Source organism: Telopea speciosissima, chromosome 7 (genome assembly GCF_018873765.1).
Source record: "Telopea speciosissima isolate NSW1024214 ecotype Mountain lineage chromosome 7, Tspe_v1, whole genome shotgun sequence".
Classification (NCBI taxonomy): domain Eukaryota; kingdom Viridiplantae; phylum Streptophyta; class Magnoliopsida; order Proteales; family Proteaceae; genus Telopea; species Telopea speciosissima.
Genome location: NC_057922.1, coordinates 42,777,637 through 42,921,815, shown reverse-complemented (window position 1 = coordinate 42,921,815; position 144,179 = coordinate 42,777,637). Strand labels below are relative to the sequence as shown.

The following is a 144,179-nucleotide window of genomic DNA, read 5'->3' as shown; positions in this document are numbered from 1 at the left end:
AGCAGGATGGTTCTTCAACACCCTGGTAGCTTTCCTCAGACGATTTAATAGTAAAGCCTGCAAGTTGGCAGAGCTCTGTACCGTTAGAGGCCCACTTATAAGCTCTACCACAAACAAAGTCACTTAATCCGCACGAGGATAGAACCTGACAACACACTAAAATCATGAAATCAGAATAATAAATCTATCAAGCATCTAAAAAATGTAGAAATACAGAACTACATTAACCAGTGGTAAGATCCCATGACACCCTAATGGATAATGGTGCTTGTTAGGCAAACCAAGGGCTTGGAATCCATCACTTGATGGGGCCCTGTCAGATATCTCCATGACATGAATCAACTCGATCAAATGAATGAAATAATCCATTTTAGGACTTTGTTCTCCAGACTATTCACAGTAAAAAATTCTCATTGTCCAAGAGAATCCATAGTTACTACAATCCAATCAGGTTAATTTTTTGAATAGTTCTATAAGAGCTATCGACTGATGGTTCTCAGCTCCTACTAGCTTGTGGCATGTGCCCTCTCACATGGGTCATTGTATCCATAGAGAAGTAGGCATTTGAGCAAGCCTGGAAGACCTTATCACAAAAAGAAGCACACACAAGAGGAGGTCCAGGCTAAACACCAACATGTGGATCACAGATGGAGCATTCCAAAAGTTTCCATAATTGCAAGCAGTCTTGGCTGGCTTCCCCTGCAGAAACCAACCTTCTTATGGATACTAGAGCTGGATGCGTCTGGGCTACATCACAGCACGTGTTTTTACGGAACACCCTGCAAAGAGTCAAATCTTTGGGACCTCTATTTACTTTTCTAGGAGGCTTCCCTTCAGATGAGAATGGAGGAAAGCGGCCACCTGGGGAAATGCACACTCCATTAGGTTTACCTGCATTTCAGAAAATTCAAAGAAATGTTTTACATTGAAGCTGACACAACAAAAATTGGCAAATTATTCCATCTTATGTCTGTGAAATCAGTATATAAGGATAAAAAATAAGTGTACATGCTTAAAGAATGGTAATAGAGGCTCCATCCAAGCCTCAAATTGCAATAAAAATTTAAGACTACCAATTTTGAAGAGGTATCCAACTCAATTTATCAGACGTGAGACCCAGAAGGTTTCTTGACGTTTGGGTTCACTAGATGCATAAATCAACGAATGTGTTTATTAGGGCTTGATTAACTTGAGGAGTCCCAAATTAGGGCAATAGATCGGAGTTTCCAGAGAGTTTTTGACCTATTACAAGCAGAGTCAGAAGCATTAATAATGGAATATGGAATGCCAATAAAAATTATAAGACATCATAAGAGTTTGGCTTCCAGGTCGATTGAATACCATATCAAATAGCAAAGGTGGATGACGGTAGTGAAATCAGTTGCAAGACCACCAAAAAGTAACTATGTTTTTTTGAGAGAGTTTGGTGAGTGTTATGTTAGACCAACGTTCCAGAAGAGCTTCTGCCCCTATCTGGGAGAGGGGTCGTCGTGGTGAGGAACAATCCGTACGTGCATATAGGTTTCAGCATCACTGTTCGTAATTTACTCAACACAACACAACAAATCCTTATCCCAACGATGAACAACCAGGTGTTTTGCTACATGGATCCTGATCTTCCATCCCACTCTCTATGTGAACGCCACAACAACAGTTCAAATCTAATAATAATAAAAATTGTAAGCTTAATTGATCTTGAAGAGTACTAATCGGTTGATTTAGAATGGAACAATCTCTACTTTATTCTTCCAGAGATAAAAAAATAGATATATTTTGAGCTTGCAAAAACTGCAATACATCTAAAAACTCAGACACACTCGCTACAAATTCATTGGCAAATCATTGAATTCGTAAAATAAGTGAAAAGAGGGTTTTGTACATTGCAAATGATAACAAATTCAAAACAGAAGATTCAACAGTACTGTTCGCAGTAACAGATATTCTTTCGCTGTATGGGGAAGCCCTAACCCTTACACGCAGACACAACACAAAGAGATTCCTACCTGACGAAGAAGAAATTAGGAAGACGAAGAAGAGCATAGACAGAACAGCAGATTCCATTGTATCATTCTCGCGCGTGAGACACTTTCTAACACAATGGAAGTCTTCTCGCCATTTTTGAATTGACGAAAGACGTTTTACAGAGCTGCAAAGGAGTCTCTCTCAACTGTTTGAACGTTCTCCAGTTCCAGCTGGTCCAGACTCCTGACCTCGGTGGTCTGGGTTTAAAAATCCAAAATCAGGATCTGGTTTGGTCCGACCAGAACAAAATCGATTTGGATCGGTCCAATCGACCATGGAATTGGTATATTTTAGGTCTAGGATCAAATAAAGGGGAACTGATCCAAAATCACAATAAGAATGTCATCACCTCCAGTTAATTAATGTGCCGGTATACTTCTATTGTACTAAATGAAGTCTGTAGGAATCATGTAAACTTAACTCATAACAGAACTTCAGTTAAGGACCTCTAAGTTCTTTTTTTTTTTTTGTAAATATGAAGAATGTTTGAGAAGAAGATAGGCTCAGAACCAGCCCAGAACCGATAGACCAAGCGAGTTCCTCATCACAAAACCAACGGCTAATTTTTCTTGAGAGGTTAACAGCGATGCATCACAGCTTGCCTTTCAAATGATCTGTGCGAAGGGAAAATTATCTCCTCCAATTCCCCAGTTTTTTTTAATAGGGGTGGTGGACCCCACCCAGGCAGAATATTTGGATAAGGGTAGGGTGGTCATTCCAACCCCCTTGTTAAAAGAACTAAGAAACTAGGGAACTGGGCCGAGCAGAGAACTGGAGAGGATAAATATCCCTGTGTGAAGGGGGTATCCATGTTGGAACAGGCTCGAGAGACCTGTCGGAGCAATGAGTTTTCTTTTGTTGGTTCATTGTGGCGCTCCGAAATTCCTCAAATGCACTAGAGGCAAGTTGACATACTTCAATCGGGGAGAGCTTCTTATTAGAGTGCAAGAAATCGTTTCGAGCCTTCCAAAGATACCAACAGATGAAAGAGCAAAAATTAATCGTAGGGTAGCCTCTTTGTTTCTCTTTAGATATCAGTTCCACCCATTTTGAGATCCAATTTGAGATTGCCATGTGAGTCAGTATATGAGAATTTTTATATTTAGATGACACCCGAACCACACTGCACGGGCGAAAGAGTAATCAAAGAGAATGTTGTCTATTGACTCTGGCAATGACCCGCATCGGTGACATTAGGGATCCAGAGGAATTAAACGCTTGCAGAGCTCTTCTCCTGTTGCTAAACCAAATGCACATGCTTTCCACAGGAAGTGTTTGATTTTAGGGAGAGTAGTTTGGCAATTCCAAATCATCTTCCACACCGTTTTTGGGATAGGAACAAGAGAGTTAATTATGAGATGAGGAAGACTACGCCTTTGTTTGGGATTTGATAATCTGCTGGTTTGACAAGAGGTGATAAGCTGATCCACTTAAATCCCGGTTTTTGAAGCACCCCATACCATTTAATCTTAGTCTTGCAAATAACGGAAGTTGAATTTGCAGAATAACATGCTTATCCGCCGAGTGGAAAAAGAGATCTAAGAGGTCAAGCCTCCCATTTCATATTGCTTTGATCGATCAAGCAGCTGGGAAACCACTAAAAGAGAACAACCTTCAGGACATGGAAGGGTGAGTTTAAAATTTGTAGAGGATGGGATCCAGTTATGGATTTCCCATATCTTGATGCTCTCCCCATTGCCGACAACCCAAAGAAATCCTGCAAGAAAAACCACGAAAGCTTATCGCCTAAACGAGCTTGGAGAAAAGAGCAATTTGGAAAATAAAGTTATTTCATTAGTTGACTCCATTGGATCTCTGGAAATTTCCATAGTCTCCATGTTGCTTTTGCAAGGATGGAGAGCATTGTTTTGGAGATGGGGATCACGAAGGCCTAAACCCACCACATTCTTTGGATTGACATAACCGGTTCCACGCAATCCATTTAATTTTTCCAGGGTTATCTTTGCTCCCCCAAAAGAAATCCAATGATAATTGCCGAATTCTTTTATGGGAAGCTTGAAATGGGATCCCGCGAAATTGTTCATCGGACTTGAGAAGAACTTCTCAATTTCCCAGCTTGGGAAAGAAGGAGATGCTTCCACTCTTGGAAGACTCATCAATTTTATGCTATAATGTTTCGATTAATGTTGAAACTAAAATAAATCTCTGAAATTTTGACATTTTGATCGAAATTTCGGACGCACACCAGGATAAGAAATTGCAATTGGAACTTCAATGAACTCCTAATAAATCACGAACCATAATTAACCTGAGAAGTCAACTTGGACCAGCCAACTCAAGCCTCTTGAAAAATCTAACTTTTGTATGTTACATTCAACAGATATTCAATATTCCAATATTTAACAGAAGGTCAAATATGTTTTCAAAACATTTGATTTGATAAAATTTGGTAATCTTGACATCATGCAAAAGCAAAACAGATGATAATTGAGGAAATTAGAAGAGTAGTTTCATTTTATTCTGGTAAACGAGTTATCCATTGAACTTACAAACGGACGGTCAAATAAAATGGTAAAAAATGGATAACGGATGGTACAGGTTTTAAACGTTTATATTTAAAAAAATGAAACAAAAAAACATGACACTATTCTTATATAAATTGAGGAATTTTTATTGAAATACATGCTTCTAATTTCGGTATCCGTACATTGATCTTGAATTGAAGTTGATATCATGAAAAAACGTAGCCCTCAGAATCATCTTTACGTAGGTGAAAAAATCAGTTTGATCCGAGTTTGAGAGAGAGATATAGTCACTTAAGTCCAAGGTCTTAAAAATCACCAAAAGAAAAAAAAGAAAAAAAAGGAAAATACGTTTAAAACGCATTTAAAACGGGAATGCTTGTTATTTTTCGTTTTTCCCTGTATATTTGAGCAACGTACGACAAAACTTGTTTAAAACGATAAAAAAAACAGGAACGTACACATCCATTTTAAACGCGTTTTTGCTAACAATGATCTCGACCACAAGCAAATAAAGCCATTAATTAAGAAAGGTACATATAACGTAACAACTAAACAAAGGGATAAGTTTGGTAATGTATTCTTGGTTGAAAATGCATTCGAATAAATGATACAAAAAACTAAACCAATCTTAATTTAAAAAAGTAGTCCACTATACGATTCCAAATGCTTTCAAAGTAAAGTTGTATTGATCAGTCTCTTAACCATAATTTCAAATTGAGATCTTAAGGGTGGGGGAAGGGGGCTTTCGAGACCCACAAAATTTTGAGGTTGCGAAGATGAGATAACAAATAAACATGAAATAGATAATGGATTCAAATGCATACCGAACTGAATACAATACAGCCAAAACATGGAAAATTATTGCCCCTAGTACTGCTGCGCCACACAATGCGCACAGCAGCGCCCCCAGTACTGGGGGCGATAAAGATCCCCAAAACATACCCATATTTAAGTAGACCATGAGTCGTGATCCGTAACCCATCACTCCGCAGCCTCCACAGTAGGGAAGTTGGCAGCAGTTCAAATTCCACAACATTGCAAAGTCCAACATGGTTTCTCATCTCTCTTCCTTCTTGTTTTCTTTTCCATTTTTGTCCTTTTTTTCTGTTTTTCCAATTAAGCTCTTCTTTCTTGAAAAAGATCTTGTCAATCCGGATAGCGTGCAACCATGTGCAGCACGCTGTGCTGGCCATGGATGACGAGCAAGGAGAGACTCTCTCTAATACTATCTCATGCCAATCTATAATAATTCAATTATTATAAAAGGGACTAGCTTGTACTTTCTTTCTGTGATGGCCATGGATGAAGAGCAAGGAGCGACTCTCTCTAACACTAATCCAACTTCTCCGGTTCATCTAACAGTTTGGCATCAGTCCTTGCTCTTCAATGGTAATGGCTATACAGTTTATGATGGTTTAAATGGTAACTTGGTTTTCAGAGTTGAGAACTATGCTTGTGACTGGAAGCAGGAGATGTTCCTCATGGATTCCTCCGGCCATGTCTTGTTCACCATCTCTCGCCGCACCGTCCACCTTGGAAAGGTACTTTTGAATCAAATTTATGTTGGGGGGTACGATATCTTGTATTAATCTGTTGCTTGGATTTATAGGAGGTGAGGATGTCTTGCTTCAATTCCCCCATATAGGGTTTCACTATAAATTTGTAGGGTGGGTTGTTTAATTTCTCTGTAATGCAATTTGAGAGAGGTGGGATCTTTATCCCCTCCAGTCAGTCCCCTGCCCGGCCTAGTCCCCCGTGCCTCTAACAAAGGGGGGTACAATGACCACCGTACCCCTGCTCGAACACTCTGCCTGGGAGAGGTCTACTCCCCCCCCCCCCCCTCTTTATTAGAAGCATTGGGGAACTGGGCTGGGCAGGAAACTGAAGGAGATAATTTTCCAGAGAGGTGTGAGGACGAGTGACTGTAATTGAACTTAGACAATCTTGCCGAACCACATAAATACTTGTGTTTGATTATGTGATTGTTGTTTGCGATTTTCATTCTTTTCTTCATTGGTATAGGATTCGTTTTCTACAATTTAAGCTGCTAATATTATTCCTTGTGATTTGGCAGAAACTTTGTATAATGGAGAGTTGGGAAGCATTTAAGGGTGACAAAGAAGTAGTAAGATATGGTATTGATGGTCGACAGAAGCCATTCATGGTCGCAACGAAGACCTTCAGAAACCCTAGTTGCAGTATAACAGTAGCCACTGGTGATAAGTATCAAATTAAGTGGTCATATCAGGAGGGATGGTTGAAGATATTCCCAGAAACATCCCTTTCTGTACCAATAGCACAGGTAGGAATAGGATTAGAATATATCCACCTTAATTTCCTTGAATATCTAAGGATCAGTACTGATGATACATTTACAATTTTGTGACAGGTTAGCAGGAAATGTGGAACCACACCAGAGTCAAATTCTTCCCCCCTAGGAAAAGATGTTTTTACCCTAATTGTCCATCAAAGAGTGGATCAAGCAATGGTAATGGCAATGGTTATGATCAGTGATGCCATGATGAGATGAGTTGAGTTTCTGCTAGATATACTTGACTACCCAGGTGCCAAGTAATTGATTTGATCTGGCTAGCTTAGATTTATTGTTTGTAGTTTGTTCATTCTTTTGTTCCTTCGTCTGTAATTGGTCATTTCATAGGGGGGCCCACCTATGAAATGACCTGAACACCCCCATTTTTGTTGGGCTGATCTTCCAGCTCCTTCCACGGCTGGAGCCTGGGAGAACCGAATACTATATATATATATATATATATATATATATAGAGGAAGAATGTTTTCTACGTGGGATGTAGGGGCCATGCCCACGCACAACAGGGGTTGGAAATTTTGCCCCCTTTTGTGCCACCGTGTGTGCTCTCATTAGTTGGCACGCACAGCAAGGCCCCTGCGTCCCATCTAGAAAAGCTTTATTTAGACCAACCAGGTGTCAAAATAGAATAATTGAATAGATCAGTTGAGGATGAAGAAGCATCTAAGATGGGAGGTGATGGAAGAATCTAAATTCTAAACGACCACTTAATTCACACTGTTCTTTGAAGATTTAATCACCAATATATATAGTTTGTATTATATGTTGTAGTAAATTGCTTACTTTGTTAACTTTATTGGGTTTGGAAGATGGAATAAGTCTTAAGCGTGTTCTACCTTCTCAAGGCATTTCCGTTTCATTCCATGCATGGAATAGATGGTCCACTCATTTTTGGTAGAGTACTAGTTCTAAGTCTATCTCACCCTGACCATATTACGTGTAGGCAAATAAAAAATAACAACTAAATAAATAGGAAATAAGAACACTAATAGGTCGCATGGTTCCCGCGCGAACACACAGGACCGTTCAAAATTACTGCTCAGCCTCCAGTGAACGTAAAAAAATCTCATTCAGTTAAATGTTCGTGCATGTAATGTTATTGGTCCTCATGTTGGTGCAGGTGCTGCACGACCAATTAGCGTTCTCTTGCTATAGATAGACAATAGGAGAGGGTTCCTAGCCCCACTCTTCCAATGTGAAAATCTCCCATGTCACACCAATGACATTGGAAAAAATGGTATCATCTACATGGATCTATATGGTCAAGAGAAAAGAGACAGAATAATTATATTATATAAAAAAAAAAAAACAATTTGAGAAGGTATTATAGTGAATTTTTAATATAAGAACAAAGAAGGACACCAGTGCACAAGGCTCCTACTCTATAGGGTTGGGGAGGGTCATAACATACGTAGGCTTACCCCTACTTTGCGTAGAGGTTGTTCCCCAACTCTAAGTCTTGAATCTTCCATGAGGAAAAAAAATACCCTAAGTTTAATTTGAATCTACCCATGTTAATAATGTGTTTTTTTTTTTGGTAGACCCATGTTAATAATGTCAAGATCGTAATTTGGGTTAGTGTTGGTTCTTACAATTTATGCTAATTACTTCCATCCATGGCTATACTCATCACGTCTCGTGAACAAAAATGTTAGTAAGCTGAAATAAAAAAGGAAGAGGACAGAGAGATGGCTTGAGTCGAACGAGGTCGTTCTGTCCTTAATACAATATTTGTACCATGTTATTGCAAAGGGTTACAGTAAACCTGCCTCCCAAGATAAAACAGGCTGGACTGATTATTGGTTGCAGAGACAGTAATCACATGAAACTAAATAAAGAAAAATGTTATATTTGACTGACAGATTAAGAGGGCTATTTATAGGCCCACAAAATTGTTCGGATGGATCACATCCATTGGCCCATATGGCTATTTTGATGGGTCATGACCCAAAAGAATAAGGCAGTGCAAAGTGCGCCATCAAAGCACCATATTGCACCTCATGCACACGTACGCGTACGCCCTCGAACGATCACTGTCTTCACTCGCAAGTGCATCGTACAATCATTTCTATACATAACATGTTATAATAGATCACAAACATACATAAGCCAAATGAATTACTTTTTCACATCCGATGTGGGACTAAAGTCCCACACCAATATTCGAAAAATTCCAACAAAAAGCTTTCACCATAATTGAAACGAACTTCTATTCACCCATTGTAAAGAAAGGATCTCTTCACCAACCCTCTCTTCAATTGTCCGATGAAACTATGGAATTGTGAAGAACATTTCAGACTTTTGTCTAAGTAGGTGATAGAGTAATAATAACCTTCCGTCCTTGGGTGCACTCTTCATTCATTGTAAAAGCAAACTTTCAGCGTAATTTATAGGCAAAAGTTTTTTGTAGTCAACAAGAGACAAAATTGGTGGATGAGCATTTTCATTAAAATGTTTTTCTTTCGTAGTTGGGATAGCTGTGCCACCCCTTAGAAAGTAGAATAGTTAAGTGGTGACTTCGATAGTTGGGATATCTAAAAATGAAAAAAGAAAAAAGATTACTACACTGCCTTTATATACTCTTCATTTATATCCTCCTCACATAACCTTCTCGCATAATAAACAGTGTGATCCATATTCCACATTAACATTTCTCTCTCTTATTCTAAATGTGAATCACATATAAACCTATATGGATAATATTGTTTTCTAACCCATCATTAGTTGTAGTGTACAAATTCCTTCTTACACTGCTCTTATAGGAAACCCTCTCCCCCTAGAAAAATAATCTAAAAAGGTCATATATCAAACTTGAGTCTAAATTTCAGCAATTCAAATCTTCTGTGATATACAGGGTCACACTCAATGTCCACCTTACCCCTATCCGAGTGGAGGTAAGGCAGTCATTGCACTGTGCCCTGTGTCTGCACCGCTCAGGCAGCTACGGACAGCACGCCGCAAAAGATCTGGATCCAAATTTCAATCACTGACCCTCCCATAAAAACTCCATATGAAGACTGGGCAGTTAAAATACATATTCCACCCCCTCACCGAAGGTCAAGAAAATGGGAAAAGATGCCGGCCAGATGGCCGCTGGTACACCCCGGGCTCCCAAAGGTTATGAAGATTGGAATCAGGGTCGGATTGGATCCAACAGTCCAAAAACAGTTGAGAATGATTGCTAAAATCAACCTAAACCCTAGAAACCCACCAAGGATCAGCCACTATTGATTTGGAGTGTGACTAGGCTGACGAACCTAGATTAGTTCCCTCCATGTGAAGGTGGTTGGTTTCGTGATGACATATGTATTTTTGCTTTAATAAAATTCACGTTCATGTACATTAAGAGTGTTTTACAAGGACATTTGTTACCACGAGACCTCCCTCCGTACATGGAATCTTCACACTCCACACGCTAGGAGGAACTGATCCAGAGTCCGGCCGACTCGGAACGTAGGTCCCAAGTGGTGCCAAGTCTCCCAGCCAAGCCAATTCTCTGTCCCTGATCATTAGAAAGCACAGATCAGATAGAGAAAGAAAGAAACTTTAACTTTCCTGACCATTACAAAGCTCTCAGAACACAGAAGAAACCAGCTCTTACATTATAAACAGATCACACACAAAAACACCCACACCCCCCAGTCGAAGTTTTTAAGCTTTACCACAACAGTAACCACAGACAAGCGACAACGACACTCCGCTAGGTTCTTCTCCTCGATCTATACATTTATTACAGACAGACACCATATCTGATCCACACACACACAGACACGCTTCCACATTAAACTAGTAGTACGTACTGCTTGAGAATTTCAGATATACTACAAAACAGAGTGAGTCGTTCGTAAATTGCAGAAAGAGTCCTTATCTTCTTCGTCGTCGTCGTCGTCGTCGTCGTCAAGTACAATCTCTCTCGTATTTTAGTTTTACACATCAAACGAAGAAGGAGGGCTCCTTCCTCCATCCTCCTTTACTGCTCTCTCGTACACATCTGACGTCGACCTCCTTCGGAACCGGTTCAGTCCCTTACCTCCTGCTCACCACCACCACCATTAGTAAACATCAAAATCTTTTCGATTTCACGAAAAACTAAAAATCACACTACATAAGGGCATGTTGGTCCTTCATTCTAAAGAGTTCTTGACTCATATCTCCAAAGTCCAAACGTAACATCATTCTTTTTTTTCTCTTTTGTAGAGTGTGGTCCATCCATGACCATGATCGATGTCCAACAAAACAACAGAGCTTACCGGAAAATGGAGATACCGGAGGAGTAGATCCAGCCGGAGAAACCGGCGGTGATCCATAATTTCCAGGAGGTTTCACTATCATGATGCTACGCGTAACCCTTGTCGTCTCCTCCGTCATATCATCAACGTATGATCTTCCGTTCCCTCCTTCGGCCTCTGCATATCGAAACAAAAAGACCCAAACAAATCAGAAATTAGGGATCATAATACAAATTTTGAATATGATCTACAAACAAAGGCACCAGATCTGAGTTGTTCAATCAGAACTAACGAACTCAACTAGTTTCTGAGACGGATCAATCATCAGATAATCTCAATCGTAATTTAGCATTGTTGCATACCTTTGACGGAATTTGATCGGAAACTGAAGGTGGAATGTTTGCGGAGCTTTCCAAGGCCATTTTCCGGCCGAGGACCGGCGAAAGTGTCGTCCCAGAGCTTGTCGAGGAGACCCATGATGATGGTTCACTGTTCACCACTTCACTTCACTGCTACTTCTGAGCATCTCAAGACCTTTCCAGCAAAAACAAAAAACTTCCCAAGAAATGGAGGATTGACGTCTGTAGGCCGCAGAGATTTTTAATAGGAGATTGGCGTTAAGTGTCGAACAAGTCTAAAGGGATAAGATATGTTTTAGACCGTTGATTGGGATTTAAGGTGGGCCAGTGGATGTAAGAAAAACAGAAAAAGACAGGTCGTGGCCAGGTCGTGGGATAAGAACGAATTGACACGTAGACCGGGATCCCGAGATCTTTGAGTAGAAGAGACATCGTGGCATTTAAGTAATAGACGATTAGGGAGGAAGTCACGTGATTAGTTCATTTCCTTATTTAGGTTTTGAGTTACCAAACTACCCTTTACTATATCAAAAATTCCAAAATTCTCCGATTCCACAGTACCCTTGCCGCTACGGTATTTTGCCTAATATTCTCGCGAAAATTTCTAATTTCACAACTAAAATATCTATAGACTGACCGACCCTCAAGGCCTCGATTTTTTTTTTTGGTTGAAAGAAGATTCATTGAAAACCAGAGTCAGTACAAGCAGTGGCCTCTTTCTCACAGAGATTTAGAAGCCACAGAGTGGAAACTGGCCAATCCATCGGTGACTCAACCGACAAGGCCGACCGGGCCAAGGAGTCTGCAACCACAATAGACGACCTTGGAATAAAGCAAAAAAGACAGTCAACAAAAGAGCTTTGAAGCTGAAGAATATCAAAGCCCACAGCATCAATTTCATAGTCGAAGCTTCTAGAATTCAGTTGTTGAATCAGGCTTAAGCAATCCGACTCCACCACAATATGAGATAAATGGAGTTTAGCCGCTTGAAGAAGACCCGTTCTAATAGCAAGCGCTTCAGCGTAAAGACTAGAATCACAGGAGGTACCTGAAGAAAATGCATGTATAAGAATCCCCCGATGATCCCTGATGATGACCCCTAAACCTCCTTTACCAGAATTTTTAACCCATGCTGCATCACAGTTGATTTTAAGGAAAGGCTCATTAGGGGAAGTCCAAGAATGGGAGGAAGGAAAATTACTCTCTTCAACTTCAATAGAGACTGAGGGAGGTTTGCAAACCACCGAAGAGAAATCTTTATGAGCTTTCTCAGCCATGGAAATTACTTGCTGTGGTGACCATTGCTTATTGTTGAAAATCAAATCGTTACGCGCCTTCCAAATGAACCAAAGTAAGAAAGAGGCCAGGGAGAATCGTTCTTGAGCCAGCTTTTTATCCCTGCTAAAAATAGGATTCCAGCACTGCAACCAATCGCTCATCTTATTGAAAGTAGGCATAGAGGTTAAGTGAGATAAGGATGAGCCAAACCAAACGGCTCTAGCAAAGGGACATGTAAGGAGCGTGTGACCAACTGTTTCCAAACTTTCCCCACATCTGAAGCAAGCCAGATTAATAGGAATTTTCCTGGCCATGAAACCTTCTCCAACCGCAATTCCATCTGCACAGCATCTCCACAAAAAAAGCTTGATTTTCGGCTGGGTTTTAGCATTCCATATTCTTTTCCACAATTGATCTGTCATGGACATATGATTCTTATTAGCAACTGATGAAGAGGAGGATTGGTTAGATATCTTAACCTCCTTCCTATTTTCCAGCATGTGATACATGGACTTGACCGAGAAAATGCCTGACTTCGCTCCACCCCAAACCATCTTATCTTCACTGGGAAACAAGCTCAAGCTAATTTTTAGGATCGCCCTCTTATCAGGTGGCAAAAAATAAGCATCTAGAAGATCCACCTTCCATGATCTGGTTGGAGCATGAATAAGATCCGAAACTCTCTCAACAGGGCAATCATCCGGTTTTTGGGAGATAACTTTGAAGTTCTTGGCCGAGGGTATCCAATTATCCTCCCATATTGAAATTTTATCACCCTTCCCCACCAACCATAACAGACCAATAGATAAAGCATCCCTACCTTCAAGGAGACTCCGCCAACCCCACGAAGGTTGATGCCCCAGTTTAGCATTTAAAAAATCTCCACTAGGAAAGTAAATATTCTTCATCATCACTGCCCAAAGAGAATCCGGTTTTGAAATCATGCGCCAAGCATTTTTAGCAAGTAAAGCTTGGTTGTGAAGATACGGATCTCTAAATCCCAAACCTCCAGATTGCTTTGAATTACACATTCTATTCCAAGAAACCCACTGTAGCTTATGTTTCTCAGAATTGTCATCCCAAAAAAATTTTGCAGAGGCCCTTTTAATCTCCTCCAGAGAAGATTTTGGAAGCTTAAAATTTGCACCTGCATAATTTGTCATTGGGAGGACTGCAGATTTCAATAAGACCTCTTTACCTGCTGCTGATAGGAGAGACTTCTTCCACCCTTGCAATTTGGAGATAGTTCTGTCCTTAATATCTTCAAAGAGCAATTTTTTGGAAATGCCGAAATCTGTGGGAAGACCAAGATATCTAGCCGGACCATCTCCGTAAGGAATCTTAAGCACTCTAGAGAACCATCTTCTAAATTTTGCATGAGTATTTTTGTTTAAGGTAATGCAGGACTTCTTAAGATTGATCTCTTGACCGGAAGCTTGACAGTAAAGATCCAGACATTTCTTCACTTCAATTACCTCTTTAATATGAGCTTTACCAAAGAGAAGACAATCGTCAGCAAAGAGAAGATGGGAGAAGACACTGCCTCGATTTCTAATTTTAATACCATGAATCTCTCCTTTTGAAATTGCCGCATTAAGGATGGAAGATAAAGCTTGAGCACAAATAATAAAAATAGCTGGAGATAGGGGATCTCCCTGTCTAATTCCCCTTGTAGGGATGATATCCCCACATTCCGATCCATTAATCAAAAGGGTATATGAAACCGACTAGATGCAAGACATCACAAGTTTTACCCACACTTCTGAGAAACCCAATTTAAGAAACATCCTCTCAATAAAATTCCAATTGACTCTATCATATGCTTTTCGCATATCCAGTTTAATAGCCATGAATTGGGATTGGCTTTTCTTTCTCCTTTTTTTAATAAAATGAAATAGTTCATGAGCTATGAGGATATTATCGGAAATATACCTGCCCGGAACAAAAGCCGATTGGGAGCTATCAATAATAGAGTCCAAGACCATCTTAAGTCTAGTAGCCAATAACTTGGAGATAATCTTCACTACCACCGAGCATAGACTAATAGGACGGAACTTATCTGCAGAGTCAGCATCTTTAGACTTTGGGATTAGGCAGATGAGGGTACGGTTATGCCAAGTTGAGAGAGATCCATTTTTAAAGAAATCAATAACAAATTGATAGATATCTACTCTAACATCCTCCCAAAATTTTTGAAAATTTTTTGGAGGAAACCCATCAAAGCCGGGAGATTTTAGAGGGGCAAGAGAAAAAAGAGCTGATTTTACCTCCTCCAAATCCGGTATTCTACACAGATTTGCATTAACATCTTCAGTGACCACTGGTTGAATTTCAGAAATCACCTCCTCAATTGCAGCCTCATTCGTACACCCTTCCTTATAAATCTCCTTGAAGTACTCCTGAAGAAGGAGATGAACATCCGCTTCAGATTTGGTCCATGAGCCATCAGCATATTTGAGTTTGAGAATTTTATTATTTTGGCGCCTTCTGAGTGTAACCACATGGAAAAACTTTGTATTTAAATCTCCCCCTTTTATCCAATCAATTTTAGATTTCTGTTTCCAAAAAAGCTCTTCTTTCAACAACTCTGCTTCCAATTGAGTGATAATCATTTCTTCTTTCTCTTGAAAATCTTCATCCTGCGATTGAGATTGCAATTTCTCCAACTCCTCCTTGAGCTGTTGGATTTTGACATGAATATTACCAAAGCTCCTCCGATTCCACTTCTTAAAGGAAACCTTTGTATTTTCTAGTTTCTTCGCCATTCTATTTGCAGGCGACTCTCCTGAAGAAATGGACCAGCCTTCCCTCGCCACATTGCCACAATCGGGATGGGAAAACCACATATCCTCAAATCTAAACGGCCGGATCCGTTTAGATGAGATTCCTTTGGTGTTCACACAAATTGGAGCATGATCTGATCCTACTGAAGCTTTAACCATCACTGAGAAATCTGGATTATCTTGCAGCCAAGCCGAATTCGCAAATCCTCTATCAAGCCGGATCCTAATATTCTCATTACCTTTTCTTCTATTATTTCAGGTAAAGAGAGGTCCATTATACCCAAGATCCAGAAGATTGCACCCATCTATGAAGGCTCTAAACACCTCACAATCTTTATTAGGAGAGATATTACCTCCTGATTTTTCTTTCCAAGACAGATATGCATTAAAGTCCCCTATTGCAATCCAGCTATCTTGCCGAGCTGAACCAAAAGCAGAAATAACATTCCACACCTCCCTTCTACGATGCTTTCTCGGCTCTCCATAAATTCCAGTTAGAAAGAAAGGGGAATAACCATTTAGGGATACTTTAGCATCAATAAAATTAAGGCTGGAATTTATAATTTCAATCTGAATATCTCCCCACCAGAATAAAGCCAAGCCTCCTGCAGAATTTATAGAATCAACATAGAAGTAGGAATGATCCAAGAACTGCCTTCTAATTTTCTCAACTTTTTTCCTGTTATTTCTGACTTCCATAAGAAACAGAATATCTAGCTTCTCAGTCTTGAGGAGATTTTTCAAAGAACGAATTGTCAGGGAGCTCCCTAGACCCTGACAATTCCAACTTATAATTTTCATGATGACCCGTGGGGCTGTACTCCCCCAGCCACCACGGGGCCAAACGATAAAAAATGCTGATCTTCAGACTTATCCTCCTTGATTGATTCTTCCATTTTATCTTCAGCTGGAATCTCCTCTTCCATCACCAAACGGGTTCTCTTCGGAGAAGGTGTAACCCTGCTTGTTCCTCCAGGCTCATTATAATGATGTTCATCCGTAATGCTTTGGAGGAAACCTGGTCTTTGTCGCATTGGACCTTGACCAGAAAATGAAGGCGGTTCATTAAGGTTCAATGGGCCGGTTTGACCAAGTTGCTGAGTTGGAAAACTTTGGTTACGTGTATTGGTTACGGTGGGTTACTGATTATTTAAGTTGTGGGATAGGGAGAAGTTTGAGAGGTAGGGTAGCGATTCATTATGGTTTGATTTAACTCAGGTTGTTGGAGGATTTGAAGAGGTGATAATTGGCCTGGATTAAATGTGGGTAAGGGAAGAGACGTGTTAGTGGAAGCTAGGAAATGTGGAAGGTCTAGGTTTTGCATGGGAAAGAGAGAAGAATTTAATGGGTTTTGGTTTAATGGGTATTGGGTTTGATGATTAGGAATGTTATGAGAGAAAGGTACTTGTGGCTGATTTAATGGGTTGGTAGTAAGTTGGACACGTGTACTGGTTCCCTGGAAGTCGAAAGGACCATTTGCTAGGAGAGCCGAGTCTGAACCACCATGTACGGCTGAGCTTGAGGATGTAGCATTCTGATTCGCCGGTACATATGGTGTTCTTGCCGGAGGGGCCTGAAGAAATTTCCATGGAGCTTTTTCACAATTGCGAGCATCTGGAACTACCCCTCTAATATCCGGATTGAAGTGACGTCTGCTAAATTCCTGACAAGGGACCTCTTCGCTGCATCCATGCTCATTCCTATGCTTCCATTCTTCTTCATATAACTTTGTACACCTTTGTTCTTCATGTCCAATTATTCCACAATAGAAACAAAAGAGCGGCAACCTCTCATACTTGATTTCGATGAAGTGCTGTGTTCCATTTCTTCTTTGAATTCTATATTGTTGCTTCAGAAGCTTGGATATATCGATCACAACTCTGATCCTGATGTAGTGGACAATATTATCACCCCTCCTCGATCGGATGATCATCGCTTTCAGAGGTGAACCAAATCTTGGGGCTATCTTGGATGCAAACTCCAACTGAAGAAACTCCTCTGGAACATCATGTAGTTGTATCCAGAAACCAGTGGATCTGAAATTCCATTCCTTCTTTTGATTCCATTTTTCCAGAATAATGAGATTATTAGAAACCGACCACGGACCTTCATTAAGAGCATTTTGTAAATCTAATCCATGCTGAAAATGAAAAAGATATGTGTCCTTATCAAATGGAGCCACCTTGACTGGAAATCTTGTATTCCAAGCCTTGACAAGTGCTTCGTCCACTGCTTGACGACGATATAGTTTCCCTGGTATTACATATCCAACCAACGTAAGGCTCCAGTTAACCTGAGACTCTTCCTCCAGGGTATCATCCACCAGGAAAATATCATCATCAACATTACCACTATCTGCTTCATGTACTGGGACTTCTTGGCTAAATTCTGGTGAAGTGGAAGGAGAATTGTAAGCTTGTTGGGAAAGAGGATCTGGCCAAGGGGGTGTTTCCATTACTGGGCGAAGAGATCGCTGGTTGTTCATTTGGAAAAACTGTAGAAAACAGGTTTGAGAGAGCTATACCGGAACTGAGATTCAGAAAAAAAAACAGCCGGAAAACACACCAAAATGGTGGAGAGAAGCACACCATTCAGGTGGAGGAGAAGGGAGGATAAAGAAGGCAAGAGGCCCATAACGGATTAAAATCCGAATTTTTATCGTCTGCAGGTCTTTTTTATTTTTGGTTGGACGTCTGCGGGTCTTTAATCTTGTGCTGTCTCACAGTTCAAGCCTGGCTCGATACGTGGAATGAAGCATCTTCCACGTATTAAGACACTGAAGAGGAATTTTTTTTCTTATCCCATCCAAAATCACTTTGTCTAACCCATCACGATTAAGAATACCTCCGCCTTTTTGCTAAAGGGTATATATACTGATAAACCTAAAAAATCACGCAAGTCAACCGTGATCCACCATGTGTCCTGGTACAAGAGGAAGACCATCCAAGCTCGGTTACTTCAAGACTCATTCGTTGGTCCAGAAAAAAAAGAACCAACAATGTCACTCAAGGTTCAAGACCAAATACTACACGTAAGCCACTAGCATCATCGTCAAGATATACTTCACCTCACCACTTGGCGGGTACCATCTACAAGTGGTACAATCTCCGATGGACTCATGCATCAAGGATCTTATCTAACATACAAGGACGCATGCATGTCTATCTACCGAGAACATCTTCCCTACTGGGATTCTACCTCCCAAGGGGGAACAACCGACTAAGTGATAAATACTACTGACGAGGAACACCTATCTACTATGAGGACTACTTGTTACCAATTAAGACTCTCCACACCGTCATACTTCACTATGAATTCTGAGATACTCTACCCCATTAACCCATCTTGAATTCTAATGATTCATCTGTTGCTCAAGAAAATCTAACTTAGGTATCGGAGAGTCCTAGGCCGGAACCACACCGATTCTCCCTTGTCACTAAGGTCCTTTTGCAGGTTGCGGCACCCGAAAGACCCACCGACAATTTCTTGACTCAACATATACATTTCTTTTGCAGATTGCAGCACCCGAAAGACCCACCGACAATTTCTTGACTCAACATATACATTTCTACAAAAAAAAAGAAGAAGCATACCTATAGAGTTTTTAGATACCTCCACTTTGTCAAGGAAAATCTCCCCATAATTCTTCAAGAAAAAATTGTTAATGTCTTTGTAAAGATTTATTTATATCCTTGATCCTTCACATTTAAAAAACAACAGTGGGCACTACATTTAACATACTCTCTTATTCCAACCATGTTAGCCCTATGTGATCCCCACATGGATGATATAATTTCCTAACTCCTCATTGGTGTAACGTGCAGTTTCCTTTTTATACTGACCTTGGAAGAAACCCGCCCTCAAAAGATAAGGTAATAATGTTAGTAATATGCTCTTCTCCAAGGTGATGTGACCTTATGATTGGATTCCTAACTAAACAGGTAATAATTCGATCGTAAAACACACGTCCCTTCATTATTTTAGGTATTTGAAACTACTTTTCCCCAATCTAATCCGAGGGTTAATATGGGCTTATGATGGTCTCTTTTCACCATCGGTGAAGGGAAACTTGATCCATTAAATTTTTGTAAAAGGTATTGTGCACGGCTACGCATTGGGGGGGTGTCAAAATGAACACCCCCCCCCCCCACACACAAAAAAAGAAAAAAAAAACCGAATTAGATCGAATTCCTTATCAATTTGGCTTTGGTTTTAGGTTTTTAGAAACCAGTTAACCCAATTGGATTGACTAATAAGAATAGCCAAAATCGGAAAACCTTGATAAAATCAATAAAAATCGATAACTATTGGCTTTGGTTTGGCCTTTATAGACCGGCACCTTATCGGTCCAATTTTGGTTTGACTCGATATATGCACAAAAATAAATAAATAAAGAAAAAAGAATACTAACCGATCATGTGGTTTCTGCACCCAAACACAGGAGCATGCAAAAAGACCACTCAGCCTTCAGTGAAATAAAAAATCTCATCCAAACGAATGCCTTTGTGTGCACTCTTATTGGCCCCTGCGCTGGTGTAGGGGATACAAAACTAGTTAGTGTTCTCTTGCCCATAAATAAATAATCAAAACCAGATTGAACCAACCATTTGACACCCTTAGTTGTGAAGATATACAATCTTGGCTTCCCTCGTGAGCTGGGGAGAGGGGGGGGGGTGTCATACAAACATTTCCCCCATGGAAAAAGCATTCTATGTGCAATCATGTTTGTACATTGCCTATGTATTGCGTCCTTAATGTTTTCTATGGCACATTGTAATTAGTTTTTTGTTTTTCCAAATAAAAAAGAAAGGAAAAAAGTTCTTTGAACTGTTGGAGTAGGATATGCTAGCATTTATATGTATGTCTCTCTTCCCTCCTCACATGAAATGACCTCTTCCCGTGTGTCGCTTGCTCATAGGACCCTCTTACAAAAAGAAATTAGTATTTTTTGGACACATTGTAACGAGTATCATGCCTCTACAAAAGAATAAAGTTTATCCAAAGTATTCTAAGCATTCCCAAAACAAAAAAAGTCCACTACACATTCACATAATGACCAATTAACGTTAGGTGGATCACAAGATCACAGGACGAAAAAGGTATTCCAACTAATCAATCAGAATCTGTTTTTTTTTTTTTTTTTTTGAGGTTAAATCAGATTCTGCTTCTTTTGGTGCTGGAATGTGATAAAAATGGAGAGTAACGAGTAATCCAATTAAATACAACGTTCAGTGTTAGCATCACTATTTCTTTCAAAATATTTCTACTAGTGACACAAGTAGAGGTTGAAAGAATTTTAAGTTAGTTTTAAATTTCAAAGAGTCAGTCGAAGAGTGAAGTGGATTGTTTCAATATGATTTTTTTGCCTATACTTTTTCATTCATGTTATTTAATATATTGAGCGCAGACATCAGAATTTCGCAGACCAAGAACATTGTACCAAATCCCTCGATCTGCTGGCTCCCCCTCCTGGCCGCTCCAAGTCCCCCTCTCCAGTCTTCCCTCCTCTCTCATCCCCGACCCTTCCCTGTCCCTCCTCCCTGCCCTATTCTCTCCATCTACCTCTCCCCCTCCCCTTCGGTTAGTCGGGAAGGAGAATCCTCCCACCATCCAACCGAACTTAAGCGTTCACAGACAGAGGAAATTATGATAATAGATGGGAGTATGGGACTTTGAGAACAATATAAGAATATTTTGGATGAGATTTTTTATTTTAGAAGGGGCGGAGCAATGATCTCGCACATTGTTGTGTTTGAATGCACGAACCACCCGATGAGGCAGCATTCTTTTTCCTATTTTTAAATTGGTCTCTCTCTCTCTCTCTCAATATTCTTTTTATATTTTGTCATATTTTTTATGGTTGCAATTCATTAATCAAGTTTAAATTTCAAAATGGATACATATCCCAGGATTAAGTTTCCCTCCACCATAGATGGCAAGTTAAAGTTATTTGCTATAAGTTCGATCAAATCTTCCCACAAGTTGGAACCAGAGCTATTTTGTATTCGTACAGAGCTAGATCATGCCTCCAGTTTAGGGTTGAAGATAAAAGAAGTGTGGTGTTCAAATCAGCAAATCTGTTGTCTTCTTTCATCTCCATCTACTAATCATTGGCCATGGCATTTCCTTTAGTACCTTTTGTATATCAGCTCTGTAGCTCAGGACTTGGACTTAAAGTTTAGTATGATAGGGGATCCTTTGTGTTCTGCAATAGTTTCTAATTTGGCCATAAAGGCCCTGGACTCTAACTGTCTTGTATATTAATTCCTCCTTTTAATCTGTCAATTTTTTCGATTCACCCACCATCGTAGGGTTCACAAACCCCTATATATAGGTTTTAGTATGTTCCTAAAAAACCCTCCCGATACCCCCTCCCTCCTACTCCCGCCCTGCGGTGAATGGGATCCCATTCACCGTGGGTGGAGGAAAACTCGGTCCTATATACAATTATAATTCATAAAGAATAAATAACTAAATTTTAGTTTTATCTACTCATGTACCGTTATAACCATACCAAATGGACCTCAGAAACAACCTCTTTCCATTTCTTCCCAGGTGCCTTGAAATTGGTATTTGGTCTTCCTAGTTCCCACACAACGAGAGAGGATTTTCTGCACAACTAGTGTGAGAGAAATCTGCATGCCATATCAATGGATTTCATGGAAAAAAAAGGGTTCATGTTCTCTGTGCCGCAGCGTAGGCTATGCCCAGACACATGGGCTTGCCACGCAAAGGGGCAGGGTGGTCATTGCGCCCACTCTGGGTGCAGCCTACGTCCCTAGGACAGAGAACATTCTTCCAAAAAAAATATCATTTACACATGACCCACATAATCAAGGCACACGAGAAAAATAATTAAAACAGTAAATTACCCAGACCTCCCTAGACTATACCTTAATTATAATCATTACCCTTGAGTTTACAACAATTACATTTCCCCCCAATTGTCAATGAGTTCAGCTCAAGGGCATACGAGAGCATTCTCGTATGTGAACTTGAACCGACCTCCAGTTGGGGGTGTCAACCGGTCAAGCTCGGTCGAGCCTAGCCGGGCCTCACCAATTTTACAGGTTGCACCGTGTCTGACCGTTTAGGCATTCGGGTTTGCCTTGGGCGGGCATAGTACGGTTTCATTTCGATCGGTCGGTGTTCGGTCTTTAATCGGGGTAGCCTTATTCATGCTAAACGGGCCTAAACCGGGTCCAAAACGAGCTAATGAGCCATTTAATTCTAAAAGGTCTCTAAACGGTTTTGGGTTTACTAATTTACATGCAACCAAAATTTTAAGTTCAAACCATCGCATTGTTGGACAGTCACGGTATACCTCGACTCAAAGTCAAATAGAGCTTATCCCAACTAAAATAGTAGCACAACGCTGAATAGAAACACATCTAACAAAGTAAGTAGAGGGAAAAATAATAGTAGTACAACATCGAATAGAAACACATCTAACAAAGTAAGTAGAGGGGAATAAAAAAATAGCAACAGAACACCGAATAGAAGCAAATCCAACTAAGTAAGATCTAAAAACTAAAACTAAGCCTCATCTCACCTATGTTAAGCGTATCTAACCAATAAATGTCAAAGACCAACAAAGAAACAAACAAAAAAAGAAATTTGAAGGGAAAGGGAGGGGCAGTTTATAAGTTAAAGAGTCGGGTTGTAACCGGGCGGCCTAGGTCAGGCATGGAATCGATCGATTTGGTCGGATGCCCAACGGGCTAGGACCCCACATTGGGATCGCCTGATTACAAAACGTGTCAGGCTTAAGCCCGACATGTTTAGTAATTGGTCCAGGTCGGGCTTTAACTAGACAGGCTAGGTTGGGTCTGGCGGGCTGGGCCTGGAATTGACACCCCTACCTCCTGTCAATCACCTCTTTTGTTTGTTAAAAATATTGGAGAGATAATTGGAAATAGGACAAAGTCTAAGGGAGGTTTGAGAAATTTAATCATCCAAAATGGGAATAGGTATAATTATTGTGAGCTGAGGAGTTCAGACTATAATTCAAACATAATAAAGGGGAGATCCGAGTAATTTACTCTAAAAACAATCAGTGTACAGAACAATTACACTCTGATGTGGGCGTGGGAGTTTTTCTCAACATTATTAAATGAAAATGTTGGGGGACGCCCAACAAACAGTTGGGGAGGGGCGCAAAATGACCGCCCTGCTTATTATGAAAGGCAGAAATTCCATCGTAAAATAGTAGTCGATTGTTGTGCATGCATGGCCCCTGCGCTCCCACATAGAGAACGCTCCTCAGTATTAATTATGAGAAAGATGATTCTATACACGAAAGAGTTATCTACATGTTTTCAATATCGCGATAAATTGAGAGCAGTCGGTGGTAGGATGTAATAATAACATGGAGGATGGTGGAAAAAGAAAGAGCTGGGATTGGAGGAGTGACTAATTAGTCCGGTCCCTTTCTCCTTTTTTCTTGTAAGTTCGCAAAGAGTTGGGATTGGAACAGTGATTAGTCCAATCCCTTTCTCCTTTCTTTATTATTACCAATTTATTATTCATGGTTTGATGGTTCTCTCTACTATTGTCTCTTTCAGACAAGCTTGGCGGCTTTGGAAGATTATTTAGCGAAAAGCATGAGATGGGGTTAGCTAATTAAGCTTAATAAAAGGATCACGGTTTTAATTATCCGTATCGTATTAGACTAATACGGTATTAATGAAACAGATATGAACCTTAACTTTTAAGTAAGATGTGAATTTTCTATCTCATGTCGAATCGATTCGGACAAGTACCAGTACTAGTATCAGAATCAATATTGATATCAATATTAACCGATACAGGTGCCAATACCATATTCTAAAACTGTGAAGAGGATTATAATTTTGTTTGGATTAAGTTTTGGGTAGGGTTTTGGTCATTTCGACCCCCTCTTGTCTCCATCCAAGGATTGTCGTGTATGACCGTGCAAGTTTGCTCGGTCTTGGAAGAAACCTTTTGCCTTAAGCTTTTCTTCAATCAAATTCAATAATGTCATCATTAGACGATGTGACGTTATAATTGGATTCTATTTATCATTGATTCTCACTCCCTAATATACATGGTCTAAAATACCTTTTCTAATTCAATTAGAGGACCACATAGAGGTGGATGGAAATATTCTCTCTTCACCACGGATGGAAAGAAGAGAAACAAGTGGGTCTTTTTTGATAAAACTCAAAAACAATTTTATTAGTAAGGATCAAACCCTCTCATTGAATTGAGAAAATGTATTTTGGATATTCGTAGATAGGGGATGAGACTAGATGACGACATTCAGTATTTCAAGAATCCACCTGTGGTTCCCCTCCCTAGTACGGTTCCCTAGTGCCTCTAATAAAAGGGGGCAATGTGTTTGGTCGGGGGTGGAATGGTCATTTCAACCTTCATTATGAGAGGAACCACACAACCATACCGATCAGCAAACCTCAGGGGATAAAGGTTCTGAATCGACTGCAATCAACCTGAATCATAGAAACCCAGCATGGATCGTTCGCTATAAATCAGCCAAAATCAAGATTAGGCTCAATTAGTTTCAATCCAAATCGATCGATTCAATTGATCTGATTCCTGAATGGTTCTGACGGAGAAGAACTTTCCCCTTTGATCGAAGGAAAGGAAAGTAAAGTAAAGGAAAGTAAAATACTGTTCACTTGATGGAAAGTCCAAACTATCGATATCATGGCCATCAATCTTAAGTTTTGAACTTTTGTTCCCTCCGTCCCTACCCATTCCCATTTTATGGGGAAATTGAGGCTTTAGTGGTGGTTGTACCGTCCCATCTCAGTCCATTGTTTTCTCTGTCTCTCATCCAGCTGTCTGACTCGGTCACTCTCTCTTTTGGGGGAGAGGTGAAGAGGGACTCTGTTAGAAAAAACCAGAAATCAGATCAGTTGAATTGGCCAATCTGGATTGAAATCGATTGTGACCGATCTCGAATCTGATCTATTCTAAGGTTTTGATGACTAGATCATTAGGTTTTCAGATTTAATGGTTCAATTCCAATTCGAATCAACTCCCGATTCCGTTTAAATAATCTGCAATTCAACACTTGCACAAACAATTCACAAAGAGGTCAATGATCTAGTAAGAAGGCAGTCAGATGAGACCAATACGCCAAGTTCCTCTTCCAAAAAAATGAAGAGAGGAAGCTACTTGGTCGCATAGCCTTGCATCATTACGGGACCAATGAGAGTACATGTCCGAACATCCAATACGAGGGGTGGGGTGGTCATTTCAACACCCCATGTGTCTAGGTGTAGGGAGCGCTACCAAGCAACCTTCTTTCTCCAAACGAAAAAAAAATGTGTCAATTCATTTTTATCCATTCGTGTGATCAAGTCCATTACTTTGAAGGATGAAGATTCCTATCCAAGGGCTAGTGAGTGTAAAAAAAAATTAATTTTATTTTTCGTAATTAATTTTCTTATCTTGTAGATCTAAGCAATTTCCTCTAAATATTTTATAAATGAGTCAATTCATAAAACTTATACTGAAAAAACAATATAAAAATAAAACTTTTTTTTGGATGGCTTCACGATATATTATATTCGACCACTACCCCCCATAACCCGCAATCCCCTTCCTTCGATGAAGCAGGAGAGCCGATCCCATAAGCTCTACTACCTTCTAACAAGGGTACCACCAACTATGTTAGTTATTAAGGGTGTTAAAATCAAATCGAAATCGTTTATCAAAATCGAATCAAATCGTTTAAATCGAAAATGGAGAAGAGAGGAATAGGGGATGAAAAAAAGAAAACCAATGTGTAGTTGTTTGAACAAACATAGACAAAAAGAAAGCTTGAGAGAGAGAATATCACTTCCACATGTCCAGTGAAAGGCCTAGGAGGACTTCCATTTATAGAAAAGAACTTCTTGGAAGCCCCTTTTCTAAATGGAAGTACTTCCATCCTACTTCCACCACTTCTCAGTGCGCCACCTGTCTTATAAGCATCCAACGGCCAGTATTGTATTAATTCAATTTTGTTTGAAAATCTGATGATACCCTCTTAAAAGCGGTTTAATCTGTTAAACCAAACCCACTAATCGAACCAAATTTCATTCAAACCAAACCCACTTCTAATCGAACCATTTTCACCCAAACTAAACCCATCTCCATTTCACTCATCCCCATTTCATTTGAACGAAAAGCCCTAAAAGTTGCAGAACCTCTCCATCGCTCAATGTTGTTCATATGCATCTTGTCTATGGCACCGTCTCAGACTATTGAAAACCCAAAGAGATGATGATGATTCAAGCTCTGTAGAGCCTCTTCCATTTCTCCACAGCCTCGTTCCTTCTCCTCTTCTTCCGAAAAATCAGTGTTAATCGGGCTTCAAACTCAGAGCTCAGCTTCTTCCTGCTGCAAGCTGCTGGACTCGTCAAAAATGTAATTCTCATTCAAACTTGGGGGTTTCTAATCAGATGCTCGTGGTTGTTCTAGAAAATGTCTCCTCCATGATTACAGTGATAGTCTTCAATTGAAAATTTCATCAATTTATATTCTGACTGGTTTATTGATTCTTCAAGGGAAGGGTACGGGATTATTGGTTTCTGTACAACTCTTTTAATTGCTATTTCTAGGCTTCTGATGCTCAAGATGATTTTTTTTGGCTATAACCTTTCGCCTTTTATTAATTAGATGTATTTGTTTTCATTGGTACTGTTGTAAGAGATTCAATTAGGATACCAAAATTATTCTCACGGTGACTATCGAGAAGAACGTTTTCTAGGGTTTCGGTGGACCTCTGTAGCTCCCAATTAACCATATGATAGGTTAATAAAAATTCTTGATTCACTGATGCAGCACCTTCTCTTTCCAATGTTTTTAATCCTAATCATGCCAATTAGAAAATCCTAAGAGAGCTTCAGTCATCTCTTTTATTTGTTGACTTCCCCCCCCTCCCCCTGCTTCCTCAACTTGAGAGCTTTTTAATATGTCAAATAACGAAGACTTCAATAGAGTTCAAAGGCCAACAACCTTTATTTGCCACGGATCCCTAATTGTTTATGGCTACTGTTTTGAGCAGTATTTTCATACGATTTTTGAACATCATTGAGCACATGTGTTTGGGTTGATATTATAAATCAAAACAGGTAATGGCTTAAAAAATGTTGGAATTGCTTCTGAATTTGGACAGTTGGGGAATACTGTTCTGTTAGGTTGTTGTCAATAGTGGAGAGTTTGTATTTCTAAGCCAAGGGTGTGGCATTGTGATTATGCTACTAAAATCAATTCAGTTATCAACCAGTTTGAAAAGTTGTGTTCCTAAACTGAATAAGCAGCTGGGATGGCTAGAATAAAATTAACTTGTTGACAAGGATGGTTTAGCCTAGTCTATAATGATGGAGGATAGGGTGACTCCGGTGGAAGCATGAGATCTATGCAGTTTTTTAAATTCTTCATTTTTTTATAGGTTGAGGCCTTAGCTCAAAATGGAAGAGCACCTAGGAATTATTTCCTAGGTTATGATGGTTCGAATCCATCAGGTCTCAAGGATTGCAGCTTGTGAAGTTGGGTTTTGTTCATTCTCTGCTCAATTTTGTCCTTTTTTTTTTTACTTCCCTTTTATTTCTTAGTTATTTCAAACAACAAAATGTTGGGAATAATATGCTCTTGTTCTTGTATCTATCCTTGCTGTTCTATTAAGGGGCTTGAGTGAATTAGTAATTGGGTGGGTCAAAATCTTGGAATTCCAAGTGTTAGGAATAATATGCTCTTGTTGCTGTCTCTATCCCTGCTTTTCCATGCTCATTCCTGAAGAGGGAATTTTCTTTTCATCTTTTTTTCCTTCCTCCTCAAGCAATGATGATTGGTAATATAAAGTCAATAAGAGAGAATTTCTCAATGTTCAATTTTCACATTCACCACCCTGCAAGTATCAAATACAGGAGTGAAGATCTTGAAATGATATTCTATATCAAACATAGAAGTGGAGATCTTGAAATGATAATCTATCTGTATACAACCCACTTTCCTTGCTCTATTTGAAAACTCAGTTATCATAGGCTCGATCAGTTAGTTGCTGACTCTGATTTGTATTCTTTTTTTATTTTACTATCTACATACAAAATTTTGTTAGATTCAAGCCAGTATTCAGTTCTCTTAACCACTATCTGGTGAATAAGTCTGTTCAAGATTATTAATCAAGGTCGTTTGTGTTTATAAATCAAGCTTTGTGGACTCATAATCAAGATTTTATTTACTTTCAACCACAATATTTACAGTAGTGTTGACTGGTGAGGGTCACTGTAAGAAGAGGAGATTTGGAAGTGAAGGAGAAGAGGGCGTTGTGAAAAGAGATTAGGATCTCGAGTTGCAGAGAGCCATGGTGGATACTTGAAAATATTTACCATGACCTAGGCCCACTCTGAAATCCCTTGTGAGGATCACACATGGTAAGGCTCATAGCAAGAAAGTTACTTGAATCACAATTACATGCTGGTATAAAGCTGTGTCTTTGTAGTATGTCTTTTTTCTCCAACTGCAGTACTAGAAGAAAAGACTTGTCAAGACTTCAGTGTTCAGCTCTTTCCTTTCCTTGGCTTTTGGAGTGGACAAGACTTAAGCAATGGTTTTCTTTGATTTTAAGCAAACCAAACCCATAATACACCATTAAACTATGTTGAAGGACAAGGGTCAATAGATGTTATTGCAGTATTCTTAGGATTAGAGAAGATATATATATTCTCCATATAGAAAAATTCTCCTTTTCAGTTAGTGGTTTTGAACTTAATTTACTGCCACAAATCCACAATATCAATTGGGTGCAGAGGAGAAACAGAGCACACTTGATTGTGGCTGAGAAAATGACAATCAAACAACCCATTTTTGGTTTTTAGTGTTGGAGAAGGAAGGGAAGGGGACGAAGCTCTTTGCAGTGTAGTGTAGACCGGGTTAATTAAGCTTCCTCCACAGCCCAGAGTCCAGCAGTGAATGGAACTCTTTAATTTCCTAACAAGAGCAAATTTTAGCGGCTACTTTTGAAGATATGGATCTACACCAGAGAGCTTGAAAAAGAATTTCATCAGCTACAAGCTGACTAGAACACCAAGATTAGATTTATAAAACACCAGCCAGAAGGCTTTAACAAAAAAAAATTGACACCGCAACAGTGAATCCAAATCCTTCGATCATATTGATTAGGGTTGTCCTGAACAGCTGCTGTCCATTCACAATATCAGCAAGCGCGTTCTGTTGTATTAGAGCTAATGGAGCCGAAGGACTCTTAAAGTCAAGTATGAAGGAGAACATTTTATCTGTTGGATATGAAGTGGTCAATTGGAAGAGATATTACATAAGCTGGGAAAAGCTATTGGAAAGAAAATCATTCATACATCTAACCAACACTTGGGACATCCACAACACTGATTTTTCGGAAGAAGAGGAGAAGGAACGAGGCTGTGGAGAAATGGAAGAGGCTCTACAGAGCTTGAATCATCATCATCTCTTTGGGTTTTCAATAGTCTGAGACGGTGCCATAGACAAGATGCATATGAACAACATTGAGCGATGGAGCGATGGAGAGGTTCTGCAACTTTTAGGGCTTTTCGTTCAAATGAAATGCGGATGAGTAAAACGGAGATGGGTTTAGTTTGGGTGAAAATGGTTCGATTAGAAGTGGGTTTGGTTTGAGTAAATTTGGTTCGGTTAGTAGGTTTGGTTTAGGGGTTTAAACCGCTTCAAAAAGGGTCTCATCAGATTTTCAAAAAAATTTGAATTAATACAATACAGGCCCGTTGGATGCTCATAAAGAACAGGTGACGCACTGAAAAGTGGTGGAAGTAGAATGGAAGTACAACCCCTGGAAGTAGAGGATGTGGATCCGGCCAATGCCAAACATCCCACCTTCGATGCAAATAGAGGACCTCTATTACATGTGTGAAAAGCACCCTGGATATGAGGGAGGAGAGATTCTCAAAAGTAATTCTAAAGAAAACAAAGTATTTTGAAACTTTAATTTATAAAACATTTCCAACAAGCCCTTAGACCATTCCATAACCTTCCTTCCACTCTTCCAGAACCCAATGTCATTGTATTAATATAACTTTGGAGGTTATTAAATAATGATAAAATTTCTTGTGATCAATCCACCCATGAAAGCCTATATGCCCTGACCACCTAACATGCCACATGCAATGATCATTTGGCAAATCCAACCATTGAATTGGAAAACAATGGTTTACATTAACCACATCAATTTTCATAGTATAAATTCAATCATTTATCCATATGCATCGACATTTTTTACTTTGATTTTTTGCCATCTACTTATTACCAATGAATCTTCAAAGCTTACAACTAGCAAATGGTCAATTTTAATAGAGTTCAAGTTTGACGGGTTATCAAGGTGGGACCATAAGGGAAAAAGATCCCCAATACTGACGGATTCTTTCCCACGCCGTCTCACATAACTTTATTTCTCTTCCTATCATTATCTCTCTCCTCCTTGATCTTGTGGGCCTCTTACTGACAATACCGACTCCCACAGGAGGCATGAGAGCCCTTGCCAATAAAATAAACAGGGAAAAGAACTTTGTTCGAGAGAGTGACCTACGCCCAGACAGAGGGGGGGGGGGGAATGCCACCCCTGTTGATGTTTCTATGCAATATCTCATTAGCCTGCGCCATGCTCTCGGACAAAGAACATGTTCCCATAAATAGAAAAGGGAATGTTGAACTCTAAATGACACCTCTATAGAGTTATTTAGAATTTGACATCTTCTTTTAATTACCCTTTGTTTTATTCATAAAAGTTCTTTAAGCTAAGGCTATGTTTGAATGCCAAGAAAAGAAAGGAACATATATAATGAGACAAAAATCATAATGAAGCAATAATTGATTTATGTGTTTCTCTCTCTCTTTCTCTACTTTCTTTTCTTTTCTTGACAAACAATCCTAGCTAAGTTATATAAGAGTTTTCAAAAATAATTTGAAAATGATATATCATTGTATCATTAAAGGTGTCATTGTCATGCACATTTTTCAAGTATAGATGTAAAATAACAATATTTTCTTTTATTTGAAAATATTGTTTGTTATACTAAAAGGATAAATAAATAAGGTTATAAATTATTTAACACCTTGAGGAGTGTCAAACTGTCAATAAGAAAATCCTAATATACCGTTCCAATGCCTCCAAATCTAATATCCTTGCAGGCCAACGAATCATGCTCACACTGGGTATATATATAATGGAGGTCCTGGAGGATAACATAATTTTGAAACACACAGAATGATCAAATAGTTTGCCAAGTTCACGAATGATTTGTAGAGTCAGTATCACCTTCCAGATGGGGTGTATCAAGAAATTCTCTCTTCATACATGGGTGGAGAGAAACTAGGTCCTTTATTTATTCTTGGTAGCAAACAAACAGAAACAGAAAATCTAAAATCATCAAGAAAAGGTTCCTATGAGAGCAACCCAAAGAAATACATGAAGAGAATGAAGCTCCTCAAAATCAGAACTAGGAAGGTGCTCTTATGAGTAGAGAGTCAGTTGGGTTTAAATCAGCTTTATACCTGCTTCCCTTAAAGAATCAATCACAGCCTTTACCTTGCCATGGTACTTTTGTTCCCTTTTCAACAAAATAGAGACAGCAGGATTGTCCTTAAACAGCAAGCGCTGCCCCAGTATCTTCCCAATCTCTGCCGCAGCACCAACATCCCGGGTGCATTCCATGCTTGACCTTAGTATCTTCTCCTGTGAGCTTGCAGAGGAGGCTACTGTGGCTGTTGGTGAGTGGATTACTTGAGCATTAACGTACTTGTTTGTGAAGTGCATCTTCAGCACATATGGCTTAATAAATTTTGTAACTCTTGGTGGTCTAACAGCGGGAGGGATGAGCATCTATGCAACTCAGGCGGAAGAATCATAAGAAACAGAAGCACAGAACGTAACAACATTCCAACCAAGGAAGGAAAGAAAGCCAAAAAAAAAAAAAAAATTAAGCCCTGTATCAAGTATAAAAGTTTTGAGAATTGTCTTATTTTCAAGCATAAATTCATTGGAAAGCTAGGTGAGTCATTTTGAAATGGCAAGCTTAGATAACCAAAGACAGCCACTCTACAGTCTCTTAGAATAAAATTTGTTACTCAGCAAAGTCCATAACACACCATCATATTAGCTTTCAACATGTATGCTATAATTCAGCAACCAACTAGTGGTTTCCATACACACCCGACCATGGATGCAAGGTACAGTAAACAGAGTAAATTACTAATTTGGGGAGGGGAAGTGTGAAGTCCACCTATTCGGCCCCTACTAACCAAAAAGTGTTGGACAAGTGTGTGTCCATCAAACCCGGTTCGGTCCGGTTCACCTTTGTATTGAACATTTATACATTTTAGTTTAATACTGTCACATGCGATATAAACTTTTTGAGCATTATGTGCCCGTAAGTTATACTTAAAATGGTAGTCACGACTAGGGCAAAGGCTGGACACCCTTATCATATGGTCGTCGCATTGGGTATGCCTAGACATGTGATGTCAGGGTACGAATGCAAGTGCTCACATGTTTGTTGTGTGCATTGGCGAAGAATCTACTTTGTCGATTCCCTCATGTATTACTGCCAGATGTAGGAAGGGATAAACATGTGTCACTGACACCCTGTACCTGAGGGAACCCTGTCACTGCAAAGTGTGATCGCATTCTTTGGTTCATCAATGACTGATACTCAAGCGAGTCAAAGCCGGTGTTCTGGGAATGCGTGAACACTTTGTGAGTGAAGGAGTTATCCAACACGGTCTCCACTGCCCGATTGGGGAACATCAAGATAGAGACTGCTGTGCATGGTCGGATCGAATCCGGATCGATACCATTTTGGAAATGGTTTTGCAAAATTTATTTTACATAAAATGATACATTATTTATAGTTATTTCAAATAAAGTGTTTTATCGAGTTTTGCAGGACCCGATCGGATGCACAGACGCTCTTATATGGACATGTACTATGGATTGGGGTTTGGCAGTACATGTGTACATGCCCTAGATTCCATAATGATGGTGTTGATTAGTGGGGGGGGTTGTATATGATAAATTGTTATCATATAGGGAGTTATTTGGAATTTGCTAATTTAATTGACTCTTTATTTAATTAATGGATTTGGTGCTAATTGTAATTATCTATTAATAATTAAATAAAGAATCTAATTAATACTTTCCTATTAGATTCTGCTTCTTCACCGTAGCACTTTGAGTTTAAACAGCAGGCGCGATGAGAGAGAGAGAGTCGACTCTCACTAGGGCTCTATTAAATCTATCTAGGATTTAATTAAACCCTATTATTATAAATAGGGGACCATAAAACGCAGAAGAGAGCAGCTCTCCACATTTTTGGAGCAGACACTCTCTCTCCTACGTTTTTTTATTTCTCTCTCTCTCTCTCTCTCTCTTGTGATCTCTCTTCTTCTTCTTGCTTCTCTCACCTGTGTTTGAGAATTAGGGTTTGTGAAACCCTAGATCTGTGCTAAGGAGTTTGAGGGCATCTGGGATTGGCGTGTAGAACCTTGGTAGCACCATTGGAGGTTCAGATCTGTTTGCTTGGAGCGCTCATTGGAGGAAGAACCACTGTCTATTGGAGGAGCAACACTTGAGGTTCACCAGGTTAGCAGTTCTTTATTAATTCCTTATGTTCATTGATTATTAATATTTATGGGATGCGAAAGAAACTCGAATCGATTAATTTCCGCTACGCATTCGAGTATGGGATGGATCCCCCTTGCCATGTGATGGACTAGAGACGAATTTCTCCGTCCCTATTGTGATAATTAATTTTATGGAATGCAATAGGGAAGGAGAAACCCTAATAGGGATGCACCAGGGTTCCCATGGACGACCATGGAAAACCCTAAAATTAAAATAGGGCACCCATGGGACATCATGGGCTAACCCAGAGTGTGCAAAACCCTAAAGATAAATAACTTGGTCTTCCTAGGGAATCATGGTTTGATCCCTGGACCGTTGTTTGGCCAACAGTGTGGTATCAGAGCCACATTTCCCACCCATGAATATTAGATAATTAATGGTTAATATGATTATCATGAGTGAGATGCAAGTTGGCACATGAGTGGTTAGAATATGGTTGTTGTTACAACCTTCCCATGTGCACATGGGTAGTTATAAGGTTGTTAGTGTAACAACCTACCCATGTGATGATGGATTTGGTTTGTTTTATTTATTCCAATTATTGAAGCATGTATCCAATTAGGTTGTGATTACTAATTTTTAATTTTAAAATTTTTTAATCATATTCTATATGCGGGGAGGAGCGCACGCTGCCAAGCCTCTGCGCACGTCCTCCCCCATGAACCTACCCTTGTGCGTATCCCCTTGCGGGCTGCAGGCCTGCAGGCTGCTATCCGTGGGCCTTGTGCTTATGAGCTGCGCAGGGAGTGCCAGCAGCTTGCACAAGTGGGCTGCATGCACCCCCTTATTTTCCCTCCAGTTTAACAATAAAAATAAATAAAAATAAATAAAAATAAAAAATAAAAAATAAAAAGAATTTTCAAAACAGAATTTTATTATTTTGTTTTGTTTTTAGAGGATGATGATGGGTGAAGAGATTCCCTCTTTACCCACTTGTAATTAAAATGCGATTTTAATTTTATGGGCTTGGATACATGTTATCACATGCGATGTGGTGGTTCAATAATTGAAGGAATCCATGTTTTAATTTTTGGTTCACTTGCTTTAATGCCCATGCATGAAATTATATTATGATGTGATTATGGGAATGTCATTCTAATAAATGGATGGATTGTTTATGTATGTGATACATGGGATTATGGGTGGATGTGATGCTTCTCTCTCTTTCTCTCTCTCCCCCTTTCTTTTTTATAAACAAATGTACTCCACCCCATGGGCAGCCCAAATGGTGGGTTGGTTTCTCCATGCGGGGTTTCTTTATTATTATGGAAAGGAAAGTGTATAGAATTTTTCCTAGGTTTCCATTGTAAGTTTAGAGGAGTTAGGACTCCCAAGGCATATTGATGGTGATCCACATGTGGTGCTCAAAGCTTATGGAGATGCAAGTCACCTACTTTGAAGACTTAATCGGGCTGAGGAGATGATCGAGGCGTGGCATCCATGGCATGAAAAATGCACCCAAAGTTATTAGTTTTATTTTTATTGGGAGGGTTCTTTAATTGCTTCTGATAAAAATGCCGTCATCCCATAATCACTTTTAATTAATGTTGATTAATTATGTTGTTTAAATCTATCTATGTATGTGAGAGTTAATTAATCCCTCTTTATTCACAATACATGTATGATATGGACTAGTCTTAATCGGCAGACATGTCCATGGCTTCCTATTGAAGATAAATGTAGAAAGTGTGTGACATGACCCCGCATAAGCCGATAGGACATTGTCAGGACCTCTGTCACACATTTATTTATATTTACCTCTATCTAGATACGTTAGGGTATGGATAGTGAGAGGACACTGCGACAGTGGGCCATCTTTCATGATTTCATGATTCTAACTAATGCAATAGGTAAGTACATGACTTGGGTGTATATCGTAGCGGGATCCGGACATGACACCCAGATGGCCAAAAATATTGGAAGCCCATGAGGCGGACAGCTTAGTCCACACTACCATGGTGTGTATAATGACTCCCGACAGGGTAAGTTATGCATGCAAGGGTTGTAGGTATCCAATTCATCTTTTGGGTTATGAGGGAAACCCAAATCATGAAAGACCATTGATGTGTGAGTGCTCAATTTATTATTTTCAATGGTCATTAATTAGCATGTGGTTATTTACTTGTGCATGTGTAGATTAATATACGATGGTTGCCGTTAATTCCAACCTGTTAACACTCATTAGTGAATACAAACTTAATGGTACAAACTATATCAATTGGTACCGGAGCATTAAGTTGCTCCTGACTGCTGAAGGACTATACACAGTTCTAGATGAACAAGTTCCTCCTCAACCCGACCCGAACGATTTTGAGGCAAATGAAGAGATGCAAGAGTTCCTCATGAGGGATTCCAAGGCATCACTCTATATCCTAGGATCGTTGGAAAAGTCAGTTGTAGACTCAGTCAAGGATATACGCACTACTAGGGATAAAATAGTTAAGCTTGCTGAATTGTTCAATAGGCAGTTGACACACGCACATTCTGATGCAGTGAGTTAAATCCATTACTCCAAGATGTCCCAGGGGACTCCAATGATGGATCATGTAATGAAAATGATCAATCTGTTTAAAAAATTGGAATCCATGGGGACTGATTTCAGCCTGCGATACAAGACTGATGTGGTCTTAGCGTCACTCACTTCTGCCTACGCACCTTTTAGGATGTCCTACAAGATGTCCGAGAAGGAGATGGAGCTCACCGAGCTTGCTAATGCACTGGTAGAGGCTGAAGCGTCCTTGAAAAAGGACAAGGCTGAGGTCAATGCAACTGAGGCAAAGCCTTCTTCAAATGGGAAGAAGAAGAAAAAGGGAAGTAAGGGTAAAACCCTGAAAGCCAAGGGTGGGAAGTCTGGCAATAAAGGCAAAGGCAAGTGCTTCTATTGCAAGAAGGAGGGTCACTGGAAAAGAAACTGTCGTGCTTATCTGGCAACTTTGAAAGATAAGAAGCCGGATGAAACAGAGGCTGCTAAAGAAGGTACATGTGATGTTCACGTTCTTTATGAGTCTAATTTGTCTTTTGAACCGACCAATTCTTGGTTGGTGGATAGTGGATCCACTGTTCACATTTGCAATGATTTGCAGGGGTTCAAGGAGACAAGGAACCTGGAAAGAAATGAAGTGCGTCTTAGGATGGGCACTGGAGCTGAGACCATGGCGTTGGCTGTGGGAACTTTTATTTTAAATTTTAGTTCTGCTAGTTTAAATTTAAAGGATTGCTATTATGTACCCTCTTTCAAGAGGAAGATAATTTCAGTTTCAAAACTTGTTTTGGACGGATATAGTTTTTCTTTTAATTCTAAATTAATTATTCGTTTTAATAATTCCTTTGAGGCATCCGGATATATGCAAAGTGGTTTGTATTTTCTAGATTGCCCTATTAGAACGAATGTTGTTTCAAATGTTGATTTGAAACGGAAAGCAGCTCTAGTGAACTCAACATATCTGTGGCATCTAAGATTGGGTCACATTAATGTGGACCAAATCAGTAGATTGGTGAGGGATGGGCCCTTAGAGAGTCTGAGGGTGAAACCATTCCCCACCTATGAGTCATGCTTTCAGGGCAAAATGACCAAGAAACCCTTTAGCAATAAAGGTGCTAGAGCCACAGATCTGTTGGAGTTGATACACACTGACGTGTGTGGACCCATAAACATACAAGCAAGATATGGGTATGAGTACTTTATCACGTTCACCGATGATTACTCTAGATATGGTTACATATACTTGATGCGTAGGAAATCGGAAGCCTTTGATAAATTCAAAGAATTCCAAGCCGAGGTCGAAAGACAGCTCGATAAACGCGTTAAGTCCTTACGATCAGATCGAGGAGGGGAGTATCTATCGGATGAGTTTAAAGAACATCTCATATCCCAAGGGATAGTTAGTCAGCTAACTAATCCAGGCACACCACAATAAAATGGTGTAACTGAACGACGCAATCGGACCCTATTGGATATGGTCAGGACGATGCTCACTTATAGTGAGCTGCCTCTTTATTTCTGGGGATACGCTTTAGAGACGACGATATATATCTTGAATAGGGTTCCATCTAAGTTTGTAGCCAAGACACCCTTTGAGTTGTGGAAAGGGCGAAAGCCCATATTCAACACCTTAGGGTATGGGGTTGCATAGCACATGTGCGAAAGCATGACATGAGAAAAGTTAGAATCCAGGACTTCGAGATGCTATTTCTTAGGCTACCCCAAAGGCACGATAGGCTATTATTTCTATGACCCATTGACCAAAAGGTCATTGTAAGTAGACATGTCATATTTTTGGAGGAAGAAATGATGACCCAGAGGTTCGAACCAGTAGTCATAAAAGAGCTATCAGATGGCTCAGAAACGTCACTTCCAGAAGTTAGACCAACTGACATACCCGCTGAAATACCAACACCTGAGGAACCTTGACGCAGTGGGAGGACTATTAGACCACCCACCAGGCTAACTCTTCTAACCGAAGAGGAAACAGTGGAAGAGTTCCACATGGTATCGGTTGAATTGGATGATGATCCGATGACATACTCTAAGGCTCTAAAGGATGTTGATGCCACTAGGTGGTTGGAAGCAATGCGCTCTGAAATCGATTCGATGCATTCCAACAAGGTCTGGACTCTAGTCGATCCACCACTTGGCATCAAGCCGATTGGATGTAAATGGATCTTCAAGAGGAAGAAGGGCGCAGATGAAAAGGTCGAGAGATTCAAAGCGAGACTGGTGGCAAAGGGTTATACCCAGAAAGAGGGTATAGACTATGAGGAAACCTTTTCACCAGTAGCGATGATAAAATCCATCAGGATTTTATTGGCTATCGCAGCACACTTTGATTATGAAATCGCGAGATGGATGTGCGGTTCGCATTTCTAAATGGGTTCCTTCAAGAGGAAATCTACATGGAATAGCCAGAGGGGTTCTCTTCCTTGGAGGAAGAAAGAAAGGTGTGCAAATTACAAAGGTCCATTTATGGGCTGAAGCAGGCTTCCAGGAGCTGGAACATCAGGTTTGATCAATCAATCAAATCATTTGGTTTTGATCAAAACTTGGATGAACCATGCGTTTACAAGAAGATCAGTGGGAGGGCAGTATGTTTTCTTGTTTTATACGTAGATGACATATTGCTGATTGGTAACGATGTAGGTTTTCTTTCATCTATAAAACAGTGGTTATCCACAACATTTTCGATGAAAGACCTTGGTGAAGCTAGCTATATCCTTGGGATCAAACTCGTAAGAGATCGCCAGAAAAGGATGCTAGGCTTGTCACAGGCTACCTATATAGACAAAGTCCTGGCCAGATTTAATATGGAGAACTCCAAGAGGGGAAGTGTTCCCTTCGGACATGGAGTCAGTCTTTCCGGATCTCAATGTCCTCGATCTCGACAGACATTGAAGAGATGAAGAGGATTCCCTATGCCTCAATGATGGGAGTCTTATGTATGCCATGTTGTGTACGAGGCTGGATATTTGCTATGCAAGAGGCATGGTAAGTCGTTATCAATCTAACCCTGGGCGCGAGCATTGAGTGTCTTATCAAGAATATCCTCAAGTACCTAAGAAGGACTAAGGAATATTTCTTGGTTTTTGGATCCGATCAGTTGTCAGTATTGGGATACACAGATTTGGATTTCCAAACTGACAAGGATGATAGAAAATCCACGTCCGGGATGGTATATCTAATGGGTGGAGGTGCCATTGTGTGGCGGAGTGCGAAACAAAAGTCTACAGCCGATTCTACTACCGAAGCATAATACCTTGCAGCTTGTGATGCAGCAAAAGAAGGTGTTTGGCTGAAGAAATTCCTATCAGATTTGGAGGTAGTCCCTGATCTTGTCAAGGGCCCTATTCCCCTGTTATGTGACAACAGAGGGGCCATTGTACAAGCTAAGGAGCCTAAGGCTCATCAGAGGAACAAGCACGTGCAGCGAAAGTATCACCTCATCAGAGAGATTATTCAGCAGGGTGACGTGAGTATCTCCAAAGTGGACACAACTGAAAATGTGTCTGATGCCATGACAAAGGGTTTGTCACCAGGAGTGTTTGAGAAACACATGGAGGGCATGGGTTTAAAATGTATGGGGAATTGGCTTTGATGTACAAGTGAGAGACTGTTGGACAAGTGTGTGTCCATCAAACCCGGTTCGGTCCGGTTCAACCCGGTTCACCTTTGTATTGAACATTTATTCATTTTAGTTTAATACTGTCACATGCGATATAAATTTTTTGAGCATTATGTGTCCGTAAGTTATACTTAAAATGGTAGTCACGACTAGGGTTTGGGCTGGGCACCCTTATCATATGGTCGTCGCATTGGGTATGCCTAGACATGTGATGTCAGGGTACGAATGCAAGTGCTCACATGTTTAATGTGTGCATTGGCGAAGAATCTAATTTGTCGATTCCCTCATGTATTACTGCCAGATGTAGGAAGGGATAAACATGTGTCATCAACACCCTGTACCTGAGGGAACCCTGTCACTGCAAAGTGTGATCGCATTCTTTGGTTCATCAATGACTAAGACTCAAGTGAGTCAAAGTCGGTGTTCTGGGAATGCGTGAACACTTTGTGAGTGAAGGAGTTATCCAACACGGTCACCACTGCCCGATTGGGGAACACCAAGATAGAGACTGTCTGTGCATGGTCGGATCAGAATCTGGATCCAGTACCATTTTGGAAATGGTTTTGCAAAATTTATTTTACATAAAATGATACATTATTTATAGTTATTTCAAATAAAATGTTTTATCGAGTTTTGCGTGACCCGATCGGATGAACAGACGCTCTTATATGGACATGTACTATGGATTGGGGTTTGGCAGTACATGTGTACATGCCCTAGATTCCATAATGATGGTGTTGATTAGTGGGGGGTTGTATATGATAAATTGTGATCATATAGGGAGTTATTTGGAATTTGCTAATTTAATTGACTCTTTATTTAATTAATGGATTTGGTGCTAATTGTAATTATCCATTAATAATTAAATAAAGAATCTAATTAATACTTTCCCTATTAGATTTTGCTTCTTCACCTGTGTAGCACTTTGAGTTTAAACAGAACTGCCAGACTGAGAGAGAGAGAGAGTCAGACTCTCACTAAGGCTCTATTAAATCTATCTAGGATTTAATTAAACCCTATTATTATAAATAGGGGACCATAAAACGCAGAAGAGAGCAGCTCTCCACATTTTTGGAGCAGACACTCTCTCTCCTACATTTTTGGTTTCTCTCTCTCCCTCTTGTGATCTCTCTTCTTCTTCTTGCTTCTCTCACCTGTGTTTGAGAGTTAGGATTTGTGAAACCCTAGATCTGTGCTGAGGAGTTTGAGGGCATCTGGGATTGGCGTGTAGAACCTTGGTAGCACCATTAGAGGTTCAGATTTGTTTGCTTGGAGCGCTCATTAGAGGAAGAACCACTGTCTATTGGAGGAGCAACACTTGAGGCTCACTAGGTTAGCAGTTCTTTATTAGTTCCTTCTGTTCATTGATTATTAATATTTATGGGATGCGAAAGAAACTCGAATCGATTAATTTCCGCTGCGCATTCGAGTATGGGATGGATCCCCTTTGCCATGTGATGGACTAGAGACGAATTTCTCCGTCCCTATTGTGATAATTAATTTTATGGAATGCAATAGGGAAGGAGAAACCCTAATAGGGATGCACCAGGGTTCCCATGGACGACCATAGAAAATCCTAAAATTAAAATGGGGCACCCTTGGGACACCATGGGCTAACCCAGGGCGTGCAAAACCCTAAAGATAAATATCTTGGTCTCCCTAGGGAACCATGGTTTGATCCCTGGACCGTTTTTTGGCCATCAAAAAGATGATCTTTCATGGAGGTTAACTAGCATTTGATTGAAACATTTAGAACCACCAAGCGAAATAAGATAAAACGTATTCATTTGAGCTCAAAAGTATCTCAATCTATTCCCCGACAAAGTAGTGGTAGTGTTCTTTCCATAGAATTGTGCGCACAAATCAACCGTTCAAGCAAATTTGCCCCCTTTTCATTTGGGTTAGCCTATCATTAGCTAGTTCCTTCGGTTCTTTGTCAGATTTCCCTTTCAAACAAATCAAATACCGCCATCAACAAGGGGGAGAGGGGGGGGGGAGAGACTTGGTTAACACAAACATTTTATCAAACAGGTGGCAATGACAAATACCAGTATGTTACAATTCGAGTTTTGACTGCAGGTGGGTAAAAATGAAAACCAACCAATTTGGAGATTCTGACTTGGTAGGTTATTTTGGTTAACACAAACATTTTATCAAATAGGTGGCATGACATAGACTAGTATGATACAATTCAAGTTTTGACTGCAGGTGGGTAAAAATGAAAACCAACCAATTTGGAGATTCTGACTTGGTAGGTTATGTTGGTTAACACAAACATTTTATCAAACAGGTAGCATGACATATACCAGTATGTTACAATTCAAGTTATGACTGCTAGTGGGTACAAAATGAAAACCAACCAATTTGGAGATTCTGACTTGGTAAGTTATTTTGGTTAACACAAACATTTTATCAAACAGGTGGCATGACATAGTATGTTACAATTCGAGTTTTGACTGCAGGTGGGTAAAAATGAAAACCAACCAATTTGGAGATTCTGACTTGGTAGTTTATTTGACAGAACAAAACAGAGCAGAAAACAAACCGCCCTCGCCTAAAAATCTTATGCAGAAATCCAAAGGAAAGATCCAAAAATATAAAGTACGTAAAAAATAAGGGAAGGATTGAAAAAGGCCAAAGAACAAGTAATGAATGAGAATGAGATAGACCTTAAGAGCCTTCTCTTCTGTTGTTCTGAGCGTTCCTTAGAAGGGCCACTACATTTACCGTTAACCAGAACTGAGAAATCCCAATATCTTCCTTCCAAGTTTGAGTTTGAACTTTGGAACATCTAAGAACGTGTTTGGTTGCTTATATCTGTAGTTGTTACATCTACAAACTCATGAATCTTGATTTTTTTTACCGTTTGGTTGGTAAAACCGATTTACATCCTAAGATGCATCAAATCTTAAGATGCAGCATTTTACACTAAATAACTGAATCTTGAGATCTTAAGATTCAAGAAATTAAACCCTATCAAGGTGGGTCAGGTTACCCCGCCAGGCCGCCACTCTTCCTTCAATGGGCTTGGGCTTCTTTTGCCTGTTTTGAAATCAGAAGGGCTTAGTCTTGGGCTTGGGCTAGAATAGAAAGATACAATGTGGTGCAATGCAATTGGGGAGAGGGGCACTAGATAGTTGACCCTTGGTATCACGGACTCAAAACTCCTTTGTTCCCATTGTTACATTAGTCAGCTTTGGGGAGGGTATTGGGCTTATGAACGAGAATGATTTTTCCCCCTACTAGTTGCATCTTTTGGGGTTGTTGGATCGGACCTTGACATGTGCTATCAGAATGGGACTAAGATACATAGGAGATGTAGGCTGGGGGGGACTGCAATGTGGGTCTCATCTAGCCAAGGTCTGAAGGATTTAGCAATATACTCAATTTGGATCCTCTATAGTGTGAGTCTCACTTAGGGTTATGGGCCTTCATGGTCCCTCACCGATACGGGCGATACGATACCGATACTTAAAACCATGGGTACGTGAGGGTGTCAAAGATTGAGTGTGGACATTGAGCCCTCCTAGCATTTTACCCCTTTTTGGATTGTTGGGAATTCGACCAATGGGTAATCCGAATGAGGAAGGGTACATGCTCAATCATGAACCAGACTGTTTGTAATAAGCACATACCTTTAATGGTTGGAAGGGACCAGGTGATGATGCCAGTTTCTAGTTGATTTTCTCTCCCATGACACTCGACTGTTCATTCTATCTAACATCCTCTTCTCTTCACCAGATACAAGGCAACTCATCTTTCATAAGATGAGTTGCCCCCTTTTGACTGCCCAAGAGATGACTCTTCGGCTGTCCGCCAACCGATAAAGAGATGGTACCGAAGTAGTACCTCCTCTCATTCTATATCATGTATATTTATGGCAGAAAGTTCTCTGTCTGGGAGTGGCCTATGTCAGCACTCCCATGAGTGTATCTCTCTCCTCTTCAATTGAAAAAACACCTTTGCCCCATTGTTTTGAGAAGGAAAGAGATAAACACATGGGAGTGTTGCTGGCATAGGCCACACTCCCAGACAGAGAACTACTTCCCTATATTTATTTAGGAAGAGGTTCTCTTAATTCCGAAGGGAGGATATCCTAGCACTTCTCCCTGACTCTCTCTTCCTCACATGAAATGACCCCACTACCCTCTTATCTGCCCAATCATTCTGTCAACACATCAATAGTTCGACATACATCATTGGTGCACCCTCTATGATGCATTGACGCTTGCTCAGAGAGCCTCTTCCATTATAATGCTGGGGCATAAATGGGTTATCAACATTACTCGCAAGTCCGAATGAAAATTATGAGAGGAAGGAGGGTTTACATTAGATTGTGTTTGGTTTTGACCCTTGATACGTGGTGCAGATCTAGTATCAGTCGATTTGTATCAGTATCGATGGAGACCAATACCGATTCATGACCAATCCATATCAATTGAAGATGATGGAATATCAATATGCAGCGGAAATAAAACTTAATTTTCTAATCATATTAGAAATCAGGATAAGTCCATTTGTAGGAATAGGGATTTCCATTACAAATATCCATCACATGGAAGGGGAGAAATGGTTACCTTGAGTGTCACAAATGCAACACCTCTTAGGGATTGTAGCTTTTCTTCAACACCGCGGCAAAGGTACGCACACACTCTCTGACAACACTTGCCAAAGACTTAAAGTTCAACCCTAGAACTCAAAAGAGAGAAAAATGAAAAAGGGAATACATTTTCTGTTTTCCAAAGCTAAAGCCGAAGCCAAGCCCCCTTGTCTATGTTTAGAGAGAGTCTCATGAATTAGTCAAACCGTAATGCTACCTCATCAAGCACTAAGTTTTTTTTTTTTCTAATAAAACTATTAAAACGACATGTGGCATGAGGTGTCACCACCCTCTCTAATGAATTCGGCTTTAGCTCTAATACGACTTCTTAAGTCGGTTTCTAATCTCTTCTCTTCATTATCCTTTTACCTATATATATATATATATATATTTATATATATAGAAAAAGATATAGATAAAACAAAGATTTCTCAAACGTTTCGTCCTCATCTCCTTTTCCATAATATATATAAATAAACAATCATTAGTTAATCTCATTAATCAATCAAATTTTGATTTAATATTAATTAACTATTAAATCTCACTTTATAATTAATCGGTTAGTTGCACGTACAATCCTTCGCCGCTGGCATTGGAAAAAGGTATGATCCCAATGGAAAATCTACTATAGATGCCGATCAGCTAATGCCAACAATTCCAAATTAAAAGCATTCACCAATTTCCACATCAGATGTAGATATAACTCCTGTAGGTTTGTCAAAATATTATGCAGAGAATCTGAACTTTCGATTGGGTATCTCAAAATGTTCCAAAACATTTTGAAAAATAAATATTAATATATTATTAATATTTTAGAAAACCTTTATTAACATTTTACAAAATGTAACATCGGATCTGGATTTTCATCCAATCATGTCCAGATACCCTCTCTTGATATTCACCCAAAATGGGAGTGGATTCTTTGTTGAGCATCTCTTTTGTCCACAGATAAACACCATGAATCCAGTGCACCGATATATAATCTGAGGGACATCAACTATTGGTACACTAAAACCCATAATGTCTAACTGCAACGATAAGAACCTCTCAGATCTGGAGACCAATCAAAAAACTACCAATGAGAATCTTATCCTCAAACAATTGACAATATTCCATTCAAGATTCTCACGTGATCAAAATCAATATACACACAATATGTACACTCACACTTGTGTCCCTGAATCAACATTCATGAGCACACACAATATGTGATCATATTAACAGAATGCCCAATTCTGTACTAGTCATGAAAATATTTAAGGTGAAAACCTATGGACAACCACAGCCCGTTAATGTCATGCAATCATAATCATAAATAAACAATTCATTTATAAATTTTATGGACATATTTCCAATAGAAGATACAGAACAACAATAAAAATGTCCGAGTTTTTTAAGAATACAGTGGTATATATATCCGATCCAAACCGATACCGATTATTAAAACCCTGCTTATAATGTTATTTTTACTAAATAAAACATACTTCGGTGACATCTTCAGTGTTGATGCACACGCAGGAGAGAAAAGACCCACCAACTGAAGAATGTTTCAATTATTAGTTGCGGCTAATGCTTCCTTCATTTTGGGTAAAACGATGTAATCTACTGAAAGAGATTTTTTCTATAGAGAGGGAAGAAATGGGTTTCCTCTTGAGTAACAGAGGTAGCAAAGCTTGCTTACAGAGAACGAACAGATTGATGAGAAAAAGACAGTAGTGATGATGCATTTGAAGCTTTTGAACTTAGGGAAGTTTGATGAGACTTCCATCCATTATGAAAGCAAAAGCTACTCACTCCTTTACACTTAAAAGAAAGGAATTTTAGACTTCCAAGACCAATTTTTTTTACTCCTTATAGGGGCCATGGCCAAAGGAAAGGTATGTCACCCTTGACCCTCCACAGTGCTCTCTCTCTCTCTCTCTCTCTCACTCTACAGGGCAATCAAAGTGATTTTAAATCCCAACCCAGAATTTAATTCTGAGTAATATATATCTTCTTTCAGTGTTCAAGTTCTCCTCGACATGCGTTGCATTGCGTGTTGGGGTTGTATATGTTCTGATATTTCTGAGACTGAAATCTGAATTTTTTTCTGAAAATTCTGGATTCAGGTAAAACCCATGTCCTGCTTCTGTCAGGGACAGGGATAGGTCCATTGCTTTACCCTTTTAAACTGTCATTTGGTGCTTGGGACCTTCGCTTAGTTTGCTTCCTCGTCTTCACTTCTCCTCCTACGGGCTACGGTTTCTTTCTTTCTCTCCCCCGTAATCCCCGTTTCAATTCCCAATACCAATAACCCACCCTCCTGCAGTTCAGTCCAGTGCACCCATAAGAAACAACCAAATCCTTCACTCCTCTTCTCCCATTTCCATCCCCAGCTACTCTATCCTACTACAAGTCACCTATGACCTTAAAGTGCAAATGCAAGTGCAAGGACAAGAAGGAAAGTACAATTTGGGTAACAGAAAACCCACTCTTTTGACTCCCAAACAGGGCCAAACACAGTTCTCACTTCCCTGCTCTAACTAATTTCCAAGCAGAATTGCAGAGACCACAGCTTCACAGTCTCACTCTAACACACCAGGTCACTAGTGTTGGGCATTGACCTTCTTCAGCATTTTGGAAATAACACCCATGTGAGAGGTGAGTCACTGAATCGTCTTGGGTAGGTGAGTTCAGTTCCTTCTTGTGGTAGGAGATATGATCTGTCCAAGGAAGACTGAAAAAAGGTGTAAAATCCCAAACTGCAAAGACCAGAGACGAAAAATTAATATGAAACTACTTAATCTTACCATGAGATTCACAAGCATTACCAGAATTGTGTGGGAGCTGTACTGGAGCAGCAAAGCCTGAAGAGAGAGGGAGGGAGGGAGGGAGGTGAGGAACTCATGTTGGAGAAGGGGAGCACGTGCAATGTCTGAGAGTTTTGTGGCACTTTGCACGTGCCCTGCTTCTCCATCAAGGAGTTGCTCACCAAGTTCTGAACTAAAAGCCATGGTGGCCTTTGGTATCTATAACCATAATTCTGATGAGAAATGGAAGAAAGGAAAGGTGGGTAATGGGTTGGGGAAGAAGGGTTACTCTGTATTTATATTAGTAGAGAAACTGAAAAAGGGAGTGAAGATAACTGAGGGGAAGACTAAAGTGAAGACTGAAGAGTTGGGAAGGAATTAAAAGCGATGGATGGATAGATGGATGGATGGATGGATGGATGGATAGATGGATGGAGTCCTGAAGTGGGCTATCTTTAATTCAAAAGTAGTATCACTACTGAAGCAATCAAAGTAGTGTGTTGTAAGAGTTGAGTGACTTGAGTTGAGAAAACCATCCACTACTCCCCCTTTAGCCTTTGCTATTTGCTACAGAGAATTCATTCACGGAGGAAATTATAAAGCAATTAAGACATAGTAGTCAATCTTAAGCAATGGAAGATGAGAGCTGGATTGCTGATCCAAAGAAGGAATGACATTGTAGGACAGTAAATTAAAAAACCTTTAAACAAAGGCAAGGACAGATAGCCACCTATGAGAGGCCATGACCCATTAAAATTGCAGTGGCAACTAGCAAGAATCCCGGTGTGATGATTGAAAATTTGAGATGGACCACAAACAATAAACCCATCTGACTTTTTTCGTATACTTTGGGGGTAGGTTGAGGAGAAAGAGAGATAGTGTTGATTCTTGAAATTTGTGCAGTGGGGTCTCTCTGCATTTGATGATCAGATCAGTTGGTGAGCTAAGTTGGTTTTAAAAAAATTTCTTCTTTTTTTATCTGTTGCTCATTAATCTGTAGTTAAGGTAGTGTATATCAGATCTAGCCAGACTCAGGTGGTCGGTCGTAAGGATACAAATGGACAACCAAAACTACTCACTACACAGTTCTCAGTACCTTAGTTAGTAAGTTCGGGAACGGCAATTGAACGGGAACGGATACGTACGGCAATTAAACGGACTAGACGGTAATAATACTTTTTAAAAATTCGGCTTCATAAAACGCATACGGTAATAATACGATACGCGTTTAATATGTGTATAATACGGCATAGACGGCAATAATACTTTAAAAAAAACGGGCATATATTCATTATATAACATGCATTCACCACCTAATAAACAAAATAATATCATGATTTTATAAACTAAAATAAACACAATAATATAATATCTTATATTACATCTCTAAGATTAGCACTTAAAATATCAAAATATCAATAAAGTAGTCTCTAAACGATAAAATATCAATATAATAGTCTATTACATCTCATCAAACATAAAAAAAAGTAAGACATAATGTATTCTGGAACCATGAAAACCCCATAAAATAGTCTCTAATAGGAACAAGTCCCATAAAATAGTCTCTAACAATAACAAATCCTTCATGTCATAAAGAAGGAAACCATCAATCATTGATATCTAATGGTTCTTGTGTCTCAGAAGTTGAACCATGTGTGAAAGGAGTCTGTGAGAGATTGCGCAGCTGACTTAGAGTGCCACCATATGTTGGAGTTTGAATACTATCACTGTCTCGTGCATATTCTCCAATCCCAAGTTCTCTATGAAGCCAATCTGCATCATCTTCCATTCTTTCATACGAAATAGAGAAAGGGATACTAACCACAGTGGAAGAAGTTCTTCCGAAGAACAACAGTGGAAGAAGAAATAAACAAGGAGAAACGTCGCCGCTGCCGTCGCCGCTGCCGTCGCTGCTGCCGTCGCCTCTGTCGTCGCTGCTGCCGTCGCCTCTGCCGTCGCTGCTGCCGTCGCCGCTGCCGTCACTGCTGCCGTCGCCTCTGCCGTCGCTGCTGCCGTCGCCGCTGCCGTCGCCTATGCTGTTGCCGTCGAAGCTTTGACAATAGCAGGTGTTGAACGGAGATGGAGGGGGGCTGCCGCTGCTCTTGAGTCTTGCCTTCTAGGGTTGGACTTTGGAGTGAAAACGCAAATCACAAAAGAAGGGAAAGTGAAATCGTGAAAAAATTCTAATCTTTGGGGGGTTTTTTTTTTTTTTTTTTTTTTTTTTTTTTTAAACATTAGAGTAAAACTTAAAAAGTATAAAACGTATAATACCCGAATTATACGAGTATAATACGCGATCGGTTAAAAAACGCGTTTTTTTATAAAAATACGGGAAAGTGCGGGGACGGGAGTATTATTCGTTCAAAAATTCGGGTACGCGTATAATACGCGTATTATACGCGTACTTACTAACTAAGCTCAGTACTGCCCATGCTCACTATTAATGGATGATGGGACTATTTTGGAGCAGCTATAGCTATTAGCTTAACCCAAATACATCTCAAACTCACAATATAGAGAAGATGATTGAAGATGATAATGGTGGTGGTGAAGGTGGGAACTATGGAACATGGTGGTGGAACCATGGGAAGACCATTAAAAAGGTCATTGGGTTGGGGAGGAGTACTACTTTATATGAATTATGTAGTTTGGAACTTTTGTTTGGATTGATTCAACCAGAACTTACGTGGGTGTAGTGCGTTTGGGGGGGTGGGAGGGGTTGCGTGTTGGGCGCAAGTTTTTGATGAAAGTTGCTGTGGACTCTGCCCTGTGGGTGTGTTGTTTTGGACTTTTAGGGAAGCCCCCCTGTGTCTCTTCTCATGTTGATATGATTCTTTTTCTCAGTCTTTACTCTTCATCTCTCTCTCAACAATTTCCCCAAAATTTATGATAGTTAGGCTCTCCAATGCATCTGTATAATGGGTTTATACACAAGAAATTCAGGGGATATCCATTGATCTTGATCGTTGAATTAGCAGCTTAGGAAACTCATTGAGGCCAATATCAAACACCTGTACATTATTAACAACAGAGACCTGCAGATTGAGGAGGGATTGGTGGGCCATGAAAGAGTGTGAAAGGGGGAGAGGGAGAACGTAAGGAGTCGTCACCCATGTCTTGTTGGGGGAGAACATTGATTCTGGATGAGGTCAAAACCGATCCAATCAATAGATTTTCCTCCCTCTTTTCTCTCTTATCTGTAAAAAGAGAAAGGAGAGAAAGCAAAGAAGAAAATGAGAAAGAGAGAAGAAGAAACTAAAGATTTTTGGGTGGGAAGAAAGAGGAGGGATGATGACGATGATGATGTAGTGATTCCAGAGTTGGCGTGTGCAAGTCTTGCCGTGGTCGCCAATCTCTATTGCCATCAATATGGGGGGCCTTTAAAATGGCTTTATTTATGTAACTTTGATTCTAATTTCTTGAAACTTTATGGGAAGTGATGGGAATGGGATAGGCATACTGCGTACACTCCAGCCTTTAGTAGCCCCCCCTCACTGATTTGTTCATTTTTTATTACTATTTTATAATTATTTGCAACTGATCCCACCTTTATTTGTCTACGTGGACCAGGTATACCATGGGTCCATGTAAGACCTCACAACCCACAGGAATCACGAAAGACTGAGACCCATGAGAATCATGAAGCCATTTTCATGCTAAGTGGCACCAAGGGGTATGACAGAATCGAACTCAGAATCTCTGCTTCCTTAGGCATTGTCCCTTGCAACTGAGCGAATCGTTATCTTCGCTCGTTACTGCACGTTGCAGTAATGCATCGTGTGGTTGCTGCAGAGGCCATGTGCACCATGTGGGGTCCGCTGTGCCATATGGCCTCTTTAACACCGCACGATGCAATACTGCACTGTGCAGTAATAGGAGAGGATAAAAATTCGCCACTAAACTACCCTTGGGGTTTCAGATTGTGAAATTTCTTACAATAGAAACAAGGATAGACAATTCCGAACCCTCTATTATAAAAACTTTGAAAATTCATTACATAAAGAATCTTATACGATGGTATCCGATAGCCTATGTGGGGTTAGTAATTTCTCTTCGAGGCTATGTCCATTCCAAATCTCCATCCGCATTTGCTACGCTACTTGTTTACCCTTATAAAAGGGGTATTCCTTCACCATAGGCATTAATGGAGTGGGCTGAAAATCATAATGAGGATAAGGGGATTTTCAAACTTTCATCTTATAGGAAAAATATTAATGACCATCCAATAGGGGTTTCTTTCACCCCACGGTGATGGAAAATTTTCTCCTACTTGAAATGTGACTTAAGTTCAAAAGATTTTGATTTTGCAAAACCCAAATTTCCACGCCACTTGATGTATGAAATTGACTTTTATGTTTACTAGACAGACCAAGAACCCATGATGAGGCTTAAGTGGGAGGTTGTGACCTTTGGAAGTTTGAACCTATAGCCCATTTCATTTACCAAAGCCTTCACGAAATTAAAAACCCTGATGAAACTTTGAAGTTTAGTTGAAGAACAAGAAAGAAGGCACTAACTTATTGACATTTTTTTTTTGGTGGGTACAAATTTGACTCCAGTCATTCCCATTTTGTGAAATGTGGGCCACTTTCTAGCATGAGGAAAACAAAATAAAATATATTTCTTCAAACCAAACATATGAAAGTGCATCAAGGATAAAATAAGATATTATTATCCCAAAAAAAAAAAAAAAAGACAAATAAGCTATAGAGGGTTCCCATACAGCCAGTGTAAGAGGAATCTTTCATGCCACACCAATGGCAATGTATACAGGATGGTATCATCATAGGGAGCCAACAATGATAAAAGAGATTAAATTGTTTTTAAAAAAATTTGTGAAAAAGGTATATTAAGCAAACAATGTTCTGTGCTTTTGGTAAAAGAACACCCCCTCCCCGCGTACCGGAAGCTAGCATGATCTCCTTACCCCTCCTATATGATGTGTCATTCCACACCCCATTAGTGCCGGCTGCTAGCTTACCGTATGCAAGCGGTGTGCCCTCTACCTGTGTTTCTTTATGGACCCAAAGGTAGGCAGCCACTCCTACAGACATCTCCCATCATTTGAGCAGGACCTGAAGAGTCAAGACTAGGATCACTGAGACCTGCTTCCATTGTAAAACAGCCATTTTAAATGAAAGGTTCCAGTCATGTGATTATTATAGCAAATTACCAATTAATCTACCACTATTTATGTGGTTAAACTGTTTTCACCAATACATTTCCATTTTAATATTCCTTAAGCTCTGGTTTCTCTCAAACAGCAAATTTTTTTGGGGGCTTCGGCTTCTGTAATTCCTCGACGACTAAACTGTCCCAACTTTGCTATGGTGGCTAAAAATGTCATTAAGACCTCAATACATGAGAGAGAATTGAATAAAATTAGTAACTTTAGTCAGAATGGAAAAGGCTAGGAATAAAAGAAATTGGGTTCAGCAATACAGCAAAGAAAATAAATACAAGAACAATGATTCCTATAATCAGCCAATGTCATCAACTGAGTTATGCATATCATCTGCCCAAGCATCTCAAGCTTGACTAGTTCCCAATAAGACAGACCTAGCAGCTCGATTTACAGACATCCACCCAAATATCTCTTTTTTTGTATTTTTTTCCCTGCCACTTTTCAATTTTCATTGGCAAGTCTTTTAGTAAGCCAAATTGCATTACAAACTCGCTGTACAACTGACATGGCTAAAACTGAACACCATTACTCTAACATCCATATCACCCTTGTAAAAAATAAATATAAAAAAAATCTTAGACACACGCTCCATGTCAGAACCCAAAGCACCGCCAGGGTACTAATCATCCCCATTGTGGAAGAAATGGAAGAATTTTGATCATCCTCTGACACACTTGCAACAAATAAACAGCCATGAATTGCCACCAACAGCCAACCTAGTGATGCATCATCCCAGCTCTTAAAAATGCAAGTACTCATATTACTGATGAATGAGGGGAAGTGTTGGACGGGATCTAACAACATTCAGAACTCCTCTCGCAGTAGTCTGTTGATTAAGAGGAGCAATTTAGTTTTACTAGAACAAAAGCTAAAGTTTTTCATCCCCAAAAAAATGAAGGCTAAAGTTAGAAGCATCAGAAGTCAAAAGTAAAGAATTACCTCAAAGAAGGAATTGAAGTTCAGGCGCAAGAGAAAACGTCTCAGAAATGGGGCCCGCTGACTCCCAGCAAGTCTACTACTGCGAAGTATGGTGTACAAGGAATTGGATTTCTTGTTGAACTCCTGAAAAGGGCACACAAAACATTACAATCTGTGGGCAAAAAAATTAACCTACTAGAGGCATATAATTGTCCTCTTGTAACGTAAAGGCCACAAGAAGCAGAGGCTGAGGATCTCAGATGCATCTACAGAACAAGAAAGAGCTCCAGTTGTGTGGTTTGGAATTTATAGTTATCAGAATAAAAACCCTGCATTAGTAAATCCTAGTATTTCAAACATTGTTTTAATACATCATACAAGTTAAAGAAGAAAAAAAAAAAAGGGGAAGGGAAAACAAAACTCTAAAAAAAAGTACTAATTTACGTAAGAAAATATAGAAGAAAAAAGTATTTCTTGTTTTTATTGAGAAAATTACTCTCCCCTACCCTCGATTATGCCTTAATGACAGTCCCTTCCCCTGCATATTTAATAATTACTCTCCCCTCCCCTAGAATCAAAAGATTCTATCAACCGTACCCATTCCGTGAAAAAACACTGTTAAGTGATGACATCACCCTTAATATATTCATTTAAACCCCAAAATGCCCTTATGTAATGTGATATTCCAATATTATCCCTGAACCAGGGGAAAGCAGTTACAGCACCATCTTCTTCTTCGTTCAGTTTTCTTCCAAAAAAAAAGAGAGAGAGGGAGGGAGGGAGAGAAAGAAAGAGGGATAGAAACAAAGGGGTTTGAGAATCCTGTGATACAGCTAATCTGGTTAAGTGAAGGTCTATAAAAGCCTCCTACGGTCTCTAGACAATGCATGACTTTACAAAATGAGGATGCAATTACAACATGCATTGTGTGTTCCTAAGTGCACACGAACGTCTTCCGTCAATATTCTTTGCTTGAGTTCTTCAAGAGGTACATTCTTCAACACTTGTTTCTTCAAGTCTTGTCTTGAGCTACTCTTTCTTTGGAGCTTGGCAATTCTGTCTTATTCAAATACTTAAGCAAAACATTAATGTTCTTTCATGTGTTTGTTATCATCGAACATTCATAGGAGAGAGGGAAAGGAGAAGTGTTTTCCCAACATGCGGCGCAGCCAAAGGGCCTCTGTAGGCCAAAACGGACTGCGGGGCCGCAGCTACCGCGGCGTTGTGGTAGCTACCGATACCCTAGACCCTAAATCCTAAACCCTATACATTGACAAAGGTCAGGACTGATTAAGCTGCAGTCCTAACCTTTGTCATTTTTCTCCATTTTAGAACATTTTAATATTATGTGATCTGCGTTCCTCTACTACTCAATTGGTCCTTGGTTCCTCAACTGCTCAATTGATCATCCCTTTCAAGGTCATCCCTTTCAATAGTCTTTGGTCCTCCACTTGGCCTTAGCCTATTGCCTCCATAGCCTATTGAGTTCCTACCCCAAGCTTCAAGATCACAGCTTAGAGTCATCAAACCTGGTGATTTCGGTGCTTGACAATGAAGTGTCGCTTACAAAGAGACAAGAGAAGCCACCACAAGGGACGATACTTGCTCCACGCACAATTCTTCTGAGTCACAAAAGGGAAACCTCCACATCTCCGGTTTTTTATTTACTTTCAATTAGGTAGGTAATTCTTCCCTTTGTATTTTAATAGAGTTTTATTGCTTATTTTGTATCACTTGTTTTGCATAAAATAAAAAATACCCCCCAAAAGTCCTCATTCAAACAAAATCTCACATCTCAATGTGCTTTCAGCTCAAAAATTACAATTTGAGACTATGTGCAGTGTTTTTGGGAAGAAAAGAAAAAAAGAAGGAAAGGAGAACAAAGAAAAGACCTCAGATAGGAGCTAATCAGCTGATGAAAATTCATATCTATCTCTCTCGCCCCTTTCTCTAAAGGGTTCTGGTGCCTCGATTTCTGCAAGCTCACCTACTCTTTCCTCTGTTGTTTCCATCAATGGGTCAATCCCATGCCCCCCAACTGCAACTAGTTGACCTACTTCCTCCTGCCACCACTAGAAATACAATGATACGAACTGGTTTATCTGTCAACAAAAGCTCCTCATAGTACATTTGACCTATGAATATGTTCGTAATACAGATGACTTTTCTTCCATTTTTTATTTTTAGGAATCATGCACACGTGGCTTCTCCCCCCAGCCCCTCTTGAGCCCCAAAATACAAGACTTGTACTAATCACTCTAGGTACTCTTAATATCCTGTGCCTAGTTCCCTAAATTTGAGACAAAATCAGAACAATTCCTATAGTTTATTTTATGGTAATGCATTTTGCCAACGGAGGTTCAAATGCATATGTTAATTGGCCCCTCTTCAGATGGTACAGTCTTTCAGAATGATGAACCTCCAATATGGATGTTATCTTTCACAACTAATATGACTCATCCACCAATGCAACACATGCATACTTAATGCAACACTCTAGAGTAGCGACAATGCCCTACATATTTAATTTTCTCAATGTCAAAAAAATAGTCTAGAACTTGGGAAAACCGCATCTCCACGGTGATTTGGAAGTCCTAAAAATTGGACAAAACCAGTCTTAACCTGCATATTCACCCTGGTAGAAGCGGCTCGGCCTAGAATTCTCACTAGAGACTAACAGAGCAGCTGATGTGCAAAAACAAAAGGGCTTACCAATCATATGAAAAATTGACCTTGTGGTTTGAACTTCACTGGAAAAAATACCAATTACTAAAGACAGTCCTTAATACAAGGATACGAACTGGTTGAAACATCCAAATTTGTCATAGTCTGGCTCACTACTGGAAGATCCTGATACAATCACACAACAATCATGCATCCGGAACCATAGGATGATGATTAATACTACAGAAATAACTCACAATCAATTGTCATTGCCTGTAGTCCCATAATTCCATATTGTCTACACTACAGTATATAGGGATCATTGTCACAAGGCAGAAGCAGCAATGGATGGTATATCAGTTGATATAGCCAATAGACTGTATTCAGTACTTAACACAATGTGGATTGCCCAAAATAGCCCTCAGATGTTTCTGGTTTCATGATTGAGCCCATTATGGTAATCCTATGTAATCATCACCGAAGACTGGACTACACAGATGAATCATCTACACCAAAAGACAGTCTTAACATACCTCAGTTATATGTTCCAGTTCAAGTGCAGTTGAACTGCTTTCAGTATTTTCAAGATTCCAGCAGAACTGCAGGCAAAGTTTCATTATACTGTCCAGTATTCTTGAGACAGAACCAATGTCCAAGAAAGATTGTGAAATCAACGCTGACAAGTATCTGCATATAATGTCCAAAAAATTGTAAGTGTAAGCATTCACAATCAACACCAGAACAGTATATTGCTTGTATCCGATAAATATCGCATAAGTATCGCAGTAGATTGTTGTTGGAAACATTCACAAGAGTCAAAGAAAAATGCCACATAATTTACCAATGCTTCATTAATTGAACTGAAACCGAAGTTCAGTTATTTGAAACCAATACCAGACTAGAATGTGGGACGCTTCAATAATTGAACTGAAACCGAAGTTCAGTTATTTGAAACCAATACCAGACTAGAATGTGGGACAGTCAACTGGCCACGCTTTCAGGTCAGTCTGGCAACAAATGTGAATTGTTCCAAAAAATAACCAAATATAATCCATCCAGTTTTTCTAACAAACTTCTTAACCTAGACAGATGAAACATTTCAGTTGGTTTCATTCATAGTTTTCAAGGAGTCGCCTAGGCATCCAAGCACCTTGGTCGCCTTGCGTTTGGACCCCCTCCAACGCCTTGGGTCGGCTAGACACCATGACAATTATGTATTCATTTATATTTATTTATCAACTGAAATTGTTTTTTATAGAAAATTAAGTTGTTTACAACTCATCATCTAGCCCATTGATTGACAGGCTTTATTAGTTAGCCTATTGTTTATAGAGGCAATCACATTTTCAAGGTCTTTGAAACTTGACTTTCCTTGGATTGTAATTATTTTGGCAACTTCAAAACTCTGAAAACTCCACCTTCCTTATTAGGAAATTATATTTACAGTAAATACGAGACAGAGAGCAAAAAAGAGAGATTTTTTAGTATAGTAATTGGGGGAAATCTCTATTACGCGGCACCATTTAGGGAGGGCTTCCTAAACAGTCCACAATGTTTAAGCCACAAGATGGCTGACCTTGATGAATCGAACCATTGCCTATATAGAACAACAATTAGGTAGTCTACTTGTCAGCTTTCATGGCCTACCTCAGCTCTAGGGCCCACCATCTAGCTAATTTTCTTTCATGCATTTTAAGTCATCAAATCAAGATCAGATCAATTGATTGCTGATGTGGCAATTTTGCTTTTGGATAGATAGAAAACTGTGGATTGGCCATCTGTAATGTTTCAAGGCCAAGATCAAACATATGACCCCTCATATATTGGATCTTTTCCCTAAATTTTTAATTCCTGACCAAGATTAACTCACTGATTGTGGCATGTGGTGTAATGCTTTTGGGCTGAAACTTTAATGTAGAGCTGGATAATGAAGGACTTAGCCACAGGCCGGATCTTCTTGAACAAAGTTTTTGAAGCTGCAATTGAAGTTGAATGATCTCGTGAAGAATTAAGTTGAACTCCCCAATAGAAGAAGCCAATCAATAGAGAGAAAACAGATCGAACAACTTTTAGGGTTTTGGGAAACGCTAATTTTCTCTCAAATCAATGATGGGGTTGGCCCCTGTTCTGAATTTCCAGCAGCTGGTGTAGATCTTCAATAGCAACAATTTTAGATGATTAATGGAGAAGAATAACCAGCAGTAATGCAGCAACTTGTTGTCAACTCAATTCACATAATAAAGGATGGAAGGGGGATCGATTAGAATGATGGAAGGGGATGGGGAAGGGAATGGGCGTCTCACCCTAGGTCTCTCACCTATCTTATCTCAGAATTTTCACAAAGGCTCAAGCCAATATTTCATTAATCAAATTCGTTTACAATGCTGGCCTTCCATACAAACTTAAATAGAAGACTCAAAAATAGACTTAGACACTAAAAAGGAAAGGCCTAATACAATCCTTAACTAAGTTATCCTAAATTGGCTAGGAAAGTAAAATAATAAAGAAAACAGACTCAAAATAGGACTCTAACTAAAATAATGAAGTAAATCCCGTTTTCCTACTTTCTACCCATATTTTAGGCTTATAAAATTAGTCAATTACAAAATAAACACAGAGAATCAAAGGCCCAATACATACACCCAAGGCTTATTTCCATTAAACTAAGCCCTCTAAGTGACTTATCTGCATCAAGACTCCCTTGCTTGAAAAAAAAAATTCGACCTCGAATTTTGCAAAATGGAGAAATCAACTGTGTGGTGAACATCCGTATTCAAACCATAACAGTACTCAGGCAGCTCGTGGATGTTAGGAATGTAGTCTTCAAGGCATGGAACTTTCTCTTCAAAGAATCTGGTAGCATGACGAACTCTATGTGCCCGACTTCAAAATCAGTAATAATGTCCATGGGGTCTTTTGCAATTGTGTCTTCAACCTTCTCTCCTTCAAACTCTAACTCTTTAAGTTCTTCTTTGTCGCTCATAGTCTTATCAATGGTTTCTTCAACCACCTCATCAACTGTGGTACCAAGTTCCACATCGTCCATTGCCTCAACTTTACTTGCTTCAAATTCTTCAATGTAAGCCTCGAAATTCGAAACATCAAGGACTGACTCTTCCTTGACTACAAAAATTTCTGGAATATCTTAACATTAACCTCAGCTTCATGTTCTGGTTCTTTGATTGGAGGTTCCTTCCCTTGTTGCTCTTCCTTCCATCTTCAAAATTTCAACGACTTCCACGGTAGCATCCGTTAGAGGTGGAAGGCAGTGGGAATCAAATGTGGCTTTACACGTTTGCTCAAAAGAGGCCATTTGGTCTTTTAGTTCCTTCATGCTCTTCAAGTGTAAATACCTTCTGGTGGTAATCTTGTTGAAGAGAGAGCTTTCTCCGCATATATTCTGGTAAGTACTTGTTCTTCAACTCGTGCTTCATCTCTTCCCAAGTCCTATGTTCATGTTTTCTAACTCTGAGTCTCTCTTCATGGGATTTCCACAATTGTTTTGCATAACCAGTCAATCGGAAGTAAACAAACCTAAGCTTCTGCGCCTCTGTTGGGTTGTACCAGTCAAAATATTCCTTTAGAGAATTCAACCAATCAAGGAATAGGAATGGATCCCTCTGTCCAGCAAAGTAAGGAACTTCTGGCTTCATCTTCCTTGTATTAACATCAACCCTCGGAGGTGATAGGCTCTAATACCAAATAATGCAGAGCTGGATCACGAAGGACCTAGCCCCAGGCAAGATCTTCTTGAACAAAGTTTAATGCTGATTTGGTCTGTTGAAGCTGTAATTGAAGTTGAATGATCTCGTGAAGAATTACGTTAACTGTCAAGGGTGATGTGGACATGACTACAAAATTTGGGATTCAAACAACATGCCAGGTGGCAGATTTTTAGGGCTGTTTAGAGAAGGCTTCCTAAAGGGACAGTACAAAAAATGTCCCCAATTGTTCATGTCACTGGGTTGAATTGGATCTTCAGGTCAGGTTTTAAAATTAAGCAGAATTTTTTATCACCATCCAAATTGGGGAACCTCAGCCTGTTAATACTTCTAATGGCACCTTTGGAGGGGAATCATGAATCCCATAGACTCACTTATACAGGATATCACAATATGGTGGAGCCGACCCCATTTAGTTGGGATAAGGCTGAGTTGTTTTTGAGTTGTATCACAATATGGTGGGTGATGACAACCAGACATTTTTTGGCATGACGTTTGGTATGGAACAAGTATGCCTTCTGCTATATTTGATAATTCCTGTTTAAGGAGGCTCAGTGGCCGATTACATCATTTGACAGTCTAGTGGGAGAAGTTGGCTCCAACAGATAGAAAAAACCTAAAACGACTAGAAGATGAGGCAGTATACTGATCTTCTAGAGTTGCTTGAGTTGCTGGTGCCACTAAGAGTAGAATGACTATAGAATAGAAATGGGAAGGAAATGGAAGGTACACGGCAAAACCTCAGTTGGCATCTTTAAATCAAGCAGATATTCCCGAAGATCTGATATCAGCGAAGGGGATACCCTGTGAAGTTGCAGTTCTTCCTGTGGATTATGGACCTCCTATAATAATCATGTTCTCACTATAAACTATTAAATTTCCTGAGGATGTGTGTCACCTAATGTTTGCTAGTTCTGTTTTAATGGATGCTGAGACAGTTCCAAGTCTTTATAGATATCGTCTTGCTGATCAGATAAGAAGGGAGACTATTGTTCCCACTGGTATTGTTTGGGTGCATCCAGGTTATCTTTTGCATTTTTCCGGAAATGGTCCAGCCAGAAATCACAAGGGAATGAGGTTGTGGACTTAAATTCCAGGGGCTACAACTTAGTGCCTCTGGGAAGCAAGAAATGACAGGGTCTTTAACCAGCTTGCTGCTCCTGTCCATGTAAATGGTAATTAGGATTAGGCATAACCACTTATGGTGGGCTTTGTCAACCTCTGATTTAAATATGTAGATTGTCTGGTTTTAGAAATCAAAGTGGAAGGGCCTCAGGCTATCAGTGTGAAAACACAGGTTTGAGTCTTGCGAGCAGCCATTTTGTGCAAAAAATACGAAAGATTAGGACTTTTTCCAATCCACCCCTTCTGGGAGCTTGCAAAAGCAGGACTTGCACTGGGTTATGACCTTTAGTAGAAACCAGTGGGTACTTTTCTATGAGTCGGGGAGGGTGTAGATGTATACTTAAAAGTTTTGATCAATGGCACATCATCAAGTTCTTCCATCTCACAATCAAGGCACATGGTGAACACTAGCCAAACAAACATTCAACAGAAAATTCTCTCAGATAACAATATATTGATCAGATCCTTTACCGCATGGATTTCCCTCCTAACTTCATTCATTGGATCCATGCTACATTTCCTGTGCCCAATTCTCGACCCTGTAAATGGTTCTCCTCAGGGTTTTTTGAATCAAAATTAGAGATTCGTCAAGGTTGCCCCATCTCTCCTTGTTATTTTCTATTGTTATGGAGGGTCTCCCTCAGTGTCTGGAGTTTCATATTTTGCATAATAAAACCCAGCCTATCCCAAAATGCTAGTCCTTGAAAATCAATCATCTTGTTTTTGGGGATAATCTTATGATCTTTGCAAAAGCATCTATCATTTCAGTCACTGCTATTAAGGAGTTTTTGGATACTTTTTCAAACATGTCGGGCCTTTCTATCAGCCAGAACAAATCCATGGCCTTCTATGCTGGTATCACTGATGTATTTTGAGCTACCCTGAGGGCCATTTCCATGTCATCTATCTGGGTCTCCCTTTGTTCTCTTTGAAGCTTTCTGCCCATCATTGTTTCCCCAACCTTGGATAGGCTTCATAAGAGATTGCAATTATAAAAGTATGATTCTCTATTTTGTGGGTCAGCTTGAGTTTATTAGATCAGTTATGCAAAACTTTTATACTTACTGGTAGGGGTGCAAGTTTGGCCTTGTCGGCCCGAACCTGCCCTGAGCCCGAACAGGGTCTGGGCTGAGATATTTGGCCCTGAGGGCGGGTCAGGGCTGGAAATTTCTGGCCCTGAGTCAAGGTCGGGTCGGGTCGGGCCCGGGTTGAGGCCAGGGGCTAAGCCTGGCTCGGCCCAGCCCGACCCTGTTTTAAGTTATACTTTAAAATATATATTGATATAATAGATATTATAAACTTTAAACGTCACCCACATTTTGTTATATAATATATTATCTATGAAGATATTAAGTGATATAATACAATTTATTATAGTGCTATTTTATGTAAAATTGATAATTTTCCCCCTGGCCCATTCCAGCCCGTGCATTTCCTTCCCCCTCCCCATGATTGGGCTAAAGTGTTCCTTCCGAAGGATGCGGGTGGGCTTGGTTTGTGCCATGTTAAGGATGCAAATTTAGCTGGCATTATTAAGCTTATCTAGAATATTGTATCTAGAAAGGACAGCTTATGGGTCTCTTGAATTTACTCTAGAAATCTTAAGTCACACTCGATTTGAACTGCCCCTTGCTCTTTCGACTCTTCTTGGGCTTGGAGGAAGATTCTCAAATATAGATATCTTGTCAATGAGGCCATTCGTTCTAGAATTGATGAGTGTGACACTTATCTATGGCTGGATAACTAGCATCCTGACGGCGTTCTTATTTCCAAATATGGTGATCGTATTAGATACGATGTTGGCTTTGACAGATTGGCTAAGGTCTCGTCTATTATCAGGGATGGTATTTGGTGTCCTAGTCCTAGCACTTCTAATACCCTGATTGAGATCTGGTCTCATCTCTCCCCTGCTTTGTTGAGACCCAGGACTTGTCTCTGTTGGAATTCTCATGAGAATGTGTACTTTTCTTGCTCCTCCTCTAGATATGTTTGGGATGGAATCCTTAGAAAGTGTTGGCCCTATCATAGAATTATTCTTCCCTTTCAAAGAGAATGGAGCTGGGGCTTAAAGAAGTTCAAAGGCAAAAAAACATGTGACTACATTGGTAAACTTGCCTTTGGCACTGTAATTCATCACATTTGGTGGGAAAGAAATAAAAGAAGATGACCTCCTTGTCGCGTGCAATTGAGCAGATTTAAGAAACCATCTCTTTTGAGATTAGAAATAGACTTCTCCTCATTCATTCTTTAAGCTCTGATACTAGTCGGAACAGGCATTTGGCTTCATCTTAGGATCTACTTTTCATTTCTTCCCTCCCCATCCCCACCCCCGATTCTTGATGTATCCCCCCATGTGTTATTTGTTTTCTTCCCCTCCCTGTTTTTTATGTATCATTTTTTTTATAGTTGTTTCTCCCTTCCCTGGTTTTTTTTTGGTATCCTGCTTTTGTAGTTGTTTGTTTTAGTTTGGGGATCATCCCCCCTTAATTAGCCTGTTTGGCTTTTTTGCTTGTATTCTACTTTTTCCTTTAATATATTTTCCATCCAAACCCGCGCCCCCCCCCCCCCCCCAAAAAAAAAGAACTAGATAAGATCCTCACAGATCTCAATGAGGACCGCATAGGCACAATTTGATGATAAAAATCATAGAAAGTGTAAAGATCTTGAGTTCAAGATGAATGTGTGCTAAGGTCAGGGGTGTTATTTTCTTGGTTGGATACTTGGGTCTCTTTAAGGAATTATATATAGATGTACAAGTTCCATCATCTGTTCTCAATTCATTTAATACTTATCTTCATTTTCAATGCTATTAATAATTTTAGAATTGACATATGCATGTGCATTACCACTTTATTCTGATTATTTCGATATGTTTAATATCATTTTATTCCCCCCCCCCCAAAAAAAAAAAGAAAAAAAACTAGTACTCATGTGGCTGTTTCTGTAGATTAAACAGTTTATGAATAACAAGAATGCTATATTTGCCATTCACAATGCACCTAATGATTCTATATGTAAAGGCCGAATGTAGTGCAAGCATGGTACACGATCTCGATAATATTTCGGTTTTGTCAGGACTCAAGACGAGACCAAAGGCGGTACGGAAATACTACAATATCTCGGTCGAGATCTCGTGAGTTATCTCGGTCTCGGTTTAACTCGTTCAAACCAGACCAACTTTAAGTGACTTCAAGACACCCTCTTGACGAGATTTCGAGTTTTTTCGACCCCAAACTCGAAATCTCGCTCTATCTCGCCTCTCTCGGTCTGTTGTGAAGGGAAAACACATAGTTGGTGCTTTTTTTTGGTAAATCTCACCTCCAATGGTTGGGGACTTGTTACACACTGACACAGTTACACTTGTATTTGTTTAATCTATGTCTCTTTCCAAGTTTCTAACAATTTTTAACAAACCATCAAACCATCACCATGTATGATTTTGAATATGATGCCTAAATGCTTAAATGGTTTATCGTTTGTTTTTTTAATTCCTAATTCTTATTTAAGTTGTTTTACACCTCTACTTTAATTATATGTGTTCTAAATATTGTATGGAATAGCCTAGGGTAGAACTCATGTCGCCGTAGACTACCAACTTAGGGTCCGAAGTCAAAGTACCATTTTGGGTGTGAATTTGTAAAAACTAATGTTTCCATTGTGTTTAGAAGGCCTAAATTAAGGTGGATGTCAAGTTTCAGGACCTATTTTAGACATATGGCCACCGAAACCCACTACCGAGTCAAGAAGGGAAAAAATACAAGATCTCAGCAGAACTCGGTTTCGTGGTCTGGCGAAACCAGGGGCGAAACCGAGTTCTAAAACCTTGAGTGCAAGTCCTGCTTTCACAGGGTTCCAGCAAGGGTGAACTGGAGCCTGTACAATCCTTCGACATTTTTTTTGCACAAAGTGGCGGCCCTCAGACTCAAATCAATTCTTCACGCTGGCAAGCCAATCCCTTTACCATCTCAGCAAGCAACAGACCCTAATCCTATCTAATGATTCTAAATGTGTTAGGACATATAATAACAGAACTCAAGTCTTCTTAAGTCTTTCCACCTGTAATATCTGAGAAAATGAGAGTTTTTCTTTGTAAATGAAGGTGTTCTTCATATTCTTCCAATAAAGATCATTTACCTATCTGAGAAAGGAAAAAAAAAAAAGAGTGACCACTCTTCTTTTTTTGCATATTTTTAGATCTAAAAAGATGTAACATTTAAGGACCAGCAAGCCAACAACTTTGTCATGACCCATAAAGGACAAAATCAAGGAGAGTGAATAAAAAAAACAGCCATATTTTGGTAGAGAGGGAGGGAAATAAAAGATCCAAACCAAGGCACAATATTTTATCTTCCTCAAAAGCTCTTTGTTGTTTATTTATCATCTTAATCACTACTTCCCCAGCAAGGAAACTGATTGAAGCTTCCTTCATATTTTCATCGATCAGTTTTGGAGAAAATTTAGACAATGAATGATGGACTAAAAGAAAGCTATGGAGCTGAATGTATCAGTCAGGAGCAAATCCTTTTTCTTACTCTTGATGGAAGCCCACTAGTTCGGTGAAATCATGAGAATCGTGGATATGCGCTTGCAAAACATTCCATTGAGACTCTATAACATCAACCTGAAGAAAATATTGGACTCTCATGAGAAATGGAAACTTCATCCCAGTCAGCACATTAAAAAATTGCATATATACAGTTTGGACAAAGAAGAAAAATACAGATGATGGAAACACTGTCGTCATTGGCTTGTTTTATTGCATGTTAAGTCCAAATCAATGCCCACAAATATAGAAAAGGAAAAAAACAAAGGGAGGGAGGGGGGACTGAGTATCCTCATGGCATTGTTTTTATAAAGTGAGATCAACTTTTTGAGAGTAACAAGCATATCTGATCTGACCATAAAAGGCAGCTTTGAAAAACATCCAAGTGCAATTTAAATTGAAAAAACACCCATCTCTAATCCTCTACGATCATTAATTGCTCTTCCACTAAAACATAAAAATATATGGACCCACCATTTATATACCCTTCTTCATATCTTCCACAACTCATTTAACTTTTCCATTGGCATAGGACAAAATTACCAAACCACATTGGAAAAATATGATAGTTCTTACAAAGAAGATTTGTAAATTCTATCAAAACTATATCCAAAAGAGGTGGGGGGAAGAGTAAGGTAGAGGGAAGGAAGGTGTAGTAAAGTTTAAAGTAATAAAGGAAAAATAACCAGAGAGAAGAGGATGGAAAGAGAGAGGAAGAAGAAGAAGAGTAATGTAAGACTGGATCACAAAAGACCTAGCCCCAGGCAGGATCTTCTTGAACAAGTTTAACTGGTTTGGTTTTCAAAACTGGGCAACAATTGATGAACTTGTAGCAGTTCACACAATGAAAATTTTTTTAAAAAAAAAAAAAAAAAGATAAAGGAAAAATAGAAGATAGGATAGAAGAAGGATAGTTTGGATTGAGCCTCTCACTCTCTCCCGGGTCTCTCGCCCACAGCCTCTCACCGCATCTGTCTCACAAGAGACATCTCTCACAGCCATTAATGGCTTTAACCAACCTCATTCTTTTTTTCTCAAACCCGACTTGGCTGGTTATCAGCCTTTTCCTTTATTTATAATTCCAACTGATTACATCCTAGATCTCAAAACAAAAATTCAATTAAAAATAAAACTCTAATTCCTAATCTAGAAAATAACTACAATGATAACGCAAAGCAGCAACCTTCTTATATTCAAAGTGCTCCATGCAAGCTGTCATGGGCCCTCCAATTCTGGGCAGATAAATTAAGAAAATAATCCTAAATGATCTCTAACTGTAATTACATCAAATAACTAAATAATCTCCTAATTAAATTCCTATCTAAAAAACTAATCATAACAGCTAGGGGTGTAAGTTTGGCCCTGTCGGCCCAAACCCGCCCTGGCCCGCCCTAAGCCCGAATAGGGTCTGGGCTGAGATATTTGGCCCTAGGGGCGGGTCAGGGCTGGAAGTTTCTAGCCTTGAGTCAGGGTCGGGTCGGGCCAGGGTTGAGGCCTCGGGCTAAGCCTGGCCCAGCCTGGCCCTACCCTGTTTTAAGTTAATACTAAAAATATATATTGATATAATATATATATTATAAACTTTAAACACCACCCACATTTTGTTATAGAATATATTATATATGAAGACAATAAGTGATATAATACATTTTATTACAGTGTTATTTTACGTAAAATTGATAATTTTCTCCCCAGCCAATTCCAGCCCATGCATTTCCTTCCCCCTCCCCATGATTAGAGCCAATCAGGGTCAGCCCGACCCGACCTTGAGGGCGGGTCGAGTTGGATTTGTCTGGCCCTGAGTCAGGGTCGGGTCGGGTCGGGCCTGGGCCCAGCTAAGGGGACTTAGGGTTGGGCTAGGGTTCTATAAAGCCCGGCCCAATCCGACCATGTTGCAGCCCTAATAACAGCTGTAGGAGTCCTCCACTTATTGGCAATTGAGTCTTCAATTTGCATTCAATCTCCACCAGCTATTCATATGGGCCCTCAAACCACTGTTCACGTAAATAGTGTCACATGAACAGTAACTTTTGGTACTGTTCACGTGAACAGTATTTTTAACTATTCTAAACTTGGTTCCTTCTTTTCTTCATGCTTCTATCTGGACTGGGACTGCCTTATATGATGCTCCATCGAACCAACAAAAACCTGCTACATCATCAAACCAGGCTACCTTTCACAACAGTTGAATCCCACAATGATACTGGGCTGGTTTTGGGGCCAGTTCATGTGGCCACACAAAGACCTTTAATCTACATCAAAGAGAGATACGCAAGAAACAATTGGGGAGAGAGACCACCTATATTTATTAACTTGAAATAACATGTAAGATTAAATCAATACCCCCACACTAACCTAAGAATACCTAGGGAAGTAAGAAGACAAGCTTATTTAACAAAGTACCCGTAATACCCGCACTACATGAACTCTAACATCCTCTTCAAGCTGGAGAATAAATGTCATACATGCCCAGCATGCTCCAGAGGGTACTGAATTGGAGTAAGTTTATCCCTTTGGTGAAGATATCAGCTAATTGGTCTCCTGTCTTCATAAAAGGAGTATAGATGTAGTCAGAGTCAATTTTTTCTTTAATAAAATATCGGTCAGTCACAATGTGCTTTGTACGGTCATGTTGTGTGGGATTGTGAGCAATACTTTTAGCATCGTTGTTGTCACAATACAACCACATGGAACCCTCAGTTTTAAACCCCAATTATTAAACTAATCTTTTCAACAATAGAAGCTCGCAGATTCCATGAACCATGAACCATGGCACTAAATTCTATCTCTGCACTTGATCTAGCCACAACAGATTTTTCTTTGCTTCTCCATGTAACCAGGTTACCACCTACAAATGTGTAATATCCTGATATATACCTTCTGTCAAAAAAAATTTCTGCCTAATCAAAATCCGTGTAGCCTTAAATCCTCAAATGGTTGTGTCTGGTGTACAATAGTCTTTTTTCCTGGTCTAGACTTCAAATATCTGAGGATGTGATACACAGCATCCAAATGCTCACTCTTAAAAGCATGCATAAACTGACTCACTACCCCAACAGCATAAACAATATCAGGGCGAGTCGGTGAAAGATAGATCAACTTCCCCACCAATCTTTAGTACTTCCCCTTTGATCAATAGGTTAGTCTGCTGGTTGACAAACCACTAATCCAGTCTCATTCAACAAATCCAACACAAACTTCCTCTGACAGATATTTATCCCCTTTTATGACCTAGATACTTCAATTCCCAAGAAATATTTCAAGGGTCCAAGGACCATATTCTCAAATTGTTGACCTAAGTAAGACATAATTCTCTTTATCTCTTTCCCGGTCAATTTCCAGTCACCACAATTGATTAGAGCTGTGACGGTACCACTACCTCTCGGGCAAGTAGAGTATGGCCAGCCTAACTCTAAGTGTATCCATTCTTCATATAGCTTGTCTAAACCTCTCAAACCAAACCTTTGGGGACTGTTTGAGGCCATATAAAGCTTTCTTAAGATTACACTTCCTTTCCGTTGAGGGAAGCTTGAAGCCTAGAGGGGTCTACATATACACTTCCCCTTCCAAGTAACCATGGAGGAATACATTTTTCACATCCAACTAATACAATGGCCAGTCTCTATTGGTTATTAATGATAAAGGGACACTTATCGAATTGTGTTTAGCCATAGGAAAAAATGTTTCCAGATAGTCAATTTCGTACACTTGACTATATCCTCAGGCCATCAATCTAGCCTTATATCCATCAATAGTGCCATCAGATGGGTACTTTATTGAGTAGACCCATCCACATCCAACCGGGACCCTCCCCTTTGGAAGATCAACAAGCTCCCAGGTACAATTCTTCTCAAGGGCCATCATTTCCTCACTCATACCTTCCTTCCACTTTGGGTCAGACATGGCATTAGTGACATTCTTGGGAATAGGAATTAAGGAAAGAGCAACTGGGAAAGCAATACTTGTAGGAGAGAGTGCATCATGGGAAACAAACTTGGCTATGGGATTAGTACAAGCTCTTGTTCCTTTTCGAACAGCAATGGGAATATCTAGCTCAGAAGCCAGGGAAGGAGTATTACCTGACTCAGAAAGGTGAGGCTCAGGATGAGAATCCGAAGAGGAATCTTGGCAGGTCTTCCTTTTACTTATTGTGTATATGAGTAGCCCCTTCTCCCTGTCAACCTTCTCAATGCTAGATTTCCCCTTTAGTACTAGCTCCCCCTTGATGGACTAAAAATCAGTAAAATCCACACCGTTGCGCTTGCCCAGATCAAAAAGAAAGGGAGAAATAGGCGAATAGCCAAAGGTTAAAAAGGGTAGACAACGGCAGCCACCTCTTCACTTCCACAACTCTGCCCCTAAAGAGGTGGCATATGGGGAGTAAAGAACGGCACAGACAGAAGGTGACAGCTTTTTAGAGAAGCAGATTCCTGGAGGTGGGTGGTAGCACTTATAGCCTTTCGTAGAAGGGGCATAACCAAGGAAAATACATTTAAGAACTTTAGGATCAAGTTTAGTCCAATCAGATTTATTAACTTATACATAGCACACACACCTAAACACTATGGGTGTAAGGGAGACAGCAGGAACATGGGGAAACAGGAGTTCTAAGGGAGATCTGAAACTAAGTATACTGGAATGCATGTGATTCATTAAGAAGACGATAGTAAGGAGAGCATCAGACCACAAACTCCTAGGAACATGCATACCAAACAGTAGGCTACTAGTGATTTCGCCCACTGGGGTTAGCACTACTTGAACCACCAACCGAGGCTTCCATTGGTCCACTGACCTCCAACATTATGGCAGAGCACACTCAAGAAGCTGGGCAAACCAGATGGGAAGTATACAATCTACTCAAACACCTTCCCAACACTCAAACAATAATTCCAGCAAACAAAAAGTCACAAACTTGAAAAAACTTAATCAAATGCACATTTCAAGGTATGAGTCCATCCTATTACAACTAACAAACTCAAAATAGTGTAACTCACCAGCACGAGACAATGGTTTACCTCAAATATAGCCTTCAAGAAAGAGAATAGCCAGCAAACCAAAGCTGGCAGTACAATAGGGATGTAGAAAATCGAGTTGTAAGCTCACATAGCACTACCTTCGCGGCAGGGGCCTTGGGGGCTTGTAAGAAAGCCCTAGGACAATCCAATGGGCTAGGTCCCACCTCCAATAGGTGTTTGACGAGAGAGAAAGAGGGTCTGAACCACAAAACTGGTGGTACCCCTGTTTTTCTTCTTGTTCTTTCAATCTGTCTTCATAGCTTCAAGTCTTCACCATTAAGTCTTCTAGTTGATGAAAGAACACCTCAAACCACTCTTCTTACATGATGTAGCCTCAGCTGAAGCCCTCTATTCTTCTAGGATTCCAAACCAAGAGGCACAATGAAGAGACAAGATGTTGGTTGACTCTTAAACCAGCACCGATATCAAGTTCAAAGTAATAAAGGAAAAATAACAAAATAGGAGGATGGAGAGAGAGAGAGAGAAAGAGATACACAAGAAACATTTGGGGAGAGAAATCACATGTAAAAAGACAATCTTTTCTAACAAAGTACCCATCATACCCTTACTACATGAACTCTAACAACAGCAACCACCAAGATTGTATGTATCAGCTCTCTTTTAAAGGTCAAATTTTAAAGTAAGCAGGCTAATAAAGGAGAGATAATGTCATGAGATCATCACCTGGATATAAAACTGCAGGTTTCTAATCAAGAAGGCCATATGCTCTCTAACTCGCCACATTGGTCTACAGCGTTGCCGTCGCTGCTGAGATGCCGAGTAGTTAATCCGATTATTCCGATGTTTGGCAAAATCTGTATGATCCTGATGCATCACAGAAGCCCATGATTTTTCCAATTCCATTTGTGTTCGTTTTAGCCGGAGCAAATACTGAAAAACCCTGCGATACCTGAAGCAGATTCACCAATTACATATGTTGGAAAAACAAGGACAACAGTTTCAAATTTACAAATATCACTAGGACCACTGCTTTGGTTCCTTAGCAAAAGAGGAATCTTAAGACTGAGAATAAAACACACAATAATGCAATTTACAATCAGCAATGCTACAGGACCTTACTTAGAGAGCACCTCTTGTGTAAAGAATAACTGTAAAGGCCAATCAACGGAATATTCAAGAGCAATTCCATCCCATCCATCAAGGGACAACTCTGAAGAAGCATTTCCTTGAGAAACAACACCCACGCTTCCATCAGCACCAGCTTTCATCTTTGGTAAATCAACTTCGGATCGAGTAACAGTGATTCCAAATGAAGGCATTCTGATATCACAGAGATATGTAATATATGTACTAAATGTATTTTAAACAACTATGCGAAGTTTAGGGGAAAGAAAGGGGGTCCAAATTAGAGATTATGAAAGTGAGTGGTTCTAACCTTAAGGACACTCTTGAGAAGTATTTGTCTTCATCACCTATAGTCTTTATTGCAGCCTGTATTGAGAATGCAACCAATGATTTTGACTGTGCACAGCTTTGAATACCATTGCAAGGTAACATAATTAAAGAAAAAGTACAAAAAGAACCCAAGAGGTAGAGATAAGGTCTAGTGAGTTGAGTTGTAGAGATTGTAGTAACATTATCATTCACATATAATTTAGTACATACGGATTTGGCATAAACAAGCAAAATCATGGCACCAAACAAATTCACATTGCAGACAAAACCCTAGTGTTGATTCTAATGAATCAGCCTTTTCACAGAGGGAAACATTTGTTTGCTAGGAAAAAGAATGGCGAGTCCTTGTTCCAGTCCATCCTACTGAAAGATCTTGGTTGCTTGCTTTCTTTCCATATGATTCATACAGCTCTACTTCTAGTTGGTCTAGTTCAATGGCTCTACATGAGTTAGCAGTTATATAAAGCACATCAGGGAGAGAAACCCACAGCTTTCCTCTTGTATTGCTCATACAATGTCCCCTGAACTACACTCCCTTTTCCATTATTTTTCCTTCTTCCAATAGGCTGACAATGACCTTGTCAAAAGACCTTCTAGAACCAGTTGGACATTCTATCCAATATACAAATTGTGACTTTACATCGGGTTGATGAGCAGTGATAAATTTTCTTAGAGGTTTCTTGGAAAGAAAGCTCCTCCAGAAGTCAAGACCTGTATTACAGAGGTTGCTCAATAAAATATCAACACAGGACATGATGTGGACGAGAAAGACATAGTTCTAGTTTCACATGTCTATTTGATGTCTAAGATGGATGGGACATTGCACCTTCATCCCTCACAAAGTAGTGCACAGAAAGTTCATTTGCAAGGGAGGCAAGTTTGCACGAAGATCAATTCCTGGGCAGAAAATATGGAGAATTTGGAGATAAGAATTGAGTATAATTATGACCTTACTATATCACCCTCCTGCTGGATGGTATGAATTGTCCAATATTTGTGTAGAGATGATCTTTCTGAAGTTGTCTTGATTCAAAGCATCATGAGAAATTAGGAACAGGTAGCCCTCCCGATTCAGTAGCCCTTCCATGGACGGCCCAAACGTGTTTAGAAGTCCAACCCGAGATGAACTGGGTCCAAATTAGGTTCTTGGTCTAGTAGGATTTTTAGGGATTATTTTTTTCTTTTGGGTTATCGTGTAGTCTTTATTTTTATGGAAAGTAGGACAAGTAGGAGATGGAGTTTGATTTTACTTCTATTTTAGTTTTAGACTACGATGAGGAAACTTCCATTTTCTTGCTTTCTTTTACTTTATATAATTATATATATCAACATGTTTTATTCCCAGGCTGACACTGAGAGGGGGTGAATCAATGTATTTTAAAACATTCTTCCCACGCTGTAACCCAACTGTTCACTCCACTAACAACTGATGGCACTGTACTCACACACTCCCAGCACTGTCACAGGACACTGTCTCACACACCACATAGCTTGCACTGCACTCCTACACTAACAACTATATCACACACAAGATCACCGTTCTTTCCTCCGGCACTTACACAATCTCATTCCAGCACCAACTGTACTATTTCAGCCTTTCAGGCACAATCCTTGACTAGCTGGGGCAATCCCAAGTTTACCAGTCACCTACACACACAGTCACACTCACATACACACAGTTGTGTGACACACCTTGCCTCTCAACCACAGGCCTAAACATCAACTACCCCTGTGGCAAGGTCTACCCACTGTGCACACTCATCCTGTAGCAAACACACTCCAATGTCTACAACAATAAAATAATCGCATGCACATGACACCAAGCATACATGGTTCAACGGTGTGCCTACATCCACGGGGTAATGCCCTAACCAGGATTTCGTATTATAACCAATATGCTACACAGTTTTGACCACTGCTATGGCCCGTGTGCTTCTACACCTGCTTCAACTCTTGATGTAAAAGAGCAAGGGCTTCTACCCCAATGTTTACATTGCTTCAACAGTGAAGGCGTTGCAACACCTATCTGTCCAGCTGCAACTGAACACCCCCAATATATAATAAAAGTGGGCTTATATCAATGCCCTACAATGTAATACAATCGCAAATACAAATCCCCCTAAATACACTACAAACATTCACATGGGCATTTTTACAAACATCAGCCTACATGTGGAATAAAATGAAATAGGGATAAGCAAAGTGTGTATTACCTCACCAGAGTAATACAACAACCTCCGGAATTGTCTATGATGGACGTCTCCACTCAACAATGCAATTCCCCTTTTCTCCTTCTTTTCTTCCTCTTCCTTCTTCAATCCTTCACAAACACATCTCACACACACATTCATCATTTCAGCATTTTTTAGGGTCTTGGAGGCTTCAAATTGATGTAGCAATGCATTCTAATCTTCCCCAAGCATCCACCATCATCTCTCTCTCTCTCTTCCTTACAAAAACCCTCTTTTCTTGGCAAGAATCACTTGTAGTCTTCAACATAGTTCTTAATCTCGATCGAAACTGCTGACCAAGATCTCGGTTTGGACAGAAACCGAGACGAAACCATGAGTCGATACTAACTCATACCAAGTCCAAGTTTCGACCAGTTTCGACTTTATTTTGCACATTTTGGTAGTTTCGACCAATCTAAACCAAAAAAAATACCAAGTTTTGACCAATTTTGACCAGTTTCGATAATTTCGATCAGTTTTGACCAGCCTATGAGGCTATGATAAGTCAAGTTTTGCCCAGAAAATACCAAGTTTCAGTCGAAACAAGGGAAATCTCAGTTTCGGACAAAGTCGAAACCGGTCTCGAAACCGAGATTTAGAACCTTGGTCTTAAATAGGCAGCACCAACCTTCTCAGGACATCAATATGGCTTCAATGCATCCAAAAGAAGGTGGAGTGATCCAATGCATACATAATATCCCAATCCACACCTTCTAAGTTTTTTCTTGAAAAACATGGGTAAAACCTTCTCAAAAGCTCATTCCAGCAATACAGGGATGTTCTACTCGCAAATGGAGAAGAAAGCAACTTGAATGGGCAAAATCAGACTTAAAATGAGCAAATTATGTCCATTGGAAGTTCCAGGAGCATATTTGTCATTTTACATCATTTTTCATGGCAAACCGTATTTAACGAGCCCACCGGCTCAATCCTAAACCATTGGATTATGGTTCAATTTGGCGAGTTAGATTTCAGCCATTAGAACGGCGTGACTCTGACAACGGAAGCATACAACAATGGGGCTCATTATAACCTCTTATATGGTATCATCTGTAGGCGTATGGCGCTCAGGCAATACACAGGAACATGATGCACGGGGTCTACCAGTCGGCCTTAACATAGGTCGTCCGTCTCCGATCGAGATTCATAAACACAAGTTGATGTTCAGACGTCAGATCTAGGAGGTTCTGTCACATATTAGTGGGTGAGTTTTGGTCCAACTATTTGGAATCTAGAACCCACATATCATACAACCGAGTATCATGTGATCGGAGACCATGCAGGGTCTACGGTGGCTGCGTTGTGGATCTTCCGATCTACAGTCAAACAACGGATGAGATAACACTATTCAATCATTTTTCGTCTGTCTATAACTTGCGGGTGTGATGTGCTCTTGTTATCTTTCCGCGGTACATCCGCATAACACGGAAACTCAGTTGAACGACAATCAAACGATATTTCACAAATCAGAACCTCATGTGGTTGTATGATACACATGCCATACACGGAATAAGAGAACCATGGGCGGCTTGATTCGATAGATCATGGAACACAAACCTCTAGGGGTGTCAAACGGTCGGTTCGGCTCGGTTTCGGTCAGGCTGAATCGGGTTTCGGTCTCGAAATGGTGAGACCAAAACCAAACCGTTAAGAAACTTCGGTTTTCAGTTTTGGTTTCTGTTTATTTCGGGTTTTCAATATCGGGTTAATACCGGTTTATATTAGTTTGCTTTCGTGTTAGAGCCACAATGAAATCTTAAATTCATAATTTGCAGTGAGGAAAGATTCGATAAAAACACTTCAATTCACCTTCCCAAGTAAAAAAAAATTATACAACCAAAAATAAGAAAATTGATTAGATATGTTCATCAGTTCATGTTGTAATCCAAACAAAGAAGAATAAATTATATAGGGAAGAATAGAAGATAATTAATATTCAAATCAATGGATAAATAGAGTTTGAGCGAAATCATTGTTACAAATCATATAGTTATTTATCATTAATTGTAAGGGGAAGATAATTAAAATTGAAATCAATGAATAGTCACTGAGAAGATAATAAATATTGAAATCTCAAAAAGAACCCTACTATCAAATCATTTTTTGATATCCAACTAATTTTGTATAGTAAACAAGGAGATCAATGGAAAAAGCATGGTTACAAATCAATTTCCTCTTTTTCATAACCTCATGCTCATTGATTTCTGACAATTCCCCTTACAACCAGAAAATTGCTCACTAATACTGAAATCAATGGATAATCAATCCACCTATTCATAGCCTTTGCACCCGACCAATAACATGATCTGCGGGAGAATCCTTTCATCACCGAGCCGCGCGTCTACACACCTTTTCACATAAATTGCCAATCTCAAATTTGACTACATGACCGCATCTCGGCCATTAAATACTTGATTCAGTGCTTGCCAGAGTACCATTTTTCAATGTGCCAGGCCACTCAGATCACCCAAAAGGGTATCTAGGCCATACCTCCCTCAATATAATGCATTTTGTTGGATTAAGTACCCAGAATACCGTAAAGGTATTCTGGTCTTTTGGGTATTTTATTTTTGGTTTAATTATGTATTGCATAAAGAGAGTCGGCTAGAGTAGGGACTATTTTGTCCTATTGTAATTTTTCCCTTCATTATAAATAGAGAGTTTGTCTGATCTTTCTGATCATTCAAGCCATTCATTCAATTCTGTTTTGTTAACATGGTATCAAAGACGATTCAAAACACCCCCCCCCATCGTTTCTTTCTCTCAGCTTCTTCTTCCTTTTCTTTCTAGTTTTTTACCTTGCTTAAAGGGTAGCACAAATGAGGTGATCGAATGATCTAGTTGCTGCCCTCCATCATACCTAATCAATCGATGATATAAAGGAGTTCCTTTTCTGCGACAACTGCTGCCCTGTTTTGCTTCTGCGATTTTTTGGTGTCTCTCCCTCTTGAAGATCAAGTCTCATTATTATTGGAGATTGGTTGCTTGCATTGCAGATCCAATTCTGCAGTGTTGGACAGCATCTATTGCAACTCTACAACAACAATTGAAGCCCCCTTTCCCTATATCGATCTCACTTTCAGGGTTTTCCAAAACCCCAACACTCATCGATTTTAGGGTTAGGGTTGTCCCACCTTGCTGATTTTTTTAGGGGAGTCTTATACATACCAGAGAAGCACTCGACCCTGATATCAGCCTCATCCTGAGAGTTTTTTGCAAAAAAAATCAGATTTTCCTTTTTGGATCGATTTCTCCAACATATCGATCTATTTTTTTCTGGTTCTTCTGTGGCTGGCTGCATCGATTCCTGCTGGTTCTGTTGAGTTATTTATCTTCTCCTTGCTGGTTCTGTTGATTGGTTTATGCAAGTATGTCAAACCTTACTACTGCTACTTCTGGGATTGATGGACAGACAAGGACTGAATATCTGCCTTTCGCTGCACCTATTAAACGCGATGGAACAAACTATTTCATATGGTCCAGATCTACTTATTTGACCATTGCTGGTCGAGGAATTAGTGGACATATTAGTGGCAGTGACACAATGCCAACCGACACTGGTCCTCTACAGGATCGATGGGTGTCCAATGATGCTATGGTGATGTCCTAATTGCTACACTTTATGCAACCTGACCTCTCCAGCAACTACTTATTATTGGATACAGCCCATCAAATATGGAGTGGTGCCAAGGAGACTTATGGGCAGGTAGGAAATGATGCTAAAGTGTATGAGATTCGCAAGAAGGTTCATGACACCATACAGAAGGAGTTATCAATTTCCAAATACTATGCTGCCCTCAAGAGTTTATGGCAACAATTGGATCACTACTCAGATTTTCAGCCTTCTACTGCAGTCTGCAGCTGATGCCTATCGCAAACACGTAGACAAAATTCGTGTTTATGATTTTTTGGCAGGGCTGAATGTTGAATATGACCCTATCCGTGTGCAAGTTCTAAGCCGATCTCCTTTCCCTACATTGGAGCAGTCTTTAGCTTTAGTTCATACTAAGGAGACCCGCCGGGCTGCTGTGTTACACACTCCTACTGTTGATAGATCAGCTTTACAAGCTGCTGGTTCCAGCCCTACTCCTACATCTGATGGCAATGCTTCCACCAAGGAGCCTGTAAAGTGTGAACACTGCAACAAACCCTATCACACTAAGGCTACCTGCTAGAAATTACATGGGAAACCTGCTGATTTTAAGGCCAAGCGTGGTCATGGCAAAACTAAAAACAAGGCTACTCACACTGAAAGTGTAGCTACAGTTCCCACTACTGACAATGGTCTCTCCCAAGAAGAATTACAGGTTTTCAGGCGTATGTTACAGGCTTCCACTGCCTCTACTACATCACTTCCTACCACCTCCTCCACTCCATCAGATTCCAACTTTGCCCACTCAAGTATTTTGTTTTATGGTCACTGTGCATCAGTTGTCTCCACTCCTTGGATTATAGACTCCGGTGCCACTGATCATATGACAGGTTCCCCCAGTCTTTTTCATAAATATTATCCCACTTCTGGAAAGGATGTCTGATGGTTCCCTCTCATCTGTTTCTGAAAAAGGATCCATTAGTTTCTCTCCTTCCATTTTAGTATCTTCAGTTTTGCATATTCCTAATTTTACTACTAACCTTCTTTCCATTAATAGTATTACTAAAGATCTGAATTGCAAAGTAATTTTTTTTCCTACCCAGTGTGTTTTTCAAGACCTGGCAACGGGGAAGGCGATTGAATGTGGTAGAGTGCATAGTGGATCGTACCTGCTTGATGATGGTGGTCACCCTCAACCAAGGTTTAAAGTATCGGTATCAGGTATCGTATCGGTCGGGCGATTTTAAGAGACGTATCGTATCGTATCGTATCGATGATATGTATCGATCGGTGCAGAAACGCATGAAAATGATCAAAACACACTATTAGACACAAAAAAACAATATAAACAAGCAATATATATCATATATCATGCATATACATGAATTGTGAATAATGTGTAACCAGACAAGTGCCGCACATTGAAATTGTTATAAAAGGTGAGATTTCTTACAGCAGAGTCACTCTATTGCCATGAAGAAGGTCGGGGTGGATCAAGCTCATGTCTGTAAGGGTCTTCAAGAATAAAAGCAACTAGGATGATGTTGTGTACTGACCAAACATGAGCACAAAACTGACCCTTAAGGAAGCCATTTTTTATTTTTGGGTGATAAATGGTGGATTTGAGTTCAAATCTTTACAAATGTATACAAAGCATGCATCTAATAGTTAGTTGAACCTATTCTCCTTGAATCATAGCAAAAAAAAAATAACTAAAATGCAAGATTTGAAGCAAAAGATCAAGTTTTTTGAAAAAAACCTACCTTTTCCCTTCAAGTGTTGAGTATGTCTTATATTCCAAGGATTTGAGTGCGATGTGGATCCGACCCGACCCAAAATATTTTGTGGTGCGACCCGAAGGGAGAAAAAGTTGAGATTTAGTTCGTGAAGCGGAGGGTTGGGCTAATAGGCCCAACTCGTAGCAAGCAAACAAATCTCTTTTGGGGGGGGGGGGGAGTTCGAGGGTTGTGCCCCCGAAAATTTTTTTGGGGGTTCTGGTTTGTATTTGCTGTAAAATGTGAAAAAAGGCATGTGTATCGGTACGTATCGATACATTTAAAAACCCAAACAAACGGTAATATTAGTACGTATCGAGTGTATCGATACGTATCGATCGTATCGACACGTATCGATCGATACTTATCAACACATTTGATACAATATAATTTTTTTGAAAAAAAAAAAGGAGACGTGTCAGTCAATATCGTATCGATACTGGCCGATACAGATACATATCGGCCGATACGATACGGACCGATACTTTAAACCATGCCCTCAACATACTTCACCGTCTCAATTATAGCAGAGTTCCTCGTTCTCCTCTGAACTACACCAATGGCATTTCCGATTAGGTCACCCCCCTTTAGGCACTTTGTCTACTTTATTTCCAGCATTAGTTAAAAACTATAATGAGGAATTATTTATTTTAAGCTTGTGTTTTGGCCAAACAGACACGTTCAACTTAATATATTTTAAATATAAGAAGTTCTTCCTTATTTCATTTGGTTCATACTGATGTATGGGGTCCTAGTCGTAAAGCTTCTCTTTCCGGTTCACATTGGTTTGTCTCATTTATAGATTGTCACTCTGGGAACACCTGGGTCTACCTGATGCACTCTAAAAGTGAAGTTTTTTCTTGTTTTCAGCATTTTCATAAAATGGTTCAGACCCATATTAATGCCACTCTCAAAGTCTTGAGGAGTGACAATGGCAAGGAATATATGGAAGGTCAGTTCCAAACATACCTTGCTGCCCATGGGATCATACACCAGACCAATTGTGTTGATACCCCAGCCCATAATGGTGTGGCTGAAAGAAAAAATCGCCACCTTCTAGAGGTGGCGCGAGCTCTCCTGTTTGCTCACAATTCCCCCTCCCCCCCCCCCCCAATATTAGGGGGATGCTATCCTTACTGCTGCTTACCTTATTAATCAGATGCCTACGCGTGTCCTTAACTCTCGTTCTCCTTGTGAGCTATTACATGGCTCTACCTCCCTTCTAGTTCCCCCTAAAGTGTTTGGCAGTGTTTGTTATGCCCGGAATACTAGATCCCCTGGTAAGCTTGAGCCTCGTGGGCTCCGTTGTATTCTTTTGGGTTACTCTGCCACCCATAAGGGATACAAGTGTTATCATCCCCCTACCCGGCGTACTATAGTCAGTATGAATGTCGTCTTCTATAAACATCTTTCCTATTATCCTTCCCCACATCTTCAGGGGGACAACATTAGTGAAGATGTGCTGCCTATAGAAGCTCCCCTTCAGTATACTCATGATGAGTCTGGTCCTGTTCCTCCAACTGTGGATCTGATACAGTAGGAGATCACAGAGATAAATGATAATGATATTCCAATTCAGGGGGAGCAAACTCTTGTTCAGAAAACCACTAGTGCATTTCAGAGGAGGATTGATGATTCTACCGTGAAGGTCTATACCAGAAATAAGCAGCTTCAATCCACTACAGCACTAGTGCCCATCCAGTTGCCAATCCCGGATCTAAAGCCTACCAAGGAACTAAAAGTAAGAACTCGACCCCAACTTGACCCTAGGAAAAACCGAGTTGTCTCAAGCATAGTTGTCATGGCGACTGGCAGCGTCATATCGCTGGAATAATGGACATATTGACCAACGATATGGTATATGTTAGAATATCGACCGATATGGCCTCCATGGCGCCAATATGGACGCCATACCACAACATATGGCCATATTGGCCGATATTCTTGTTCAAGTATAAAAACTTTAGTTTTCAAGTTACACCTGCAATACACATTAACAAAAAAAAATTGACTAATAATGCCTATACCCTAATAGAAATCAAAAAGACTCAAGTCTTAACAGAGAAGTAGAGACCGAGAGAGTCGTTAGAAGGAAGAGACACTACTTCTTCACCTCTTCGAGACTTCAAACCCCTCCAGCAGTCCAGTGGCCTCCTTTGTCGATTCCGGCGAGTTCTCCCAACAGGTAAGTAATTGTTTATTTATTTTTTATTTGGTAGTTCTTCTTTTTCTTCAGTTCTTCTTATTCTTCTCCTCCCAGTCCTCCGGCAAGCAACTCTATCCTAAAGTTCTTCTTCTTCTTCTCACTTACTCACACACACACACACGTAGAGAGAGAGCAAGAGAGAGTCGTGAGATAGAGAGAGTTGACACTCGGCAGAGAGGGGTTTTTTCTGTCATTCTTTTCTGGTTTCTCCTTTTATCCATCCCCTGTTCTGGTTCACAACAGTTCACCACAGTTGTGAACTAAGCTCGCTCATTCCTTCTTAAGCCACATGCACTGGGAGACTTGAACCCCAGAATCTTAAGCCGTAATACCTCTCTTGCTGTGAGTTGGAGCTTTGCAAACAAAGCTGATTTCCTCTCTACCACCACCAGCAATTTCTGGGATTTTTCTCTAAGTTGTTAGTTGTTTGTACTTTGTAGCAGCTTGAGCCATTGAAGATTCTGTTTGATAGGCTAATCCATGGTTTCATACTTTCATATACACTAGTGGATATTACACTTTCATGAATTAAACCATAGTAGATTAGTAGTACAATTTCATGTTGATTTTTTATGTTATAGGGTATATATTACAGCATACTAAATGACATTACAAATAGAGAAAATAAAACATGGTTGACATGATCGCCATGGCGGGCAACATGTCGATATATCGATTAGACACCCCTCCACCGACTTGGATCGCCGTGACAACGTGACAACTATGGTCTCGAGATATCTCGAGATCTCGGTTGAGTTGGTACAATCTTTTTTTTTCCAACTTGAAACCTGGTTTCGATGGGTTTTAGACCTATTTTGGGTCTGAAACTTGGTACTCAGCCTATTTTAGGCCATTTAAACATAATGGCACTATCAAATTTTGCAAAAACAAAGTCCAAATAGGAGTTTCACTTCAGACCGTAGGTTGGTAGGCGACAACGTACTAAAATACCCTACTCTACACATAATTTAGTAATAGATTACAATCAAAACATTCAATTAATGTAAAACAACTTAAATAAGCATTAGAAATGTTAAAGTGTACAACACATCAATCTGTTTCACATATTACATCTATGATCTATCATCCCATAAAATGTGATGCATTCACTCGTTCAGAACGAGTCGGTCCACATATTCTTCCCATGTCATCATGTTGTTGTAGTATTGTACATAGTTTGCCACAGTACTCATATATGTGTTGTCATCAACATATGTCAAGTCCCCTATCTTAAGGTATAGAAGAGTTGGACCAGCCGGTTGCCAATGAGGCATGAGATCCAGTGCTACTGGCATACTGAGGCATGTATGGGAGTGGCTGGTTTGGTTACCTTTCAAAAGTTCTTCAAAATTGATGTAAAGAACCACAAATCGTGCACTAATCTTGCTTTGGTGTAGTTGAATAATGCCGGCAGCAGCTTCTCCGAAGAAATCCAGCCCAAAAATGGTGAAAACCAATTGTAACAGGAGTAGAGCAACCTCTCGGTCGAGATAACTCGAGATATCTCGAGTTATGGCACTTATATAACCAAAGTTGGGTCGAGATCTGGGTCGACCCGTGATCTCAATGAGATACTGTAATTTTACAACTCGTATCCCATCTTGTCTCAAGCTCCAGAAATACCGAGATCTCGTGAGATTTAGTTCCTTGGAGCCTACTCCTCCATCTGGTAAGATCCCTTCTCTTGAGTTACATATTGCCCTTCGCAAAGGTGCTAGGGTCTGCACTCAACATCCCATATCTCATGTTCTTTCATATAACTTTCTTTCTCCATCTTTTTGTGCCTTTGTTTCTTCTCTTTCTTCTGTGCGTATTCCTCAAAATTGGCAGGAAGCTCTTACAAATGGTAAATGGAAGGCAACAATGATGGAAGAAATGACAGCCTTAAAGAAAAATGATACATGGGAGCTCGTGGTTCTTCCTCCAGGGAAAAGACCAGTTGGATGTAAGTGGGTATTTGTGGTGAAACGGAAATTGGATGGCTCTGTGGATAGATATAAGGCATGACTTGTGGCAAAGGAGTTCACTCAGACTTACGGGATTGACTACCAGGAGATCTTTGCACCTGTTGCAAAGTTGAACACTGTCAGAGTATTGTTGTCATGTGCCGTGAATTTGGGATGGGATCTCCAACAGGTGGATGTGAAGAGTGCCTTTCTCAATGGAGAACTGGATGAGGAGGTGTATATGGATATTCCTCCAGGGTTCTCTTTTGATAAAACCCAAGGTAAAGTGTGCAAGTTGAAGCGTGCACTTTATGGGCTGAAGCAATCACCTCGAGCTTGGTTTAGACGGTTTCACAAGGCTATGATTTATGTTGGCTATAGACGAAGTAATGTTGATCATACTCTATTTATAAAAAGGGTTGGTCAGAAGATCACCATTCCCATAGTCTATGTTGATGACATTGTTGTAACCGGAAATGATGGTGATGAGATCAGTTGTCTGAAGACTTTTCTTGGAAAGGAGTTCGAAATCAAGGATCTGGGCAAGTTGAGGTACTTCCTTGGAATTGATGTTGCCAGGTATGCAAAGGGCATCTTTCTCTACCAACGGAAGTATATCCTAGATTTGTTGACTGAAACTGGTTTGTTAGCCTGTTAGGGTGTCATCCTTCCGATACCCCTATGGATGCTAATGTCAAACTTGAGGAAAAGGAGGGGTGAACCTATTAATAAGGGCCGGTACCAAAGGTTGGTAGGAAAGCTGATTTATCTCTCACATACTTGCTCAGACATTGCCATTGCAGTGAGCCTTGTGAGTCAGTTCATGCATGATCCCTACTCTTCTCATATGGAAGTTGTTCTTCGCATCCTTCACTACTTGAAGTCAGCTTCTGAAAAAGGCATTCTATTGTCTCCTCATAATCACCTATGGATAAAAGCCTATATTGATGCTGATTGGGCAGGTTCTCCTTACACCAAGTCTATCTCTGGGTACTACCGTACTACACCTTTGTTGGTGGTAATCTCGTCACATGGCACAGCAAGAAGCAGAATGTGGTTGCTCATTCTAGTGCTAAAGCAGAATTTCGTGCTATGGCACAAGGTATTTGTGAGTTGTTATGGCTCAAGGGTCTTCTACAAGATCTTGGAATTCCTGCAACAAGGCTGCAATTAGCATTACACATAATCCTTATAGTATGATCGCACTAAACATGTTGAGGTTGACAGGCATTTCATCAAAGAGAAGTTAGAAGATGGTGTCATTTGTGTTCCTTTTGTGAAGTCTGCGGATTAGCTAGCTGATATTTTCACGAAGGGATTATCAGGGAAAGTGTTTCATCCTATTCTTGTCAAGTTGGACATGTTTGACATATATGCTCCAAGTTGAGGGGGAGTGTTGAATTATGTGCCTAGATTGGGTATTTTATTTTTTATTTAATTATGTATTGCCGAGTCGGCTAGAGTAGGGACTATTGTGTCCTATTGTAATTTTTCCCTTCATTATAAATAGAGAGCGTGTCTGATCTTTCTGATCATTCAAGCCATTCATTCAATTCTGTTTTGTTAACACATTTTTAGCGCGGTTTGCGACACATGCTCGTGACAGGGAGGACCTTAACTCTACATATGCATTCTCGGGAAAATCTTCCAGAATACACCTTAAGAATCTGAAAACTCTCCCATTTAGTTTTTTTTCTACACAACGATGAGAATTGCAATAACTTCTTCGTCCGGTATCGAAACGACGCACTTCCAGTAGCGTTGGAAAGGCGACTCGACGGACTACGTTTCTCATGTAGATCTGTCTGCCCAGTTCTGCCAATAAGCCTTTAGAAAACAGTTCTGAACATGCTGCCACTGCGTGAACCGATGAGTTCACCCCTTCTACTGAACAAGGCCTTCATCTGGTGCTGCCACATCAGCCTCATGCCACACTGCCAAACTGCTGCCACAAGTCCAGTTTTCACTATTTGTCCTGCCTTGTTACTGTCTGACACCTCCAGTCATTGCCAAAACCCATGTACACTCTGTATATCACCTGAAACTACAGACAAACATTGTCTAACACCTGTGTGCACCATTTCCAGCGCTACCTGCTCTGCTACATCATCAGTAAAACTGCCCATGCTGCCAAACAAGCCTGCATACTGCCATGTAAGTCTGTAGGGCAACCCAGATGCTGCCAAACAGTTCCAGTGCACCAGAACTCTGCCATATCACTGAGATACACTGCAAGTCACTTCCAACTGCCAAATCACTAACCTATCACCTCACAGACGCTATACTGCACTGCCATTATACCCTGTCTGTTGATACTACTGACTGTGTTGCTATGCCACCTACCATTTGTCACTGATTGTGTTGTGCACCAGACACTGTGTGACAGTGTTGAGCGTGTTGACATGCCACCTGCCATCTGTCACTGATTGTGTTGTGTTTCAGACATTCTCTCTCATGAGAGTGTTGATCATGGTTGATCGTGTTGCCATGCGACCTGCCATCTGTCACTGATTGTGTTGTGTTCCAGACTCTCTCTCTCTCTCTCTCTTCTCATGGGCAGTTTTACTGATGATGTAGCAGACCTTTTCCTCTCCACCACTGCTCTCCTTTACCCCTTCTTTTATTCCTTTATTTACTTTTACTGTTACATGTTTGAACGGACCAGCAGTCCCCTTCTTTGATTTAATCACTCTCCTCTCCCTATGATTCTGGGTGTGGGCATCTTGAACTTAAACGAGTCAAGCCCTAGAACCTTACTTGCTGAAACGAATCCTGCTATGAGAAATTTTCTTGAGTTCAAACCTGGTTCTACAGATACCGCCAAGCCTGACTTCAGAAACTTCTTATCAACTGTTGGGCTTTGGATTTGGTTGTTTGTCAGATTGGTTAAACAAGACAGTAAGTTAGGATTCTTCCCCTAAAATTTCAGTTCAATCCGATACCAGGTGGGAGAGTTCTCTCCATCATTGTGTTGCTGGTTTTTTGCCCTGGTTCATGGATGAGAGGTTGAAGACAACCTCATATCGTGATGTCTTTTATCTCCTATTTCATTATTTCCATAGTTACCCCTCCCCTTTACTTCTAATTCAAATCATATCCTTTAGTTATTTTCATTCCTACTGTGCCCCTGTTAAATAATTACAGATCCTCTTGTGTCCTTTGTTCTTTTATTCTACCAAGTGGCCCCTTGATAATTCAGGTTAATTATCAGGTTGGCTATAATTCTTTGGGTGTGTCTATAATCCCAAACGGAGTTTTCGAACCCGGAGTAGCATGAACTCCACACCTTCAATCATTAACCTCTTGAACCCCTCTGCCTCAAGCTTCCATCAACTTAACTTGGGTCTACTAGATTTGTATCCCTGAACCTTATTATTGCCTTATTGGAGTATTTAGCAATTCCAGCACTATTCTACAAAGCTTTTTGCCTCCTATTGGTGGGGGGCACCACAATTAGAGCAGAACCACTCTCTCCCCTACAGCCATAGTTCAAGATTTTGGTTTTGAGCCTGATTTCGACTAGGCTCAAAACTGAAATATTTCCTAAAACACTCTGAAATTTCATTTCGGCTGCAAGTTTTGGTGGAATGTTTCAAGGCCAAAATGGTCAAATTAGATCCCAAAACTTCTAGGAAACCCTATTTTAGGCCCCTTGTAAACATAGTGGAACCTTTGGACTTAAATAAATTGTAGTTTGACTTTGGACCTTAGTTTGGTAGTACTAGTATAGTACACTGCTGTATACATTCTCTAATATGGCCAATTCCACACAAAATTTAGTACTAGAACACACGTAATTCAATTAAAACAACTTAAATATGCATTAGGAATGAATAGACATAAAATTATAAACCATTTCAGAATTATCAAATGTTATACATCATACATGGTTCAAGACAAAGAGTCAAAGTGATGTAGTTTGAACCACTCGAACCAGCATAAACCAAGGCCTTAAAGTGGACCAGGTTCATGGAGATCAAACAGCCCCTTTAGATGGACCAGCCAGCTCACAAGAGCCAAGTCTTCAAGTTTTATTTACTTTATTATAGTCCTAGTTCTAGTAGGAGTTCATTAATTTAAGTTGCTTAGTTAATTCTGAACTCTCTCACCTGTGCAAGAGTAGTTTTTTTTTTACGGATAAGTTTCCTATTTATGTTATGATTACTAATAGTTAACAGGATTTTACTTTCATAGTTAGATTAGGACTGCTTTAACTTCTGTTTAAATAGGTTGTAAGAGCCATCGCCTCACTAACGATTTTTTTTTTGTTTTTGTACGAAGATGATTTACTGATGAGAACCATGTGTTCAGCCGGTGGCTTCAGACAAACAAAGATCGTCAAGCCACGGAGTGGGGATCGGCCAATCTGTCATACACATGATAGACAGGACCTTCCTTGCCAAGGCATCTGCAATTACATTCATAGCCCGTGGAACAAAAAGAAAGAAACAGATACGGAATCAGAACATAACTCGTGAACATCATCAACAACTGCAACATCAAGAGGTGGAACTCGGTCTGGATCTTCAATAAAGTCAATAATCTCCTTATTGACTAACGATTTGAGGATTAATGAAAGTTTGAAGTTTCCTCCATGCTGCTGTGTGATTCAGTCATGGGTGTGAAGTCTTATTGGACAGTGGGATTCTGATCCATTGGTGGGAAGCCATTGCTATTTCTTTTTTTTCTCTTTTACACTGTTGTTATTGCAACCAAGGTACTGGTTTTATCTCCCATCAATGGCCACTACTGTTCTTAAATTTTCTTCTCTGATTTGAGTTAAAATATTCATCATCATTCTACTGTTATCCCTAATACTCTGCTTCTACTGATCTATACTTATTCTGGAATTTATTTCTGCTATAACTGTAGCAGTGAAGAGAGTTTAATGCTGATTAAGAGGGCCAGACTGTTTGAATTAAAGTGTACTTTATTGCTGGAATTTCACGTTGGCAGATGCTCTGTTTTGAGTCCTTTTTCTTTAACCTACAATCAGCACTTCTAATCTAGCCATGAGATGTTAGTCAGATTTTGGGATATTAAAGACCTTGTCTAAAGAGGCCTTCGACGGTTCGACCAGGGTTTTGTGAAGATCAAATCTGATCTGATTTAATAAGAAATCTCCTAATTTCTGTCTTGTTTTAATTCAGACTTCAATATCCTTTAATTATTTTAAATCCAGCCATTAACTTTGCATCATATTTTAGGGATTACATTAATCAACCAAGAAGTAATTCGACCTTAATTTTAGATTGATTTGATTCTTGGATTTGAATAATTGAAGTTCTCTTTTCTGAATTTTTAGTTTCAGATTTCATATTTTTTTCTAATTATTTTTAATCAAGCTGTTAGATCATCCCCATCTTCTGAAGGATACCTAGTCCAAGGTATAAAATTTCGCGATATATCGGTATCTTGGGCCTACTGAGATATCCAAAATATCCGAAATATGGCGAAATTTCGCCGAAATATTGCATTTTTTCTGCAATATTTTGAGAGTCCATCTCGGTGGGTTTTTGGTCATATCTAGGCCTGATACTTCATGGACACGTTTACTTAAGCTAAATAAACACATTTAAACCTTCATATTGCAAAAAAATGAACTCAAAGTGGTGTTTTGGGCTTACACCCTTGATTGACAGTAAACGGTCGCCGACCCTAATGTATAAATAGTTAAATATACATTAATTAGGCAGTCAAAGGCATAAAAGAAATTTAAACAAACTAATTAAAACTCATAAGACATAATTCATAAATCATATTCTCATAAACTCCATAATAGTCAATGACTCAATAGCTCAATAGTCAATACTTTAATAGGCAATACACAGTCACAACTCACAAGTTCACAAATCACAACTTACAACTTACAAGAGACAAGGGTGCAAGACTCACAAGACTCACAAGTGCTAATAATAGTTGTTGTGCCTTCCTGGATCAACCCCACTCATGGCCCGCTGGAGTCGACGTCCATTGCTCTCTGTTTGGAGGACATATGTGGACCACGGTATAGTTTCGGAGAAGAAACGAGTGTAATTATCCACAACTGTCATGTAAATGGAGTCATCAACATACTGTAGGTAACTTATCCTAGGATATGGGTTAGGGTTACCAATCGGTCCAGCCTGGGAAGAAGATGATCCAGTATGATATGATGTCAGCGGAAGCGGCGTTGGCACTGGCTGCATGTATGGCTGGTGAGGTCGGTAGCTAGGGTATGCAAAGATGTAATCCACAAAAGATGATCTAGTATGTCCCTGGGACTGGGACTGGGAGTCATAGTCCCCTACCCACTAAACTGCCCATATCCAAATCCACCATGAGGTTGTGATGCACTATAATCCGATGATAATGGAGTGGTATGTGTGTCAAAAGATGGGGCACGCCAATGCCCAATTGATCCTCCCTCCCTATCACCCATACTCAAACCGCCAACAGAGCTAGATAAGTCATCAATGTCCATATAATCAGCTTGTAACTGTGTTTGTTAACCCCTACACTTCCTATTGTATGGTTGTATGGGGGCTTGTGAGGGTGCGGGTGCGGGGTCACGTGCACTGTGGTCCGTATCCTGTGTGTCATGATCAAATTGTGTCTCTCCAGTGAATCGGACTGGCTCTACAGGCACCGTATCCTCGCCTACCCATAGTTGTCACGGCGCCACGGCGATCCAAGTCGGTGGAGGGGTGTCACGTCGATATATCGACATGTCGCCCGCCATGGCATTGCCATGGCGAGCATGTCGACCATGTTTTATTTTTTATTTTCTCTATTTTTAATGTGTTAATAGATGTATACTCAAGCCATGTTTTATTTTTTCTCTATTGTTTCTCAAGTTTTAAGAAGAAAATTCAGAAATCGAAGAAGAAATTGAAGAGGGAAAAAAGAAATCGAAAGAAATCGAAGAGGGAAAGAAGACAGGAAGAAGAAATCGAAGAAGAAATCGAAGAGGGAAAGAAGAAATCGAAAGAAATTGAAGAGGGAAAGAAGAAATCGAAGAGGGAAGAAGAAATCGAAGAGGGAAAGAGAGACAGGAAGAAGAAATCAAAGAGGGACACCATGGCGTAGGTCGCCATGCAACCCTCTCCAGCGCCAGGACGCCATGGCGACGCCATGACAACTATGCGCCTACCACATAACGCTCTTGCATTCTATCAAATTCTTCATCACCACCACCACCATCATCATCACCTGAGAACCTAGACCAGTCATCATCATCAGCAATACTGCCACCAGTGGGCTGGAATGGTATGGGTGATGCTTTCTGTGCATGTATCTGACCCTCGTCAGCCATATAATCATCCACATCAGCACCAATCTCGGAAGCTATCACGGGGTCGGGCCTACCTCCCTCCTGATCCAACACCGGCTCACCTCTATCCCTCACCCAATCCACAATAGGGTCCTCATCGTCTGAGTCAACTTGAAAGATGTTGGTGAGGTCAATAGTGCCCCTTTGTCCCTCATGTCCCACGCGTATGTGTTGCAGTTTTAGCCTCAAGTTGTAGACCTAGTCTCATTGTTTGTGACTGTTTGTTGGAGTTTGACCTTCATCCAAGAGGGTTGACTTTTATTGACTTTGGGTTGACTTTCTAATTTGAGTTTGCTTGGGATCCTGTCTGGGAGGGTTTTAGAGTTCTTCCTACCTAACCCCCCCACCACCACAAAGATACGAGAGTCAAGAATACAAGCAAGTCGTCACTTCCAATGTGTTCAAATTTGAATCTTGGACAAACCTTCCAACAATGCAGCACATAGTAGCTTCCAATGCATTCCCCTACTGCCCAACAACTTGTTCTAGTGATGTGGACTTATAGTCGTTCACCTGAATTTCCCATTTCACATCAAAGCAATTTGCATACTAATCCCAGTGGGTTCCGGATTAGTAGTGGACTGCACCAGATCCGCCATCTCTGTCAAACTCACGAAAATCGCCTATAACTAAGTCAATCGACACTCTATTGTAGCCCTAGGAATGGGAGGTTCAAAGGTCAGGGCTCAGTTCGTTAGCGATGTCACCAAGGGCCGGAGGAAGGAAGGAGCTCACGATTGCCAAGTAAGCATGAATACGACTGAGAATTTATATAAATTCTTAGCTGCAAGACCAAAACAAGGTGCAAAAAACCGAAAGCCCTTCTTTGAAGTTCCTCCCAGATACATGGCTTACATACCCGGCTCAACAGATCTCAAAATTCCACATCTGCTCCTACTACATCCTATACACCTCGCATGATTATTAAAAAATCCACCGGCCTAAGTCCAATACCGGGCCCAGATTGACTTAATTGACTGCACCCTAACCTTTTTTTTTATTCTCCTACGTCCTACTATCTCGCATGATGATTTATTCCAACCCTAATGTGTCAAGAATAGAATAGGTAGCACAGGTTAGCAAGCAAGAATAGCTAGATCTAAGGTATCTGGATCAGAAGGCCCTAACCCGCCACCCTTCTTTCTTGGTTCTACTCGAATATGTGACCAGAGAAATGGAGATAGGAGAGTCTCGATCATGTGATATAATTGGGTATTCCAAACTGACTCACATACGAAAGATTAATGCTGCCTCAGCTGCATACATCATTGCACTTCCACTTGACACCTATCATAATGATAAACGGCTCGTCTCGCTGTAACCTTTTCTTGGATTCTCAAAACTTCTGTCACTCCATCCCCGCAGGGGCAGAGAACCCGTCGCTGTCTCGGCTGTGCTACCAGAGGCTCTGGGGAAGTCGGAGTTGTGGTTAGGGGTGAAATGCCACTCGAACCCAGAGCTAGCTGGTTCTCCCCGAAATGCGTTGAGGCGCAGCAGTTGACTGGACATCTAGGGGTAAAGCACTGTTTCGGTGTGGGCCGCGAGAGCGGTACCAAATCGAGGCAAACTCTGAATACTAGATATGACCCCCCCCCCCAAAAAAGGGGTCAAGGTCGGCCAGTGAGACGATGGGGGATAAGCTTCATCGTCGAGAGGGAAACAGCCCAACTGGATCAACTAGGACCACCCCTCGAAAACTAAGCCACACACAACAACATTGAAGACACAAGTCGTTGACTTTTGTTAGGGACCAGATCTACGTAACCAGAGAAGTGGGCGCTTCCCCGAGCATAACAAAGTCCGTCCTTCGCGCAACTGCTCGCACTGTTCGGGGAAGAAAGAAATGAATGAATGTTCTTTTGGGAAAGTGTAGAATAATTACCCCTAGGGGAGCTTCTAGACTCAATTGCTCTGTGGCACATCACGGTCTCTCTGCATTGACCGTTCCTCGGTGCTACCCTCGGCATCGTGAACTACAGTGGTGTCTCCAGCAGTCAAAGTGTTGGTCGGGTATGAATATCCTGCAACAGCAAAAAAGCCTTGCATACCAAAGAATTGAGACTATCTACACCTGTACGGGGGTAAAAAAGGGTGTACCTAATGCACGAGGCACCGCTTGTACAGGAGTAATTCGGCCAAAAATCATAAATATCATAGTTTTCCCAAGGTTTCCTGTCGGAACTAGCGAAATCAACCATGTCTTTCGAAATATGGTATTTATTATAAAATAAAGTATCGTTTCGGTTGAAATTCCACCGAAACGATACATATCATCGAAATTTTGGCGAAACACTGAAATTTCTACCAAAATCTTGTATTCCTTCAATACCGCACTATATTTTGTTTCGACATTCGCAAAATCTTGAACTATGCCTACAATACCTAATTTGCATTTTTTTTTAATTTTTGTGGAGAGGGAAATGGGCCTCACAAAATGTTATTTCCTATCCTTGAAACTTCCATGCATATTTAAAATTGTGCAGGCCTTAGAATGTAATGCCAAGGTTGACCAAAGAAATTGAATATTATTATGTTGTCATGTAATGATATACATTGTTGTGCCCATACTTAACAACTCGAGTTTTTGGGATAAGTAGTTGTAACATGGTATTAGAGTCAGTAGGTCGGGTGTTCAAACTCTAGTACCTAGTTGTCAAGGCATCGCCTACGCGTCAACTAGGCGCCGCCTACGCGTCCATGTGGATTTTTGGGGGCCCTAAGCGACTGCCTCCTTAGTGGTATTGAACGCCTTAGTATTACAACCTAGGTTTGGCCCTTATTTATGCCAAATATCATTTATCATTTACTTAAGATATTATTCATAAATAAGTAAATATCCCCCTCTTGGAGCACTCTCTCCAACTGCCTTCCAACTCAGGCCTTCCTCTTCACAGTCACATTCAGGTCCCCCCCCCCCCGCGGCTGCTGCCTCTGCTGGAATGGGTAAGAAGACACAGATCACTTGTTTTTCTCTTACCCTTTTGCTACTTCCATTCGGGCACGAGTCATGCGCTCTTGCTGGCCAGGTAGAAGAAGTACCCTCCCTCTTCACCGGGAGTGGGTTTGGATTGATATGCCTTTTGGAGGGAATTCGATATGTGATTCAATTGGCAAGCTTGCCTTTTGTGCCGTCATCTCCCACATTTGGATGGAGCGCAACCTTAGAAGATGGACTTCCAATTCTCGCTTTCTCAACAAGATTTGGAATGCCATCTCCTTTGATGTTTCATCTAAAATTAGCTCGCTTCCCCTCGTTGATGTAAAGGATTCCCCAAGGAACACTGGAACTGGCTCATTGTTGTATCTTGGGGCCTTCCTCTCTCCATTTTGCTGCCTAGTGATGCAGCTCCAAGAAGGAAGAAGAAGAAGAAGAAACCCTGAACTTAGGGTTTGAATAGGGAGCCGTAGCTTAGGAGTTATATTTTCATACTTAGTTTATTTTTATGTTTTTTAGATTGAACCGGGTTGAAATTGGTTGCATCCAATTGGTTCAATGGGTCCAATGGGTTTAATTTAAGTGAAGACCTCCTATTGGCTAATAGGTTCTTATATCCTATTGGCTAATGGGGAATCTTCTTTTAAATTAATTGTTTTAAGTTAGAGTCTTTTAATTTAAGTTAAGTAGGGGTAGTTAGGACATTTTAAGTTTTAAATTAGTCCAATTAGATTTAAACCTCTCCCTTCCACGATTTTGTGAAGGAGAGGCCTTTAAGTTGTAATAGGATTTGGCCTTAGGCTTTTATTATAAATAAGAATATCGTGGGAGGCTCCCCCACAATAGATTTGAATTAAAAACACTAATTTCGTGGCTGGTTACTGCTGCTGCTCCTTGCTCTCAAGAGTTTATGCATCCTTGTGGTTCTATCAAGGTGGAAGGGTGGGTGGAATCCTGCGACTCTTTACGCCGGGACGGCTGGGAGGATCTTTCTTCGAAGGTGGCTTCATCCTTCAACCATTCAAACTGCTGTTAGAGGATTTGAGAGTGAGTTTGAATTTATTATTTTCTGTTTATCCTTTCTTCCCTTCCCCAATCAATTCCTTTTCTCTTCTGTCCTATTTTCATAAACCCTAGAAGACTCTAAACTCTGATTCAGATCTGCTCCTCCATTGGAATCTTATCAGATTTGGACCATAACTTCCCCTCATCACCATCTCCACTCGACCCTAGCTGCTGCCCATTCTGTCCATCCAAACCCTAAGATCCCTCTTCTCCATTGACCCTAAAAACCCTAATTTTCTGCTGGGACACATTCAGCCATCAGAAACCTTCCATATTGCAACCGAATCTTCCCCCTAGCCCCTCTAACAGTCGACCTTAACCCCTGCCCCTAAATCCTACTTTAAACCATAATTTTAGTTGTTTTTCCTCATTACAAAACCCGAAACCCTAACCCTAAATCTGCAGAATTTTGAAACCTAACCAAATCCAGATATTTTTATACCATAATGACCCTCTAAACCTGCAGATTAAAACCCTATAAACCCCATTCCCAAATTCCCATCCTAAACCCTAATTTTGCCCTCAAATAGCCCCTAATAAGCCCGAAACAGCAGGCTTGCCCTAAGCTTGGTTCTACTTGGCTCCTAGTGGGATTTCTCCTATCTAGGACTACATTACGTAGTTAGCTCTAGGCTCTGGTTTGTTTGCCCTTGGGCCTGTATATTCCTCCTTTTTTCTTCGTAATTAAATTTTTATTCATCCAGAAAAAAAGCTAATACCCCCCTATTTGAATCCAATAAAAAATGTTAAAAAATAAAATTCCAAAAGGACAAAAGTCAACCCCCCCCCCCCAAGTTCAAGAACAAAAACTGGATTTTTGGTAGCAAGTGAAATTTTCAACTTTCTAATGCTGGAGTTTTTCTCAAATCTTAATATGGTAAAACATTGCTAAAAACCAAAAGTACGGTAAATATTCATTTGTTTTGATATATAAAAAAATATTTTCATTCATAGTGATTTTGATAGCATTCACGCACATCAAATAAGGTTTGACTAGAACATAATTCCTTCAATATATATTAGATTTAAGAAATCTTGGATTTGTTGGAAAGGTGGTTTTGTGTTTTACCTAATACAAAAAGTATCATGTAAAAATAAAATCATTTGACCAGTCAAACTGCTCAGAGAACAAAGACATTTCTCTAAATCGAGAGCAGTTTAATTTTTTATAGATAAGATCATATTTTCTAAGAACAGTAAAACCAAATGTGAGACTAAGTATACTCATAGTACTATATCTCGCGATATATCGGTATCTCGGGCCTACCGAGATATCCGAAATTTGGCGAAATTTCGCCGAAATATTGCATTTTTCGGGAGTCCATCTCAGTGGGCATTTGGCCATATCTAGGCCTGATACTTTATGGACACCCTTATTTAAGCTAAATAAACACATTTAAACCTTCATATTGCAAAAAAAATGAACTCAAAGTGGTGTTTTGGGTTTGTTCCCTTGATTGACTGTATACGATCGGACCCTGTTGTATAAAATAGTTAAAACAATATATTGTTTAAGTACTAAAAGACATAATAAGAAATTTAAACAAAGTAATGAAACAAAAATAAAGTCAAATGTAGCCTTTAGTTTAAACTTTAAAGTTTAAACTCATAAAGTCATAAGTGCATAAGTCATAACTCATAAACTTCATAATAGTCAATAGTTTAATACTTACACAGTATTTTTACGAAATTTACCGAAATATACCGAAATGTACCGAACTTTACCGAAATATACTGCTCAATACACAGTATTTCTATGAAATATACCGAAATATACCGAGATATACCGAAATATACCGAAATTTGCCGAAATTTGCCGAAATTTCGCCGAAATTTGAACTTTTTTCATTTCGGAAGCCCATCTCGTCTCGGTAGTGTCGAAATTACCGAAATTTCGGCGATGTTTCGCGAAATTTTGTACCATGGGTATACTAGGATAATGACCAACTCCAAGAACAGTATAAACCAAATGTATATTTTGATAGTTTTAAACTTTCAATAGCTTGCTTCTTCAGTTCTGTTGTCTTCTAGTTCTATTCTGATTTTTGATGACTTGATGTGGTTTAATATTGATTTTTAATGACTTGATATGACTTAATGTTGATTTGTAATGACTTTTTTTTCATTGGTGAATAAAAATTCATTACCAAAAGGAGAGAGAACAGGGGACCTGAGATATCGGGAAGGATAAAGAACATAAAAAATTACAGTAAATCAAACAAAACTCAATCCTCAAGAGGGGGGATACAAGAAAGGGGAGGGGAGGCCCCAGGATACAACAATATGCTTGTTCCTTGGGGGGTATCAGGACAAGAAGGATAGATCGAAGCTAGCTTGCTTTTAATCTCAAAGGAAATGGAATCCAAAATAAGCTGTAGAGGTCTAGAAGCAGTGGACCATTTCCTGACATTCCGTTCCATCCAAATCTAGTTGATGGTGGCAGCAGCGAGCTTTCCTATAATGTCGTAAATCGAAGAGCTGGCAAAAGTCATGTCTACCCAGATCCATTCTCTTTGGAAAGATAAGATTCATCTAGACCGAGGCCAACACTTAGCTAACACCCCTTTCCATATTGAAGAGGAGAGGGGGCAAGAAAAAAGAGATGGTCAATGCTTTCCATGGCATTCGGGCAGAGGCAACATGAGGGAAAGACAGCAATTTGGCGATGGATGAGAAATGACTGCGTTAGGAGGCAGTTGGAAAATGCATCCCAAACCGTGAAACTGTCCCGAGAGATATGACGTTTAAACCATGTCAGCTTGTGCAAGTGAGCAACAGAACCATTCTGGCGAACAAGATTCCAAGCCGCTTTGATACTGAAGAGCTCTGAAGAGGATGGAATCCAAGTGACCTGATTAGTCAACCTCTGAAGTGGAGAGACATTCTTTGTCACAGGAGTAGGGGTGCGATTGAGAAGATATGCAGCAGCTGCGAATGCAGCTTCTATCCAGTACGAATTCGGCACCTTCATTTCAAACAAGCGAAGGAGCAAGTGAAGGCGCCCGATAGGGCTGCAATGCGTCAGGTTGCTTTGCCCCAACTCTAAACCTATTAAGGGCTAACGCGCGCAAGTGAGCAACAGATATGATGTTTAAACCATGTCATCTTGTGCAAGCGAGCAACAGAACCATGCTGGCGAACAAGATTCCAAGCCGCTTTGATATACTGAAGAGCCCTGAAGAGGATGGAATCCAAGTGATCCTGTCTCCCCTACCAAAAGAGTGACCAGTACTGGGTGGCAGAGCATTCCAGACTGAAGTAAGTAATGAAGAAAAGGAAGCCGGGGGAACCAATCTCCAAGAGTGACGATATCGGCAACCTTGGAGTGCCCCTGGGGGAGGGGGGATCAAGTGCAAAAGTATGTCCGTAGGATGCCAGTGCTCAAGCTATAGCAAGGTGGAAGAGTCATCTACAATCTTGATGGAGATGGCCTCTAGAGCAGCAGGGCAAAGTTTTAAGATCTTGTGCCAAGCCCGAGAAACATCCCAAGAGGTTGGGGCTGTCCAGATGGAGTCAGAACAGAGGGGGCCGGAGTAGACCCAATCAACCCAAATACTATGGTGTTTGGAGACCAACTTCCATATCAACTTGATAATACCAGCTGTGTTTACATCTTTGATTCTTCTTAGGCCAAGGCCACCCTCTTTTAGAGGGAGACAAACTGCAGCCCAGCTGATGGGGCGAAGAAATTTGGTAGCATCAGAGCCTTTCCATAGGAAGGCAGACATGAGAGAGTCCAGGTCCTTGACGGTAGATTGAGGGAGCACAAAGCAGCCGGACCAATAGATGTAGCAAGACTGAAGAACTGATTTGATGAGCACTAATCGGCCAGGCAATAGATATTTGATGACTTGATGTGGCTTAATATTGATTTTTGTTAACTTGATGTGGCTTAATGTTGATTTTTGATGATATAAGGTATATATCGTAGTACACTAAATAATGTCAGAAAAAAAAGGGGAAATAAAAAATAACACTTGGGCACCTTGGTCGCCTAAGCGCTTAAGCACCCCTCCACCGCCTTGGGTTGCCTTGCCACCTTGACAACTATGCCTGGTAAGTGCAAGGGGTTTGTGTTATGTGGTGCTGCTCCCTCTTGGTGCCATGTGATGGTGTCACGTGCAGAGCAATGCGTGTGTGTGTGTGTGTGCCTGCACATGTGGGGGTATTGTTATGTGTTGATATACATTGTTGTGGCCCTTACTTAACAGCTTGAGCTTTTGGGATAAGCGGTTGTTACAATTCCTCATGAAGAGTGGATCCACAAGGGTCACAACCAACTAGGTTAGATGTTGGATGTTCTAGTTATTTTTATGTTGCTCTTTATGAAGTTCAAAGATCCATAAAAGTGCAAGAATGTCATTCCAATGTAATGGAATCTCGTATTCTTTCTGTCCCTTAGAACTCACTTTAAGGAACTTCCCCTTCTTATCTTGAGCCAGGATTTCACAAGTGAGTTGGCGCTGAGTCATCTCTCACATGTAATCACACGTGTTTGTTATGTGGCTAGTTGTGACAAATGTTAAACATCATGGACTACTGATAAATACATGGCCTTGCTTTTAATAAAATATCTTTAAAAAATGATAATTAGCACTTGGGCATACTAGTTTTCTCAGGTTACTACCTCAGGAATTTCATAACCTTTCAAATTATTGTTCCTTGATTTTTAGTTCTGAATAAAATCTCTTACTGCTGATCAGAGAGAGAAATAGAGTGTGTTCTTCAACCTCTGACAAAGCAACCAAACAAGTTGCTTCCATTTTTTTCCCCCCTTAAGCAGTGGTTGAGGAGGAAAACAAGGGCCCAGTCCAATGACAGCTCAAGACAAAGACAGATAAGAGCAAAATTGCTTCTCTTCCCATTATATATCTTTCAAAGCCAAATTTTAGAGCATAACCAGTGTCGTGGAGGGAAAGTACAGTGGTAAAAGGTAAGTGATGAAATTCTTGGCTCAATGCAATAAACTCCCTGAAACCGAAGGTACTGATATCAAGGTGAACTTCCATAACTTTTCAAATATATTTAAAAGAGAAAAAGTTGTGTTTCCCGGAATCTGTCGAATTTCACCATCCAAACCATTTTCCCAGTTCTCTCTTCCTTTTTCTGCACCTATTTTATTCATTTCTTGGTTCTTTATTTATGAATTATGTTTCTTTTATCAATCAATTGAAAGATGAAATATATTTACGATCAATCTCAGATATAAAACACGGTCAGCTAGACCCCAATTTTAAATCTCAACTTACTCAAATTATTCTCCAAACAAGTAATAGGAATAAAAAGTCAACCTTCCAGATTGTTGCAGAGTTCTCCAAGACAGCCAATATTACCAAAAAGTCCAAACGGTATGAAATTATAGGTAAGAAATGAATTGGACAAGTTGAAGATGCATTGGAGAACAAAGTCTGGAGTAAAAATTAGAATTTTAGCCACTACAATGACCTTTGAAGTATGTAAAAACAGAGCATGTCGGTCTTCCTATAGTTTTTCTTTTTAATCAATTCAGAGCAATTTTGCTTCTCTTTTATCCTCTATATTCTAGAATTGAGTTATCTGGGCACACTACTTTGTTGATTTAATTCCAAAGTATTGCTGGTTTGATAAAATTCCCTGTATTGATTCTGCCTACTACGCTAATCTGTCTTACAACAAAACAACTATTTGACTGAGGATCCTATGTACGGTTTTTAAAGCATTGCTTTATATCTTCCATGACTAAGTTTTAAAACGAACACTGCAACATGAAAACCAGCAGATTAACAGCTGGACATAGTACACTTGAATTAAATAACAATCTAGAAATGCCAAACCAAGGAGGTTCTATCTCTGCATGTGGCAACTGGTGAAGTCATGCATGCATACAAACAAGGAAAAGTTCATACCATGGTTAGCAACAATAAATCGACAAACTCACCAGCTGAAATGGGACCATAAGATCAGCTTCGGCAGTTGACTGGCGAGGTGGTAGACGCATCAATTGGCGACTTTCCTCAAGAAAACACTGGAATATCAAGTAATATAGGAATTTTGAGACACTCTCTGTGCAACCTTAAAATGATCAAGCAATATAAAAATTTTGAGCGAGAGTTCTATGTGCAACGTTAAAATGATCAAATAGAGGATATTAGTAACGATTGATGGCATGTGTACGGTAAACGAGAATGATACACATCACTGGAAGGAAACCAGTTCAATTCTAGTGCCAAATATGGATAGATAAGGATGCAAAAGGGCCCACTATATTGACCTTCAGAAAATACATATAAATTAAGATCTATGACAGAGAAAGCACAAGTAGAAAATTAAAATACGGATTCAAGTCCATTCTTGCAAATGACAGTAATACTGGAAGCAAATACTGAACAAGATTTTATTGTATACTTCTAGTTCTATAACTACCAGGCAAATTAATATACAAATTTATTTTTTTTTTGGAAGTGGATAGTTGATAATATACAATTTTGTACCATTAAAAAAAAACCAACATGTTCCCCTGAGAAAGTTCTCCTCTTACAATCCCCACAATGGGACAAAAACAAGGACATCACGTCTATCTTCTTTCTCAAGAGAAAACAGCATCGACATTCATTTACGTCAAAATGAAATTTCCCCTGTTGAGATAGAATGACAGAAGTCTTCGTATTATCGTAAGATAGATTCCTTGCATTCCATACCTGGAAGAAATCTCCTTTTGCTAAAAGAAAATAATCTTTAAGGGCTTTCAAATGACCATTCAAGTCAGCACGCACAACCACAAGCTGTAGGAAAAGAACAACTAGTAAATGGATGGCCCAAAAATCCGGGAGACAAACTTGTCATGTTCGTTACCTGCCAAAGATGGCTGGCTGCAATAGCACGAACAGAGTCAACAGCATTTTCAAATGACCTCTTGTGGAACTCAGACGATTCCTGAATGTAAAAAATAATTCAGCATGAAGGTGATGTCATGGTAGTAAAAGAAAACTTTAATTACGAGGAGGAGAAGAGTTTTGAAAAAGATCAGCATGATAATCACATAATCCTTGAACAGAGTGCATTGTTGGACCAGTCAACATATTATACACTCCCTCCACCAGTGAATTCAAGTAATGATCCAACAGATACTTAAAAAACAAAAATTGAAACAACATGGTCAGAAAAAAGAAAAAAAAAAAAAAGATTTGTTTATAATCAGGTGACAGTTTTCACATATTTTAAAAATATTATTCTTTTTAACCACAGTAAGTGGACAAAGGGAAGACACATTGCCAAGAACAATAAAAGGGCAACAGATCAACAATGTAAAACCCTCTTCCATCTTTTTGAAAATAACAGCAAAAACAAAAACAACTACTACTGCCATTCTTAACATGGTTGCCAAGGCGACTAGGCAACCCAAGGCATTGGGGGGGCACCTAGAACGCCCTAGGAGTGCATTATACGTAATATACAACAAATATAATGTTATATAATTATGCTTATATGCAACATAGAAGCCATACCAATGCTATATGATATAATGATGTTAGTAATGGACTAATATGAGAAAACTAACGTATAACAAACATAGCACAGGATATAATGAAAGCATATTCATCAAAAAACAAAGCATTAAATATAAATCAACAAAAACTCATGTAAGTGTCAAAAACTGATATAATATAAGGTATGCTGTCACAAGGACACAAGGCGATGCGTAGGCATCCCAGGTGTGTTATCACCTTGGACCCAAAAAGGTGCCTGGATGCCTAGGAGACGTCTTGACAACAATGATTCTTAAGATTTTTTGATAGTTGAAATATGCAAGTTCTTAGTCACTTTTATATCACCATTCTTAAACCACCCACCAGAGGAGTTTTTAGAGATCAAATTCTTACCCGCAAAAGAATACGCACAAAACACCAAAGTCCACTTCTAACCCAATAATCAGCCACAAAGAAAGCATATGTGCATTTGCATAACAAGTATACATATAAACCCAGAAGGGAAAAAAAAAGCCCTTTTGAATTTGTTCTTGTTTTTCTGGATCGTTTTTCAATTCCTTTCCATTATTGTCTCAGTTCAGTTCGATGAACAATAAACAACAAAGGAGGATGAGATAGAGGGTGAGGGAAGAAGAATGTGAGATACATATGTAATTCGATTCCGATTGTATTACATTATAATTAAAATATAGACATTATTAACACCGTCCATTAACCCAATTGAGCCAGTGTCTGGAACAGGATCTTTTCCTGGTTTATGGCCCGTTCAAGTGCAACAGCTATGTAAGGAACTACAGTTACAACTGATCGGTATGGAGGAAAAGCAGTACCACACAACTATCCCTACAAAGAGGTATCTACAGTGGTTAGGGAAAACTGCATTAACCATAAAGACCTTTAGCTCTTGAAGCATAAGATCAATCTTATCAGCCTCAGACTGTGGAAGTAATTCCTCTCCAATCAACTTTGCATCCCCAGAAGCCTCTCTCTGGAAAGCAAAGCGTCCAATAAACCCTTGAAGTCTATGTGATCCTCTTGGTAGCTGTTGATGAGAAACAGCATCCTGACATCTGAAGGCAGGACTTGGATTTCGTAAGACCCTTATTGCTTTTCCAGCAAAAAGGATTGATTCTGCGACAGGCATCTGGATGTACTCAGGCAACATGTCCTGCATAAATAGATGAGGAAAAACGTTAGCAAAAAACAACATTAAATTAAGTGAAATTAGGTGTGAAAATTGGGCATACAGCACAAGAGAATGCAGGAACAATATCTAGGTCAGGAGGAACAAAAAATTGATGAAAATTTGAGGGACACCTGTTGATCTTATAACAAAGGTGTTCACTTAAATAAACCATTAGAAAATTATTTTCCTTTCTTGTCTTAATGTTGGCAGTAATTAAAAAAATTATCAACGAAGAGAAAAAGTAAAAGATAGCCCCCAGCCAGGATTTAGTGAAAGACGGCAGAAACTAGGCATGAAACAGTAGGAAAATTACCCAATTGTAGGCCACTGTTGGTGCACTAAACGAAAATACTTTCAAAGGTACCAATTAAAGGATCTCTTTAATTATGAAATTACCTACTATGCTTATTTTCTTCATACAAATTCCCATTTGTATTTCCCCGCTCTCAAGAAGACAAAAAAAATTAATAGAAGATGCAAAACCAACAGATTGACTGAGTCATGGCGGTAGTAAAAGTGAATTTATGCAATATGGGTTTGAAGTGGAGAAAAAGGCAAATTGATAAGTAATTAGGAAACACCATCTCAAGTACAAGCTTCCTCGCAAGCAAAGGGCATATTCACACACCACATACATGCATAATGTGGAGAGGAAATTCATCTCCCAAGTTCTTTTAGTCAACTCAATAAGCCTTATCCCAACTACTAAGTCGCTAGCAAGTATCCTATTTAATCCCTCCACTCCCTATTTAGATTCTTATCTTCTATAGATTCATAAGCACTCATTTCTTTCACTTTTCAAAATAAGAAAGAACCAACAGCTAATCCCAATCTGATGACTAGTGTTTGTAGATATGACATTGAACTGCCCAATAATTAAATCCATACTTCTTTAACAGAGGGAAGTGGAGCCTCCACTAATAAAAAGCACTATCTAGAGAATGAATCAGTAAATCTGGGTGGTAACATCAGAAATTTATAAATGAAGTTATCAGGATATGATTGTCTTCTCCATAAATTTGGTCATTAACTTGGCAATCAAAAAAACATTGTCTAAAACACATGGCCTATGGTTTAGATATTGTAAGAAACACGAGACAAGCCTAAAAAGATCTACAAAGAAAAAAATTAAAGCATGCAAACAGTGACACATTCAAAAGCACATCAATGAGAATAAAACAGATTTTTAAAAAGAAAGGTACAAATATTTATTTAAAAAATGATCAAACATACCAGGAATATATGAAAACCCAAGTGCCAATCTCTTATAGATGCATCGTCAGGTAGTTTTGTTCCCAACTTTTGGAACATATCTGGATTAGATGATTCACTCTCTACATCCCTATCTTCCAGCCTGAAAATCATAAACAAATAACAAATTCGGTGTAAATATATTTAAATTGAAACTTGATGTGCAAAAGAGGAACATCAAGGTGAAATATTGTCTATGTAACTAGTGAAAACTTAAAGTAGTCTCCAAATGTTACACAAAATAGAGAATGAGAATTTCTTTAATTAGGAACCATGTACATGTGTATTTACTCAAATAAATATTCCATGCATACCCATATGTTTGATTCTATGGCCATCATGAAGAGCAATGTGTGAGAACAAATACAATTTTATGTCCTTAGATAACATAACTTCAATTAAAGTAATAAATTTTTTGGTCAAAAGTTGGGGCTGAAACACTATACTAATGGCCTGATCATCTAATTAATTAAAAGTTTCTTCTGTACAGATAAATTTTCAACTAACCAAATCATAACTTCATATTCTTTATGTTGCAAAACCAAAACACTAGAACCAGCACCTGCACAATGAAGAGGAAGAGGGAGAACTAGGAGAGAGAGAGAGAGAGATCACGGTTAGGTGCACAAGCCCTACCGTAAGCAATAAATTTATATTTAATAAAGAGAACTGAAGGATCTCCATATGGTCTTTATCGAAAACTACTTTAAGTTGAAACCCGTTTGAGAAGAGAGACTCATATCTCGATGAACCAATTTGGCTTTATGCTTGGTAGATCCACGACAGAGGCTATCTACTTATTGAGGAGGCTCATGGAAAGATATAGAGATTGCAAGAAGGATCTCCATATGGTCTTTATCGACCTGGAGGAAGCCTATGACCGAGTCCCTACATATCTAATCCAACATGTTCTAGTGAAGAGAGGGGTGGCGAGTAAGTACGTGGATGTCATTAAAGATATGTATGAGGGAGTGGTAACTAGTGTGAGATCTGTGGGAGGTCAAGGTAAGGAATTTCCAATTACGATTGTGTTACATCAGGGATCAGCCTTAAGCCCTAACCTTTTTGTGCTTATCATGGACGATCTAACCAAGAGCATTCAAGATGAGGTCCCTTGGTGTATGCTCTTTGCTGATGATATCGTTTTGGTAGATGAGGCAAAAGAGGGATTAACTCTAAGTTAGAGCTTTGGAGAGCAACCTTGGAAACAAGAGGCTTCAAGGTTAGTAGAACGAAGACGGAGTATATGATGTGTAATTTTAGTCACACTATGATGGATACTGATATGGTGTGAATTGAGGAAAGAGCGATACCTCAAAGTGACTATTTTAGATATCTGGGGTCAATCATAAATAAGGAAGGTGACATAGAGGATGACGTTTCACAAAGAATTAAAGTGGGATGGTTGAAATGGAGAGGTGCGTCCGGAGTGCTGTGCGACCGATGTATTCCTTTAAAGCTTAAAGGAAAGTTCTATAGGACTATTGTACGACCGACCATGATGTAAGGGGCAGAATGTTGGGCAGTTAAAAAGCGTCATATTGATAAGCTTTGTGTAGCATAAATGAGAATGTTAAGATGGATATGTGGAAAAACAAGGAAGGATAAAGTACAGAATGAACGTATAAGAGCGGACTTGGGAGTTGCCCCGATCATTGATAAGTTCCGAGAGAATCGTTTAAGGTGGTTTGGTCATATTCACCAGAGGCCTAGGGATGCCCCAGTAAGGAGGAGTGATATAATTCCAATTGAAGGAGCTAAAAGAGCTAGGGGCAGACCTAAAATGACCATAGGCGAAGTGGTGAGGAAGGATATGCATAGCCTAGGTCTTGTACCAAGTATGACCTCGGACAGAGCCTATTGGAGGACAAGGATCCATATTGCAGACCCCATCTAGCTGAGTTTGTCCTGACGTGTTGGGTTGTGCCTCTTTCTCTTACTATCTTTTATCCTTCATTTCCTATTTATTTCTCATTTTTCATTTGTCTTTCTCTTTCCTCATCCCTCTTTTCCCATCTTTTCTTTCCCTTTTTGGTAAGAACTCTATTTTCTATACTTTGTTATGTTTGGATCCATGTAGCCAACCCCATTAAGTTGGTATAAGGCTGAGTTTGTTGTTGTTGTTGTAATAAAGAGAACTGGAGGGACGCGCATACCCTTGGTCATAATAAACCAGTACATATATACTCCCTACACATACAATATATAAGAAACAGAATTCCTAAACTACCCCTACCAGTAGTACATAAACATAACATTCTTAACACTCCCCCTCATCAAACTGGAGTGATATATCACCCATGCCCAGCTTGGAACAACCACCAAGAAAGGCATGTCTAAACAATGCTTTGGTGAACATATAACCAGATTGATTCCCATAGCTAACAAATGGAGTAGCAATCAGTTTCTTCATGACAGCATCTCGTACACAATGACAATTGACTTCAATATGTTTAGTCAGCTCATGGAACACAAGATTACTGGCAATATAGACATCCACCTAGTTATCACAATACATATCCATCCGTTTATTAACTGAAAAACCAAGTTCTTGAACAAAAGACTTCAGCCACATCAACTCAGCTACAGTGTGAACAATGGCCTTATACTCAGCTTCAGCACTAGATCGAGCTACTGTAATTCGTTTCTTACTCTGTCATATAACAAGATTTCCACCAACAAACATATAATAACCAGTAGTAGCTCTCTAATCACCATCGGCACTAGCTCAATCCGCATCAAAATAATCAATGATATTAGTGTGACCATGATGACAATAAATAAGTCCTTTTCCTTGTTGCGAATGCTCTTTCCAACTTTCTAGCCAAGATGGTGCAAGAGGGATCTCATATAGATTGGGCATGGTTGAGATATTACATACATTGAGGTGAGGGTGAAATTAAATTTCTACATTAGATCCCTTTATCTTTGTAAATACTTTCCACACTTCACTAGCAATAAATTTATCGACTCCCCATCCCCCCCCCCTAACCCAAAAAATATGGGAGGAGCATTGTAAAACAATGTTTAAGTACCTTCTAATGAAGAACTCGCCATGCTGGTCTTGAAGGATTCCATATACCATCCATGATGAGAGTTGCTGATACATGACCTGATGTCCGTGCCAAAAGAGCCTATGCTTTGGCACATAAAGAGAAACACTAGAAAGTTAGCTGAGAATTTTGCAGGTTGTTATAGAAAGATATCTGCATTCTACATATTTTGTACAACTTTTGAACAAGTCCACATAGGTACTAGAAGAACTTAAAACAATACTCAATCAACAGTCAGCACACCATATCCCAAGCAACTTTCCTAGAGTAAACCATGCACTACACATGTAAAACTTGGTGTAGACACTAGCATAGTTAATACTTAGCAAGATGTGTATATCAAGAAAACATATACGAAGCAGTATACATTTTGGGTTTAACAATAAAAAACCATAAGAAAGATAAAAAAAAACATGGAATGGCAAGACAAAAAATGGATATATTTTAAATGTTCAAAGAGACTACGATTTTGAATTTGATGCATCTTCATCTTAAAAGTACACAAACAAACATATAGCATTTATATTTGTCCATGCACATGATACAGATTGATGTAGATCACAAGTCCATATGTACCCGCAGGAACAAGCCCCAAAACCAGCCCAGCAAGGTTGTGGATTCGACTGCTGTGAGAAGCAGCCTGGTCTGATGATGTGGCAAGTTTTTGCCGGTTCGATGGAGCATCACCTAAGGCAGCCTCAGCCCAAGCCCAGAGTGAAGCATGAAGAAGTTAAAAGATCAAAACACTGTTCGTGCACTATTTGCATGAACAGTGTCACAGCCCATATTTTCCTTGTGTGGAGATTTTTTTTGAAGATTTTGTGGATCCATCAAGTGGAGAAAGATTCTATCCTAAAGCTGCCATAGTTTAATTTCTATTTTCAGTTTTAGAAAGTATATTAGGTAGTTTCTAATTTTAGTTTGTTTCTATTTTTGTTTCCTTGCTTGTTTAGAAGGCTGAACTATAAGGCCTAGTAGTTTCTAATTTTAGTTACCTTTCATTTTAGTTAGGATTTAGTAGTTTCTATTTTAGATTAGTTTCTAGTTTGGAAAGTCTCTATTTTATTGTAAGCTTGCCTAAGCTATTAATAGGCATCACATTATAATCAAAAAACAGATTTGGAGAAAAGAATTTCCAGGCCTTGTTGCCATCGGTTATGGGAGAAATTCCATGTTTCAACAGTTGGGATAGTTGCGGATGAGAGACCTAGGGTGAGAAGCCCATTCCCCTACCGCCCCCGCCCCCCTTTCTCTTCTTCTTCGTTTTCTTCTTCTTCTTCTTCTTCTTCTTCATATGTAACAGAAAAGTAGCAATAAAAAAAAAAGGGATGCAGTTTAATTTGTTCTTTTCATTGTATCGATCCTGCTGCAATCGATCTCCTGCTGGTTTCACTGGTTCAAGGTCGACTCTTGCATTGCAGATCCTCTTTCTCAAGGCTTTTAGTTTCCATATAACTATAGCATATATATATATATAAAAGAAATTGTATAAGCAACGCATAACCAATATAATTATATACAAAAGAGTTTGCCAAATACAAAGTAGAAAATCAAGTCTATACCTTTGAATGCAAGCTTGCAATTCAGGCACTCCACAGTGACATCGTTTGTGCATAAGGTTGAGAAGCTGCCCTCCCCGAATATCGTCACGCTCGATCTCCACAATGAGTTCATAAAGTGGAAGCAAAAGGATAAAAAACTAGAAGAATACACAAACATCCATAAGCACAAAAAAGTAGACCAAAGGATATTATAAGTATCATGGTACCCAAAAAACCAAAAGAGAGAAATTTCAATAATTTGTTTGCACATGACAATTTAAGACATAACATAACATTACATGGCGTATTAATAGGATATCTTTACATGGGAACGGACATTTACTCTCTATCATTCTTTCTCTCTATTCTCAATCATCACATTTGTGTGAACTGTATAATTAAACATTTAAACCTAAGTGGATACTGTAATCATTGTTAGTTATGTTTCATAAGGAAAGCAAGTGTTGAGACATGGGGATGAATATCATCAAGTAAATAAATAAATAATGTAAATAAGAATCTAAATCACCGTCCTTAATTTCTCCTCAAAATCAACATACCTTGTTGAGTCCTTGAGTCACTGTTGCCAAAATTGGTGTAGGATCTGACAGTAATTTCTGCTCGACATGTAAAACAGCAGATCTGTAAACCGATAATATTTCAACAATGCCATTTGCAATCGCCCTGCGGTACATGCTTGGCTGTTTTGTTTTCTCTTTCAGCAAATCAGAAGCCTGTAAAATGGGAACATCATTTGTGGAACGTATCCAACTTAAGTCCCGACACTTCGTTGCAAAGCGATCAAGCTCTTTATAATAGAAGCCTAAGGAAATAAGCTTCTCTATGGCATCTCTGCAATCACGAGAATATTGTTTCCTTGTTCAAAGAGTATTCCAATCATCCAGCTACAGTACTAAAAATGCAATTGTACATAAACAAAGGGGCAGCTCATATGTACTAAGTCTTGAGGTCTATGTTTTAACCCGTTATCAGAATTTTTTTTGATAAAATTATCCCATTATCAGATCAACAGAAACAAAAGCTAAGCTCTGATACTGGAAGTGTATAAACCAGAGATAGTGCATAGTTTCAATCATTAGTCAATTCCCAAATCAGAAGGCTCGAAGTAAGGCTTCCTCCACTTCACTCGAAATGGTTACAATTACTTGATTTGCAACTTCAGAAGTAATAACCTACAGCACAATATTATCTTACCCGTAGAATTGAACAAGAACAGAGGTCTTCAGACCATGAATTTAGTAAAAACGCATTCCATTCCAGGTAAAGACCGAAACGTTTGAGCGGATGAAGAGATATGAAAAAATCAAAGCGGTCAGTGAAGACACAAAGTGAGGCGAAACGATTTACCTTTCGGAGGGTTCTAAGAAGGAGATATCAGGAGCAAGCTTAAAGGTGCATTCCTCTGATATTGGGCCGTCGGAAGGCAACTGTCCACCGAGAGATCGCTGCCGCTCTCTTTGGTCAACGATGAGATCCCCCGTGTATCCTAAGAGCGCTAAAAGCAACTCGTGCAACATTCCTCTAAGAATGAAGAAGTATATCCCTGATCGTTCACACAAACACAGTAGATTGGCTAACGAGTGCGCGCAGATGCTTTTAAGCTTTGAAACTGAAAATGGAGCGCCTACTTAAACACTATCTCAGTTCCGCCTAAAGGAGTTCCCGCCCTCCAGGTGTAGACTGTGTAGTTGTTTCAGGCTTTTCACCTCAAAATGAGTTTAGGGAATGATCCATAATTTAATTCAAAAAGTTTTTATATAAAACTTTTGGATAATTGGACGGGCCGAAAATCCGTATTAGGGGTTTCTAAATCCGAAATTTTGGTTTTCGACAAATATTCGAGTCCGTCCAAAAGCTAATCGGATTTAGACTCGAATATTTTCATTTTCGATCGAGTAATATCCGGTTAATTTACTATTTGATTGTAAAAGTACGATTAGTTTATTATTTTTATAAAAATATATGATATATTACTATATTATCCTTATTAATAAATACTTTTATAAGAATATTTTGATAATATGCCTAATTCTAAATCAGAGTCCAAAATCTGTAATCGATATAGGTTAGATTCGTTTATTAATTAGATAGTTTATCAAATTGAAAAATATCTAGATATCCTAAAAGCTCTTGAATTCAAATATGATATTAGTTTTAAAAATTCCATCGGATATCGGATTGGATATGTCATTCGGTAAATGGAATTCGAGCCGAATCTGATCCGTTTACATCCCTAAACATAAATGGGCTACGATTGAATTAAATGGATTTAAACGGTCAAATCGGATCACAACCAAAGTTCAAGCATCATTATCAACCTTTTTCACACACACACACACACACATATATTGAGTCCGACTGGTTTAAAAGTTGGCCATAAGTTTAAGATCAAAGTTTTTCATCATCGTTTGACGAGAGAGTGATCAACAAAAAAATGTTATCTATTTTGGGATGGGATTTGTCAAGTTTCTGTTTCTCAGACAACTCGTTTGTGAAAGGGTCACTATTAACTCTTCCTTTTCTATTTGAATTGAGCCTTGGTTTCCTGGTTTGCAGCATTTCACGGAGAGGTTGTTTAACAAATAGGTCTCATAGTGATGGGATGAGAGATAAAAGGGGCATACCTAGTGCACGAGGCTCCCGCCATTGCAAGGTCTGTTAAATCATTTTATAAATGGGTTGCTTAGTCCTCTTACTCTTTAACTTTTTATTCACACAATGAAATTTTCATTTATGTCCTTTTTTTATATCAGGTTTTACCATCAAGGGATCAACCTATTCTGATTTGTGATGGTTGTATGGATCTATCTTCTTTTTTACAGTGGTTGAGCTGTTGTAAATCTCTTTTATCCAAAATTTCATTGTGCTTCTTTGAGCTATGGTTTTATAGGGAATGTGTTGGCATCAAAGAATATTGTTTTGCAACAAGCACTGTCCAAAGGACTTCTAAAAGTAGAAGTCTAGTTGGATAATGACAAGCTTTGTAAATGGTACCCAAGTTGATTGACCTTGGGATTTATTTAGTACTCTTTTATAATGTATTTTTTTTTTAAAATGTATCTATGTCTTGTAAGGATGATTATGTAATTTTTGTAGCAAGTAGATTGGCTAATAGGGCTAAAAGTGGTTCGTTCACATACAGTTGAGGAGGATGTATTTGGCTTTCTATTTGGTAGAATGTTTATTTTTTCCTTTTTTTTATATAATTTTTTTTCCCCATCAACGTATGTAAAGGGAATTCCACAAGTGGGATGCCATAATGAACTGCTCCCTGTATATGAATGTTTGAGCAGTAGGTATAAAATAAGGAATGGACAAATTATAGCTAACTTAGTAATAGCTCTAATATCTGATAAGTTGTGAGAAGTCATTTGAAGTGTCATGGACATGTTCAATGGAGGCATTCATATATTTCGGTACAAAGGAGTGATTTGATTCATATTGAATAAGCTAAAAGAGCCAAAGGTAAACCTAAAATGACTCTATGAGAAATGGGAATGAAAGACATGCATAGCTTAGGCCCAGTAATAAACATGGCTTTGAATAGCTGACCGTAGGGAAAAGATCCATGTAGTCGCCCCATTTAATTGGAATAAGGCTGAGTTGAGTTGAGTTGTACTATTTCAGAAGTCCCATTCTTTATTTTTTTTCTTTTTTGGTAGAAAGAAAATTTATTCAATAACATGGCAAGGAAAGCACGAGGCATCCTGATTACAAAGGTCAAGAAGCCAAGGAGTGAAATTTGGCCATACTGTCTTACTTGCCAAAGACAAGGCCTTCCTGGCTAGAGAATGAGCAACAAAATTCACTTCTCTAGGAATAGCACTAAAAACGGCATGTTATAAATTGTGGGATTAGAGAATAAATATCCTCTAAGATACCAGCAATGGGGGGGGGCTGCATTGTTCATAAAAAAAGGCCACCAGATTGGTGGTGCAATCGGACTCCACAATGATATGACGAAGTTCCAAATTGATGGTTGTAAGCAAACTTTCTCTCACCGCCTCCCAGAAGGGCTTCAATAAAGAGTTGAGGATCAGAAAAGGCATGGATAAGAGCTCCTTGGTCGTTACGAAACACCACCCCAATATTGCTTGCCGAAGAGGAAATGGGAAGAGTAGCATCACAATTCACCTTAATAAACCCAGACTGTGGAGGAGACCAATTCTGAGGAGGATGGAAAGGTCGCAGAAACGCATCATCTAAGAAATGCACCGCCTTGAACTCACTGAATAGGGATTGGGCCTTTCTGAGCACTTCAATGGGAATCCAATCCTTTTGGTTGAAGATGAAATCATTTCTAGCTAAACATAGTTGCCAGCAAATGAAAGAAAAGAAACTCGATCAAGACCTCTGCGCCGATCCTTTTGGATGGAAAATCAAACCTTTCCCAAACAGAAAGCAAATGAGTCATGCTAGGGGATGCAGTTGAAGGCACAACGAAGGATAGGCCGCTGCCTAACCAAACTGCCTTAGCAAAAGGACATTCCAGGAGGAGATGGTCACCAGTTTCCATTGCAGCGCCACACCGTCTGTAAGCAGGATCAATCGCCAACCGCCGCTTCAACAAACTATCCCCTGTAGCCAGGCCCTGAGCGCATAATCTCCACAAAAAGGATTTAATCTTAGGGAGAGATTTACATTGCCAGATTCGGTTCCAGACAATAGGTTGGATATCATCCCAAACATGCAGATGAGACGAAGAAGGATGGAGAGAGAGCTGATGGTCTCTAAGATTAAACAATAGGTGATAGGCGCTCTTAACCGAAAATACTCCATTCTTCGATCCTCCCCACACAAGCCTATCATCTCTGGGGAACATGCTAAGCTTGATACCTGTAATAGCTCTTCTATCCTGATGAGAGAAAAATTGATTCAATAAATCCATCCTCCAAACCCGATTTCCAGGGTCAATCAAATCCGCAACTTTGCTTATACTGCAATCGAGAGGCTTAGGACCTTGGATCTTGAAGTTGGTAAGGGAGGGGATCCATTGATGGTTCCAAATGTCAATGTCCAAACCGGTGCCCACTTGCCAAATCAGCCTGCTATTAATAACATTTCTGCCAACTAACACACTCCTCCAAGCCCAGGAAGGTTTATGACCAATATTAGCATTAAGGAAATCCGATAGGGGGTAGTATATAGCTTTGATGACTTTGGCCCGCAGGGATTCTGGATCTTCAAAGAGCCGCCAAGATACCTTGGCCAGAAGGACCCTATCATGGAGGATAGGGTCCCTGAAACATAACCCTCTTTTCTCTTTGAAATGATAGAGACGGGTCCAAGAGATCCAATGAAGTTTGTGTTCCTCCTTCTGCTGACCCCAAAAGAAGTTGGAGATCGACTTCCGAATGGTATCATGATGAGATGCTGGGAGAGAAAAGTGAGATGCAGCATAAGTGGACATGGAGGATGCAATAGATTTAATTAGGACCTCCCTACCAGCTTGTGAGAGTATGCGATGCTTCCATCTTCTTTTGTTGGTTCTATCACTCACATCCTTGAAGATTTTCGCTTTTGATACACCAAATTCAATTGGAAGACCTAAGTGTTTAGAAGGGCGGTTGTTGTGCGGGATCTTGAGAATGTGAGAAACCCATCCCTTGAACCTATCAGGAGTGTTGGTGCCGAACATGAGGCTGGATTTCTTTAAGTTAATCTCCTGACCACTAGCCCTGCAATACACATTAAGGCATGCCTTCAAATAGATAACCTCCTGAAGTTTGAGCTCTGAGAATAAAAGACAGTCATCCGCAAACAGAAGGTCAGAAATGGGAGGTGCATGATTTCTGATTCTGACACCCTTCAATTGATTGTTGTGCTTGGCTTCCCCAATAATGGAACTCAGGAACTAGGAACATAAGTGTAAGAACCATGGATTCCGAAAATCCAAATTCCTACGACAGGGGGTTGGTTCTCGTTCTTGATGCGAACCGGATCTCGCCAGTGAACCCTACAGCAAGGACCCGATCCCTCCTAAGAGGGTAAATGGGCAAATAGGAGCCGCCACCTAGAAAGGGTCTAGGACCCATAAATGTTCCCACTGGGGGAAAGACTAATGACTCAATGGATAAAGGCCGAGGTTCACCCAGATCATTGCGTAAGTGTCAGGTTACGGACTGGGAAGGTATTAGGCACCCAGTCCGCCCGGCCGGGACCGGCCGTCCTTCTTTTGACCATTTGCTTGGATAGATCTTGCTTGCAACCCTAAAACTAATTATTCCAAATCCAAGTCATCCTAAAACTGGGCACCTAAAGCTAGGTATCTATGTACAAAGGTTTACAGCCTAAACCAAATTTCTAAATCCTTCTACCCTAGGGTATTTAAAGTGATCACATTGACATAACAAACAAAAAAAGTGATGAATATGTATAATCAAATCACATTAGCACATGCAATATATAGCTAAATTATTCTAATTTGACTAGACATGGCATGCATGGAATTCACATAATTAAAATTTGCAAATCTGTTAATCCTACTCATATCAAGTAAGCAAAAAAAGAATTTCTAAACATCCATGGGCTAGATGACGGGCCAGCCCAAATCCCGTCCTACACATCCACGTCCCACAGGATCCCAACATGTGACGTTTCAACTTGGGCCACTAGATGGGCATTCTCACCCCTTCGCACACGTTCTAATTCTACCCAAAATGTTTTTTGAAAATCATTTGGAAACCTATAACCTTGATTTGAAATTGAATGAATTGGGGAAGTAGACTTATTTAATCCTAAATTGTAAAATAAATGCACTCATAGGCCCAAAAGAATGGGCCCTAACTCTCCACTCAATCCAATCCTGGTCAAGGGGTCAATGCCCAATCCGAAATGAAAATCAAGTGGGCCCAAGATCATATGGACCAAACACCAAATAAAATCCGCATCCCAACAATCGACCCAAATAAAACTGAATGGGTAAAGGGAGCCCAAACTCCGACCGCGGCCCAAATACCTAAAGAGCTGAACCCATCTAGAAAATTCTCCAATCCATAGACCCGGGAGTTGCAATGGCCCAAACTCAGCTCAAAAGAAATCCGAACGGACATTGGATGGGCAAAGGTCTGAGCCATTGCAGCCCCTTAACATATACCTTGAAGTGGACCAAGTCCAAAACGTATATCCTCATATTTAATCCCGTTTTAATTAAGTGATCTAGCAGTCATTGAAAGCCCAAAATCAAACATGATAGATCCAAAATTTCTTGCTACAGCCCATCACCTAACTAGATTCGAACTTATACATTTCAAAAAAAATCCAACCCATATTTGAAATCCCATCAACACATGAAAATGATAAACCAAACAGAATGAACATATCAGCTTAGGCCCAAATGCCAAGAAAGGCCCATAATTATCCAAATTGTTCCAACCATATCAACTCCAATAAAACCCGAAAATAAACCACAGAATCAAATTACTAGGGATTAGATAAGAGGAAAAGACATTGAATCCCCACACATCGGCCTAGACAACGAACTACTCCTAAGCATAAGAAAAATAATTGACAAACACAGGCAAAATAAACAGATGCAAGAACTGCTGGAAACACAGATAACAAAAGGGGATTGGGGTCATGTGAGCAAGACACAAATAAAAAACAATCTAATGGGATTAAGATCATGATTTTATTCATCTAAATGCATTTAACATAGGTTAACAGAAAGGGTCAAAATCAAGGGGATTGGGGCATGGTAATTCACAGCAAATAGTAGTGTTTCACAGATTGAAGAATGAACAATAAAAAAAAATGAAAGAAATGAAACAATGAATTGGGGATAGATTTGTTCATAGGAATCAGAAAGGAGATAAAGGAAATAAAATAAGAACGATGGATATACCTGAGGGTCTTCGTGAAGCTCCACGATGCAATCGGCAGTGAGCTCAAAGGGGGTAGGGAAGTTATTACAGACTGGGAAATAAGATGGGGAAGGGGCTTTGATTATAGACCAAATGAATAAAATAAAAGCAAGAGGAAACTAGAATAGGGTAGGGGATTATTACAGATCAATAACAGAGAAATAAAGCCAAGAAATGATAATAATAATAAAAGACATATCCATTGTTGCAGCAGCAGTGTCAAGCTTCCATTCTGGAGCATCCAATCGACCAAAATGAGAGCCAGCAGGTGATGCTCAGACGGAGATATCGACTAGACAAGGATTCCAGCAATAAAACCCCTAGAACTAGATCGCATACACTATTCTGCAAGTCTTCCAATCAGCAATCCAAGCAATACTTTCTCAACATCTAGGGATGGGGCGTGCGAGGAAGAAGAAGAAGAAGAAGATGATGTGGAAGGGAGTCCTCTTCCCCGGCTCAGTGAAGCCTCAAGCTTCTCGTCTCAGTGCTTTTTTTCTTTTTTTCTTTCACTCCCTCCCTCTACTGCTTCTTGTCGTCCATATCCTTTTTCCTCTCTCTCCCTTTCTCACTCTGTTTTTCTCTTTCCTATTTTCTCTCTTTCTTTTTTCCCTCTGGTTTTCCTCAGAATGACGATCCACCCTCTGTGTGTTTCCAATTCTTTTGGCCTTCCTTTTTCCTCTCTGTGTCTTTCCCTGTTTCTCCGATCTTTTCTTTCCTTAATCCTCTCTTTTCTCTACTCCCTTTTCTCTCTGTTTTTTTTTTTCCTATTTTATTCTCTCTGCCTCCCTGACTCTCCTCTCTTTCTGGGTTTTTCTCTTTTTGGAAAAATCCCACCTTCAATGACGGCTCCCCTCTCTTTACTCTCCTCTCTTTTCTTTGTTTTTTTTTTTATTTCTCTCTCCCCTCATCCATGACGGCTGCCCCCCCAATCTACTTTAGGGTTTAGGTTATTTTCCTATTTTACCCTCTTTCCCAATCTAGGTCTAGGTTTTTATTTTATTTCTTTCCCATTTTAACCCTCCCTCTTTTAGGATTAGGTATCTTTTTGCTTTTTCCATTTTAGCCTTAAATAGAATCCCATCTTAGGTGCCTCCTTTTTTAAAATGTTTTTTCTTATTTTACCCTCCCCCTTTTGATTTTAGAAATTGTTTTCTTTTTTGTTTGCCATTTTGTCCCTACCAGATTAAACCTTCAATGGGCTCGATCCAGTAGACCTTCATGGGCCGGGACCTAGGCAGTCTAGTTTTTTTTTATTTTATTATTATTATGATGATTATTTATTATCATCTATTTTTTGGTATCTGAGACAGAGATTATCGGTACTCCATGTATCGTCATCGCCAGGGGGGTGACAAAAATCAGGTGTCTACAGAATGCCCCTCTTTGACCGAGACCTGTGTTCCAGTCGAGAGGCAAAGACAAGAATCATCATATTTTGTCACCTAGAGCATGTACTACCGACATTCTGCTCAAGGATGGCGGACGTGCAAATACAAATGCAAATCGAGCAATAAAACCAAATCGGAAGAATCTATCGACAATTCATGCAAAATCAAGAAGTACGTGTGTGCTACTGTGATCGGCAATCTACCACAGCCAACCAATACACACTGGTATTGACCGAGCTAAGGATGCGCATGCAAAATGAAATGCAAAAATGAGATGCTTCCGAAAATCTGACTGAATGTCTTTGGCTTCAAGGGATTTATAGGGGAGTTTCTGTTCTGACTAAGATTCTCTAAAAATCCATGGAAGTGTGCTGGCTTCTAGAAATTTCCAAAGTTGCTGAGATTTTCTGAAAATCCATGGAAGTTTTACTAGCTTCCAAGAATTTCCAAGGAAAAAAATAAAAAAAGAAATTCTTTTGCTGAGATTTTTCTGAAAATCCATGGAAGTTTTGCTGGCTTCCAAGAATTTCCAAGGGGAAGACTCTGAGTTCTGAAACTTTCTGAAAATCCATGGAAGTGTGCTGGCTTCCAGGAATTTCCAAGAGACAAAAAAAAAATAACTAAATTCTTTTGCTGAGATTCTGAAGATCTGTGAGATGCTGGCTTCACAGATTTCCAGGCTTCAAATTCTAGGTGCTAATTCTGATTCTGGTGCTGATGCTGATGCTGATTCTGGTTCTAATTCTGATTCTGATACTGGTTTTGATGCTAATTCTGGTTCTGGTGCTAATTCTAATGCTAATTTTGGTTCTGATGCTAATTCTGATGCTGGTGCTGATTCTGATGCTAATTCTGGTTTTGATGCTAATTCTGATGTTGATTCTAATTCTGATTCTCTTGGATCACTATATGTACTGAATCTAAGACACTGCATCTTTTGCCTAACTGAAATTCTTCTAGGATCACTACCTATTATGAACCTAAGACACTATGCCTAACTGAAACTCTTCTCCAGAGATGCAACCCAAAGGATCATTCTAAAAGATGGGGATATACCATCACTCGGAAAGGTCCCACGAGAGTTAAATAGACTCACGCTCAAGATGATTTCAATTTGGCACCATTCTAGTCAAAGATCAAAGAGGACTAGTTTATTGCTCTCTAGGTGAGTTGGTGGTGAACAAAAGACCCACAACAACAAACTTCGAAGGTTTTGATGATTGGATGCGATGCATGAATAGATTTGATAGTGAGATGAGGCGAGTGTTTCCTCTCTTTAACAGAATCATCCCAATCTGAACCAAAAACTCAAGCATGCTCCTACACTCTCTTGTTGTACCATCCCCGTCAACAAAGATCTGGATTCATACATGATATTGAACTTCTCATGAGAGCTCTGCCCCTTGCAACCTTATTTTCTTTTCTTTCTGCTTTCCTTTTTTGTTGTTTCTGTTTTTTTTTTTTTTTGCTTCTTTTTTTTTTTTTTGCTTTTCTTTTTTTTTTGTTCTCTTTCAACACAATAGATAGTATTGGAATCATGAGGGAAATGGCCAAAGGTCATGCCTGGACTTGAACTCTGAATGACATGAAAACAAATGATCTGAAAAGAAAACAACGCTATTATTTGAGAATGGCGAGCTCACAAGAGAAATCACGTCAATGAAGGATTAATATAGAAACGGAGGACTAAGAGGTAAAACTCTTGGGTATCCGCCAGAATGATAGACGGTAGAAAGAGTTTTCAGTCTGAGCAGACCATCTTCTTATGATAAAAGTAGCGACATTCTGAACCCTTTTGAGAAGGAAAGCTCAAACAATGGTTGACCGAGCCTGAAGTTGACTTCTCGGCTGCCTACGTATCCCGAATAAATCAGGAATTAGGTCGGACGTAGTTCTTGGCACAGATGATATGCTAATGTCAAAATCTTGATAGTTAAGTTTCATCATAGCCGAGTGAGCTCGAAGCTACCGAAGGAAATCTCACTGCATCTAGCCTAGGAGGGCTTTCTTAGGTTGTAATGGAGCTTAGGACTTGGCTTCAAAGGAAGGTAAAAGGCTCAAAGTACGCTCCCAGGGTCTGCTTGGAATTTGACGTCTTTTGCCACCAAAGAATCCCCCTCTTTTTTCATTTTTTTGTGAGGGCTTCCTCTTTCTTGCCCCTGTTTGGGCTCATGAATTCACATTGTCTTTTCCTCTTCTTTTTTTTTCTTTTCTTTCTTTTTCTATTGCCTCTGTTTGGGCTCAGATTGAAATTTTCCTTTTTTTCTTTTGTCTTTTGCCCCATTGTGGGCAACCAAATTCCGTTCCTTCTCCTTTTCTTTTCTTTTTCAAATTCTTTTTTCTTTTTGAAATTCTTGTTCTTGCCCTTCTGCTTTTCATTTCTTTTTTTATTTTCAAATGCACTTTTCAAATTCCTTTTCTTTTTGATATTCTTGTTCTTGCCCTTCTTCTTTTCATTTATTTATTTTTTTTCATTCTCAAATGCACTTTTCCTTTTCCTTGCCAAGCAACTTTGGACTTTGGCATAACATTTCCGAATCAAACCCTGGGAGTGGATAGGATTAAGCGGTTGAAGGGTATCCTGATGGTGAGCTATGGGTAGGCCATGACAAGGTTTTCCAAAGAAGAGGCTAAGGCCTAAAGAGGGTGACTGTTGGAATTCAAATGCCTCTGGGATTTATTCAAGATAACAAGCGGCCAAGGATGGCCTCCCTTAATAGGTTGGATGAGGTAAGATTCTCTTTTAAGCTCCTTTCTTGTTTGAAGGGGATCAGATGCATGGAAAGCTCAAGATCTTTTACTATCAAGAGACTGACACCAACAATGAACAAATGATCACTGCTGAACTTTTCCTTCCATTTCTTTCTTTTCATTTCTTTTTTGGAACAAGTTAGGCCACAGAACATCGCAAGATTCACCATCAGAAGATGGGAAGAAGGAAGAAGAATCAATATACTTAGAAACACTCATTTCATTGATAAAAGGAGTAATTACATCAGACGTGGTCTAGACTGGGACCAACTCAACATAAAGCAAAACATTTCCAACAGGGGGAGAAACTAAAGAAAACCTGATAACTAGACTCACTTGAATCCGCAATCACATCAGACTTGGTTCAGACTGGGACCGACTCAACATAAAATGGAATATCTCCAACAGGGGAGAAATAGAAGACAACTCGATGACTGGACTGCCTATAACTCTAACAAACTCAAGTCTAAACATGACCATGAAGGCTCTGCAATTGCCAGCTCTAAACCCCTTGCCTTATAATTCCTTCTGCCTCAAGCTTCAGCTAATGTACTACTTGACTCAACACCATTACTTACAAATGCCAGATATTTGCCTCTGACCAGGATTGAGGCTAGGAATGCGAACCTCAAAGCCAAGCTGATCAGGTAATTCATCAGTCTCACTTTCTCTTACTGCTAGCTCACTTGACGTCCCGAGACCTCGGATAGTGGACACTGTTGGAGGCGCCCTGCTCACATCACAACTGACTGGTTTCGGAGTAGACAAGCTTGTAATCGAAGAAGTAGGGTCAGACTCTTTTAAATCCCCTTCAATAGCATTGATTGTGTGGTTCTTAGCAGACACATTGGGCTTAGACCTGAGCTCAAACTTCTTTGCATCAAGCAAGTCTTGTATTTCATGTTGTAGTCTAGGGCATCTGTCTGTGTCATGTCCTAGCTGTCCATGGAAGCGACAATACAAATTTGGATCATACAATGTGGCTTGGGCTCAGGAATAGGCCTTGGTTCAACTTGTCCAAGTAATCTGGCCTTCAAAAGTCGATCATAGACAACACCGTGGGGCATTCCTAAATCAGTAAACTCTCTTGGCTGAGAGCGGGGATGTAAGACATTTGCAGGCTCTAGCACATAAGGGGCTTCTATGGTGACCATTACTGGTGTCGCAGGGGAAAGGGTGGTCTTCGCAACATCATACCCTGCGTTCTTCTGCTGTGGAGGCCTTGTGTTGTTGCTAGCCTCGGACGTATATTGATTTGTATTGGGAAGCGGCTCACCGCGAACGATGGCATCCTCAACCTGCTAGCCCACAACCATGAGGCATTCAAAAGTCAAAATGTCTTGACCGAACAAAATATCCTTATAAGGAGCTCTTAATCCTCTCATCATGAACTCGACTTGTTCTCTCTCACTGGGTCTGTCCCACATCTGCCCTGCTTTATTTCAAAATCTCGCCAAATAATCATTGAACTCTTCATCTTGCCTCTGTCTTATGGTTTCTAGTTCTCTCCTGGTTAGCTCAATCTCAGCGTTATAGCTGTACTGCTGGGAAAATGCCTTCATTATATCCGTCTAAGTACAGGTATGTGATGGGTCCAAAGACATCAGCCAACGATGGGCAGCACCGGTCAGCGAAAATTGAAAGCTTGACCCAACTTTTCATCAGAAAAAGCCTCTGGATCTCAACTGCCCAATATAGGACCTTAGATGGGTACGAGGATCCCCTGTACCATCAAATTTCTCAAACTTCCACTTGAATCCATTAGGTAGTTTGACATGGGGGAAGAGGCATAAGCCTTCAGTATCAAGTATCTGATCCTCAACTCCTTTCAAATTTCTAACCAGATGTTCCAGATGGACAACCTTATCATTCAGTTCCTTGTTCTCTGGGCTACTAGTTACCTTCACAGCCAGGAGGTTGTCTATCACAAAAGCATCATTCTCTCCTACCATACTTGGGAGTACAACCTTAGGGGTTGGAGGTAAGTTTCGGTGGTCTTGATGTTCGATAGGACGGGCTGCACCCAATTGATTTATGACCAATTCCCCCATTTGTGCTACTGTCGTTTCCATTCAACCAAGCTGGGCTTCTAAAGGATCAACCCTAGGGATTGGAGGCACGCTTTGCTGGTATTGATGTTCAAGAGGGTGGGTTGCATACAATTGGTTTCGAACCCAATCTTCCACCTGTTCCATCATCGCTTCTATTCTGACGACTCGGGCTTCCAAAGGATCCATAGGTGGAAGTGGTGGAGGATCGTTGTTCTGACTCATGGCTACTTAAGATGCTAGGGCAATGCTTGAGATGGTCTTGATGAGAAACTGGATTAGGGTTGGATGCTGGTGAAAGGTCTAGTTCATAGATGGAAAAATTCAATGACTAAAATGATGCCACATCAAAACTCAACCTATGCACTGGGTCATTCTAAATGGATCGCTTTTGACCCTAATTCAAACTCACTTGGGAGCTACTCTAGTGTTTAAGATTCTTGGAAATTGGGGACCAATCTCAAGTCCAGATGGTTTATCTCTCAACCAAAACAAAGCAAAAACCATACATGCAAAGCATGTGAGTATAGGATTTTAAATGCTTACCCAAACATATACATGTGACATGACTCAAAGAAGGTTAGTTTAACAAGTTAGTTCATATGGGAACAAAATTAACCTGGTTCTATGTCGGCCCAACTCATTGAAGACTAAGATGCTTAGCTCGGTTCATCCAAATTGAAAGGAGTGAACCATGCTACATGGGAAAGCTTCCGATGACATGGGAAACAAGGCTATGACCAATATGGGTTCACAAATTTCTATCCAAAACAAAACCATTGATTAAAAATCATTTGATACAGAGATCACTCCAACAAAAGCAACTTCTGAAAAGCTTGACTGGAATTATATTCAATGGAAACTTCGACACGAATTCATTTTGATGGCCTACAATCAAAATATCGAGAAAACGACTTAAGGCATTCTCAAATTCAAAAGGCTAGGGTAAAATCCACGTACTCTTTAGAAATCCAATGACTAGAATCTAGTTGACTGGAAATCAATGATAAACTCAAATGGCTCTTTAGTCTGAAAATGCTAAGGCCTGAACTAGCTACATTTAAAAAAAGTCAAATTTGCAAATCGAAGATCTAGGTAGAATGATTCTATTTCAAGGACTCCAATTGGCTGCCTCCGGATCAAAGGGGTCTGCCAGAGATACAAAGATCCTGATGTCTCAACCACCTCTTTTCGAATGAGGAAAACAAGACTAACAAATCATGCAAATCAAAGGTCTAGATTGAAGGAGTCCAATAAGGCGGCCTAGACTAGGCCGAGCTAAAACATCTTGGCTAACAACAAGTTGGATCAGATAGAATCAGGCTAAGGCAGTTCCCACATGATAAAGAAAGAATAAAGGATGACTATACCAAGCAAGTTAGTTCAATTGAGAGTAGCATCAACTCAATGCCAAAGTTGAGGGAACTCTTAACTGACAGATCAAACAAGATGGTTCAAACAAGAACACCCATATAGATGGCATTACATCGAATCCATCACCAAACACTATGTGATGGAGGAAATCGAGTTCATCCTCAACATCAAGGTACAAATGCATGGTTCCCCATCAGCTGAGACACACCCTGTTTCTAGATTGGTCGTGTAGGCATCACCCCAATCACAACAATCTTGGAGTGGACATAGGAATCACCCTATGATACCATCCCTACTATGGAATGAAACACTTAAACCTTAATGGAAAGGGGTAGAAACTCAAAACCCTCGTTGGTGGGTGACCAATCGAAACGGATAATACTGTCTATAATAGGGGTTCTAATTTGAACCTCAAACAATACTTTCATTAGTTGTGGCGAACCTAAGTATTGGATCTATGTTTCTACGTGATGCCTGCTGGGTAGGCATAGGACAGACAAGGTTCCCTTGACAGAGACTGTCGGTATACCTATCACTCGTCTACACGAAGTGAGTCGAAGGTACGTGACACATCTCCTTATATACTCATGGAGCCGAACGGTCAATAATGATGTAATCATATCTTCTTGGGCGGACCCAATAAATATGTCAATGACCATACTCGCCGCGGTCCATACTGTACAGATCAAGAGTTGTGGTTTCACAGTGGGTGATCCAAATCTATATAAGGGGCCTGCCTACTACGCCATGAGGCTAAGCGAATTCCGTGCTGTGCTCAATGCAATGATGTGAGTGCGAAGGCATGAAAAGGAAAATTAATAATTAAAACTACATAAACTAAAATTACAAGAAAGCTAAGCAATCAATGGTCAATAAGGAGTCTGACATAATATCCCCAGCGGAGTCGCCACTGCAAGAACCATGGATTCCAAAAATCCAAATTCCTCCGACAGGGGGTTGGTTCTCGTTCTCGATGTAAATCGGATCTCGCCGGTGAACCCTACAGCAAGGACCCGATCCCTCCTAAGAGGGTAAATGGGCAAATAGGAGCCGCCACCTAGAAAGGGTCTAGGACCCATAAATGTTCCCACTGGGGGAAAGACTAATGACTCAATGGATAACGGTTGAGGTCTACCCAGATCATTGGGTAAGTGTCAGGTTATGGACTGGGAAGGTATTAGGCACCCAGTCCGCCTGGCCGGGACCGGTCGTCCTTCTTTTGACCATTTGCTTGGATAGATCTTGCTTGTAACCCTAAAACTAATTATTCCAAATCCAGGTCATCCTAAAACTGGGCACCTAAAGCTAGGTATCTATGTACAAGGGTTTATAGCCTAAACCAAATTTCTAAATCCTTCTACCCTAGGGTATTTAAAGTGATCACATTGACATAACAAACAAAAAAAGTGATGAATATGTACAATCAAATCACATTAGCACATGCAATATATAGCTAAATTATTCTAATTTGACTAGACATGGCATGCATGGAATTCACATAATTAAAATATGCAAATCTGTTAATCCTACTCATATCAAGGAAGCAAAAAAAGAATTTCTAAACATCCATGGGCTAGATGACGAGCCAGCCCAAATCCCGTCCTACACATCCACGTCCCACAGGATCCCAACATGTAACGTTTTAACTCGGGCCACTAGATGGGCATTCTCACCAAATCATTTGGAAACCCATAACCTTGATTTGAAATTGAATGAATTGGGGAAGTAGACTTATTTAATCCTAAATTGTAAACTGAATGCACTCATAGGCCCAAAAGAATGGGTCCTAACTCTCCACTCAATCCAATCCTGCTCGAGGGGTCAATGCCCAATCCGAAATGAAAATCAAGTGGGCCCAAGATCATATGGACCAAATGCCAAATAAAATCCCCATCCCAAGAATCGATCCAAATAAAATCGAATGGGTAAAGGGAGCCCAAACTCCGACCGCGGCCTAAATACCTAAAGAGCCAAAACCCATCTAGAAAATTCTCCAATCCACAGACCCGGGAGTTGCAATGACCCAAACTCATCTCAAAAGAAATCCGAAAGGACATTGGATGGGCAAAGGTTTGAGCCATTGCAGCCCTTGAACCCATACCTTGAAGTGGACCAAGTCCAAAATGTATATCCTCAGATTTAATCCCGTTTTTAATTAAGTGATTTAGCAATCATTGAAAGCCCAAAATCAAACATGATAGATCCAAAATTTCTTGCTACAGCCCATCACCTAACTAGATTCAAACTTATCCATTTCAAAAAAAATCCAACCCATATTTGAAATCCCATCAACACATGAAAATGATAAACCAAACAGAATGAACATATCAGCCTGGGCCCAAATGCCAAGAAAGGCCCATAATCAGATCCAATTGTTCCAACCATATCAACTCCAATAAAACCCAAAAAAAAACCACATGATCAAATTACTAGGGATTAGATAAGAGGAAATGACACAGATTCCCCACACATCGGCCTTGACAACGAACTACTCCTAAGCACAAGAAAAATAATTGACAAACACAAGCAAAATAAACAGATGCAAGAGCTGCTGGAAACACAGATAACAAAAGGGGATTGGGGTCATGTGAGCAAGACACAAATAAAAAACAATCTAATGGGATTAAGATCATGATTTTATTCATCTAAATGCATTTAAAACAGGTAAACAGAAAGGGTCAAAATCAGGGGGATTGGGGAATGGTAATTCACAGCAAATAGTAGTGTTTCACAGATTGAAGAATGAACAATAAAAAAACATGAAAGAAATGAAACAATGAAATGGGGATAGATTTGTTCATAGGAATCAGAAAGGATATAAAGGAAATAAAATAAGAACGATGGATATACCTGAGGGTCTTCGTGAAGCTCCACGATGCAATCCGCAGTGAGCTCAAAGGGGGTAGGGAAGTTATGACAGACTGGGAAATAAGATGGGGAAGGGGCTTTGATTATAGACCAAATGAATAAAATAAAAGCAAGAGGAAACCAGAATAGGGTAGGGGATTATTACAGATCAATAACAGAGAAATAAAGCCAAGAAATGATAATAATAATAAAAGACATCTCCATTGTTGCAGCAGCAGTGTCAAGCTTCTATTCCGGAGCATCCAATCGACCAAAATGAGAGGCAGTAAGTGATGCTCAGATGGGGATATCGACTAGACTAGGATTCCAACAATAAAACCCCTAGAACCAGATCGCATGCACTATTCTGCAGGTCCTCCGATCAGCAATCGAAGCAATACTTTCTCAACATCTAGGGGTGGGGCGTGCGAGGAAGAAGAACAAGAAGAAGATGATGTGGAAGGGAGTCCTCTTCCCCGGCTCAGTGAAGCCTCAAGCTTCTCGTCTCAGTGCTTTTTTTTCTTTTTTCTTTCACTCCCTCCCTCTACTGCTTCTTGTCTTCCATATCCTTTTTCCTCTCTCTCTCTTTCTCGCTTTGTTTTTCTCTCTTTCTTTTTTCCCTCTGGTTTTCCTCAGAATGATGATCCACCCTCTGTGTGTTTCCAACTCTTTTGGCCTTCCTTTTTCCTCTCTGCGCCTTTCCCTGTTTCTCCGATCTTTTCTTTCCTTAATCCTCTCTTTTCTCTACTCCCTTTTCTCTCTATTTTTCTTTCCTATTTTATTCTCTCTACCTCCCTGACTCTCCTCTCTTTCTGGGTTTTTCTTTTTTTGGAAAAATGCCCCTTAAATGACGAAGTTCCCCTCTCTTTTTTTTTTTTTTTTTTTGATTTCTCTCTCCCCTCATCCATAACGGCCGCCCCCCCAATCCACTTTAGGGTTTAGGTTATTTTCCTACTTTACCCTCTTTCCCAATCTAGGTCTAGGTTTTTATTTTGTTTCTTTCCCATTTTACCCCTTTCCTCTTTTAGGATTAGGTATCTTTTTGCCTTTTCCATTTTAGCCTTAAATAGAATCCCATCTTAGGTGCCTCCTTTTTTAAAATATTTTTTCCTGTTTTACCCTCCCCCTTTGGATTTTAGAAATTGCTTTCTTTTTTGTTTCCCATTTTGTCCCTACCAAATTAAACCTTCAATGGGCTCGATCCAGTAGACCTTCATGGGCCGGGACCTAGGCAATGTAGTTATTTTATTTTATTTTTATTATGATGATTACTTATTATCATCTATTTTTTGGTATCTGAGACAGAGATTGTTGGTACTCCATGTATCGTCATCGCCAGGGGGGTGACAAAAGTCAGGTGTCTACAATAAGTTAAAAGTAAAAGGGGACAAGGGGTCACCCTGACGAATGCCTATAGAGGGGGTGAAAGAGCCTCTCTCAGCGCCATTAATAAGCATGGTATAAGAGATAGAGGAAATACATTCCATAATGAGATCAACCCACCGACAACAGAATCCCAGGCTAAGTAAGGTAGCTCTAATGAAAGGCCATTCCATTCTATCATATGCCTTGCGCATATCTAATTTGATACCCAAGAATTTCTTTTTTCTTTTTTTCTGATGTCTAATGTAGTGAAACATTTCATGAGTAATAAAAATGTTATCAGATATTAAAAGATCAGGGACAAAAGCTGATTGAAATGGGGAAAAAATACCTTACAGTAAAATGCTCAACCGATCGACAGAAATCTTCGAAATAACTTTCGTTCCAACTTAAATGAGACTGATAAGATGAACTGCTCAGCCAGTTCAGGGTTGGCCACCTTAGGAATGAGGCAAATATAGGTCCGATTTTTCTCTCTAGGGAAGATGTCAGAGGTAAAGAAATCCTCAACCAGATGGAATAAGTCTTCATGGGTAACATACCAGAATTTTTGAAAAAATATGGGGGGAAACCCATCGGGCCCAGGGGCTTTTAATGGGCCCATAGAAGATAGGGCTTTCCAGATCTCCTCCATGGATGGGCTGCGACAAAGGACCTCATTAACATCACTGGCAACCACCTGATGTACAGAAGAGAGAGCTTCATGGACAAAGTCAAAATTCGTTCCTTGAGATGCAACAGCTTCACTGAAATGAGAAATAAGCTCAGAAAACACTTCAGCTTCCGAACGAGTCCACTCTCTAGACATAGTTTTAAACTTTAATATATGATCATGTTGACGCCTTTGGATAGCGGATGCATGGAAAAAAGCCAAATTCTTGTCGCCACTCGATCCTAGACTTTTGGTGCCACATGGTTTCTTCCTTAGCAAGCTCCTCTCTAAGTTGAAGTGCAATGGGATTTTCTAGGTTTTGGCGATGGGAGGATGGATGACAACTCTGAATATCCTCAAGTTGTCGTTTCAGAGATTGAATTTTTTGTTGCACCTGGCTGAACATTCTTTTATTCCACACCTTTAAGGCATCCTTGCAGTTGGTGGATTTCTAAGAGAGGGGGTGGATATTAGAAGTAGGCACCACCCAAGAGTTGCTAACAATGTTCTTACAATCCGGGTGGCGAAGCCACATTGCTTCGAATCTGAAGGGTCGGGGTCCTGGAGAGGAACCCCTATTAGTGTCAATCAGGAAAGGGTTATGATCTGAACTAAAAGCCAGACGAATGAACATAGCAGTATCTTCAAATAGGATCCTCCAACCAGCATTAGCCAGGGCTCGATCAAGTTTAATCTAAATATTGGCTGAGCCTGTTCTCCTATTAGTCCAAGTGTAAGTAGGATCATTCGAACCCAAGTCTAATAGACCGCATCGAGATAGCATATGCCTGAAACTTCTAATATCTCGATCACCAAGACGATTACCCCCTGACTTTTTGTGCCATCCCAGGAATGAACTAAAATCACCCATACACAGCCACGGTTCATGACAATCAACTCTAAAGGAAATAATTCGATCCTAGACAAGTTGGCAATTGTGCCTTATCGGATCCCCGTAGGTACAAGACAACCAGAATTTCTTTCTTTTAGCATTAATCATTTCACAGTCTATCACTATATGATCAGCCAAAAACATCTTAACTTGAAGTTGCTGATGCCATATAATATTTAATCCGTCGGAGGCACCATTTGCATTAATAGTAAACAAATCAGAAAATTTCAACCACTTTTTCATCTTCATCATTCTAGAATCCTAGGATTTGGTCTCAATCAAGAATAGAAAATCAGGTGTAGAAGCTGATTTTTTGTCACCCCCTAATTAGCGATGATGACAATGGGACATGGACGATGGACGACGCACTCTCCCTCTTTTTAAACCCAAAGATACCTGGCCCATAAGACCAAGAACCATGCTGAGCACAAAATGACCCATTTTAGGCCCAAAAACAAGGAAAAATGGCACTGCGCTCCCAAGGCGCCGTGGACGCCTTCCCACAGCACCGTGGGGATGTGTACCAGAGTTTCACGGTGCCATGAGGGGGTGTGACATCAGCCTACTGACGTCACCCACGGCGCCGTGAAAAAGTCCCCCACGGCGTCGTGGACATCTCCACGGCGCTGTGGAGGACTTATCTGGCCAGGAGAGAGAAGGGTTCCCTCCGTATAAATAGGAGGGTCCCCTCCCACATTTCCCAAGGAATTTTGGGTAGAGAGACCCTCTCCAAGTGATTCCTAGCCTCTTTTCCTCTCCTTTCACCCTCATTTCTCCTCCTTCTCTCATGAGAGTATGAGTGCTTGAAGTCTTCTTGTGGTGGACAGATCCTTCGATTGTCCCTCTGACTATAGAGTGCTTTTTGCTCCTTGGCGTTGTTGTCCTGTCTGTGCACGGATAACCATCAAAACTCTTTTATTACAGACGTTATTCTATCTGTTTACCCCTCTCCAAATCATTTGAAAGAGCCGTTACTCTGCCGAGAAAGAATCGGCGTCAGTCCATTCGTCTATCTCCCCTGAGCCAGGGGAATACAACCATACAGGTATAATTACTGTATTTTTTGTTGATTCAATGTAGTCCTTTCATATTTCATCATTTTAGTCTGCATTTTTCATATATGTAATGTAGTTTATCATGCTTTAGTTCAATTTATAGCATGTGAGTGCAGTTCATAATATCCCCCATCCCCGTAATAAAAGAGAGAGAACATTCGTCCTTATGTAGCATCTAACACAGGGAGACCGGCTTTGGCCGGGCGAGGTGGATGCCTAACACCTTCCCACATTCGTAACCTGACCCCTTACCCGAATCTTTGGTCGGACCATATGGAGTCTCGTAGCCCGATTCCGCTCACAACGGGTAGGGCTACCTTTAATGGGTCCTAGGCCCTAACCCTAGGTGGCGACTTCACATTATATTAGCATATTTTAATGCATGATCCCAATCCCCTATTTTTCAATATTATACATTGACAATATTATCCATATCCATATGCACACACACATATATCTCCCAAAACCCTATGTCGCCATATACCATAAGGGCTGAGGAAACCCTCGTCCCGAGGGACCACGGTACTTATAGTGGCGACTTCACTGGGGACTTGGTGGACAAATGTCCACCCGAGGTCAAACTCTCTAAATAGGTGCTATCAATCATTGACAGAATGTTCTCTCTAAACTTTTATAAAAAAAAAAAGAATAAAAAAAGAATAATAAAATATATATATATATAAATGTACAAAATAAAAAATAAAAAAAAATAAATACCATAATATGTTTGTCTGGCTAACCCCTGTGTGTACTAACCGCATCATGCATAGTGCTCGAAGTGAAATCAAACGGCGAGGGTACTCCCTGTCGTGCCTTTACCCCCGGGGAGGTGAGGCACGTCATACTAAGTACTCTGAGATTGGATGATAGCCGCTTCCTGTACCACTTTCTTGCACACATACACTGCATGGGAACCCCTCTTACCCCCGTAGTTAGTCGTTGGACCCCATGAGTAGTCATGGGTAATTCACGGCGAAGCTACAACCCTTGATATTTACTATACGAGTTTAGAATCACCAGCGAGGGTATTCACTAGTGTGCTATGGAGTGCTTTGCCACTCAAAAAAGGCACTAGCTCGATTACTCTGAGTTTGTGTGACCTAATCTCCAGGTATATCAAAAGAACCACGTGCCTACAATTCGCGATCACGAGCGATAGGTATATCGGTTCTATCAAGGGTGACCTTGTTCTGTCTATGGAAGCCTACCCATTACATGCATCATGTAGGAAAATAGACCACATATGATTTGGGTACGACACAAACTAACCTTTGTTAGCTGTAAGAAAGATCGAGTTTAGGGTCATTTGACGATTAACCTAGTTTTAATATGAGATGCCACCAAAGATAAGGAATTCCATAGTCCCACGATGGTTCCTCAAAGAAAAATGGAAGTCCACTTCCATATAATGGAACCTTACATGTCCCTCGAAAAAAAAAAAAGCGGGCATCTCATTTTGACTCCAGACATAATCATCAATAACCCGGTAACTAAGATCTTTCTTTTGTTTGTTTTTTTTTGTGTGTTCAAAAATGCTTGGGTAATGACAGCATTCGAAGTTTGGTCTCAGAAGGAGTTTGCTGAAACTCTGATGACCACTCCGATTACTTGAGTCGAATAAAATAATAAAATAATATGAAACAAATGTTATAAAATACCAAAAAATCATAAAAACTCAAAAGGAAAAAATGAAAAAAAATAAAAATAAAAAATTCTTTTTTAGCCTTCTTAGGGTCTAAACTAGGTATTCTTCTCTCTTTCGTAGAAGCATGATTCTGTCTTTATCCATCTGGATCCGACGCGGTGGAAGGTTGACTCGAGCCAGCCCGCCATTCTCCTCAAGATCCCTGATTCCTTCTCATTCTTCTAATTCATCTACTGAGATATCACTTGTGAGTAACATGAATCCTCTGGAGGATCACTTGTCTGAAAGTCACGTTGAAGATCGAGTGGATAGGCTGCAAGTAGACATGGCCGAAATGCGGTAACTCATGGCACAACTAGTTCAGTCGGTCAATGAACTATCTAGGGGCGGATCCATAGCTGGACCAGCAGAGCAAGAAGTCTGAAAACCAACCCCGTAACCCTCAAGACTCCAATCATCACACCAGTAGAAGAAGGGGAAGACAGCTACCCTATGGACCCTCCTGAGACTGAACGGGAGAAGAAAATGAGAGAAAAAGTAGCCGAGTTGGAAGTGGTTGTCAAGGGCAAAGTCAAAGAAAAAGATGAGGAAGACTTGGTGTTCTTTCTCGAGGGGAAAATCCCTGAAGATTTCAAATGGAAATTGGATAAGTTCGACGGATTGGGAGATCCTAGGGCTCATCTCAAGATTTTTGCCACCATTGCCAGATCATGGGGACTTTCTGAAAACCAAATGGGACAGGTGTTCTTGTATTCTTTGGCCGGATCTGCTTTGAGGTGGTTAACCCAGCTTGATCACACTCAAACCCAGTCATGGGCCTCTGTGGTTAAAGCTTTCACTAAGCAATATTCGTACAACACTGAGATGGATATTACTCGAAGAAAATTGGAAACCTTGAGGCAAGAACCAAGTGAAGAATTTTCAAATTACATCATGAGGTTCAGAGAGAAGGCTGCAAAGATGTGGAATCGCCCTACTGAGGAGGAGCAGGTCAAGATATTGTTAGAAAATCTATACAGGGAGTACCGGGAGAAGATATACTACCAGCACATCAAAACATTTGATGCTCTTATGACAATTGGGAAGAAGATTGAAGATAAGATCTTTAAAGAAAGGTAGAATCAGGGTATGACCCATGAAGCATCAGGAAGCTATTCGACAAGGAAAAGCCCAAGAGCCAAAGGAGGAAATACTGTAGGGACAAGCAGCCAGGCGGCAGAAGTCCAGGTGGTAGTCACAGGATCTACCCCTCTTGTGATCCAAACTAAATCTGAAGCATCCAGGAGGAATTTCAACTTTGAAGGAATGACACCCTCGTTGTTATTCACCAAGCTCAAGAAGCAGGGAATGATTAATTCAGTTCCTCCTAGGCCTGTGGATTTGAACAATCCACCTACCTGGTATAAGCCCAATCTGTACTGTCATTACCACGACCAACAAGGCCATCATACGGATAGATGCCTAGCTCTTAAGCATGCGATCCAGGACTTGATTGACGAGGGCAAAATTGAACTTCAGAAGAAGCAGCCGCCAAATGTCACCATAAATCCTCTGCATAACCATGGAGTAAACATGCTTCAAGAGGATGCCGAGCAAGCAGATCCTACCACTTTGATCCATCCAGTCGGGAAGAGGAAGCTAATGAAGGCACATGTCTATATAGCAATGTTGACCAAGAAACTTAAGGAGGAAAAAGAGCCACAGATTCGACAAGAGGTGTCTCAGGAAGTGGATCGGCCCGATTCCCCTTTCTATCATCCAAAGTCAGAAGGTGCCACATGGGTAGAAAACCAGATACCTGCATGGAAAATCTCACAACCACTGGTGAAGGGGACCTATTCCCCAGAGTCATCTACAGGGTCAGTAAACATGTTGCAGCCAAGATCCTACTACATTGATCCAGCCCATCCCGTGGTATTTAGGAAGAGATGAGCAGTCACGGCAAGCATGGGTAGAAAGAATGCAGGTTTGCATTTATTGAGCCCGAACCAACTGTGATGGGAATATCCGAACAGGCAGGCAACCATGTGATCAAGGCAGAGGTATAGCATCCGTCAACCGGCTTCGAAAGTTGGATTTCTTGGAGTATGGATTAGAGGGTCTCGAGACAATGACACCATTGTGCAAGTATGGTTTCTCATCATCTGAAATGTGTCACCTGATTCCTGAAGAAGAAGAAGGGACTGAAATCACCAGAGTCACACCTCAGCTCCTTAAAGCAGTCTCAGCACTAGCTATTGGACAAGCTCTGACCAAAGAAGTCTCTCTTGTCTATATAAGGGGGGATACTGACAATAGCTCAGATGAGGAAGACGACCAAGAAATCCACGAGGGATGGATAGAGTATGCCGAGCAAAGTCCAACGATGGAGGACGAAGGAGTAGAAGCGATGGATTAGGTAAATAACATCGGAAGCGATGATAATAATGATCCTACCAGCCTTATTCAACCCATATCATCAGATGCGGATGAAAGTAGAGATGATGAGGAGATATCATCTCCAGAGGTTCCCAGAGGCAATTGGACGGTGTCCAGAGAAGATTTCAAGCGTTGGAACATGAGCGCCTTCTACCAGGTCGCAGATATACTCGATGTTTCCACCAATACTAAAGAGATCCTGTACAAGGCTACTTCTCTATTTCCAAATCTGGTGTGCAATAACTTCGTAGCACGTTGTGAGAGCTTGGTGATGCCAAATGAGAGCGATGTACTCGCTCGAACCCTCCATGAGCTGAAAAACATGACTTGGTTAGTCAATGCTTTGGCCTGTGATCTGTTCGAAACTCCTCTAGAAGATCTGGTCTTGTATTCAGATTCAATCTCCTATCCGGATCCACCCCGAAGAAGTGAAACATGGGACGCATAGATTAATGATATCAGCCTCGGGGAATTTCAGATTGACCCCATCAGAGGTATCTTTCCGATGGACATCGATGATGAAGGGGAAGAGCCGTTGGAAGAAGAACAATCATCTGAAGAAGATGAAAGTGAGCAAGAATCTACATCAGAGGAATCCAATGATGAAGTGTCCGAAGGGGTAGAAGAAATGGAGGATGAGGAACCTTGGCAACCAAGGATGCGTCTGGAGAAGTACGAGAACATTTATGGACCCGCACCATGGGAACTATCATTCCAGGTGAATAAGATCCACCGGGATGTGGATAAAATCCAGGAAATGCTCATGAGAACGGTGGTCTTGGATGATAAGTACCAGGAGGAGCTTTAACAGCTAGAACCTGTTAGAGAATAGTGGGCGCTCCCTCAAGCAATTCGTCATTTGGAAAACTCTGTAAAGCTAACTTTGGCCTTGGCACAAAACCTATGTGGGACTCCTCCTTCGTCCCCAAATCAGGGTAACAAAGAATACCGTGCGTGGGCAAGAGTGCATGATGATTTCTATATGTGTCATGTCAATGAGGGAGGAACAATAAATGACTCAATAGGGAATATCCACCCAGTTATTTCAAGCCCGGAAGAGAGGTCCGAAAGTTCAGTTTCTCAAGGAGAAAAGAAGGATCGTAACTTCTATAAGCCATTGACGGAAGCAAGAAAGATGTACCAAGCGGCTTCAGAAGCCTTTCATGCCATTAACCAATTGGTACCAGAAGAATCTCATACAGTCCAACAGGTTGCTGAAAAGCAAGAAACCTTATCAGGAATCCTAAATCAGGCCCGGAAGTCTATTATGGCCTTATCTGGTGAAGAAGGTAAAACCTGAATTTGTCCCAAGTGTCCTCTTATCATCACTGATAGTGACGAAGAAGATGGAGACTTTTGCCCAGTCCGGTTGGTTATCAAAGAAAGAGAGTCAGATGTGGCGGAGACCAGGAGTGGCCGAAACTTCAAGAATAAAGAGTTGACAGTGGAAAAATATCGGTCTAGCCAATCAACGGCGGTTGTTGAGCCAGAAAACCGAGTATTAGACCAATTGAAGAAAGCCCAAGCTAATATCTCAATCTGGGGATTGTTAATGGTGTCGCCAACCCACCGAGAAGCTGTTTTGAAAGCTCTTACCAAGGTTCAAGTGCCCATAGAAATGGGGCCTGAGGAATTATCTCACATAGTGGGGGCCACTTATGCCATTCAGTCACTCTTTTTCTCAGAAGAGGATTTACCCCCAGGAGGAAAGAATCACAACTGGGCGCTTTACATTACGGTGGAATGTAACAAGAATCAGGTCCCCTAGGTTCTGATAGACAATGGATCCGCCCTCAATGTAATGCCCCTCAAAGCAGCCAGATGCATGGGTTTATCTCTAGACAAGATGAAGTCGTCCAGTCAAACCATCAGGGCATACGACAATTCCAGAAGGGAGGTAATTGGGATTCTTACCACCAGTGTCAAGATTGGACCAGCCTGCTTTACCATAGACTTCCAAGTCATCGACATTCAAGCATCCTTCAATATGTTGCTTGGAAGACCATGGCTACATTCAATGGGAGCCCTAGCATCAAGTCTTCATCAAAAACTGAAGTTCATATATGACCATAAAGTAATTACCATCTTTGGAGACCCAGAAATGATACATACTTTGACCAACATTGAAGTCGGTGGTTCATCCTCGCAGGAAGTGCAGTTGGGTGGGTTTAAAATTGGCCACATTTGTACTACCTCTGCAAGTGAAGAAGACCAGAGTCTTGGGAAATTCCTGATAATGTGGAGCAAGGCCTCTGTAAAGATTATGAGAAAGATGAAATATTTCCCTGGATTAGGAAAAAACCAACAGGGGGTATCGGCATTCCCCGAGATACCAGCCCATGCCAACCATTGTGGATTAGGGTTTAACCTGAAGAACCCAAGGAAGAAAGCCACAGGACAGAAGAATAGTGCGGCAAATGGTGAGCCATACTTCAAGACTCTAAATGGATACTTCGTGAAGGAGGGAGAAGACTTCCCTTATTGTGGAAATCCAGAACCATGGTTCAATCAAGAGCAGGGCGAACGTCTACCAGGACTTGAAATATTCTTTAAGAACGAAGTGGACTAGATAGCCATGAAATTGGATCAAGCCAGCAAGAAGGAAGTCACAGGGGATCAAGGGATCGGCGAACTGTTCGAAGTGGTGGTGATCATTGAAGAAGAAGAAGAAGGACCGGCACCACATCTTCTCATACAACCTCTCCAAGGATCCATAGTGAATTGGGCAAGAATGATGGAAGATTTCCATATTAATGAGTCTGAAGTTGTAACCAGCTCTAGCATAGTCCTGTCTAAGTCTGTCTCTGAGTCTGTATCTGAGTCCGGTGGAAATGTCCAGTCCATTGGGTCTATCTGTACTCTTCCCCTTATCATGAATGAAATTGCTGATTCTGAGTATGTTTCTTCTTCTTCTTCCTATTCTTCTGATGATGATAATGTCTTAGAACATCGTAATCTGTTAGAACAATTGGAGCAAAGAAGAGCTCAACCTGTCCGAGAGGACACCCACCCCATAAATATAGGGACCGATCAATGCCCTCGAATAATCAAAATTGGTGCTTCTCTCAACAATGACGAAACATCCCAAATGATCTCTCTCCTCAAGGAATTTGAGGAAGTCTTCGACTGGTCCTACAAGGATATGCCCGGTATCTATCCAAAGATTGTGCAACATGAACTACCAACATATCCGGAGGCTCGCCCAGTCAAGCAGAAGTTAAGAAGGATGTGGCCGAAATGGAGTGAGAAGATCAGGGAAGAAGTCATCAAACAATGGAATGCAGGATTTCTTCAAGTAACCCAGTACCCTCAATGGTTGTCCAATATTGTCCCAGTCCCTAAGAAAGATGGGAAGGTCAGAATGTGTGTGGATTTTTATGACCTAAACAGGGTCAGCCCGAATGATGATTTTTCGTTACCTCACATTGACATTTTGGTAGACAACACTGCAGGCCATGCTCTACTGTCCTTCATGGATGATTTCTCAGGATATAACCAAATTAGTATGTGCCCGAAGGACAGGGAGAAAACTGCCCTCACCACACCTTGGGGCACATTTTGTTACAAAGTAATGCCTTTTGGGTTGAAAAATGCTGGGGCAACATATCAAAGAGCGGCCACGGCTATCCTACACGACATGATACACAAAGAAGTAGAGGTATATGTCGATGATATGATAGTCAAACCTGTTGATCGACAAGGCCATTTTGTAGCCCTCAGAAAGTTTTTTGAAAGAATCAAAGGATACAAGCTAAGGCTGAACCCGCAGAAGTGTGTGTTTGGGGCCAAAATGATGAGCACATTTATGTGTGAAATCTTAGGGCATAAAGCATACATTTTACCACATTGGACAGAGTTACTTGGTGCTTTCTTGTGCTTTTCAGGTTTTAGGTGAATTCTAGTGAAAATGGAGGAGATGATGCTAAGAAACTGTTTTTAAGCTATTTAGAGGTGTTAATGGCAAGGATGCGTAGCCCATCGAGTTAGCTTCTTAACGGTTCAAACGACACTTGATTCCGAGTTGAAACGAAGAAGTTACGGCCGTTTCCGTAACGACGTGCGAAAATGGTTTATAGGGGTTTATTTGTAATTATTGACAGTCGACCGGGGACAAAGTGAAGTGGAAGTTCGGATTCTAGGAGTCTAAACGCAATAACTAGAAGTTATATTTCCTGTACCTGAAAGATTCCATTTGGAGGGCTCTGGACAGTCCAACTTCAACTTGAGATATCTTGGGGTTCCCAACTCCAAATTGGACGAAATTTGGGTCTATTTTGGGTGATTTTTTGCAAGGAACACAATGGTGAGGCCTATATAAGAATCCCATGCTCCACGTTTTCTGAAGGACAGAATGAGTATTTTATTTATTCTTGAAGGAATCCTAGTCATCACCCTTACTCTCTCTCTCCTCCAACTTCTCAAGGGCACTTCTGAAATTCTACTTGGGATAGATTTATTTTGAAAGATATTCTCTCACCTATGGAAAATTGAAAAGTCAAAGATGCTTTGATTTTATTGCTTGGAGAAGATATCTACAAAGAAAAGGAAGCACTTGTTAGAATTGGAAGTTTATTTTTCTAGAAATAGAAGATCTATGTAAACAATCTTCTTTTTTTCTTCTTTCTATTTTTTTTCTTTTTTCTTAGGATTCAATGCATTGTAAAAGAGGAAGGAGAAGAGAATATTCTCTTTTCTTAGGGAATATTTCTCCTACACTTCCCTCTTCTCTCTTCTCCTCTCTTCCCCCTATAAATACCCCTTGCCCTTTGGGTTGTAACAAGTGAGTTTTTTAGTTCAGTTTTTAGTTAGTTTCTAGTTCAATTTTAATTCAGTTTTTAGTGTAATTTTTAGTTCATTCACTCAGTAAAATTTCTTTTCTTCTTCTCCTTCGAAGTTGTGATTTTTGGCTTTTCTAAGTTCTAGTTTGCTTTTTTATTTTCATTTAATGGTTGTAATAGGTTTAGTTTATGCTTTAATTTCAATTTAAGTCTTCAATTGGATTGTAATTTCTTAATTCTAGTTTAGGTTTTAAGCCTTCTAGTCTAAGTTCTTAAGTTGATGACAAGACTTGAAGATTTAGAAGAGGAGGCCATTTTACGTTTATGCAAGTATTCAAGCTTTTCAATTACATTCATGCAAGCACATCCAGGTTTTACTATCTAAACTCTCAATCTCATTCTCCCTTTCCTCTATCTCTCTCTATCTTCTTCTTCTTCTCCCTCTATTTCTTTTATTTTTTTTATATGGTTGCGGTATGTGGATGCATTTTTATTCCCTTATTTCTTTTTATGTGATTATGAAGTGTGGCTGCGTTTTTGTTATTCCTTTCAATTCGCTTTAGTTTGATAGGTTAGATGCTCATGTGTTAGGACGCCAATTTAATCCCTTAATTTTGTTAAATGCTTATGAGTTAGGATGCATTAATTTTCATTAGTTTAATTAATTTAATTTAACACTTTAATTTGGTTCACTTTGCATTACTTTTAAGTTAGTTAAATAGAGTGGCGTATATCTCCTCGTGTTCGACCAGTAGCTACGATTGACCCGTACACTTGCGGTATTATTTTAACTCAAACAAGTTTTTGGCGCCGTTGCTGGGGAGATTATTGACCACTTTATTTTTTTGATTTTTAAGTAATTCGAAGTGCTTTAGTTTCTTCTCTTTCTCCTCTTTCTTTTTTTTTTTTTTAAAAAAAAAAAAGTTTTTGAAAACCTCTTCTTGTTTCTCTTCTGTTTTAAATAGTGTGCGTCAAATCTAAAGTCCTTCATATTCCCAAACCCAGCCAATCTTGGTGCCCCTTGATTCGTTGGGTGGTTTGGATTGGCATGTGACTTATCTTTGGAGGTGACCACTCTTGATAACAGGAAAGCAACATAGTGAGAGCGTTGGAAACATAAACGTATAGTAGTCCTCCACCCTACATCAGAATCCATTTGGAGTCGGCCGTAGGTGGCTCGTGAAGACTATACGGGTTCCCTTGCTGTCAACCTATATGGCAACCTTACAGCTTTAGAACCATTGTTTCGATTTCTGAGGGATAGATGCACTATCTACCTTGGGCTCCCTCTTGTTTTTAGTATTTTTTTTTTCTAGTCTTTTATTTTTTTCTTTAAACTTTTTTTTATGGGAGACCTCAATTTGGGATAGGTGGTTAATTTAGAATAATAGGAGATACACTTCCATATAAGAATTTGGGGGAAAGATGAACCTATGCTAAGGCAACCATAATTTTGGAGAAAATGTTTAAACAGGTTAGGGAAGCCAAAAGTAGTGAGATAGAGAACAATTTTGCACCACCCCAGTACAATTTTGCTCCCCAACCCAACTATGGGCTTTCGGGAAATTTTGATTGGTCATTTCCCCAGACAATCCATGTTATGGAAGGATGCCCTAATCTTTATGGGGGTAGCTATGGTGATGAGAATGTGAGTCCTCAATTTCAATACAATTCTTTTGGCACTTACAATCAGGGGTGGAGTGATCATCCCGATTTCTTGTGGGATCAATGGAATAACCAAGCTGGACCACCAATTTCCAATATCATGGTCAGTTTGGTCCTCCAATGCCCAACCCTCCATTAAATCTCAATGGGCCACCTCTCCTTGAACCATATCACCAACCCCTTGAGTTTTAAAACATGGGTGAGGAGGTCAGACTGAATGAGCTTGAGAAATACATAGATCTTCTCACAACGAGCCAAAATATCATGGAGAAGCAACTCTCTCAACTGATAACCATGGTGCAAGAGGAGGAAATAGGTACATTACCTAGTCAACCTGAACCACCCCATCCCCAGTTTAATGATATTGAAAGTCCACCACCCCAGTTTGAGATTAATGAGAGTCATTCCCAACCAGCTGCTTTTCATGATGATTTATTTGTTGAGATTGAGTCTCCTCAGGATATTAGTGAAGCGAGATTTGATGAGCTACCTGGGGAAGTCCAACTTTATTGATTTAGAATTAGATTTTCATGATAACATAGAAACCCAGGAAATTCGATCTCCCCCTCTCTCTTTGGAAAACTTAGATAATTGTCATTTTGAGGATTCCATTGTCTCACATGTGGATTTGTCCAAACCTCCTAGGTTTGATGATTTTATTGAGGAGGACAATGTTAGTCATAATGCCTTTAAAGCATATTTTCATGATCCTTATTTGGCAAACCAAGTTATGCAAAGAGCGGATAGTTGTATTACTAGGATTGATTTGAGTAAACCTCCAATTTTTTATGATTATTTAGATGAGGTTATTCATAATCCTTTTTATGCTTATTGTGATCCCTTTTTGGTTGATTTTTCAAAGAATGATAGGTGTTCTACATTGCAAATGGGAGAGAAGGGAAGGATTTATGGCTTGAGTTTTATTGCCTTCATTTTTCAATTTTGTATTGGATATTTCTTAGTTGTGCTTAACTTCCATATTATTTCTTGCTTTACTAAAATTCATAGTCAAATGTTTTCTGGTTCTGAAGCTATTTCTCCATTTACTGGCAATGGATTGAGATTTCTATTACTGCTCCTAGCACTTTTTGTAGAGCTTATGACTCTTCATGATCCTCTTCGTTGATTATATCTGGTAAGCCCCTTCATCTCCTCCCTTGTCCTTATTTATTTTCTTTTATGCATGCATTGAGGACACTGCATGAATTAAGTGTGGGGGGGATGTTGGGCTTAATTGGTGAATTTTGATTGTGGCAATAGTTTGGTTTTATGCATATATCTCTTTGATTGCAAAACGAGAGAGAGGGGGAATTAGGTGTCCTAGCATTCGAAATAATAAAAAAATTCCTTTTCAAGGACGGTGGTTGGTTTGTATCCGGTGAGAGTGATTGAATTGGAAAATATGAGCATTATTTCATTTGATGGTTAGATTTCTATATGTATTTTATGGACCCTTTGATCTTTTGATTAGTAGTTGAGACCAATTTGTTTGTGGCAAGGCAAGGCATGAAAGTGATTGAAAGAAAAAAAATAAATAAAAAAAGAAAAGTGGAATTCCTTGGGACTAGACAGGGCACTGTGCCTCATGAAGCAGGGTGACT

The 144,179-nt window shown here is 40.0% G+C and overlaps 4 protein-coding genes and 1 pseudogene across 6 annotated transcripts; 1 reads left to right on the top strand and 4 right to left on the bottom strand.

Moving 5' to 3' along the window:
• LOC122666680 overlaps window positions 1–2,151 on the bottom strand; it is a 2,339-nt pseudogene extending 188 nt beyond the window's left edge.
• A 3,649-nt stretch (window positions 2,152–5,800) lies between these two features.
• On the top strand, window positions 5,801–7,105 carry LOC122668590 (protein LURP-one-related 8-like). The gene is made up of 3 exons (XM_043865135.1): window positions 5,801–6,049; window positions 6,583–6,810; window positions 6,898–7,105. Exons 1-3 carry the CDS (start codon window positions 5,801–5,803, stop codon window positions 7,036–7,038), a joined length of 618 nt encoding a protein of 205 aa, XP_043721070.1. The 3' UTR covers window positions 7,039–7,105.
• A 3,620-nt stretch (window positions 7,106–10,725) lies between these two features.
• LOC122666905 (dormancy-associated protein homolog 3-like) lies at window positions 10,726–11,549 on the bottom strand. Of its 2 annotated transcripts, none has more exons than XM_043863013.1 (3): window positions 11,429–11,549; window positions 11,088–11,243; window positions 10,726–10,873 (listed from the first exon to the last, which is right to left on the bottom strand). In XM_043863013.1, exons 1-3 carry the CDS (start codon window positions 11,541–11,543, stop codon window positions 10,764–10,766), a joined length of 381 nt encoding a protein of 126 aa, XP_043718948.1. In that variant the 5' UTR covers window positions 11,544–11,549; the 3' UTR covers window positions 10,726–10,763. The 2 variants fall into 2 exon arrangements, with proteins under 2 accessions (XP_043718948.1, XP_043718949.1); XM_043863014.1 differs by having other exon boundaries at window positions 10,726–10,870.
• Window positions 11,550–31,870: 20,321 nt separating this feature from the next.
• LOC122666906 (50S ribosomal protein L18-like) lies at window positions 31,871–32,383 on the bottom strand. The gene has a single exon (XM_043863015.1). It carries the CDS (start codon window positions 32,342–32,344, stop codon window positions 32,000–32,002), a length of 345 nt encoding a protein of 114 aa, XP_043718950.1. The 5' UTR covers window positions 32,345–32,383; the 3' UTR covers window positions 31,871–31,999.
• Window positions 32,384–53,174: 20,791 nt separating this feature from the next.
• LOC122668838 (gamma-tubulin complex component 4) lies at window positions 53,175–111,429 on the bottom strand. Of its 2 annotated transcripts, XM_043865383.1 has the most exons (16): window positions 111,165–111,429; window positions 110,357–110,648; window positions 109,818–109,954; window positions 108,238–108,336; window positions 105,185–105,305; window positions 103,661–103,933; window positions 102,131–102,211; window positions 101,977–102,060; window positions 101,217–101,303; window positions 72,218–72,273; window positions 71,902–72,102; window positions 71,506–71,731; window positions 65,796–65,884; window positions 56,950–57,103; window positions 53,774–53,896; window positions 53,175–53,660 (listed from the first exon to the last, which is right to left on the bottom strand). In XM_043865383.1, the coding sequence occupies exons 1-16, from the start codon at window positions 111,332–111,334 to the stop codon at window positions 53,595–53,597; spliced, it is 2,259 nt and encodes a 752-aa protein (XP_043721318.1). In that variant the 5' UTR covers window positions 111,335–111,429; the 3' UTR covers window positions 53,175–53,594. The 2 variants fall into 2 exon arrangements, with proteins under 2 accessions (XP_043721318.1, XP_043721319.1); XM_043865384.1 differs by lacking the exon at window positions 71,902–72,102.
• Between the last annotated feature and the right edge of the window lie 32,750 nt (window positions 111,430–144,179).

What these genes read in the sequence shown, in the direction of transcription:
- LOC122668590 (XM_043865135.1), top strand. Translation starts at nt 5,801, where the DNA reads ATGGCCATGGATGAAGAGCAAGGAGCGACTCTCTCTAACACTAATCCA. An exon ending in GCACCGTCCACCTTGGAAAG is followed by an intron (nt 6,050 to 6,582) that starts GTACTTTTGAAT and finishes GTGATTTGGCAG; the next exon opens with AAACTTTGTATAATGGAGAG. An exon ending in TTTCTGTACCAATAGCACAG is followed by an intron (nt 6,811 to 6,897) that starts GTAGGAATAGGA and finishes ATTTTGTGACAG; the next exon opens with GTTAGCAGGAAATGTGGAAC.
- LOC122666905 (XM_043863013.1), bottom strand. Translation starts at nt 11,543, where the DNA reads ATGGGTCTCCTCGACAAGCTCTGGGACGACACTTTCGCCGGTCCTCGG. An exon ending in CCGATCAAATTCCGTCAAAG is followed by an intron (nt 11,244 to 11,428) that starts GTATGCAACAAT and finishes TTCGATATGCAG; the next exon opens with AGGCCGAAGGAGGGAACGGA. An exon ending in TCCGGTATCTCCATTTTCCG is followed by an intron (nt 10,874 to 11,087) that starts GTAAGCTCTGTT and finishes GGTGGTGGTGAG; the next exon opens with CAGGAGGTAAGGGACTGAAC.
- LOC122666906 (XM_043863015.1), bottom strand. Translation starts at nt 32,344, where the DNA reads ATGCTCATCCCTCCCGCTGTTAGACCACCAAGAGTTACAAAATTTATT.
- LOC122668838 (XM_043865383.1), bottom strand. Translation starts at nt 111,334, where the DNA reads ATGTTGCACGAGTTGCTTTTAGCGCTCTTAGGATACACGGGGGATCTC. An exon ending in CAAAAGGAGATTTCTTCCAG is followed by an intron (nt 101,304 to 101,976) that starts GTATGGAATGCA and finishes TTGATATTCCAG; the next exon opens with TGTTTTCTTGAGGAAAGTCG. An exon ending in TTATGGTCCCATTTCAGCTG is followed by an intron (nt 72,274 to 101,216) that starts GTGAGTTTGTCG and finishes TTCTCAATACAG; the next exon opens with GCTGCAATAAAGACTATAGG.